Genomic DNA, 121,235 nt, shown 5'->3' on the forward strand with positions numbered 1-121,235 from the left:
CACGTCCTCGCTGACATTGGTCTGCGGCCCTGACGCCTCAGTGCGTGTTTCTGCACGTTTCAAGCGTCTCTCTCTCTACGTAGTATGGGATGCAATAATTACGTTAATCAGAAACCTTTTTTCGTGACTACGACTGATGAAAACTTTACAAATACATCTTTTTTATAGAGCAGCACCCCTTACTGCACTGCTTGCACAGTCGGCAAAACAGTGCTTGAATGAAAATCCCAAAAATTTAAGAGCGATGTAATTTGTATATGAACAGCATTTTTCTATTAAACTCTCTGTAGTTCTTTTCTGTTCTATTCTTCTACTTTCAAATAATACAAATTCCTTTGCCACGGTCTGGGGCTCGTCTTTCTCTATTTTCTCACTTTATTTGAGGTCATTGACCGAAATGTCATTTTCTTAATGTGAATACAAATTGGTTCTCTTGTGCCCTTCCAAGTAAATCTGGGCTGAAAGATATTACAAACAAGAGAGGCTTTAACTGTGACACGCAGCATCATTTCCCGTGCAGGAAATACGCAGCTCAAATTCAGCTGAAGAACAAGCAGTCTTTCTGTGACATGTTTACCATTAATAATATTCAAATGTTATTTAAATGTTTGTAGGGTGTAGCGGTCTGTTGGTCTTCAGTGAAATGTTAATGTTTATAAAGTGCTGTGTGTGTGTGTTTCGGGAGTGATAAAATTGACTATAACTTAAGATGTTCTAAATGCCACATAGGTGTGTATGTGTGTTTCTTGGCCAATTGGTCAACTGTGACACGAACCTGCTCTTTTCTTTTTTCTCATGCTCATTCCTGCTTCTCTTCCTCTTGTTCTTTCACACATAGACCCCAGTCCACCCCCCCCCCACCCCCAACACACACAAACACACACTTTGATGGTATGCAAATCACAGTTTTTTTTCCCCCTCCAAGCCTTCACACTTACACCCATGCAGTGGCACCCGGCGAATTAATATGGGCAGGCGAGGAAGATCAATTTTTCACCCAGTGTGCCACTGATATTCATAAGATAAGACTACAGATGCAAGGAGGCAGAAGGAAGAAGGGAGGGGTGGGAGTGTGTTCGGGTGGGGGATGGTGAGAAAGTCATAGGGCTTTGAGGGAATGGGGGGGCTCCACTGGCATGGCCCCTTATTGGTTTGTTTAAACAGTGGGGGAGGGGCACCTTACAGACCCACACACACACACACACACACACACACACACACCAGCTGTACCGAGAGAGAGAAAGAGGGAGATAGAAACAAAGGCAGGCATCAAGAAATACCTGGGACAGATGCACAGACCAGAGTGATGTGAAATAAAGGTACAGGGCTAACAGCAGATAGACTCCAGTTTGGAAAACAGCTGAATACTACATTAATACCCTTCAAGATAATCTTGGAGAATACTGCATATCAGGATAAAATCTTGCAACTGTAGGCTCAGTGTAGTTTTATTCTGGACTATTCTGTCCCTTGGCAGGTTGCATTGTTACTGTACACTTCTAGTGCTGCAGGTTGGACACCAGACCCAGCTCTCACTGTGCAGAGTTTACCTGTTCTTCCTCTGGTTGGTGTGTATTTCTCCCAGTCCTCCACAGTGAACTGATGACTTTAATCTGCCTTTTATGCATGTATGTGTGAGTGAAATGTGATGAAATGCTATGCTGTCCGCAGCACACGCTGATGCTTCCCGATATACGCTTTGGACCACCACAGCACTAACTGTGCACATGACTGTTTTGTATTCACAGTTAATAGAGCTGGCAACTTGTTTTTTGCATCACTCTCACTGAGTGCTGTTGTATATGCAAGACATTCAGAGGCAAGGTGGTTTTTATAATTATTCACTTAATAAGCAGGTGGCGTAGTGGCTAGAGTTGCTGCTTTGCAGGCAAAGGACCCAGGTTTGAACCTTACCTCCTGCCATATTACCCGTGAGAGAAGTACTTACCCTGAACTGCTCCACTAAAAATGACCCACCTCTATAAACATACATTATTGTAAGATTCTTTCAAGAAAAGCAACAGCTAAATGAATAATTGTGGCGTAAATGGGAGCAGCGGGTAGTCTTGGGGTTACGGCTGCCGCCTTCTACTTGAAGCGTCCAGGTTTGAATCCGACCTCCTTCTGTAGCATCCTTGAACAAGATACTTACCATGAATTGCTCTGGTAAAAACTACCCTGCTGTATAAATGGGTAAATCACTAAGCAGCTTAATATCCAAAGCTGGTTTGGATAAATGCAAGAACTAAAAATAAATGAGCCTGAATGGGACTTATACAGCCTTATGAAATTCTTTTAACTAATACATTATGTCGTTTATAAATTATATCTCAGGCTGGGTCCTGAAATGATCTGTTCCTGTTATCTTTTGAGCGCTCGTGTTCATCGCCATCTTTGTACTGTACCTAATCTCATACTTTGTAACTGCGCTAGGAACCAAGTGAGATCCGTATATCTTACTGCGGAGCTATTAGAAGGGAAGTCCGGTTGGAAATTATGACATGCAAAGTGATCTCACGCACAGATGTCCCTTCTCTAAACAATCTGGACAGTCCATGACAATTAGAATGTCTGTAAACACTTACACAATCTCCAAAGTTTCTACAAAAATCTATTCTATTTGACTAATCTTTTATCCCCTGTAAAGAAAAAAGCTATGCTTTCTCTAAATCTGCTCACTTATAGTTGTTTGTTCCTGCCGTATACTTGTAATACTACTCAAAGTATAAGCTTTGAAGTATAGAGGGCAAACTGAATAAGAATGCCGATTTGCTTGCAAACAACAGAACCTGAAGTATTATATTTCACTCACTTTGTTTAGGTCAGAAAGCATTTACCTATATGGAAATTTCTGCTGAAGGTAAGTTAGTGCCATATTCCAGCTGGGGATATTATGTAGTTCGAGGTCCTATCAGTGTGAAAAATTTTGATTCATTAAACAAAGATGTTTTTCAGGGGTATGGGTTGAAATTTTCTTCTCAGTCATGCAAGTAATTCTATTATTGTCAGGAGACACATAAAATACAAGGAGAAAGTAGTAGAAATCAAAAGTGGACGACGTCAGTTTGTTTAGAATTTTGTCAGACCCAGATTTTTTTAACCATTGCTTACTGTAGTTTCTGAGCTTGGTATAACTTTGAGCTGGTGAGTCTAAGAAGCAGCATTAGAGTTGAATTAATACAAAGAAGATAAGCAAAAATATAGCAGGCACAGCAAATGTTAATACAGTATTTGAAAACGAACAGTAATTTCTGGAACCATTATCATAATATATCATTTATTTTCACCTCGCTCAAAATTAAGTTCTGGAGAGCAACAGACATTCATGATGCGTCAGTCCAAGGCCTTTCTTTACAAGTCTTTCCATGAAGCAACTAATCCAGTGAATTGGAAAATGTGACCCTCTTACATGTAATTGTGCTTTGTTTCTGTGCTCAGTCCATGTTTGCTTTCCCAGTAATATTCTGTCTGCTAGCATTATTACTTGCCCAGCAGTCTCTGCCACTGATGAGTCGTTCTGCTGGTACAGCTGGCCATACTGTCTGTTTTGGTTTTCATCAAAGGCAGATTAATGCATTGCAGAAGAGATTTGCCCCCCCCAACCAACAAATATGGGTTACACATAGTATTTTATTGGCTCACATAATACCAAAATATGTTTGGGCTCACAGCTGAGATGGAGGCAATTCAAGCTACATTGTACCCAACTCCACTCACGCAAAACTGTGCATCTGCCCCTTGTTCATGCTCGTCTTTTCACTAAAACTAAGACGTTTGCGTAAGGGTTTATTGGAAAAATGCAGGTGGACGATGAAAGATCCAGGCTGTTTTAGTCATCAGCTATTTGACCTCACGTATACAGTAATATTGGAACTTGAAGTCCAGTGGACAACTAGTCTCAAAATTACGACACACCTGTGATAATAAGGGAATTTATCCATGGTGTGCTCTTTAGTACTATTTCTTTACTAGGGCTGTGCTTTCCATAAATACTAACAGACATCATTGTCTATCTTCATGCTCCAATAAGCCATATTAAGATGAAATTTTAGTCTGCTGTGGCAGTCTAATTTAGTTTGTTGTAGCATATATGAACTGTGCATCTGTATATCAATGTGGGTGTTTTTTTATTTGTTGGTTTTTGTTTGTAATATTTTTGATCTGTATCTTAAATACTTCAGTTGAGATTCAGTCACCATCTTGCAGATCCTTCTCTATTTCAGTATTCCTTTGGTCCATATGTACTGCACGTGTGTTTTCAGACATGCATTTGTACATGAATGTTACATACCTATCAGACTGAGTGTTAAGGCCATGGGGTGATGCGTGAGTTTACATTCGTCCCTGCCAGTGTCAATGAGTATACAATACCATATGTGGCTTTCATTGTCAGCTCAGTATGAAGCGTCCAAGGTGGACTCAGGGGAAGAAAGACCACAGTCCACAAAAAATGTTCTGCAACGTCACTCAAAACCTCAAGCTGCCAAAAAAACAATATGCAAGGGAGAAAATAGGAATAGGGTTTCAAGGAAGAACGAGCAGTAGTTATACAAGCTGAATACAAAGATATGCTTTTCGTAGAGCAGATATAGTTTAGAGTTGTTTGGTAACAGGGTTGTCTGACTCAACTGGGCAGTAAGTGGAGGTTCAAGAACGGCAGGATCTGGCTGATATTAAACAAACCTGCCTTCTTTTGGCTGAACTGCAGACAACGCATCCCTCATGAACACTTGAGCTTGGTGGTCTTTAAAATACAAACGTTGGAACAGAGATCTGAAACTTGAACTTTAACAACTTTGGACTCATCCTTAACAACTGCATTAAAGCTGTGAATAAGGCACTTGTTGATTCCAAAGTGTTTGTAGATTTTCAAGTCATAGTCAGAGAATTTATGATTTATGAATGAATTTATGATTGATGTTGCATCAGACAAGTCTTCGCATAATCACCATAGTATTTCTATACTAAAGACTCACTTATTCTACATGTTTCAAGTGAGATTTACCATGGTGATCCCTATCTTAAGATTCAAGCATTGTACATTGCTTTTCTGACACTGTACCAGTTATCTAGCCGTGTAGCGTTACTAGAATGACACCAAATGCATACATGCAAAACAGAAATGCAAAGCTAGATGCTCTATAAGCTTTATTAATATTCTGCTGCATGAGACCTAAGAAGAAGGCATGCATATTAATGGAACATGGGACCACCTTACAGAATGTGTATGTAAGTAGCATTCCTAATAACTCTGTATTAACGGTACTGTATTTACTTTCTGGTTCTTTAAACATGTGCTTTGTGCACTTTTTATGATACAAGTAATTTTTTTCATCACAAAAAAGCAGATATTGAAGGTATGTTGTATCTTTTAGAGGACATATGTATACATATATATACTATATACAGTACAATTCAATCAAAACTATGGAAGGCCAGCCATAAAATGGCAGCTGGCCAGATGTTTACACCTGCCGACAATATGCTTCAATGGCTAATTTCATTCGAAAGAAAACGCACGCTAGATGAAAACAAATGAAAGTTTTATGTTTGATGGCCTCTCGTGGCTTTTCGAGTATTGGGGGGTTGGAGTTGTAAATTGTGTGTCTTGTTTATGAGTGTTGTCGATTTGTGCTGAAGGTCCTGTCATAAAAATAAATGTTAAAAAACCCTTTTGTGCAAATAGACATATCTTTAGTAAAATCTCCCAGCTAATCCATAAAAAGCTGCCCATTGATAATCAATGTTTCACTCCCAATCATTGCTTTTCACAGATAAGGTGATTTGCTCTGTGGCTCCCCATACACAATGATCCACTCTGGTAAACAGCACAGAGTATTGTTGAGGGGGGAAATATGAGAGTTAAGACCAACGGATGTGGCTCTGAGCCCGAGGAAGGAGAAAGGATCGAGGGGCAGTTCCAGGCCCAGGGCTGAGTGGAGTCCATTCCCACACCACTAGAGTGGGAGGGGGGGGGGGTCCTCTGGGGGGAGAGAGGGGGACAGAGCGAGAGCAGACAGACAGAAAAAGAGAGACAGCGAGAGAGCGCGAGGCAGTCTCTGTCTCCACAAGCCAAACCAAAGCAGAGCGAGTTGGCAGCAAATCCTTGGCCTGAAAGAGATGAGGAAAAAATACAAGAAAATGAAAAATGAGGAGTTAACATAATGAAAAAAGGGGGGAGAAATATGCCAAGAATGCGACAAGAAGCAACGCATTTAGGCTCCTGGGCTGCTTTCTGACATGAGTGCGATTTCTGCTTCCGGAATGAAAAGGCAAAGGTACAAAGTAAAGGTAAAGTTAGGAGGAGGTAAAAACACACTCATGATAAAAGACGCTGGGACAAAGGCAGCCAACTGAGACCAGCTGGTTTTGGGATCAGCTTTGTAGAGCGGGTCTGTGTGGAAACCTGCCTACAGAAATACAGCTGGAAGTTTCAATCGATTAGTCAATCAAATTTTATTTTATGTATTGCAGTTTTATGGCCTGGTTGTCAGAGAAATCTTTCTCCCTGGGAGAATTAAATAACACAGACGAACCGACATCACCCGTAAGAGGAAAGCTGAGCGTGATTCCCTGAGCCTTTTCAAGAAGATGACTGAGTAAGATTCCTGGAAAAAAAGCGTTCAAAGACGGATCAGTAGTGCGTCTACGCGAAGAACAGCTCCGGACTTCCCGTGACCTTCCGAGCACAGGGAATTAATCGCTGGTCGTCTATTCGGACTCTAGAGCACAGCAAGATTTAGTAGCTATTGTTCGGAATAACGTCCGTCTCCACCGCTTGGATGCATGCGTTTACTCACTAGAGTTGGACTGACCAGGCGGTGACTCGCAGTGTGTTCACAAATCGACGTGCACAGGCTCGATGGAATCATGACACACTCGGCGTGACTCACAGCAAATTTTCGAAAGCGTTAGTGACTTACTTGAGCTACTTATTTATTTCTGTGTTTAACTGGATTCCTTCGTAAAGGAACGTGATTTGTGCCTGAGTCATGTGGGTGCCTTCTACAAAGGCCCATGGGAGAGGGCACTGTTGCCCATGCTGCTCCTGCCAACCGGGCGCACAGTGGTCCAGCCCTTGGGCGTCGAAGCGGTGCAGAGCAGGCCAAGTCAACAATTAAGCAGGTGCTAATTATGATATTTTTCCCAAGTCTCTGTGGGGCTTTTAAGTTGAATGCCAACAAACTGTTGCCCCCAGTGCATCACATAGCTACACAGATGCCCCTCCTCCACGCCAGCTGCCCTCACTTCTTATTATAAGTTCTCTTTATGTACGGTTGGGTCTTGCCATCTTGTATTTATTTTCTGCCTCAAATTGTTCCTGGGCAACCAGCAACTTATTCTGGCCTCAGCAGTTGATTTCCGATCAATTAAAAACATTTTACCAATGCCTTACCTAATAGTATATGGGGTCAGAGAAATATTCCTTGCTTTAAAACAGAATTGCATGCATTAAATGGAATCTTTGAGCAAGACTTTTTGATCAGGTTCAGTTTTTTTTATTGATCCATGAGTAGAAAATCTTTAACATGGCAAACTGGGCCGTGTACGTTGCTTTCGTTGTAAAACGCTGTAGATGTAAACGAGCTGCAGTAGGGAGAACATTCAGGGCAGATAACCTCTGATGGGCTGGCGCTAGTAATACACGTCACGTCTAACCTGCACCAGCAACAACGAGTGCCCACCGTTGCCAAAACCACGAGGCTGCATCGTGAAAGAAACCATTGTCTCATTTCCACTTGAGGTCCACAAGGGCAGTCGTCTTCAGCTTCTCCAGACTCCGACAGGGCCCCAGAGATGGATCTCCAGCTGTTCGAGGCGTGAGCCCCATTCACAGCCGTCGGCACGGAGACGGGAGTGTGCAGCCAGCTGACGGACAGACAAAAGGAACGCCCCATGAAATGTGATAAACTGCCATATACGGCTCCCGGAAGGGGGACAGCCTACCATTCGCAGGTTCGAGCAGAAGGCCCCGGTTCCTGCTCATACCATTCTCCTCAAAGCTGGTTAGTCACGTAGTTCTCCAGAGAGGCAGGCTCAACTATTGCACATCTCCTGTTTTCTCTCCGTCCCTTCTCCATCTCTCGAAACTGTTTCTGGCTGCTGATTACCTCCCATTTCGTCTTGTCCCCTTCTTTATACCTACGGCCTCATTTCCTTTCTGTTCTCGTTACCATCTCTACCTCCCGTGTCACTGTACAGCGCGGGATAAAAACTGGGGAAACGCTGCACACGTGCGCCCGTGAGCCAGTGCTTGAATTACAATTAAAAGTGGGGAGGGGTAGTGATCTTATGAAGAGTTACGAAGTACATACAAGTAGTCCTCACCTTATTATGGAGTTACATTCTGACAAACTCGTAAGTCGACTATGTAATAAGTCACAAATCCCCTATGTATCCCCCACAGACATGGTTTATATACTGTTTTATATAAACTATAAGGCTATATGAACAATTAACATACAAAAATGCCATGTTGAAGTATGGTATAACAGAGGGCTTCCTATATTTTGCCTCTAATTTCACACATTATTTGTGTGAAAATAATACTAATACAGAATAAAAACAGCACAAATATGGTAAAGTATTACAGCCGTTACGGTACCACCAGAACAATCGCTTTTTTTGCTTGCTAGCCATTTTAAATAAAATGTAACGAAGGGAGTCACAGATGGAAAGTGTTGTAAACAAAATGCAGTCATTGCCAGGCATCCGAACACTGACTGTGACCCAAACAATGAGAAATATGGGAGCCTTTCCACAGTACGCTCATCACGTTATCGTACAGCAGATGAAGCGGTCGTCGTTAGACGTTACGAACAAACGTAGGACTGGAAAATACTATAATAACATTAATGGGACAATCGTCCTGAGTCCAAGTTGTCGTAAGGTGCGCAAGTTGTAACTTGAGGACTACGTGCACATGTTAAAAAGTTGTGGTCTTTGGTGTGAAGTGCAGTCCTGTATTCTGCCCCAATACGAGCACTGCTGTAGGCATAGATAATAGATGTCTATTTAGTCTTTGTTATGTCACTCAGCAGCATTACAATTACCATCTATTAGAAGCCATAACCTTATGTCACAAAAGCATCGTTATACCAGACTGATAAGATTCGTGTTTTGTGTAATAAGGCTTTGGTTGTTGTTCAGCTGTTTGGCTCTCTGTGATGGAGGGCTGTCCTCCAGCTCTGGCACTGGGACGGGCGCTTGCTGCCAAGCCATTTTTGGCTTTCCAAGACGAACTCAGCAGAAGGTCAAGGGGCCCGCAAAGTTCACAAGTGTAGGGAGAAGATTCATGTCCTTTAGCTGCTGATCAGGCATACATTTTGCAGTATCCTAGAGTTTTATTCATTCATTTCATACAGGTAAAAACTTACCAACACTGCTAATGTGATGGGTCTTCCTTTATGCTACACCCACAGTTACATTCGTGGGATTTGAACCGAAATCCTTGCGGTTCATAGCTTAAGGTTCTTAATCTCTACAGTGGAGGAACCTGAAAGTACGAATTTCAAAGTAACAGATGATCCAGTAGTTTTCTTTCAAATTTGTACCCATTCGTAATGCTGGGGAATTTACCGAAGCATTTCAGGTTACCTCCTCATTCAGCACAAGGGCAGGGCAATATAAGGACTATGAATTTACAGTGCTGTTGTGAGGTCCAGTTGATCAAGCACAATTGTTCTGCTGTCTCAGGTGTTTTCATTTTCATTACTCAACACTGATATGGAACATAAATGTGCAGGAAACACTTTCCCCTCTTTTTCAAACCCCGTGGCTTGTGGCAATTTCTCACCTGGAGAGCCTCTGGGCATGAGAACACACATTAAAATAAGTACGAACATTTCAGTTCACTTACTGGAAATACGTTTTTGTTCTCGAGGCATCTGGTTAACAAGTTTGATCAGAAGATGAGACGCCGTGTCTTCCCAGCTCTTCTGCAGTAGTTTCCCAGAGATGTAGGACACTTGGGGGTTACTTTGCATTTTCTCTTCTATCCAGTTTGTCCCACGCAAGTGCTGCTTAGTTTGCTCGGGCGTACTCAAACTTTTGACCGTCACGGTATTTTTCTCTAAAACCAAGGAGCATACCTGTAATGAAAGCAAGAGTGATTTTCCTAGTTTGACAAACTAGAAACATGATGTGAAGGAGGCCTTTTACAGAAGACATAAGCCATGCATTTATATCCCTCCCAGCTACACTTTCAGAAGGGACTCTAAGCCGGACAGCTTGGAATGGCCCTGGAGTGTTCCAGTAATGCCTCAGGTTCTGGCTCTGTCAGCGAGGCTCATTGGGCTCGAACCCAGTGCCGCCCCAACAGTTTAAACTCCAAGCATCAGAGGGAGATAAGGGGTCAATGCGATGAGTGGGTTTAAAATTTCACTCGGCTTTGTCCGAGCTCTGTTTTGTGTTCTTGTTTTGCAATCTCCTGTGTTGAAAAAGGATTCAGCGGCATCCAGAACACCAGACAAAAAGCCGGGCCCCCCTCTCCCCCTCACTCTCCGGTGGCTTAGCTGCTGAAAAGCTGCGTGTGTTAAGAGTTTGGCAGCGCTCTCGGTGAAGCCCCCGGCTCGAGGTCCTCTGGGAGCTGTGGTTTTAGCTTTCCGGGGCTGTGCTCGCAAACGTGCCAGCCAGCCTGCTGGAGTGGGGGTGGGGGAGTGGGCAGTGATTCACCAGGCCAAAAACCATGGCGCCATGCACTGCACACCGGCAGCATGGACCAACCTAGCAACACAAAGAAAAGCATCCACAGAGGTCCCGCTAACCAGCATCACTTCACGGTCACCAGCCAACCACTGCCACCCAAACTTGAGCATTCCCTGCCTCGTACACAAATGGCAATGATTTGTTGTGCTCCCCAAGGGTGAGTGAACCTGGGTGGAATATCGCAGCAGGCAGGACACATGCCCTGTAACCTGTAGGTTAATTCTGCAAGTCCCAGAGGAAACCCTTCTGCGGTACCGTTGAGAAAGGTTCTTAACTTAAACTGCTCCGACAGAACAACAATATTACTGAGCAAATAACGAAATAATAAAATGGAAAACCAAATGCAAGGCGATTGCTGACTTTATTTCTGCGATGAGCAGACTGGGGTCCTGAGCAGCTGAGCTGCATATGTATGCCAAGATTTGGATTATCCCCGCTCCCTTATTAAGGGGGACTAACAGACAGAGACAGCAGCTAGACAGGAGGAGAGATGACAGTGGCAAACTCCCCGTTTCCAATCCCGATACACATTTCATCACCTAAGCGAGCTGCAGAAAAGCAAAAGTGGGTGTGTCTCAAAGGGCCCATGCCAAGTGGAGCAGTTATTGCCTTCCCTTCGCCTTAAATAAACCCCTTTAAATTGGTTAAAGACATGGAATCACAGCCAGACGCGGTGGCGCAAGTCGGGGGTGCCAAGACCACACAGATTCAAGTGTTCATAAGAAAAGAGCCCAGCGGAAAGTGCGGCAAGGCTCTTGCGGCTTTTTCCACGTCGTTTCTCAGCCTTTTTGATGTTCGGCAGCCCATCGAGTTTAGAGAGCAGGGAGGGCTTCCCCCCTCGGCAGAATACAAAGCGTACACAAATTCCTCCGCCGCGCGCTTCATAACCCTGGCACTCAGCGCACCGGTTCCCATTTTTCAGACCAGCGGTGATGTTCGCGGGGCTGCAGCGCTGGACGAACTTTGCCTCCATTAAAGTGGGCCGTTGGGAAGTCCTGCAACCTTACCTTCTCGCTGCTGTTCTGCTGGCTTGGTTACATCGTAAACAAATCAGAGCTGGGGAAAGAGATTTCAAATGTTTCGTTTCCTTTTACTACACCATATAATACACAGTAACTGGTTTTCTCCCCCCTGTGTGAGATAAGGGGAATAAAGTCTCACCCAACCATAGCAGTCCTCTTTGAGTTTGTGGGTTACATGCTAAGAGATGGCGGCAGTGCTGCACTGGATGCTCTCTAGTTACATCCGAGACAATGGTTCCTCTCGAGTGTCTGGCCACACAGAAGTTCACCGTGATCTCACGGTGGCCCTGGGAACCCTGCCCTGGCAGAGTGTCGATGGAAGGCAATGCTCGGACCTGGGTGCTGTCACTCGGATGCGCCAACAGGTGGAGGTGGGGGTAGAAGCGGGATCGGGGAGGGCCGGCACACACAGAGCCACTCGGGGACAGGAAGACGGGAAGAGGAGGACACTCAAAGGCTTGGTTCCTTAAATTAAGGCCTTGAAAAAAGTGCTACATTTCCTTGCCATCTCCTTATGATTCATTGGTTTGTCCAGTGAACCCAAATTACTGTGCCAACCCTATAGCAGGTAGAGCTGGTGCCCCACACATTGTGGTGTGGTCTTGAATTCATCTCAGACTGTGTGGAGTTTCAATATTCTCCATGTGTTTGTGTGAGCTTCCTTCAGGTGCTCCCATTGCCTCCCACAGTTCAAAGACATGTGTTTCAGGTGTGCTGGTGTTTCTACCTGTATACCTGCATGTGTGCGTTTGTTAAATTGCTCTTGTGCAGATGGGTGAACGACATTTACTGTTAGTCATTCGGCTCGCGCTTTTCTCCGAAGCGACCTACAATGTTAAGCTACTTACGAGTTTTTAACTATTTATAGAACTGGGTAATTTTAGTGGAGCATTTTAGAGTAAGTACAGCATAAGAGCAGTGCAGCAGTAGGGGGGATGCAAACTAGCAACCTTGGTATCCACATGGATCAGCTCTAACCACTACTCTACCACCTGTCCCTAAATGACTGCAGGGAGTTTATTGTATCTAGAATTGTCAGTCATCTTGGGTAAGTTTGTAAATAATCATCGTACATCACTCTGGAGAAAGCGTCTGCTAAATGAATAAATGTAAATATAGCGCAGCTAAAGGATATAGTCGAAAAAGGTAGGAGCTGCAAAGTGTCGTGCTGTTCTGACGCCCAGAGGCTCTGCAGGTGAGAGATTGCCGCAAGCAATGGGGTCTTAAAAAGTGGGGAAAGTGTTTTTCAGTCCTTTTCTAAGCCTCTGCAGCAAGGCGCCAGAATGGACCTGCCACACCTGACACCGTGGGTGGGGAGCTGAATGATGTCAGCGAGGGGAGAGAGCCCTGCCAACAAGGGCACTGTCAGTATCGGGTTTCTGTCATTCATCGCCTGTAGAGACTCAAACAGGGTTCCCTTATCTACTGGAAAGAGGCAAAAAAAAAACAACAGAAAAAGGAGGAGAAAGACATTTGGAATTTAATACATGGCCAGCTGTTGCCTTGGTGTTTCTCTCCCTCTCACTGTCACAGGCACTTTCACTGCTATCTCTTGCCCTCTCAATGAGACATTATCCGATAGGTTAACATCCTTTGGAGGTGCACTCAGACAAAAAAAAAAAAAAAAATTTTCTGTGCTCTGTTACAGCATCTCTGTCTTTTTCATAGCATCAAATAAACAATATGGATTTCTGAAAACATTATATGTGTATGTATTTTATGCTCACTGGTCAATAATCTGTGGCTTCCTATCCCTTAGTTATGAACTGTGGTCCCTTTATGGATATAGCTTGTTCGGCTCTCCAGCACCGTATACATGAACCAAAAATGTTCTAAAGTCCCCCCTTTGTTCCGTTCATCAATTGATATTTTACTAAACTCATTCTAGACGATGTCTCACTCTTTGTACATATGGTCACACTCAGCATTCCCCACTCAAACAGAAATGAACTTTAGGACCATTTTCATCTATCCTTCTTTTCCGCCTTTTCACTAGGAGATCATACCTGGACTAGTAGAGGAGTGTTCACAGCAGCCAATTTGGTGATATTATCCCTAAAATACTTCTTATTTCATTACCGACCCATATGGACTTTCACCAGTAACCGGTCATGGTGGCGTACTCCTCATTTGTGGAAAACCTGCCAATTTTACTAATTTGCAGTGGAGGACAGTTAAGTTGAATTTAAGAAGGGTTCATGTTTTTTTGCACAAAAGGGTTTATTCCTTTCCAACTTTCACACTAAAATATTCGTTATTCGTTCAGCGACTTTGAATATCAGACTCGTACATTAAACTAGTTAGTTATTTTACCCATTTATAGAGCAGGGCAACTTTTACTGGAGCAATACAGGGCAAACACAGTCTCTTGATGGAGGCACAGGAAGAGGTGGTGAGATCTGAACTCAGGACCTTCCGATTACTCCCGATGGCTCTTATCGCTATGCCATCTGCTGCCCATCAACTACACCGCATACCTCATTGTTAAGTTGTAAGTAAGGATTCTATGGTGTGTTTTATTAAAGTGCCCTGTATGTACATCCTGACACTGCAGATCATTGAAAGGATTGGCTTGAAAAACAGTTTGTTAATCTGACCTTTGAATAATATAACAATATGTTATTTCGCTATGAGCACTAATCCAGAAGAGACATTGTTAATGACTGAATTGTTGGTGGTGCTTTAATAATATAAAAGATTTTGTTAACTTGCAGCACAAACAGTGGCATATCGACCAAAAATATATAAATGAAAGGTTATGTCAGACATCCAGTCATTGTAATTGAAAGGGTTGAGTCTTCAGACCAGGATTTTATATCCACTCTTTTGCCTCTATTTTGAGGAGCTGAACAAGCTCATTATTCACAGTAGTGCAGCAGGTGAAACTAGGGCCTCATAGCATCTGAGTTGTGTGTTCAGGTGTTGGTTTGAATCCAGATCGGGACGTGCACAGTTTGCAAGTTCTCCCTCCGCTTATAGTGCAACGACGTGTGTCGAAGTAGGCGCTAGTAAACAAGTACCCTCCTTACCTTGGGAGTGATCTTTATGAGTCCAACTTCACTCAATGACACTTGAGCATTACTCAAGGGACACCTGTAGACCAGCAACCAACACAGACATTCGTACTAGTGCTTTACAAGTGGTATTAAAGCAATAATTCTGAACAACTAAGGGGAATACTAGTTGTAATTAGTCAATTATAAACAGTAATTAGCCAATGACTTCCAGTTTTTTGGCAATGTTTATTCTGATGTTATTATGGAATCCAAATCAGCAACAGGCCCCTCCGCTACTGCGTGAAAACTGGTGGGATTCTGTCTAGCTTTAACATAATTTCAATTTTTCCTTTCTTTCTCTTGATCACATGTTGCCATTGATCATTTGCACAGCCCGGCAGTGTAAACCCCACTATATTTTGCACGGTTAGCGACAGGAGGTCTGAGGTTCTGGTGCGAGATGCCTGACGTGGACAGTCTCTCCGCGTCAGCATGGGGTGTGCCAGCGCTCGGGCCTGGAGCCGAGAAAAGAAAACGAGATAACGCGAGAGAGATAGAAGGAGGGAGAAACGGACAGAGTCGTCGCTCTGCTCGTAGCCATGGTCGATATTTGAAGCAAGTCGCTGCAAAACAGGAAGTGGGTAAGGCAAGAGGAACAGCCTGTTTACACAGCCCGGAAGACATGGGGGTAGTGGATTCCTGCAGCTTAAGTCAGCAAAAGGCAGTTGGAGTCAGCTGGTAATATCTGGTTTGCATTACTCACCAGTAGACCTTCTGGAAAGCCCAGACCTTGACAGCTACTGCTTTTAACCCAAACCAAAAAAAAAAAAAAAAAAAAAAAAAAAAATTAGCCCAGCAGTGCAAAAATCCATTTGGTTTTCAATTGGTAAAGCTACTGGTGGAAATTTCCACTGGGATGCCTCTCTCCTTGCCCAGGCGAGAGTAAGCGTTCCTTCGGCCGAGGTTTCCACGTCTCGGGCCCGGCTTAGCGCAGGGCGGCACGCGGAGGAGCAGAGTGGGTGCGGGCCGCTCTCCTTCCACAGCTCACGCGCCCGCCTCCGAGCAGCGCTGCGGCTCACAGGCCGCGGCTGCAAAGCACGAGAACTCCAAGAAAAACATTTGTGTGAAAGTCAGCTTCAGTCACTGCGCACCCTCAAGTGCTATAAATACGCGCTTCGCAGATGTCCAATTAACACGTTTTCTAATTGCGTCAAGCAATCGCTTTATTGTGGTGGGTTTTACGCTGATTTCAGTTCAGATCATATACCTCAATCTAGAAATGTCTCAGGGCATTTCTTTATGAGCGGAACAGCAGAATAAAAACAAACTTGTTTTTTTAATAAACTAACCAAATTAACTAATTCATAGTTACTAAAGGGGGGGCGGGGGGGAGTGCAGTTATACCGCGCTTTACGTAAAGGACTACGTAATAGCATTATTAACTGATAAAATTCCTTGGATTGATTGGCAAGCATAACGCAGTAAAACGCAGTATTTCTGACTTCTGTATGTTCCAGTGTGTAACAGCATGATGAGAAGCCATACTGTACAAGCTGAGATATGAAGCCATTTGGCCCTGAATGGGTAGGAGTTTAAATATACACTTGGATTACTGCTCACTTCTCTCCTAACAGCAAATTTTGGGATAAGCAAGTGAGATTGTACATGATCATTTTCGGTCATTTACAGTATATGTCATTATGAGTCAGTGCTACTCATCTGACTTCACTGACACTTAAAATTCATTCAAGTATTTTACCGTTCTACCCATTTATGTTACTGGATATTTTTCCTGGTGTAATTCAGCCCAAAGTACCCTGTTCAATAGTACTCCACAGGATAACAACCAGCACCTTTTGAATTACAAGGTCTTGTCATTGACCACTTTGCTACCGTACCTTATCCAGGTCCATTTACAATGCATCCATGGACATTAAAGCAAGAGGAAATTCCACAAAAGTACAGAAAATCAGTTCTCCCACACCTTATAAAGGTAATGCATTCCTGAAAAAACCATCATAAGGTGAATTCTCAGCTCTAAGACATACAGTAATTACCATTAGGTACAATGGTAAAACATTTCACAGCCCGAGTCCCGAAATTGACACTCATTTATGCTTTTAAAAAAAAAAAAAAAAAAAAAAAGCCATATGTTTAAATGTACACAGTTGCTTCAATAGTTAACATAGTCATTATAACAATATAAATAGGCTGTTTCCCCATCATTAATTACTTTTTAATACTGTATTCAACTCTTCTGTAGCTACTACAAACCATACATTTAAAGCGTGGGTTTCCTCCAGATGCCCCAATTCCTCCCAGAGTCCAAATACATGTGTTTCATGTGGATTAATGACTCCAAATTGCCTATCGCATGTGAATGTTCGAGCGTTTGCTTCTGTTCGGTTTGCTTTCATTTTGCTTCTTAAACGGCACGTAAAACCAAAAACTAACTGTCACCACAGAAACCTTATAGGATATGTAACAATAAACTTGCGCTTACACAGAAATAAATGGCACATAACCTTAAAAATGTTCATCAAAATACATTGCAATAACCTAAAGATATATAAAAGAAACAATAAAAACAGCAATATGCACAGAATATACATGTAAATGACCACACACATGCCCATATGCGTTTCATCCCAGAGTTTAAAGACATGGGTTTGGGGTTTACTGGGCACTGTAAGTGATCCATAATGCGTGTGTGTGTGTGTGTGTGTGTGTGTGTGTGTGTGTGTGTGTGTGTGTGTGTGTGTGTGTGTGTGTGTGTGTTGCATTGCTCTGCTGCATGAATTGCTGGATGATTGAAAGGAGTTTAGTGTAGCGTACTTGTAACTCATCTTGGACAAAGGTGTCAGTTAAACCTTAGTATAAAATCATTGGACGTCGATTAGGAGAAAAGTATCTAATAAACGAACAAATGCAAACGTCTTCTCCCGGTCGGGGGGCATGCGAAATCTAAATCCGGCCCTCGTAGATGTGAAGAAATGTCTCGAAGGAAGTAATGGTGTTAAATGAAATTCCTCGTAAGGTCACGTTCTCGGAGCATAAAAATTTGGATGTATCTGGCGATGACTGTACTGAAATGCCATGCAATGAGTAGTAGCTGGTTGCTAAACAGTCGCAGCAGCGTTAAGATGCTGACAAGGGCGAAGGGCAGGGGCACGCCTGAGAACCGGGGGTGGTGAGTACGGCAGACAGGCTCAAGGCCCTGGAGGCCTGCGGTGGCCCTCCACCAGCCGCCATCTGCCCATCCGGCTCGCTGTTGCTATGGACACGGGCAGGGTTGGGGAGACCGGAGGAGATGCTCGAAACGCAGGCAACGGGATCATCCCTTCCATTGCCTGTACAAATCAGCCTGAGAAACTTTTCGTTGGACATAACATGTTGCGGTTTTTCGATCTGTTGTACGATCTACGCATTCCACGCAACTGCTAATGATTTTTCAAATACGTTTTCATAGACACTTTCAAATCTGTGCTCAGATCTGAGATATATTTCCGTGAATTAAAGCGGCCAGCAAATAGACCGCGGAGCCCCAGCGCACCTCAAACATCCACGCTCCTGAGCCACCCCCGCAGCAGGAACCCTTGCCGTCAATCCCCACAGTAACCCCATAACAACTCATTTAGGTCTCAGCCTTGTCTGAGGTCAACGTTCCCCTCTTCGTGCCAGACATCAGCTCGTCAGAAAATTGAGAGGAGCCCACTTCACCTTCTGCAGGACGGTACGGGAAACCACGCTCCAGCAGCGTTTATGATGCAACGAAAGTTTAACGTCACAAAAAAGGAATTGCAAGGGAAAATTCAAGTCAGTCTATTACACATGGCTTAGGTTTTTTTTTTTTTTTTTCCAAATTTGAAAGAGGTTTTTTTTCCTGCTAAAAAGTATGATGGAGTGTCTCGGACGCTCTTTCTGTCCCTCGGGGAACAGAGCGCTGCCTCTGAAGAGAAAAGCCCACATTTCCGCTGCCAGTGCGCTACACAGCAAATATAAGCATGACGCCGACGCCGACATGGGCCAAATGCCACAGTTCTCTGTTTGAGTGCTTAAGCAAGCAAGCGTGTGTCATAAAACTCAGGGAAGTAAGGAACTGTGACTCAGGAAGGGAAAACTAGTAGAAAGGTTTTTGGCTCCATTTTGTTCTCTGCTGAAAGTGCAATGGAAGGGTCCACAATATTTATGACTATTTTAACTAGAAGCCTCTTGATAGGAAAACTATCTTGAAGAATTGAGCATTTATTCAACTAGGGAGAACAGATTTAACAAAAACAGTCTTTTTTAAAGAGTCCAGGACAGTAAGACATTTACACTAAGACACTTTTCTCCAAAGCACCTTCCAATGAACTCTATGTAGTGTTATAAGCCCACACACCTTATTCACCAAGGTGACTTACACTGCTAGGTGCACTACTTGCACTGGGTCACTCATCCACACATCAGTGGAACACACTCTTGCTGTCACTCACACACTATGGGTGAACCTGAACAGCATGTCTTTGGAATCTGGGAGGAAACCAGAGCACCCAGAGGAAACCCACACAGACTGAGTGGGGTTCAAACCCACATCCTCACACATCACCCAGGCGCTGCAAAACAGCAGTGCCACCATACCCCTCTTGTAAGAGAAAAATATTCTTTTAAGTTTTCACTAATACTCATAGACAAAAAGGATATTTTTTCTAGCGCTGTTACATTTTTACCTTTTCTCCTCGGGGTTCTTCGAGGGAAAGGCCGATAGGCGCAGCTCAGCAAAAACTGGCGGAGGGTGGAGGCCTATCTTGGACTGCGAACTAGAATTCTCCACCGAGATTCAACATGGTCAGCTTTTTGTTTTGACTGGCAATTATGAAACAACAGCTGCACTCTGGGGCAACATTATGCTGATATATGCAGAGCAATTAATATATATATGTCAAAGCAAAAGAAAAAATTGCCTTTTTTAAACATCAGTAACATATTTTAAATGTTGTAAGCATCAGGGTCTCAAGTAAAAGCCTAATTGAGCAACCAGATAAAATACAAAAAAATTCCTACAAGGGAAGAGGACAGTAATTAATCACTATGCCAGTCTAATTAAAAGCAGAACTCACTTTCATTTCCAGGATAATAAACAATGTCTTTGCTTGATTTATTTCAAAAGACCATGTGCTATTCCTCAAGCTCGTTATGAATCTCAAGCTGTGTATGATTTCCTTTTTTAATTAGTCTGTGACTTTTATTAAAGAAGTGCTAGAAATGTGCTTGATTCGAAACCCAGTGATGTGACAAAGATGGCTTTGCATATCAAGCTAAAGCATGCAGTGCTGCTAAACAAAATATGATAAGGCAAAATGGAAAACATTTCCCACTGGGTTTTCTAAATAAGCACAACGCTGTCCAGATCTCTGGACAGTGTTATGGTCAATATAATTTGAGGTCTTGCCCCTTGTTATGCAAATGGATTTGCATTTATGCAGAACAGGTCACGGCTACCGGGGACGTGGCCACATTTCATTGTCTGGGACCCTTGTGCATTTGGTGAGCCGATCAGGAGCGGTCCTGCCAGGTCTGCCCCAGCGCTGTGCCCACGCCCTGTGTGGCAGGCGGATAACAAGGACTGTATGCTAATGGCGCCTTTGATGAAGCCACGTGCTGCGGCAGCGGATGGATGCAGGGAGGGATGAACGACAGCGAGGGTGAGACCAAATAAGGCTGAGGCTTGTTAAAATACTGAAGAACAGGGGAGTCATTGTAATCTGCCTTTAATACAGTAAATGCCTGCGTGAGATATATATGCACATGCATTACGTACACTGTTTTCAGCATGGTATGGAACATGGATACACACACACGCACACACACACATTCCGCTCGTGCATTTTTATACGTAAAGACAGAAATATGTAGGTGCGGTATTATCTTCAGGGGAACTCCACTGATACACACTAGGCTGCGTGCATTCTCTCTCTCACACACACACACACACACACACACACACACACACACACACACAAGCATAAACATGCTGACACAGGGTGCTGGCAAGCCAACGGTCCCAGCCTCTCCCTCAGTCAGAGCCAGTGGGAACAAGGAAGTGCTCTGGCAGTGAAGGCATCTCCCGTGTGCCAGCAAAGCCTGCTGGAATGTCAGTCTGGAGCAAGGCGGGCCTGGTGGCCTTACTCTGACTTTGTGCTGGCTACCTGCCGCGGCTATGCGGCTCACCGTTCGCGTGGGCGTGTGGCGGATGGGGGGCTAATTATTCAAAAACGGCAAAAAAAAAAAAAAAAAAAAAAAAATCTCAGCCTGACGTGACATACGAGCATCTCGTGATTTGAAATAAGCCCTTAATTTCATCCTGAATGAGCCAGACAAAGGAAGAGGAGATGAAGGAAACAAAAGGCAAGGGGAATCTCTAGGGAGGGGAGGAACAGAAGTATCATAATTCTTGGCCCCCATCCCCTCGCTCCGCTCCACCCCCTGCCCTCTGCCCCGATGGCATCGAGTAAGCTCTGTGATGCCAGTGGTCCCCACCGCATTTGCATGCCTTTCAACTACAGCAAGGAGCCACCATCAAAGGAGGAGCAATGAAAATCAGCTCCGATGGTCTTAAGCTCACGTTACAACTCCTGCTGAAACACCCAGAGTTTAAATCGGAACAATGAGGGGATCACTCAGCCGGTTCTCCTTAATACCCCCCCAGGAGCACATGGTAATGTGACATTCATCGGGGGTCAGCCATCACTCAGGTGCGCTGGCATGTTTGCATGCATGCATGCTAATTGCGGAGCACAAAAGCGAGGGATCCCACGACACGGCAACATCCGTGGAAAAAAATCATCGGTGGAAATGCTGTGATTTAAGCGGCTAAATGCGTAAACGCAAATGCAGCAGGAAGCGCATCTCATCCAAATATTTGTCTGTACATTTTTTAGATCAGAATGCGTAAATATCTGAAAAGGGACAAAAATACCATTTATGATGTTTGAATAGGATATGCAGACAATGTTATCATATACAAAACGAAATGCATAATTTATGTCAAAACAGGCAGCGTATGTGTTTTAGGGCACATTTTCATGTTTTTTTTTTAAAATATACCGGTATTCCACTTTATAGGGTACATACCCTGTTTTTAAAAGAGAAAAGTGGCCCTTTTTTGAGAAATTCTAAGCCTTCCGTTGCCAGCAAAGTATTGCTGTTTTTTGTGTTCGATTAAAATTATTAAAGTATTAATACGACACGAATCAAATGGAGGAACAATTAAAGTGGGAAGAGCCGTTCGATGATATAGTTCCCCTTGAGGTGAGAAATGCGGGAAGTAAGAATAGGGCTAAAACAATTCGTTGAGTAGCTAAGGGTACGCATCGCTGTGACCTGGGTCGGTTTCGCGGACTCCGAGATGTTAGGACGTCTCACGAAATCCTATAATCTCCTTTCAGTTAATTATCTATGAGCTCCGCGAGCCTCTTCATGATTTATTATCGCCGCCGTTTTCCATTTCAGCTGCTTCTGCTTGTGTACTAAACTTCGCTGCTCTACGGGTCAGCTTTCTGCAGGTATACTGTACTTATAAAGGAGTTTTCCCAGGATAACGACACATTCGTGCCTACTTAGTAGTGTGCGTATTTAAAATGTTTTACGAAAAAAAAAATCTAATGTGTTTTAGGGGTACCGCCTTTCCCATAAAACCCAGCCGTAGCGATACGCCGGTTTGGGCCGGAAGTCGAGAATCGGAAGTGCGTCATCAAGTGGGAAATTCAAACTTCTTGAGCCGTAGGCGAATCCGCAACCAAATAATATATCGCTTCGCGGAGCAGAGTAAGAAACGGTGGGTAGCAAATAAGGTCATTTTCTGCCTAGTTTATGTATATACCACTGAAATGCTGTTGGTTAAGTTTTATACACGTGCATTGTGTTGAGGTTCTAGACTACGCAGTGTTTTGGCTGGAAGCCGTGCTGTGTGTGTGGAACAGCTGAGCTGATCTACTTCTCTCGTGATACGTTGCTGAGGATCATTTTCATGTTAAATGTGTGTGAGAGAAACTTAAATAGTTTCTTTTGAACTGATGTAAGAGCTCATTTTGACCATCTGGTCTCTGACAAAGTGCTGTGTGATGAAGTTGTTTTACATTAAAATAACTGTAAACAGCAAACTTTGGGCTTTTCCATAACGTTCCTCCTGTTGTTGTACTGTTTGGGCTGCTCATGTCCCCAAGGTGATTTGTGTCCTGTTTCAGGCTGAACTTTGACCTGCGGTCTACAGGAGGCGCCTGGCTGAGTCGAGAAGATGCCGGTGGATGCCAATGCGGACCTTCTCAAGTACTACGAAGTGTACGAGACCATCGGTTCTGGTACTGCATCCCACGGCCAGATCGCCTCACCAGGCATCAGCACACCTTTCCCTGCTAGGCCTATAAAACATGACCTGTCTTAAATCATCTCAATTGTTTTTTTCAGGTGGGTTTGCCAAAGTCAAGCTTGGCCGACACATCCTGACTGGTGAAAAAGTTGCAATAAAGATAATGGAAAAGAAAGACCTTGGGGTCGGTACAAGTGTTTTTCTTCTCCGTTGTGTCCTGGGGTTTGTCTGGTGTAGGCTGAACATTTGGACACAGTTGCAATTATTTTGATTCATAGACTGGCTTTAAAGATGCCAATTTTTTTCCTCTTGATAAACTGTCAAATTTGAGTTAGTTTTTTTTTTTTTTTTTTTTTTTTTTGTATTACCTTTTTTCTTGATAAATTTTGACCAAGAATATATTCTCTCTTTCTAACATTATTTACAAGAGCTAAACCAAAAACAATCTTGATGGCAAGAGTCTTGCACTTTGTTTTAGTGTGTGTCTATTTTCTGAAATGATGAATCTTGATGTCTGTCAATTTTTTTATTATTATTATTATTTTTGGTTTGAGGGCCTGTTCAGCTGTTAACTCTGGGCATTTTTTTTACATTTTCTGGGTGGGTTTCCTTGGTTGCAGGAGGATCTGCACAGAGTGAAGATTGAGATCGAAGCTATGAAGCACTTGAGCCATCAGCATGTTTGCCAACTCTATCACATCATTGAGACACCTACAAAGATCTTCATGGTATTAGAGGTAATGCTGTAAACAATCTTTTTTTGGCATTAATAGGTTTTCTGTTTATGCACCTATGCTTTTATTTACATTTGTTTGTTTAGCTGACACTTTTCTCCAAAGTGACTTACATTGTTAAGATACTTATTTACCCTTTTATACAGCAGAGTAATTTTGCTTTAGCAATTTTAGGGTAAGTACCTTGCTCACGGGTTCTACAGCTGGAGGTTTTTTTTTTTTTTTGAAGCTGCAACCTTTGGGTCTGAAGGCAGCAGCTCTAACCACTACTCTACCTGTTGTCCCAGTGCTGACATTTAGTCAGTTATATCTTTTAACAGTGATGGTTTTTACTTAAGTATTTTATGAGCACCTTATAAGGCTGCAAGTAGCAGTAAACTAGGGTATGAATTGATTCAGTCTGAGATGAGGCCTTGCAGTTGGACCTTTTGGGTAGAGCAGTTAAACTGAACTATTTCTGAAATATTTAGAAATCTAAGTGAATTGTGTTGCTGTCCATTATGGTTGGGAAAGTATATAATAAAAAGACCCTTTGCAATGGTCAGTGGTGTGAATCATCATGGTATATTTGGAGTCAGTCTGTGCCTGTCCCTGTTTTGTTCCTGGATGTAGTATTGCCCTGGAGGAGAGCTGTTTGACTACATCATAGCCAAAGACCGCCTGTCAGAAGAGGAGACTCGTGTGTTCTTTCGCCAGATTGTCTCAGCCCTTGCCTACGTACACAGCCAGGGCTATGCTCACAGGGATCTCAAACCGGTGGGTTCACCCGCTAACATGTTCTGCTCAACGCAGCAAACCTTCAGCTTTTCTTTTCTTAACCAGTTCTTTTCTTTGCATTTAAGGAGAACCTGCTTATTGATGAAGACCACAATTTAAAGCTGATTGACTTTGGTCTATGTGCTAAACCTAAGGTATATTACTGAAATCTACCAACTCCTACACCCTTCATGCTATTAACCCTGGTAGTAACTCTTCAATAAATGGGCCAATTTATCTATGCGCTAATCTAGTCCACAACTATTGCTTTGTACCTTTTAAGACCACATCTACAGTGGTTGTACCCCTTGCCACCCTGAGACCTAGCAACTGTCCTTAATTCTGTGGAATTTTCATTTTCCAGTTATTACCCTGACAAAGCCTGCTGTGTTTTTCAGGGTGGACTTGGCTATGAGCTGAAAACATGCTGTGGCAGCCCAGCATATGCTGCTCCAGAGCTCATCCAGGGCAAGGCCTACATTGGTTCTGAGGTGAGAGGGCAAGGATTACAGTATATTACAGATACTGCAGGACCACAGAGACCACTGGCAGTCCTCAGGCAGATTGGTCACCAGTGTGCTTTGCTAGTCTCTGATCTGCACCTCTTATTGTGCCAGGCTGATGTGTGGAGCATGGGAGTGCTGCTGTTTGCCTTACTCTGTGGCTACCTGCCCTTTGACGATGATAACTGCATGGCTCTCTACCGGAAAATTATGGTAAGGTGCTTAGCTTGGCCTCGTTTTACTACCCTCATAGTTACATTTGTTCATTTAAGATTCTTTTCTTCAAAGCGACGTACATCTGGGAAATACAATTTGCATTGTATTAGGAGAAAGTGAGACATAGTTGCAGATGTGATTCTTAAGTAAACTTTCTTTCCACTTTATGCACCAATGCTCATCGCACGAGGCGGTGTATAAAACTGTGTGCTAAACCTAAGGTATATCTTATACCTATTTACATATGTGAAACAATATCATTAAACGTAATGGAGCCTAACCAATCTGCTCTGCCTGTTTTTCAGAGAGGTAACTACGACATTCCTCACTGGCTCTCTACTGGCAGCATCCTTCTCCTCAACCAGATGTTACAGGTACAGCATCTTTATCACATTGACAAAGATGCGGGCATTAATGTTTCATTGTCAGCCGTTGTGCTCATTTATTTTTATTCTGGTTGTTATGATTGTCTGAAAGGGCACCTTTCAATGTCAAGCTCCTGCTGAGCTGTGCAACCAAATGGAAGATTCTGTCTTTGTCCTGCAGGTGGAGCCAAAGCTCAGAATCACAGTGCGCCAGCTGTTGGGCCACCCGTGGGTAATGAAGGGCTACAGCAGCCCTGTGGAGTGGCACAGCAAGCACCCAGTATGCAGCTCTCTTCCCTTTCACATTTGTCATTACATGACCTTTACATAATCGTGCCCCTCCCTCCCCCATACTGCTGTCCCCTGTGTCTTTGAAAAGGGAACTTGGTTTCTTTTCTTCAAACCTTTTTTTTTTCCTGTACAAAGAAGTCACTTTAGATCAGTTTAAGCTTGCTTTTACATTGTGTAAAAATTAATGTACATTTAATGCTTTTCAGTGGACCCACGTGTAGCATTTCCCAGGGCTTCTCAACTAATCATTAGAAGTTTTAATCCATCTGGACAGTAAAATTTTAAATTTGGTTTGCTATCTTCATTGAATCTGTTTAACTTCCTGAATTTGTATTGAGAGCTTGAGAAGCTGATGGGCTCTGTCCTGTAGGGCTGTCAGTTGGAATAGCCAATCCTTATCCAGTTCACTACTATAAAGAGGTGACTGTAATATCCAGCTGTGATGTTGGATACTTTCCTGGTCTTATGGTGGCTTTCTTTGCTTTGTTTAAGCTGGGGCACATTGATGAGGACTGTATTACAGAGATGGCAGTGTTCTACAAGTGTTCCAGGAAGAGCACTGTCCAGCTTGTGTCTGAAGTATGTGTGTGTTTGTGTGTGTTTTGCTTTGCTTTGCCCGCTGTAACTTCGTGTGGTGCACTTCTACAATTGATCACTAGATGGCGGCAGAACGCAGCTCATACTGAATATTTTCCAGATAAGTTTTGCTTTGTATGGCTGTAAAACAGTATATTTAAGATTACAGATTTACATTTATTCACTTAGCAGACGCTTTTGTCCAAAGTGACTTACAACGGATACTATGTAGTGTTGCTAGCCCACACGTTATTCACCAAGGTGATTACATTGCTAGATATACTACTTACAAGGGGTTACTCATCCATGCATCAGTGAAACACACTGATTTAAACATTTAAGCCTGTTTGTTACTGTTCATTTAAACTGGAGCAACTCTTTGAGCTGTTTGTGATGGAACAACTGGCAATTTTCTTTGGATACTTGCAGTGGAAGTATGACAACACAACAGCAACATACCTGTTACTCCTGGCAAAGAAGCGACGGGGTAAACCAGTGCGTCTCTGCCCTGATGTACATCTAGAGAATGTCCCCTGTTCACCTCTGCAAGAGCTAAAGGTGATTGCATGTGTATATCCTGGGTTCTACCTACACTCCTTGTAATCTTTTTTATTTCTGTACTGTTCTTTGTTTCGAAGATTACTTTTAATGGGGAAATAAGTGAAGATTTGTGGTGTGAATTAATAACAAATAGTCATCACACACATTGCAATTCTTGACCACAATCCAGGCAACAAAAGCTTCCGGTTGTAACGTATTCAGTGGCTGCAGTTTTGTTGATCAGAAAGTAATGCTTTTTACCAGTTGTAAATTGTTACAAAGAACAATTCTACAGGATGGTGTTGCTTGTGGTAATGAAATTTTCCTCTTCAGCTGAAATCCTAAATTTGTGCGTTATGAAAACTTTAGGTCCTTGTTAATATAATCCCTTAGTACAGTACACCTGTATGTGCCCTCATGCCTTTGAAACCAGTGCTTGTGTAGAATGGACACAGGAAGGACTGAAAGGTACTACTCTGGTTGTGTACTTAGTCCAAGAAGACCTTGAACTTCAACGAGGGGGAGAGTGTCCCCAGTCCCATGGTCCTGTGCTCTGTGGAGGTGCCTTCAGACTGCCCTGAGGATGACGATCATTGGGTGGCATTCTTGCAATGTCCCCTGACAGATAATCAGGTCAGTGCTGGTTATCTAAGTCTTAAGGTATTAGGATTTGAAAACCATCAAGTTTTTCAGTTTAGCAAAAGTTTCTCAAGCAGGTTCTCTTTGTTCCAAGAAACTTGATGGTAGCTAGTCACTGATAGTTAAACAGATTTTTGATTCCTTTTGGTGCTTGTATTCTCCTACAGTGATTTACTGTCAGTGTTCATGGCGTCTCTTTCTTTCATGTCCGAAAAAGAAGCAGGCTGGCATCTTAGAGCAGCCCCTGTCCAAACTGAAACCAAACCCCGCAGCTGTCCGAGAACCCATCCAGTCCAAGAAAAGGGAGAAGAACAACAAGGAGAATCTGCCTACCACTGCACCAAGTCAGAAGGATGGGGAAACCTTTGCTCTCCCACCACCACGCACCCCAGTGGCCCATAAGAAAAGCACACGGCCAAACAAGGCCATTCTTGCAGCACCAAACAGCAGCACTCCCTCAGATACACACGGGGGTAAGTTCATGTACACGCTCCTGTTCATGTACAAACCACCATTGTAACTATCATGGTAGTTAAGGTCATTACTTACTGCGACTAAGCAGCCTCTGAAGATGGACTAAAATAAGTTGTAATTGATGCAATGTAGCTAGATGAGCCAAAGGGTTATTCTGTTAGTCATCATATCTAGAGCTGTAACAAGCTAAAATCTAATAGTTTCATTGTGACCAGAATGCTTGATACTTGAGTTCTAGCATATGTCATCCATCTTTCAAACTTGACAGTCCTCCTGTCTTTTCAACATGTTCCAGTCCATTTGCAATACCACCACTTTCCCAGCTCCCCTTACTATTGACTTGTCTGCAGCTGTTCTGTGCAGATAAACACAAGTTATGTTTCGACAATGTGATATGAGCAGAATCCATGTACTGAATAATGTATTGTCAATAGGTTTTTAATAGCAAAATTGTTATGTAAACAGTTATTATAACTGGTGTCTTTTGGACTGCATTTGCAAATAAATTATTTTATAATAAACCAATTTAGCTGGCCAGCTCTATTTAAATCAGCTCACTTTTTCAAATTAGCATTCATTATGCTAGGGCTTGTAATTATCGGCTTAATCAAAGGTAGGGACTTCCCTGTTATGAATTGACTAATGCCAACCATGTTATAAAAGCATTTCATTTGTTAAAATGAAAAGGAAATTTGTAATGGCTTTTTGATATTACCTTTGATAGAAATTTCTTGTTTTCATAAGAATGGGACTCTCAAAAGCTGTGATTATGGTTTATTTGATGAGAAAGCATACATTTTAAGGGCTTTTCTCTCTAATTGCTATCAACTGAAGACTGTTGAATTGTTGTCTGGTCCACAGCTGTCGGTGTTGCTGGTAGTCATCTTTATGCTGTGTGCTTTACGTATGGTGGTAAAGCAGGTAGCACTAGCGTCTCACAGCTCCTAGGCTGTGGATTTACCCTGTGTTTGAACCCCACTTAGGCTTTGCAGAAGTTCCATGTTCACATGGGTTTCCTCCAACTATCCAAAGACGACTTTCAGATGAATTTGTCACTGCAAATTGCTTGTGTGTGCACGTGTATGTGATATATACATGAATGAGCGAGTCAACATGAACAAAGGTGTCAGCTAAATGTGAGACAATGGATCCACATGTCGTCTCATGATGCTTGAGCCACTTATTGAGCCAGCCGCACTGGTTTACATTTATTAATTTAGCTGGCACTTTTCTTTAAAGCAACTAACAATGTTAAGGTCCTTGCAATTATCTGTTTATACTGCTGGGTAATCTTTACTGGAGCAATTTAGGGTAATTACTTTGCTCAAGGGTACAATAGCTGGAGATGGAATTTGTACCTAAAAGGCAGCAGCTCTAACCGCTACACTACCAGCTGGCCCAGCTAGTTGCTGGAACTTGCTCTTCCTTGTGTGCATCATGCTTATATAAAATTGAGTTCACATTAAGTTGAAGTCAGACTACCTGGAGGACTTATTTTCTACTCTTTAATTTGAGAATTGAGCCATCTCTAAATATTCATGTGTAAAAGTAACTTGGATTAAGATTCTTTGATCTTAATTTAAGATCTTCAGGGGCAAGCTTGCATCAGCATTACCCATAAACTGTAGTTGTCTTGTCCTCTTGATATAATTTCATCTTTGTTCACCCAAGTTTCAATGCTTACCATTCAGTAAATTACCTGTAAAATTCAGTAGGAATCAAATTTGATGAGGCAACCTCTGAAGCCAGAAAGCCAAATACAAACCCTTAAGCTGAGAGACCACTCAATAAGACTTGGATCAATAACCTTCTGTGAAGAAGAAATATAGGGCAGTTTTACTGTATGCTCTCTGAAATTTTGTATGAACATAACAGCCTGATTTCTGTAAGCGGAGTTACCTCCTTGTCCAGAAAAAGCAGTAGTAGGTCAATGATACACTGTGTGTGTTTGCGCGCACACATCTGTCTAGCTGCAATACTTCCATGCTGACTTACAAGTGTGCCTTCATTTGTACTCCTGCTAGCGAGCCGTGGCAGCGCTCTGAGGGAGCTGCCTCGCACTCCATGCCTAGATCAAGTGACCCGTGGGGAGCTGGAGGTCATGACCCTGAGCCCTGAGAGGAGGTAACAAGTGGAGTAAAAAAATCTTGCTCCTTTCATACTGCATGTCATTAATGATGTTAGCATTATGACTGTACATCTGCCTTTTCCAGTAAAGGATCATAATGCACCTACACAAAAAATGTTTCCTGTTATTTAGGAGAACAAGTTAATACGTGTACTTTTAATGGTGTAAGTTCAGAAGTCTGTGTTGCATTGTTTGGAGCTGTCAGATCCCCTTACTCTTGATTTATGTGCAATGGTACACAATTTCTTGTTATCCTCAGTTCTGAGGTTGCCACAGTCTGTTAGTTTAGCAATAGTCCTGGTTGTTTCATTTTTCTCTCTGAAACTTGTTCTGTGATACTTTGGGTGAGTCTTCCTTCGAAGTACTCTACACACAGTGACTGCACCGATTTTTTTTAAATAGAGTATTACACTAAGTCCTCTCCTCATCACTAGTGCTTAGCCAAGCTCTGTGTTTTTGCACTCCCAAAGGTCTCGCTCCCTGGACATGGCTGCGACACAACCTGACAGTGGACAGAAGCGCAAGGGGACCCGGGTGTTTGGCAGTCTGGAGCGGGGGCTGGACAAGGTCATCACCATGCTGACACCCAGCAAAAGGAAGGGACCGCGTGATGGTCCACGCAGGATCAAGGTGAGCAGCAGCAGCAGGTCTCTGCAAAAACTACACTTCGTGTCTTGCCCTGTGTACCATGTTCACTCTCACCATTCACATATGCATAATTTCCATTGGCACAGTTTAATCTAAAATGTGAATGTAGTTCAAAAGATTTAATATTTGTGCTGAACCCATTATCTCCTATGGCTTTTCTATTAACTTTAGCCATGTTTGTGTAATTTAAAGTTACAGGTTGAAGTTTAAATCTGAATAACAGGGCAGTGAGGGAAATCTTAACGCAAATGTGTCTGTAGAGTGTGCCAAATCTGACTGTGATAGCTGCTACGTGTACTTTTGATTAATAGACTTGTATCCAAAGTAGGTCAACAGCTTTTTTTATTATTTTTTTTATTTTTTGTATCTAACTACACCTCTTAGGGTTTTTTTTTTTTTTTTTTTTTTTCCCCCCCCAATTTAAATAAATCCATCCTGAAGGTTGTCCCAGGAAGGGTCGGTCTCTTTGAATTGATATCATTTACAGATAAATCCTTGTCACTGCTCAACAGCCTTGGAATTTTAACTCTCTGTACAATGCTGGGAGACTAGAACAAATGATAGCTATGGCTAGGAATCAAGTCCTTAAACCTCTGCTTGAGACTTCATGAAAAGTAACCCTATAGCAATACCATGCCCATGCAGTTGGAAAAATAGCAATTGAATTCATGCACTGAGGTTTTCAGGGTTTCCTTTAAATATTGCCACATGAAACCATCTAACCATACTTCCTGTTTGAGATTGATCTTCTGCTCCACTACTTACCCCTACTAGGCACAGTACAATGTGACCCTAACCAACCAGGTGAATGCAGACCAGGTCCTTAGCCAGATCCTCAGCATCCTGCCAGAGAAGAATGTAGACTTTGTGCAGAAGGGGTAAGACGCCCTACTGCCATGCATTCTTCTCCCATTACTGTTTTTCAGCTGTCAAGGTTGTGTGTGTGTGTGTTCACTTGATGTAGTATTCATTGGGTGCAATCACATGTCAGTTTTATGGGAATGCATTAGATTAACGACTGCCAAATCGGGCATTGGCGATGAAATGTTGCTTGGTACAGTACTGTGGTCTCAGTGTGGTGTTCCTTTCCCAGATACACACTGAAGTGCACAACCCAGTCAGACTTTGGCAAGGTGACCATGCAGTTTGAGCTGGAGGTATGCCTTCTGGCCAAGCCCGAGGTGGTAGGCATTCGCAGGCAGCGGCTCAAAGGAGATGCCTGGGTGTACAAGCACCTGGTCGAGGACATCCTGTCCACCTCAAGAATCTGATGACTTGCTCTGGCCAAGGACCCCAACGCTGCTGCCTTGTTTTATAAGGCGCATCAGCTGAGCTTTCTCAGATTTTTATCATCAGCATTAAATATTCCGCGTCAGAAAGCTATAACTTGAACTGAATTTTACTTTTGTATGGTTTTGTGTGTAATGTGTAATTTCTGTGCTTTCTTTCTAATGTGGGTTTTTGTGTAATGGCCACTAATGTATTGTAAAGAAAAATAAATGAGCAAATTGAAGTTGATGTGCTTGTTATAAATTGAGCCAAGTCTTTTCGGTTACTGTTCCATTTCAGCCGGTTTGGTGTGACCTGCATTGATTCATGTTTCACTGACACATCAGGTTCGTTTCCCTCTGTCCGCTCCCGCTGAGCCCTGGCAGGTGTGGGACTCGAATTCATAAGGCTGCTTCAGTCTGCCTGCATTTAACTGGGATTTACGACAGTCGTTAATAGAAGCCCATCTCTGCTTCACAGAGTAAAACTTCATGTCTAGTAAAATGAGGTTGATATTAAAATGGCTGCTTTGTTTGTGAGAATGTTGGAGCTCCACCACGAGCTGAGCATCTGCGATTTAACCCTGTCTTTGCCGCAGAACCATACGTCTGTGCACCAAGGGGTTGATAAACTGTGCAGAAGCTTCAACTTCTACAAATGTCAGTGTATGAGATGTAAACTCAAATAGTCTTTGTATTAAACTTTTTTTTTATTATTATTATTTAAATATAGTGTCTACAGGTTTCTGTTGGCTTTACAGTTGGGACTTCTAAGTATAAACACATTTCCATGAGGCATTCAGACGAGGGTCTGAAGTGTCCTGGTGACGCAATTTGCCACACTTTACATTTCACAAAATATCCTTGAATTGAAAAATGAGTTAACGTTTCAACTTTGTCCTGAGTCAAAAATATGAGGTATTATTTCCTAAAGCAATACTGTGGGTCTCAGGGGGCTGAGTACCTTGATTTGGAACAACTACTTCTCCTAGGGCTGCCACTGAGGGTTAAGAGGTGGAACTTCTGCAGATAGAGGGAGGTACCAATTCCCACTGACCTTAATTCTCAATGACCTGTCAAATGCCTTTGTATGCAAATTAAAGTTTCTCAACAACAGCTCTCTAAGCAAATAAAGTTATGTATTTTGACATGCCTTTTTCAGTTTTCGGTAATGGTCTATTCTCCCCTGGCTGCAAATTTTCTTAAACCTGTCGTGTGCTTTGGTGAGAAACGGGAATGTTTTGTTTCATTTATTTCATTAGAAAAGCTCAATTATCATAAAGACTGGACTCAGGCAGTCAGGCAGAGAATTACAAGCCTTAATTAAGCTGTCACCTCTCCTGTTATGTTGTTCCAGCTGTTCATCTGTACTTTCTGAGTGATAAATGGGGGGAAAAAGTGCCATCATGACCCCCACCACCACCAGAAATGTCTTGTACAGTCCTTGTCTTGCCTGGTTTGTGTGCAGCACCTGAGCATTATTGTTTGGGACTGTGGTGTGAAAATATGTTCAAGTAGTGAATATTTTCAAGTGATTGATATGTTCTAGTGTGATGTAAAAGTTAAGACGTTCAGGAAACGTATGCTGTGTCTGTGTAGCGCAATGGAGAAATGTCGGTTGGGAAAACGAAACGCAAAGTTCAGCCTTTAGGATGTGTACCGACACACTTCTCAAATTGTTCAGAGTAAAGATCACTTTTGCGTCGGACACGAGGGAAGTTTCGAAAGTGTTGCTGTGCCTTGTGATGACCTATGTATGAGCTTGCAAAGAAAAAAAGGAGGCAACGCAATCCGATGAGGGACGCGTCCAGCTGTATGGAGCTCTCCCATCGGCTGGTGATGTCCTGAAAAGTCTCTATGGGTCTGAGTGTTTTGTCCAGATCTCCTGCGGCCGATCGGTTCCAGAAAAGAAAACAATTTCTTTCGCAGGACAAACGGGGCAGAGTAGTGAAATCAGAGCAGCGCGCAAGTGTCCTACGTCTCTGGGAAGTGCTGCAGAAGAGCTGCGGAGACATGGAGGCTTATTTTCCTGCTCAAAACAGTTGAACCAAATGTCTTGTGGGGGGGAAAAAAAAAAACTAGATGCCAGCAAGTGTACTCACACTCTGGTGCTGATCATGAAGGATTTCCGTCTAAGTATTTTTCTTTTGAGAGTTTTTCTACACGGTCGAATGACGCAAACAGGTTTGCCTTAAACACGACTTTATCAGGGCAAAGGGAACTAACCCCTCAGTGTGAAAAGCTCCCTAACTGCCTGGCTCTCCGCAACGCACCGTGGTGTCGCACCTCGGTTAGACTTCATCATATGACGTTTCGCTCAACAAACACTTCCTCTTTCGAACAGCCCCAGCGCTGCTGGGTTCGAGACTAAAAACACCTCACCGGAGGTGGGCAGCGCAGCCAAACGCTGCACTCAAATAAAAGTGCTTTAACGTTCCAAAAATAATTACTCAAGTAAAAGTGCTCATCCAAAAATGTGTGGCCTAATGTGTGACACTGCTGGAGAAGAGGAGATGATTGTATGGATGAGTGACCCAGTATAAGTAGTGTATCTAGCAGTGTAAGTCACCGCGGTGAATAAGGTGTGTGGGCTCATAAAACTATGTAGAGTTCATTGGAAGTTGCTTTGGAGGAAAGTGTCTGCTAAACAACTAAATGTAAATGTAAAAATCAAAATTTGAGTAAAAGTGGGGAAAAAAAAACATGAGGTGTAAAAGTGCTGGAATGCAGAAGCTTTTTGATGTTAACAGCTACAATATGCAGTCTGAACACACGGAGAAAATGTACCTGTAAATGTAACGCATTACGATCCACCTTAATCCTTAACTAGGACAGAACAACACTTTATTAGGAGACGTACGTAACAGGACATCTAATGCAATAATACCGTAGACAGCTCCTCGTTCGATAATGAACAGTCGCGGTTTACTTTCCGCCGCTGGTCACTCGCTTACGACACAAATTGACCGTGTCGCGTCTCAGCAGCGATCCAGACAGCCGCACGCGCGCCGCTGACGTCACGATCCGAGCGTCCTCTGCTTCCTGGGAACGGCTCTAGATGACCAGGCCCTCGAGCGGACGGTCACGCTCCGGCACCTCTCCTCCTGCCCTGGCCCGGAAGCCCAGCGAACAGTGAGCGGAGGGAGGCCATGAAGAGGCTGCGCGGGATTCCTCTGCCTGACGCCGCTGCCCTAATGCGTGAGACTGTTAGAGGAGAGGAGACGAGCGACGCCGGCGCACGGGAGATGAGGAGATGAGGAGAAGCAGCAGGTCTGACGAGGGAACTCTTCGTGATTCGGAGTTTTTCTCCTTCCCTCTGACGGCCGGCGCAGCCTCCTCGCCGTTTTAATTGGGCCCCGAATGGGCTCTTTCAGACAGGCCCTCCGCTCATCATGGCATGGAAGAGTAAGACAGCCCCACAGGGAGACGGCAGCGAAGGGGTGGGGGGGGGGGAGCAGCTACGCAGGCCACCATTAGTGAAGCTATCAGTCCAACAAGTGGCGCGCGCCACTGTCACAGGCGTGCAGCGAGGACTCGCAGAGTGAGAGAGCAATCAGAGCTGAAACAGAAAGGAAGATGACGGCTGCGTCTGTTACAGCGAGTTGTTTATGAGAGCGGGGTGGGGGGGGGCTATATTTCCTCATAGGCATCCTTCATGGGGGGTGCGGTGGCGCAGTGGGTTGGACCGGGTCCTGCTCTCCGGTGGGTCTGGGGTTCGAGTCTTGCTTGGGGTGCCTTGCGATGGACTGGCATCCCGTCCTGGGTGTGTCCCCTCCCCCTCCAGCCTTTCACCCTGTGTTGCTGGGTTAGGCTCCGGTTCCCCGCGACCCCGTTAGGGACAAGCGGTTCAGAAAACGTGTGTGTGTGTGCATCCTTCATTGGGGGAACATGCACAATAAGAGCCGGCGATGAGGAGCCGTGTCGTTTTTCGCTGTCCCCATCACTTGCTTCGCGACCGCTTCTCAAACCCCAGGGGATGTCCATCCATCCATCCATCCGTTCACTTGCCAGATGACTTTAAGAAAAGATGAGAACAGTATATCACAAGAAGAGTGATGATATAATTTCACAAATGGCCACGTCACTTTTATAGCTGTTTTAAATTGGTCATTTTTTTCCCCCGAGATATTTCGACGAAACCATAAAGGGGCTGTCATGTGGGAAACTGCTGTCTGATTGTGTTATAACTGTCCATTAAAGTGAGCGCCTGCCAAACATAAACATGAGTTAATGTCACTTGTACAGTTAACGGTGTAACGTTTCTTCCTTTTTACTCAGTGGATGAAACGTAAGGGCAATTTTACTGAATCAGTACTTAATTTCTGAAAGTCAAATTATTCACTTGGCAATTACATACACATTGCGCGTGGACAAATGAAACACTAACCTGCACCGTCCACGTGAAATGATTAAATGGGGTCTCAGATGTTCAGGTGTTCGCCGAGCTTGGCATTTGGACTGCTAACGTTTCATCACCAGACAAGGTGACATCATTACGATGACATCATGATGATGATGTTATCATGATGATATCATGATGATCTAATGTCATAGTGAGCCTTTTGTGCAGACCTCTGAAAGATCATTCTTTTTTAATTATATATATACACACACACACATTTTAAAAGTCTTAATTTTGGTCCTGGTACAAGGCGCACATCCTTACAGTGCAATTTTACATTTATTTACATCTGTTTATTTACCCAAAGCAACTTACAATGTTCAGCTACTTACTTACTGATTTACCCATGTACGTTTGCGAGCACTCTCTGGATTTTCAGAATTTTTACCGGAGTTATCCAGGGTAAGTGCCTGGCTCAGGGGTGCTCCAGCACAAGTGAGATTCCAGCCTGGGTCCTTCGAGTGCAAAGTAACAGCTCTTTCAAATATCTGCTCTGTCGCATATGTCTGAGTGTGATTAAACGGCAGATCTCATCGTTTTAGTGCAACGAATAAATTCGGTGTCGTGTTCTTTAAATCCAGTTCATCTCCGAATTCTCCCAATGACCTGTTATTCTCCCCCAGCTGCTCTGACAATTGACAATAAACCGTCGACTCAGCACTTTTTCCTTCAGTGCAGTTTGCCGTCTCTGTGTTCACACACCTTCCCTACGGCACGGGTGCTACAGGTACAGCGATTACTGATGCCCTCCGCCAGGGCAGTTATTTGACAGCGTGACATGGCCAGGTGACATTAATTTGTAAGACTTCTGCCCCAGCTTATATGGTGGGCTCCTGGTCGGGAGAAAAGGGAACATCTCGTGTGATTTAAAGTCACCCCAGGCAATCGTGTATGTAAAAGCCAGCAATTAAACCTAATTAAAGCTACTTTGTAGAATGGGAATCAGACCAGTACTAGTTACAGACCTGATGGACAAACTGACCACGCAGGTGTACAAGAGGTACACAGAGGTGGTGAGCGGGCTGATGTCCAGGCCGCGGCTCCAGAACGCTTACACTTGTAGCCATACCTCACGTGTTTACCTGCGTATTCACATTCTCTGCATGAGGGGATCCCGATGGATGGTCGTATGGATGGTTTATAATTTTCTCTTTAATGGCTACAGCACAAACTGGTAACTCTTCCATCCTCTGAATATCAGCAATCATTATATAAAATATTTGTGAAAATTAAGAACACATGTAAGATTTGTTGTACTATACATCATCACAAAAAGGCACTGATACTTTCAACTTAAAAAATTACTTTTATTTTCAAGAACCAATTAAATTATGGCCAATATTTACAAATAGTTACTTTTCATCTCACGGTACAGATACATATAAATTAATAGTTCACAAATAACACTTACTCAGGTGAACAGATCCACATACGGTGAATAACCTACAATCCTATTTCTTTGCAGGCCAAGCGGAGAGACCCCCAGTGAACTGCAATTCACCATTCGACTTATAAAACCCTGAAAATGACCCATCAGAAGCCATTACAAACTGGTATAATAATATTAACAAGACCAATATAAATCTGAAAAATAACTCTAATATTAAAATCACAATATCCAGTGTGAACAATTCCAAAAATTGAAACAAGAAAAATGATGAAAAGTGATATCTTTGGCAAATTGTTACTCCTGTAATTACATTCGAATATTAAGACAACACACAACACCATGAAAGAACACCAGTTTTCTTTTTTAAACTACTAGAAAATGTAATGTAACCGTACACGTTTTGTAAGGAAGCATTTTTAGTTTACTGAATATTCTTTAGTTTTTTTTTTTTTTTTAATTACTTCACTCATTTAAAGGCATTTTAACATTTTCCGCTGCTTTTGTTTGGTGACGATGAAGCTTTTACGTGAAACTTAAAAGTGGTGTTACTAAGTAGTGGAGTCCATAGATATGCATTCATACTTCTGTTCCTTAAATATTTGTGATATCAGACGGTTTACAAAATCTGTTCGCACTTGTCACAGCATTTTATTAATATCTTGTTATTATTATATATATATTTTTTTAAATTCTCAGCGTATCACGCACAGAAGTGGGCTGTGGGCTTTCCCTAAAAGCAAAACGGCTATAAAGGTGAAAAGCAACACATTTATTACCACGGTAAGCCCTACATTTTTTTCTAACGGCAACCGCTGATGACAATCAGCGGCAGAAATAGCGGTACCGCGTCTGTGACCGACACCAGGCTGTGGCTAAACAGCATGAGGGCTGCTTGCTGGTCAGTGGGCGCCAACGTTTTAGCTGATGCCTGGGGAACAAAGGGCATTAAACCCAGGTCAACTATTTGCCCGGGAGGATAACGCAATCTCTGAGGAGGCAATTTTACTTGCTCAGTGGCTCTTGCTTCCATCCCCTGAAAATCTGGTCCTAACGGATAGGGTAACTATCAGTGCGCATGGTAAACAACAAAATATGTACAACGTGTGCAACTCTGGGTTTTGTGAAAGAATGAGAATACTTGGCCAAAACCAATCTAGTGTCACATTAGCAAAAAAATATACTAGCAATGGTTTCTCACAACGTTAATTGATAGCTGGAACATATAGCTTAGTGCTGTAGTAACACTTCCAGCGCTCTCAAACTCTCAACATTGCCAGAGTATGTATCTGTGTGTGTGTGTGTGTGTGTGTGAGAGAGAGAGAGAGAGGGAGGTGACAATGAATGAATGAATGGCAATGAGGCTAAAATCACTTATTGAAACCTTCTAATTTGTTGGTTTCATCCATTTTTGATTTTGTTGTTTATCCAGGGATATTTACCAAACTAACCAACATCTTGGGCCCCATAGTGACATTAAGGATGCATTTCAGCTTACTACCTTTTCAATAATTTACCAATAGGTATTTTCCAAGAACCACCAATGCAGCCTTCTAGGCTTTGAATTTTAAATATGTCTAATGCCCTATCTCCTTTTCTGAAATTATATTTTGCAAGGAGATAGACCATTTTACGGAAGGTTAGAGAAGTAGACGAGAGGGACAATTCTAATGGCCGTAATGCCACTGTTGGGATGAGAGAAGTGGCCCCCGGATGCAAAAAAAAAAAAAAAAAAGGGTAGCTGATCAGGAAGGATTACAGCAGGTAGCAGGGTGGAGGATCTTGATTGTATTAAAGGGACCTGCTTTAAAATCCCACAGAGGAAACAAGTAGACAAATCACCACTGGCCTCGTCGTGAGCTTTCTGTGGGCATCTTGGTAGGTCTTTTGAGTGGCCCGTTGTGGCCTATTAGCGGACCAACTGGGGATCAGTCCTAGCCTCTTGTGGAGCTATTAGTGGGCCTGTTAATGCCTTTGACAGTGCATTCTGAACCTTTGAAACACAACTTTGAAACACCACAGATTCACACAGTTTCACTTGTACAAAAAAAGGCTTTGCCATATGCAGCAAAGGAATGTGCTTGTTTACATATAGATACCAATAAGCTATGGATACAAGTTGTTGAGCATGGAGTGAAAGCTGCCGTCAGCTGACACACCATGCAGGGGTCTCCATGCCCAGGGTCTTCATTTTTACACACGTGGCTTCTAAACCAGAACATTTTGGCAACACTCACAAAACACCCCCCCCCCAACCATCATGGATGAAATGGCCAGATGGCAAAAAACAGTTCAAGTCACAAGGAGCTAAAGGGAGAAGGGATTTGGGCGGATTTGTCAGTATTTCAGCATGAAAACAGTGACATGAGCTGCTATGTACACTGAGAGGATGCATCTTGCTGAGAGCTGATGAACTGTCCATTGAACAGCCTGGAAATGTACAGTCTGACTCGGCCCAGTGAATGACTAACTTGTTAGCGTAGACCACTTGTCCACAGCTTGGATTGTTCTCTACCTGGTAGTTGGTTGGTTGGTTGGTTGGTTGGTTGGTTGGTTGGTTGGGTCTGAATGCTAAAAATTAGAGATGTGCCTAGACATTTGAAATGTTTAATCTGTCCTCGCCTCGCAGAGGCTGCAGGTTGCTGCAAGGTAGGTCAGCCTACTGTAGTTTTAGCGACTCACGGTCTCGGGGAAATAAGTAAGAAAAAGGCACTATCCTTGATTGCAGCTGGTGTACCTCAGGTTTATAATGCCTCCAGGAAAAGGTATAGGGGCAAGTTCACCTGTAGCACTACAGAGAACTTTAAGGTTTTTTAGAGTTGCACTCAAGCAACTTTGAGCTAAGAAACATCCATCAAGGTATCAACCATACAACACCACAACACAGCAAAGTCAAGAAAAAAAATTGGCATTGATTAAGTTTGTTTTTGTTTTAAAGTCTGGCACTGAAGCATGACAGCTCTCCACCTGGAATGAGCATCTCTGGAAATGGTAACACCGAAATCTCTAAATCTAAATATAAATCACATTTAAAACACATTTCAAACAAAGTATGCCGGGAGGAAAAAAATGAACTCAACAGTTCCCTTGGTAAACCACTGTAAGACTGACCTTGGTCATATGCATCACGGCAGCACATTGTGGATAAAGCCCAAAATTACTTTGCTGACACGAGAACATTCTCTCATCACATTTCTGGACTTTACAAAAAGAGGATAAATTGGCCTTAATTTCAACCACAATTACAGTTTATCTCAATGTCACAATGTAGCTATTAAGTACATTAGCAAAAAAATATCACAGAATAAAATATGCTGGTCTGACCCTTTAAGGGGACATTAAATTAGCCCATTAACATCTATGTGCTCTGTAGGGGTGGAGAACATGTCCTTCCAGCAAGTTAGAGCTTTCTAGATTGAAATTGTGGGATCAGGTTTGGAGGTATCACTTTCTACTTCCTACCAGAATGAAGCAATGTTCAAACTTAGCCCACATATAAGGTACATCTATTACAGGTCAAAAAAAGAGTATTTTGTATCAACACATGCTTAGTTGTTCAACTCACATCTTTGATCATTATTACTGTAAATATATTAACCTCTGTCTATAAATAACTCAATCAGATTGTTTAAGCCGAAAAGAGTTGAGTATCAATTTCTTCACAGCTGTTTCCTAGTATAAAATGTTTGTCTTTATAGAGACGAGCAGCCCACTATTCACTGGCGTGCCCCAGATTCTTCGTCACGAGGAGCATGTCTCCGTCAGAGTGTTTCATTTTCAATAGTCGGACTGCTCGTCGTCAATTATGCATGCTCACTGTACACATGTAAATACATTACTACACAAAAAGAGGAGACGTTTTCACAACATAGCTGGATTAAGTGATTGCGTTCACTGGTACCACACGTCCGGCACACACCTGGGTTATGGGTTTCACGAGACCGCCCCATCAGTTCAGAGCAAACATTTTTGCCAAGTGATGTGTGCCTGAGCGCAGGGGGTACTGTGCCATGTCGCACGGACACTGTGCTTCTTTCACAGTCGCTCGGTCGTGCAGCAGGCGCTCCAAGGAGGCGACTTTACACCCCACTAATTTCCGGAAGTTCAGGCATTCCGTTGCTTTTCTTCTCCTGCTTCTCGTATCGCCGAGCAACCGGGACCGGGGTCCTGACCTGAGACGAAAGCTCTGCAAGGCGGCCTACGGCATAGCCGAGTATCCCATTTGATCCGCGTCCGAAGAGTAACTGGTACACAGTATCATGAAAAAGTATTTGCCCTTCCTGATTTCATCGATTATTGCAAAAAAACCTGCTAATGTATCTGGAAGAAAGAGCGAGCAAATATTCCTCCCCAGCGACTGGAATGGCTGATATTGAGTTATAAGAAGCAATCGGTTGCAGTCATTGCAGCTAAACGTAACACGACCAGTAATTAAGTGTAAGGGGGCAATTAGTTTTTCACACAGTGCCAGTGCTGGATAATTTTGTTCATGAAATAAATGAAATAAGTAAAAAAATGTCTTATTTGGTCACTCAAATACCCTTTACCTAACATTTTAGCTGAAGACATGAAAACATTCAGCCTCGAAGTCTGCAGCAATAGAGGAAATCAGGAAAGGAGCAAATAGTTTTTCGCCGCACTGCGGTGAGTGCGGAGACCACGGCGAGCAGGACCGAAGCCAGCACGAGGTTCTCGGCCGATTCGCAGATCCACTCCTCACGCGACAGGGAAGGTTTGGACACGGCTGGAAATATAGCACTCGGGATCCGGCGTCATCCTCTCCCCTTCGCTAACGCATGGCTGAAGACACCTCATCTGCAGACTTAATGATGACAGCCAGTGTTGTGTCAATGGCCCTCAGGTGGTGGCATCAGTCGCACAAATCCACGAGATGGATTCTCACACCTACAATCTGGACGGTTTTACACATGGTCACTGCAGGTGCTGCGCTCTCTTTATATCCTTACTGTGCTCAGAATCTCTCTAAAAACTGTGCACCATTAAAATGTGGTTTCTACATTTCCTTGTAAGCTACTTATGAGTTCTTCTCTGAAGTTAGGGGCACAGAAAAGAGGTAATTAACTCTGCTTTGCATTTAAAAAAAAATTGTTTAAAAAATTGAATTTAGAGTAAGGTAAGCATTTTAGTAACATCATCTCGTATGTAGTATAATCCTCTGCAGAGCTTCCCATTCTCACAGGACCCTGCTCTCTCACGTTGCCAGGCAGTGACCGTGCCAGGAGCATGATGACCGAGACACAGCAATAGGAACTTAACACCACACATGGAACCTGGTGATTTTTGTGTTCCAGCGAACATAAGCTGAAAGAAATTATTAATCAGCCCTGTCAGAGTAATCAATGCCCATCTATGGGACTCTTTAGATAAGGATATTTACCTGTATGGTAAATTCTGGCACTTTGTAGTCTGGTTTGGGCTTTCAGAGCGGGGCAGAAGGGAGTAAGGCTTTTGTGAAGCTGGATTACAAAAGACATGCTCTAGAAGAATTTTTTTTCATAGGATTTGTCTGACAGCAGTCTTTGTCTAAGTGGACACCTGTTGGAATGCAGGACTGATGAGTACTTCCGCAAATAGGGGTTATGTTTTTCTATATAAGCATATATACTGTATATGAACAAATCAAATTATAAAATAATTCTGGACAGCATTGTCATTCATCAAAAAGTTCTTATTTGCGGCAATATATTAAAAATGAAAGCATAATATCAAATAATGATTGTATTTTTAAATATATTTCCTTGGGTGTGAAGCACAACCTCCTCATGGGGTACATCCGATGCGACTCCAACGGAGTCACCTGTTGCCGACTCTTCATAAGTCCATCTGAGGGTTTATGCTCTTGTGCGTCCTTCACTTTGCAGTTCGCTCCCATGTTAGCGGGTCATGGTGGGGGATAGGAGCCGTGTGTTAAGACCCCAGGCTCACAGCTCTTAGGTGCTGGTCCCGTGGAAAGGAAGCCACTCGTACAAATTCAGGAGGAAGGCCTTTCTCCTCCCCACCCCAGCCCTCTGCAGGACAACACAGGCGCTCGTTCTTCCTCATGCTCCTCCTACTCCTCCCGCTCCATGCCTCCCCTCTGCTTCCAGCTGGCAGAATCAGTGGCGGTCATAGGTGGCAGTTGTAGCAGTGGCAGGACCCGGGCCTCGCGTGGCTGTGCTGTAGTAGTATGGAGAGCCTGGGGGTCGGGGGTGGGAAAGACACACGCGGTAGACCCACACGGTGAGCCAAACAGCACACCACAGAGCATCTCACTTATCAACCTTTAAGGCACAGGCTGTCTGACTAGGAGCTGTACACCATGGATGGGACATCATCCATCGCAGGGTAGCCATGCACACACACTAAGGACAATTCAGAGTCACCAATTCACATGTCTTTGGCCCGTGGAAGGAAGCAGGAACGCCCTGAGGAAACCCACACAAACATGGGAGCGTGTAAACTACACACACTGAGCTGCATTTGAACCTACACCTAAACAACCAAGGTGCTGGTACTACCCGCTGCACCACTGTACCACTGCAGTAAGACCAACGTACAACTACGGGTGGTCCCCGATTTACGATGGGCTTACGTTCCGCGAAACTCATCGCAAGTCGAAAATATTGTCTAAAGTCTAAAATGCATTTGATACACCTAATACACACCTCTGCGTGACAGATTGGGAGCATCGCGAGAGAGTATCGCACCGCATATCGCTTGCCCGGGAAAAAAAAATATCTAAATTCAAAATTCGAAGTATGGTTTCTGCTGAATGTCTACCGCCAGTCCACCATCGTAAAGTCGAAAAAAATCGCAAGTCGAACCATCGTAAATCGGGGACCACCTATATTGGATTTCAAATAATGAATCGTAACAAAGGAAAAGCAATAAATGTGACGACTACGTCAAGCTCTGTAGAATCTGTCATGAACACAGATGCATACATCCTCAAAGGCTGTGTCTCAGTCCAACCTGTCCCCTCTGAGTCCACATGGTTATGCTTTTCGTACTTACCCAAAAGGCCTGGGTTGGGGAACCTCCAGGACTCATTGTAGGTGGAGTACTGAGTGTGGGAATAGGGGCCATTGGAGAAGTCACTGCCTGGAAGAGGCCAAAACAGCTTCGAGTCAGAGGACAGAGCCAGAAATGAATGTATAGAGCTAGAGCCACAAGGACAAACTGATTCAGTGTGAGAAGTGTGCGGGTCCTCACACGATCTCACACTCAAGCTGGCTGTCTTGTCCACAAGGAGAATGTGATGGTTTACTCTCTCCTGACCCTACTTCTCTCCAACTCCATACTTAACAGCCAGTTGTCCACTTTGCATTTCATGCCATCGGCACAGATCTGCTTCCTTTCCGTCATGTAGGCCGGTAGACGAGCGGCCCGCTGGAGGAGCAACGATCACCTCGATGGCAATGAAAGCCCTCATGAGCAGAGGAACTGCCTCAGTCAGTTGACTGAAGATAAGTAACTCGCTGGTCGGTCATTTCGCCCAAAGGAGCTGGTCTGATTTGAGCCTTTTCACTCCGTAAACTCTCAGTTGTTTAGCAGGAGAAAGTTACTGAGGTGTAAACAGGAGCCTCTGGGGGTTTATCATGAGGAGGAGAACCTCTTTCCTTCCCACTGAAGGTGGTCCGCCTGCAACGTAGGTTCCTGTATTATGGAGGCGAACATAAGCAACCGTTTTCCTTTCCGCTTTCGTGGAGTTTTGATCCAGACCAAGCAGCAGAATGCGTTCGGAGAATGATTCACGTTTAAATATTCTTCCCCTCCCTTTAAAACAGAGATGTTCGCCTCAGCCTGATTGATATTAATATATTGCTCTTTGAAAGTCCAGAAGTGGGAATAAATGAAGATCCTTTGATGGACACTTGACAGCTTGTCTCCACCTGACATGTCAAAAACACAGCAGCTTTGAGCTCTGCAACAACAATTATGCATAATTCTCACACCGATACATACCCATCGAGTCTCTGCATCTCTGCATTCTGCTGCAGGGAAACCGAGCAGCCTTGTCTAGTTGTGTAATGTGTGGAAGAACGAAACAATAACTCCTCCAGCTTTTATTGTTATTTACCTTATTAAACAATAGCAAATATGTACGTCACTCCACCACTGCATTACCTCCTTATTCTTATTCATAAAAGCAGTGTCTTATATTCAATCGTATAATTACATCCAAGTTTTTCGAGTCGATTCGGATATTTGGAGCTTCCAGTGTGCCAAAAATACAGTTAACCAGTTTAAATCATCAGCCTGCCGAGCAACCAACCCTGGTCCGTGTGTCAGGTGTTTCTCTGCTTTTTGCTGAAATCCTGATGAATACAGCGACACAGAGACAACGTGAATCACCTTCCACCTACAGTGTATTTCTCAAAGGATCAATGTAAAAAGAAGAACCCATCTTGGTCCAAACTGAAATTTACACTCGACAAAGGGAGAGTCTCCTTGCCAGCTGCAGGGTCTTCATTTCAGTTTGCGTCTGCATTCTTACCCAAACTATATGCGCGTTTTCCCAAACAACGAGCAGTATAGCGGAATGCACAGAGCAGCGCACGTTTCTGCTCTGTAATTTTACCACGGCTGCCAGACCGAAGGCGTTCAGCAGGCGTTCAGCAGGCGTTCAGCCGGGCAACTCACCAGGCACCATCCCGGTAAGGGAGGAGGTCGAGTAACTGCCCTGTCCTGCAGGGGGCACGTGAGGCGGGTACCCCGGGAGTGTGGTGCTGGCCAGGTCCCGACCTGCAGACACAGAGCCCACATCCATCAACAAGGTACAACGCGAAGCAGAAAGTGCATAACCGGTGCGTTCAGCCGATCGACTCAGAAAGCCGCGGGACTCTCGTGTCTTGCTCGTTTTCTTCTGCCGGCTCACGCGTTCCAGTGAGTGTCGAGCGGTGCCCCTCGATTCCGGTGAGGACGACAGGCAGTTAGGGGTCACATAGACCGAGGCGGCACTAAAGTTTGTGGCCGCGGCGTTTTACCGTGCGGGAGGAAAGCGGGCAGGACCATTGGCAGGCAGAGGAGAACGTGTAGTGCGGCACAGGAGAAGGACTGAAGTAACGTCATCCCTGTGACTGGTGACACTGAGTCGGGGGTGACAATCACGCCTTTTTCCAGTATCTAGCTGTGGGACACCAGTGCTTGCGACAAAACTGGCCCTCCCACCAGGTGAATTCCTGCACTACAGATAACACACACAGCGAACGCTGATTGTATGTAGAATTTTTTTAAAAAAAGCATTATGTGAAACGGGCCTTTCGCTTGGGTACAGTTAACTATGAACAGGGTTGCCTGGTGTCCATGTAGGCCCGCCAAAGACATTTGTTCACCCCTTTAGTTCATACAGCGGTAATTCCTGGCCTGCTTGTTTTGAATTGTTTATAGTCACATTTATTTATTTAGCAGATGCTTTTCTCCAAAGCGACTTCCAATGAACTCTATGTAGTGTAACTAGCCCACACACCTTATTCACCGTGGTGACTTACACTGCTAGATACACTACTTACACTGGGTCACTCATCCATACATCAGTGGAACACACTCTCTCTCTGTCACTCACACACTATGGGGGAACCTGAACATCATGTCTTTGGACTGTGGGAGGAAACCAGAGCGCCCAGAGGAAACCCACACAGAGACGGGGAGAACATGCAAACTCCACACAGACCGAGCGGGGATCGAACCCACGTCCTCTCGCACCACCCCGGTGCTGTGAGACAGCAGCGCTACTCGCTGTGTTACAGTTCACAGCTGTAACCGGGGTGTTTAATGATTTATACCATTCATAATAACAAAGTTGAATTTTCTTTTCAGTCACTGTCTTTCCTTGTCTTCCCACTTCTTCTCTATCACACCGAAATCTAAACTAATGACTGTCTGCCAGTTTTCTGCAAAGTGACTTGCAACGATGATCCACTTAAAGTTTACCTCTTGAGACAACTGGGTGCTTTTACCAGCACAACTCAGGGTAAGTACCTTACTTATAGGTAGTAAAGTTGGAGCAGAGATGCAAACCCAGGTCTTCTGACTGCCACGCAATGGCTCTAACCTCTACCTGCTGCCTTCTTTAGACAGTATGCTACTCTCTTTCCATTTTAATATCTAAACACACCAGGCCCACACAGTAAACATCAGAAGACCCTGTCTATGCATAGGTCTCACACTCTAAGTATACAGCATTTCATCCAGGAGTATGCAAGATCTATGTCGTTTTGGAGAAAAGCTTGTGCTAAATGAATAAATGTAAATGTAAACGTCGGAGTCAAATGCGTCCCTTTGATCTGAGAGCAATGGAAGTCTTTCACTGGACCAGAAGGCCAACTGTGCTTTATGTTCTAACTGGTTCATTAGCTCATGTCCTGCGGCTGTGTGTCCTGTGTTCCTTCCTCTGTCCACTCAGCTAATCCCTTCATTCCCTTATCATTCACTCTCAGTCCTCTTTATGTTGCATCCCATACATACCATGCACTGCTGCCCCCAGCGCCGAAACATACACACCTCCATCTGTATTTGCCTGCGCTCCCTCCCCCCACCACCCCAGCACCACGCCAGCACCACGCCAGCACCCCTCCAGCTGGAAGCATGTCAGAACGATGGAGATTTACAACTGCATTAGGCTACATGACAGTCTGTCACGATAACTCGTCTGCCTTTCTTCACATATAACAGACAATAAGAGTGGGGGGGGTCGCAGATATTCGCCATCGCGCACGGCTTGGGTGCTCGCACCACTGGGTTTGCTCTGCCTCCTTCCATCTTACGGAGAGCAGATTGTCAATGCGTGGCGCATCGATGACAGTGGGGAGGTGGGCGAAGGAGCAGGTCGGATGCATTCTTCAACCGAACGAGTGATGGAGACACACAGCGAAAGAACATTCAGGACTTGGTGCTTGACAACAAATGGGCCAAACCCGTGCCTGTGAGTCAGCGCAACGCGCATGTGGGTAACACAAATGTACCTTGGGCACCCAGTGTTGGCTGTCTGCTCCCTGGGTTAAGTCTCTGAGCACAGCTGTGAGGATTATCTGCCATATGGGGGCGCTGCTGGGTCACCACAGCAAGCTGCCGCTAAGAGCTCCACGCACAGACAAAGTGGGTCCGCAACATACTTTTAAACTTGGGACAGGCGCTCCTACTGCTGTTAGCTGCACAGTTTCGCAGCCCATTTCTAAATGTAAAATTTTCACTTTTTTTTTTAAGTAGTAATGAACTCAGAATCCAGGACCAGCGTGAACAATTTCATCACTGTCCTCAGACTCCTGCTCTAAAATGAACAACCTGAACAAAGTTCTCAGCATCATGGTCTTGCTTCTGAGTCATTTATTCTGTGCGCTCAGAACCTTCACAGGGTTAAACACTGAAGCGATGACCAGAATAAACCACAGGAACAAAGTTCTCGGGATCCTGGTTAGCGTGAACGATCGCACCAGTTTTACTCGGACACCTTGATCATAACGAATGTCAAACGTCCAATTTAAAACGTCCCATCGACAGCCTCAAGAGCCATTTTTGAAAATGAACCACTTCCTTAGCAAACCCACAACTGGTAGAGAATGAACCACCTCTCAGTTTCATCAGAACCCTGGACCAGAAAGAACCACTTCATCGGTGCCCCAGAAACTAATGTCCCAAGGAACCTGGTCCAGAACAAAGCAGATGAGTCAAGTCTTTCAAAGTCACCTGGCACCAGTGGGTACGGCTGTGGCCCCGCGACGCTTGCACCCAGGTCCGTCGGTCCAGCGTTAGCAAGGCTGGTCTTCATTTCCCCAAGACCCCCAGCCAGGTTGGCCATGGTAGAATAGTCTGCTGCCTGTGGAGACAGAGGAACAGGTGGATGTTTGAATCCCTACAGTAGACCGAGCAGGAACTGTCTGACAGTACAGGAGGCTTCTGCAAGCTATGGGGTGGGAGCACAGGGCTGGGATCCTACAAATGAGACCTTTCCTTATCGCTCAAATGACACAATTTGACTTCAGTCTTGTACGAGTCAAAAAAACCTTTTCATTTTTGCATTTAATCACTAAACAATACAGCAAACTGCACAGGAAGTCATTCTGTGCAGGACATTCCTGAACGGGACTCAAATGTGTCACAGAGTAAACTTGAGTGAACAGAACCATATATACGCCTGTGAGACTTAAACCTGCAAAAATGGAGACAAGTAAGACAGACAAAGCACTACCTTTATTTATTTCTGCCGACAGTCATCGGACTCTTCAATGAGTCCTCGGGCTCTTGGAAAGATACTGACCTCTTATTGCCTGAGTGGTACTGAGTGAACTGGCAGTACCACTATTTTACTTCTCTATCTTACTCATATATTCACGAGTTACTCCACTGTTCTTCCCGTCATTACCCGCCGTACGTTCTATCACTGATTTTCACGCTTGCTGCTGGAGCCTTGTGCAATTTCCTCCAGCATCAATAAAATGTCCATCTAAATATCTATCCATCCTCCTGCAGAGCACCTGCACAGAGATCAGAATCCTCTGACTGCTCAAAGAATCCAAGCAACAGGAGTACAGACCCTCTTGTATGTGCGTATCTGCATACGTGTCACTCCGAGTCCATTCTACATATTGGTTCGGACAAGTATCTATCAGAGAGAATGATTGCGTGGTTCACAGTTGATGCCGCTGGAGGTTAGGACCCTTATCCCAGTTGTGTGCAACGGGATAAAGGTAAGCCCACCCCAGCCATGCCAGTGAGCTCAGCAGTGCGTGTGGAGAGTTCTGTGAATGGCTCATAGGTGTAGCACACTGCCCATCTTCTGCCATCGGTATCCATCTAGATTTCCACCCTATGTTTCAGGTCTGCCCCCATAATGCTGGCATGTAAATGTGGGAGAGTTGCACGGGTAATTGGAGATCGCAAAGTTTGGCTAGACCCTTGACAGCCCCTTAACCAAGATGGATTGTTCTCATTTCTCCCAGTAAATGCTGTCAATTCCCAAATTTATAAGCCATCACACTTGATCAAAATGGCAAAGAGCAGCTGTGGCAGCAGATCTGGGGGGTGAGTGATGATCCAGGGAGGAAGGGGGAGTAATGGGAAGGAAGAATGAGAGAAAAAGAGTGTGTGTCACAGTTTACATCGCAGTCAACTGCTATCATCATGGTCTCTCTGTTACTCAACTTGAATTTTATCATCGTAACTGCGTGTGTGTGTGTGTGTATTTTTTCTTTTTTCAATTCAAATATTTGACATTCTGGTCCCTCCCTTGAGGCTGCTGGATTCTACAGGGAGGAGGTCTCTCTGTCACACACACACACACACACACACACACACACACACACACACACACACACAGACACACACACAGACCCTGACAGCTCGCAGAAGTGGGGGCCAGCACTAATAGCGTTCCCCGGTCTCACTTCCGTAACAGATGAGGCTTAATTGTGCAACACAAAAACGAGCTTGGCCCAACAAAGGCGCCCAGTCTCATTTACATAACAATATTTTGCACTCCCTGAGCATGATCTCCCCCATCCCCCACAGTAAATGTTGTCTCCTATGAAGCCGAGCACTAGGGGATATCAGTACGTGTAAATTCCAGTATTGTTGCTGCCAGCTGGCTAAGAGACAGAACTCCGCCTATCACAGAAGACCTGTGCAGATACCTGTGTACCCTGGCAGAAGACTGAACTCGCCCTGTGTTCCCTGGTGCGAAGCATAGCACCAATGTGCTGGACACATACACGTGGAGAGACTCAAAAACGCACGTATGTATACAATACATATCAAGCAAAAGAGCTTGGATCAGGAGGCACTGCTATTACATTTTGACTTTAGCCAGAAGGTCGAGGCATGATGTTGCTGGTGGAACAGAACGAATATACAGAATACCTGGAAGGAGAGGTTTGGGATCAACTGGTCTGGGTACACAGCCCTCTCCCATGAAAGACAGACCCATGGTGGACTCTTTTCAAGTCTCTACAGTTTGACCTTTGAACCCAAGGAAAAGGCAGAATGGAATGGGGGCAGGGGTGGATAAATCTCCCTTCAATCCCAGCTGCCCATCTTTGTCACATACTCCGCTGTGCCCTCCACTACCCACACACTCTCACTCACACTCATTCCCAAAGTGCACATTTATTAACTTGTGTCATTGGTCTGGTAGAAGCGCAGAGGGTAATTAAGCAAGAACATCCAGGAACTTCATACGCAAGCCTGATGTATCATTCGAATATTTCAGTGCTGCTAAAAGAGGAATTCAAATAAACTGGACCCTGTTTCATAAGCTCTCCAATGAAGTCAGAAAGACCAGTTAACAACATGGTGTGGCTAAACAGCCCTCGCTCTAAGGGAGCTGCAAGAAGCGGAGAGATGCAGGGCCTGAATGGAGGGAGCTAGAGAGCATACTGTGAAGAGTACAGAGTGGAGAGTTTTCCAACAAGTCGCCTAAACTGAGCACAGATGAGCCAGGCTTCTTCTACGCTGAGCAAGGGACACATTCAGGGCAGAGCAGGGCATTTTCAGACCTCTGAAGAGCATGTTCAGAGCTTAAATGTGTCATGCATGGACTGATGACAGTGTATTCGCAACTAAAAGAACAAGTGTTTAAGGTTGACGTTGGAGGAGGAACCACTGCATGCGCAAGTTCTGTCACCCTCTTACAGTCTGCATGACTTAAGAGAGGAGAACAGGTCAGAGAAAAGACTGCCTTTCAAAAACTGGGTCCGGTACCTCCAGTTGCTGTGGAGCGAAGAGATCTCCTCTCATCTGTTTCCTCAGGAAGTCACGCCCTGGGTGGGAGTGGCCATTGGCCAGAGTGGACTCCTGCAGAACTAAAGTGGGACAGAAAGGGGAAGGAAAATTAGGACCAAACTGTGGATGAGAAAGCACAGACAGACGGAGGTAGAATCGCATGGAAATGGAGAAAATGATGTAGAACAACTCAGAGAAAAAGCAAACATTAATGTGGACATTGAAACCACAGAAGTTGCCATGAGCAGTAACATGGGATCTAGCAGCCAGGTGGAAAACTAGGAGAAGGTCCTCAAATGTGCTGATGTGTTCACAAGACCAAAGATGATCAAGGCATTTTCTGTAACGCTATAGGGATTTGAAAGTTCGACTTTGAAGAAACAGGATAGGGAAAAACATAGACTCCTTTGAACTCCAGTGCTGGAGGAGAGTTTTTAAGGACACCATTGACAGCCAGGAAAACAAACAGAAGGATGTTGGTTCAAATTAGGCCAGCACTCTAAAGAAAAACACAGATGATGAGACTGAGGCTATAGAACTTTGGTCACATCACGTGAAGTTCAGATTCTCTGTAATTATTGGGAAAGTTGAAGGAAAAAAGAAGAAGAGTATCTATAGCTATTAAAAGGATGGACTTAATTACAGTATGAAAGGTCATATCCCTTTAAACAGTAAGGACACAAGTGGAGCACCAAAGTTTTTGGAGACATTCCATAGTATTAATATCATTTCCAAGAGTCAACATCAACTCCACGGCACTTAAAAACAAGAAGAATATAGAGAGGCAAAACAGGCTGGTGTAACTAGACTTGGCGGCAGGAATATGAAGAATGTAGATAAAGGGACAGACAGGAAAATGGACACCCCAGGTGCAGAATTTTCTTCCTCTCTTCTTCTAGAACAGTTATGACACAGCACTGTCACTCTGGATGTCCATCCTCCATGACCTCCTAAAGGGTCAGCCAAGCAAAGTAGCCAGTTGGGGAAAAACGACTGACACAAATTTCCACACCGGCACGCAAAGAACCAATTCCTTTACCACTCTCAGAAGATCATTTCAGTGTCAAGAGCTACGGGACTCCAGATGTTAGAGAGAGCAGAATCAGGAGATTAAGCAAGAGCCTAAAAATAGTTTCCATTAAGTGTTCACACAAATACATTTCAGCTGGGATTCGGGCAAAAATAACAGGGCAAGAGAAGAGACTGACCGAAGCATCCTCACATGTTCTCCAACCATATACTGCAGAGAAGCATGGACACGTGTTTGACAGAAAAACGGAAACTCTGTGCAGGTTTGTGTGTTCTTGAGAGCACTAACATGATCCCCGGCCTCATGTGACGGTCCATTTCCACAGGCACAGGGCCACCTCAGTAAAGCGAGTGCATGAACTGGTTGAGCCCACTGGCACCTAGTAAATCCCACTGTCCACGTGGCTCTGTGGAATTCAACTGATCAATCATGTTGCACCTTTGGTGTTGTTTCAGCAACTTTATAGGCTTCTTTGTGTTTGACAGTCTCCTTCACGTGGGCTGCAGCAAAAACTGACCAGGCTCACGAGCTCTCAGCCTTGGGTGTCAGTTTGTCTTTGCAGATGACCTTTGTAGTGTGTGCAAGACAGCAAATGGCCAGTGTGGTCTTCAGTCTCGTTTGTGTTGTTCACCCACCTCCTGACACCTGTAGATGAGCATGCATCTGACTCCAGCTCTGAGCAGGTTGACCTCAAAACTCAACCCTTGACATTTCCCTTTCGGATGAGGGACAGGTGGACTCTCACTGATACCTAAGCAGTAAGTTTCAAGTTTTGCTCTTACCCGAAAGTGTATCCATGGGACAATAGAGCACCCATCCCCGCAGGAGAAGTAAATTAAGAATGATGGTTTGCTGAGCTGGTTGGTACAGAATTCTGGCACTTGTGAAATTACCACCATTATGTTCATGCAACATAATATTAGGCAAATGCACCTGGCCAGCCAACCAAAGGGACAAAGCTGGCTTCACTCATTATTTTCCAGCTCTGTGAAGAGTCCATGCAGGCTGTGTGTGGAGTCCAGTACGCTTGATCTGCCCACATGGACTTTCAAGTGTCAACAGGTGCTGACACTCGAAAACATTAAACTTTCAGAATCAAGTTGATGTGCTCCGAATCCCAGCAGCCTGTGCTCACAGCAACCGGCGGCAGAGCTACACTATATGGTGGGCATAGGAGGGTCATCATGCTGAATGGGGGTTACACATTCACATGGGACACACACAGCCTTCAGTAAGAAGATGACAAAAGGAAGCTCAGAAATGTCTTGGCCTTTCTCAGTTTAAGTCCAAAACAAAACAGCAATGAAACCGCATTGTTGCACCCTTTCGCCTCTGCTCTTTCTCTCGCAGCTATTGTCTGCTCTGGAAACGAAAGGCTTTGAGGAAAACAAACAGGGCTGAACGAGTGTCTGCAGGATGTGGGGTGGGGGGTGGGGGTGGGGGTGGGCAGGTCCAAGCGCTGGGGTGCGAGTCTCTTTGCACTTGACGCAGATTAGCATAGTGAGCAGGGCCTGTGAACAGGGATCATGCTCCATCGCTTCCCTGGCACCGCCACCCTCAGTGGTCCCCCCCACCGTCCGGAGATCAAAGCTCCGGGTGCGAGAAGAACTAGGGTCCTGAAAGAGCACCGTGCCTTGCACCCCCCCCCCCCCCACTCCTCTTTTGGCTGACTCTAAGCTGCTCTCCCGTGGAACTGATGGACATGGGGGAAGGGAAGCCGGCGAGAGCCGGAATTTTAAATTTCCAATTTGCGTTTGGGTTTTAGAGCCATTTGTGACACTATATCCTGCCTACGAGAAAAAAAAATTACAGCATCAGCTGCCGACTAAGAATCGAATAACGCACAAAGAAATTGCAAGTTTCTTTTTCAAAATGTCACCGCACATCTCCTGTACACACAGTCGTGTCAGCCACGCAAAAGGCTTGTTTTAGTAAATTTCCCGAAACGATACATCATTTGTTGCTGGTTTTTTAGGTAAGAACTCCGCTGACTTTGTCAGTGTGAGCATATTCTCACTTACCTTAGAGAAAGAGAGAGGAACAGCGTCCACCCAACTCCCACCCCACCCTCTAGCCCCTAGCAAACCCCCAGCTTCCACAAGACAAATTTTCCCCATTCATCCGACTTCCTTTCTGCTCTTTGGGGTCACTGCCTGCCGCGACGGGGGTTTTCTTCACACCCGCTCTTTCCCATCAGCGGCGACACTGCTGTTACACACTTAATCCTTGACATTTTACCCTGATTTCTGCTTTTAAACTCGAGTACTAAACAGATATCTAGTACAGCTGATTGTACAAGAGTTGATAAAGACGTCTGGCAAGCGTACGATTTGAAAAAACCTCGGCCGTAAGAGAAAGTATTACACTGGTGCACATCAAACTAGACCATTTTGAACGGACTATATTTACATTTATTCATTTAGCTGATGCTTTTCTCCAAAGCAACTCACAATGTTAAGGTTACAATTATTTACCCATTTATACAGGTGGGTAATTTTTTACTGGAGCAATTAAAGGTAAGTACCTTGCTCAAGGGTACTACAGCAGGAGGTGAGGCTTGAACCTGCAACCTTTGGGTTCAAAGGCAGTTGCTCTAAAAATCACCCTACCAGTTATCCCAGCTGTGGGTAAAGACCATCACCGTATACCTCCATTAGCTGCCCTTTCTTCTCCTCACTTTCTACCACTGCTGTCCTACTATGACCCACCATTAGAATGGTTTGTCAGCAAACATTCAGATCTTTGCTGACTATCTCCTACTAAACAAGACAAGCTTTCAGGGCCATCAGCTTGCATACTTTATTACAGTACACAGCACACCGCTAAAGATCAGAACTGCTACTACCTGCTAATACCTAGCAGTTGAAATTGAAGTTTGCCAAGAGTTGTTAGAACAAGACAACAAGCGTGGCAGATTAAGTTTAAGACACCGAATTGAGGGCAAAGCCTGAGCTTCTCTGCCGGCTGACTCAGAAGACCCTCTTTATGCGACAGAGGGCCAATTAAAAATCAAAATCCATTTATGGCCCCACAGTTTATTCCCAGCGCTGCTGCCAGGCGCATGTAACATCAATTAAAATGGCAGGCGGTGGCTAATTGCAGCCCTGATTAACAATGTGCTCAATGGCCGTGACACGAGGTGTGGGCAGGTGGGCAGGTGGAAGACGAGAAGGCAGGATTCCTCCGTTATGACTGTAGCTCACGGCTGTCTGCAAGCGACTGTGGGGTATGGAGTTGGATGCACTGCGATGTGGTGCCTCCAGGGAACGCCCTTAGCTCTGCAGGGCACGCAGTTCATTGCATGCTGCATTATGATGCAAGCATGTAGCCAGAGGTCTCCTAATGGAATCCCTGCTGAGGTGCCCATGAACAAGACATGGGTGAAGAGTGTAAGATGATTTTGATAAACACTGCCTTGCCTTGCCTTGCCTTGCCTTGCCTTGCCTTGCCTTGCCTTGCCTTGCCTTGCCTTGCCTTGCCTTGCCTTGCCTTGCCTTGCCTTGCCTTGCCAGAAGGTAACCCAGTGGTTAGAGCTGCTGCCTTGCACTCAAAAGACCCAGGTTTGAATCCCACCTCATACTGTAGTACCCTTCAGCAAGGTACTCTATAAAAGGGTAAAGAGTTTTAATTAGTTTAATACCATGAGTGATATGTAAGTTTTGTAGAAAGAGGAAGCAAAGCAGCCTTTGGAGGCTTTTTCATGTCCTCTTCACACCTATCAGTGTGAATCTGCCTGGAACCTCTGAATTCAAAAGCAGCAGCTTTAACCACTGCACCAACTCCTGAGGTACAAAAAGCACTAGAGCGTGGTGAAGAACCTGCCTTGATCTGATCTCAATGATCCCAGTGAGAAAGAGGTCTCACGGCATTTTAAAAGGAGACATGCCTCTCGCACCCATACGCAGGCACCTACCTTCCTCCCTCTTGCGCTTGCTGGCCTCGGCAGCCGTGCTGATTCCCAGAATGCCGCTGATGGAGTAGGAGGAGCCGGCCGTGTCGCTGGTCACCACAGACACCTGAGTTGGTGCCACCGTGGAGGCTGCAAGGAGACATGGCTGTGCTGAGAGACTGCAGAACATCCCTCATTCGCATGTATTGATTTAATAATAAATATTCATATTTATCATCAGCATGTTTGCTGATAGCAAGCTGTTGGCACCCCAAAGCCTCTTGGTCACTTAGGTCTCCCGAAGTCCCTGCTTTCTTACCAACAATTCAATGCCCCTGTATGACGTGCAAGTTACTGCTAATTACAGTCCTGAGAAGTGTGAAAGTCAGTGAGCCATGTGTACAGTTTTAATTTAGATAAACAGCTGATTTGAGATGATGAGGATTAGCGAGGGGAAAGCCACCATAGTTGAGCCATAGTCCTACGCTGTATTCAATGTTCTGCTCTCCTCATCATGGTTGTGAAAAGGAATCTTGCAAAATTTCGACACATTATTTCTCTTTTCCCAAGCAAGAATGAAAGGAGGTCGTGGGTGCCAAGTATTATGGTGTTCTTCTGCCATTATAAGTGATGAGTTCTCTCCGATTATAACATACTACGTATAACAGAAAGACAGAACTGAATATATTCAGTACATATCGACTCCTCAAGTTACAGTGGAATCACACATTTCAAAGATATGAACATTTTTCAGTTGATTTTTAATTGCCATTTGTTCGTTTTTCAGTTTTCTAAAATTTCTGCCTTTTGGAACAGTAAAGACAACCTGTGCTTACTTTCCCAACCAGTGGATGGCAGTAAACCGCATCCAAACAGAATGAGTGGGTCCACTTTAATTCAATTTACTTCCGCAATGTTTAAAACTGGCATGAAACATTCATGAGTGTCCGTGAGTCTGCCTATAAGAATAGGTGTATTGTTACCATGGGAACATAATGAACCTAACAGAAAAAAAATGAACATGGCAAGAAAAGGAGGAACTGCACTCACTCTTAAAGGATAAATCAGTGAAGAATTGTTATCAAACAGGTGCTTGAGGAGACGAGTTATTTTCAGTTCACTATATTCACTATAGCTGTAGACAATGTTCTTACAGAAGTGAACCGATAAATAAGTCGAGGAACATATATATCATTGGTAAAAATGGAGTTAGGAACAAGGTAAGCTATGAACAGCACTCCAGTTCCAGTTGTGCTTGTAAGCTGCACAGCCTGTGTATGTTACGTGGTTTTTTCGTTCCATAGCGAATGTAAATAGCCCAGCATTGATCGCCTTGCGCCCCTTGTCCCCTGCTCACTGTGCAAAGGGGTGTCCCTTACCTATGCTGTGTGCAGACAGGGAGCCCTGCTGCCCAGCCGGGTGCTGCACTTTAGTTCGGATGATCCTGCAGGGGGAAATCGGAGGGGGACAAGACCAGCGTCACCGCATCTCTCTGTATGGACACATTCTGCCATCTCCGGGTAACACATATGAGTACGGCTATGAAAGAGGCACGGTCGGTATGAGTTAAAATATAGTTGTGCAGTGGTTGCGGAACTGTACCCTGGTGTGCACATTTGTGTGGTCACTGAAAAGTATTTTTAAGATGTAGTGTAAATCCCCCTGGTGTAAATACATTAGGCAAAAAGAAGCAGCAACGAACATGTACATATGAGCGCTCGTGATTGAAACCAGTGGGAGCTCCAGCTCTGCGTACCTGTTGATGGAGCTGACGCTCGGTACGCTGTCGTTGTCGCACACTCGCTCGGCCAGCAGCCGGTCCCTGATCTCCCAGGCAAACATGGTGGGGTTTTGGCGTTTATAATCAGCAATTTTGTCAACAACTTTGGGTGTAGCAACCTTTGGTTTGGATCCTCCGATAACTCCTGGTCTGATGCTGCCTGTCTCATAGTACCTGTGGAATGGAATGTGGGGTTTATGAGCATACAGAGCACCAACTCATCTGAATCAGTGTGCTGGGCAAGAGATGGCAATTTCTTTTTCTGCTGTTCTTTTCTGTCCATTATCATTAACCACCTATCCAGTGCAGACTTGCGGTTGTTCAGGGCATAGGGTGTGACTCTGGAATGTGAGAGGAAACCAGAGCACCAGGAGGAAAGCCACACGCAAACACAGAGAGAACAGGCGAACTCCATGCAGACTGAGTCAGATCCAAACTCAGTTGTGAGGCACCGGTGCTACCTGCTGCACCACACTATAATTTTTATGCCTTATTCAAGTTGAAATATTTTCATTACTCTGCCATTTTTATTTTTATATGACAGTGTGGGCTATTTATTATAAATAAAGTCAAACAAACACGCAAAACATATTTAGACATATACACACCCTCAAACACACAAACACCTCTGCACTGAACTGCCTATTTAATCGACCAGAAAATTATTCCCCCCGTTCTCAAGTATTAACAACATATCACATATATAGGCCCCATGAAATAATTCACATATATTAATAAAATGTATTCATCTGTTATTCTTGCATTCTGTGGTCATCAGAAAACACTGAATTCCTTCCTTAAAGTTCTCTTGGCCACATATACAAGAAAATTATATTTAAAAATATATTTTATTCACACATATATACATAGTATTTAAAAATATCTGTGAAAATACACCTACGATCCATCAAAAGTGCATCAGGAGAGAAATATAATTGCATTCTTCTGATAATGAAACATATTCCACCATATACAGAAACATGCAGATCACTTTTTTGGGCCATTCTAAAATATTTAAACATATTTCCTGTTAGATAAATTAGTGTAAACCTGCCACTCACCTGCCCAGGATCTTGCTGACACAGCCATGACTGACACGCAGCTGCCGGGAGATGTCACAGGGCCGCACACCCTGGTGTGCGAGCTCCACGATCCTCTGCCGTACCACATCTGGCAGGGGGCGCCCGTTTACAAACACCCCTCCCAGCTGGTTGACCCCGCCGTGTCCTAATACCAGAGAGATGGGAACAGGGGAGTTAGACAGTGCCAGCTTTGGGGTGGACAGTGCAGCATTCGATATAACAAAGCCTCCTATTTGAAATGTTACCTTCAAAATGCAGTTTACAAGACCATTATCAACATTAGGCCTTGGCCTATTCATTGTGATCAACAATATCTGCAGTGTATGCGATACTAATTAATCAATGACAAGGTGGGAAAAAAAGAGGGGGGTTGTCTGGCTGAAACATCTCTCCAAAAACCTCTGAATAAGTGTAGATCTTCACTATAAACTTGAGAACAGCGTTTCATTCAGTGTTGACCTTTGGTTTTTTTCCATGTTGACCTTTATGCAGCCTCTCATATGACACGGCACTGCCCCTAGTGGTCACATCCGGCATTGTTGCTGCTAACCCTGAGCCCTTAACATTTTCGGCAATAATCACATCAAGACTCCTCCTTGTCTAGCAGAAAGAAAATGCATAACCCCACCGTACACAATAAAGATTCCGTTTTATACCAACACGCTGGCCATCTTTGACTGCAAAATGGTTCGGCAATTTCACATTTTTAAACATTTTTTAAATAACGTGCTTGCTTGCAAAACAGAAATGAAAGTCATATAGATCAACAAAGAATATACAACATACTGTGATGGCCTTCTATTTTTCTGCCCCAAGGGTAAATAAAGACTGATTGGGAGACACTACTTAATCCACTCCCTTTACAATATTAACATACTGATTGCTTCTTCTGAGAAAACATAGCAATAAAAGGGGGAGGGAGAGGTATAATCCTGGCTTTGGGTTAAATAGCCTTTAAATATAACCTGGCAGATTTTATGAGGGAAAAATGCAAACCAATTCTCCCGTATGAATGAATAAATACAGAAATAAATAGATGTGTGAATGTGTAAGCCTATAAATAGATGTTGAAATACACGAAGAAAAAAGGAAAGACCTTGATTAATAGCCTGTCTTTTTCTTCCTATGCAAATACCAAATGGCCTCATTGTGTTAAATCTTACTTGGAAGACAATATTTACACACATCATTGCTAAAGCTGCAACACCACATGTGCATCAGAAAGTACAGGAGTTGTCAACAGTAAGGATGAGAGTTCATGAGTGATTTATATTTATACACTATCAGGAAACCAGACCCACAGAGGACCCCCCTGGAAGCAGAGACAAACCACAATCTGCAGGGACAAACTACTGATGACTACTGATGACTCACCAGTAACTGAGGGATATTAAGAGAGACAACTTCTTGGACCTATGGAATGAAGGCAGCTTTCAGAGCGCCCTGTCTTCACTGACTGATGTCATCACTGGAGTGCAAAAGGATTTTGGTGGAAGAGATTCTCCTCAGTCCATCTACCACATCCCATAATAGTGAGCAGAAGAGTGCTGGGGGCTGGAGAAGTCACGTTTACACAAGTGAGGCACAAAGAAGCCCAGTTTGGCTGAATCCACTTCTGAGCTGGGATACATCTACAGGTAAGGCCTACCACTGTGTCCACAAAGATTAAAGTTGCAGGGTCAAATCCCATAGAAAACCACAGAGTCGAACGCGTTTGGTATGATTCAGAAAAATCCTCTCTGTAAGTTGATATGAAATTTCAGTAGTGTTGGTGAAGCACAACAGAACCATTTATCGTACAATATCGACGTGGCATCGTGATTAGAGGCGTCACCCTTGATTTGAAGGATCCACGTTTAAGTCCTGCTTTGTGCTGCTTCCTGCCATGGTACCCGTGAGCAGAATTGCTCCAGTAAAAATTACCCAGCTGTATAAATGGGAAAATTGTTCTACGTACACTAGTATACAAACCTAGTTTTGTAAATAGCATTGAACAAAGGTGTCAGCTAAACGAATAAATAAATGAATCAATAAATAAATGATATAAATATTTTATATCCCATGTTTGACCACAATTTGGCACTTAGAAGTTCTTTTGGTTAAGTGGGCCATTCCATCTCACAAAGTTTTAGAGTGACGCCCAAACAGTTCTGCACTAGTGTGTTCCAGTGCTTTTACAATTTCGATCACCTCATACCAGACCAGCAACCTACTCCTCAGATTGATTTTAATGGGATCTTCCTGCAATGTGTGTAAAACTCAAAGGAAATGTCATTTATGATCTCCCGTCCAGAAAATAAGCTCGGTTAGGGTACCGGTTTCCTAGTTTTATGTCAAAGGCTCATGGCTTTCCTTCCCAGTAATAAAGCAAAAATATTAAACAAATTGAAAGGCTGAAACCTCCACGTCACTCATAAAAGTCCCATGATTTGAATAAGATTAGACTTTGTATGATTAAAACATTGTTCTCATGCCTTATTCTCTTTCCTTAAGGACAGTAACACATACTAGTATGATATGATAAGTACATTAACATTTCTCCTGGCTAAAATCTGTCCCCCAGGCGAAATTATCCTATCACATAGCCTTTGCCTTTTCACTGTCAATTTTGTACTTATTTAATGTTAAATAAGTAGTGATTAAACTAAACTCGAATCAGCATGACAGCGGCAAACAGAGACGATTTAACCGCTGTTTAAATTGCCTTCCGTTTTGAATAATTTATTCAGAATAATTTATTTTATGGAATTCGGCGTCTGTCGAGTTAATACTCTGCAAAGAACATTAAAAAAACCTGTTATCAAAAATAAGAAAAATGTTACCGCAGTTACTAAAAGCGGAAATAATCGGATATAACTATAAGCCTTGTAAGGTAAACAATACGAGAAGAAAAGGATACAATAAATAACACTTTCAAAGAAAAAAAGACGTGTTAGACAAAGACGCGCGAAACGTCGCCACTCCCACGAGCGACACTGAACAGCACTCGTGCACTATTTTCTGCTTCCTCCAAATTCTTCAATCCACATATTTTTCTTTCACTGGAAACATTACAAAATGTTGAGCACATGATAATCATTCGATTCGTCCAAAAAAATGCCCAATGGAATAATTTTCAGAAAAAAAGTTTTCTTTGCCGGCTACAACAAATATGATGGACAAAAACAAGTAGTTTTAACACCGTAACTGTGATAATATGTAATAATGTATCAGCTACTTCCGAAGAAAATCAGTTTAATAATATTAGTCCTTATTATCTACTCAAAGCCAACACGTGATCGATACGAAGTTACAAATTTATGTTATATTATCTGGACACCCTGAATAACATAAACTGTGGTAAAGAGAAACTTGCATGATCTCCATTTATTTAGACCGAACTATGTGGGGAAATGTTTGTCCATCCAAAGGAACAAATATGGGCTCAATGAACAGGTTAGACGTGTGCGCTGCTAGTTTCAACCGGGAGGCCGCTGTAAAGCGCTGCCTTCGGAACCCGAGTAAAAAATCCAAAAATTACGATAAAATAGAGCTAACACTTTTAAGACCCCCACCCCTTTTTTAAAGAATTAACTCATGCCATGCGGACTATTTTCCACTTGAGTAGAAACACTCTGGTTAAGGTCCCTTGAACATACGCATATTATTATATAGCTAATATCGCCTCTAGGTATTAGTAATGGTCATATAATTATATAGTGATGAGTCAATAACGGTAATTACATGGAAATAACGTACATTTCTTTAGGAAATGTGATATACCGAAAAATTAACGCTAAATATCACCGACTAAGGCAGTATAACTATGGCGACGTGACAGTTGTACGAGGCTCATGTCAACGAACGTACAGTAGAGTTAATTTCATGTACAGTTAATTTGTCCTGGAGCCAATTACGATATTAAAGGAGCGCGCGCGCCATTCAAGGTTACAAGGAACTTCAGTTCAGCTCGGGCTGCAGATGTATTAGGCTACACGTATCGTGGGTTTTCTCGCTTGTTGCGTCTGCGAAAAACTGCTATATTACATCTCTTGGAAAAAAAAGGGAGAAGCGCACGAATGCGGGCAGCCAAGGGAAGAGTGTGGGCTGTGAACGCAGATCCACCGTGACGGTCCGCGTCACACTCAATATGATCGGCTGCTTTCCTCCACATCCATATATCCGTACATATTGTACATTTCCGCGTTAACTCGTCTGATCCGAAAGGGAAACACTGGGCGCAACAAGAAAGAAATGTGACAGAATTAGTTCTAGGTTCTTAAAGAAAAAACTTCTGCGGCATCTGCTGAGAGGGAAGGATTACTCTATGGAAAAAAAAAAAAAATCTTCTTCAGCTTCAGACGTAAAAACACAGAAATAATTTAACACCTTAAAAGGGTGTGTTGCAGAAAACACACCTACGCGTTCCGGGACAGTTAAACTCAAAATATAGTCTCTGAAATTTTAAAAACAAACGTCACAATGGTAAGGAAAAAATAGCAGTGTAAAATAAAACACAAACAAAAAAAAACACAAAAAAACCAAAACATTTTTTAAAAATGCTCCCATTATTTGTACTTATATTATACTTAAAAAATAAATGCAACTACATTCGCATTTACGTATTAACATAGAAGAGACTATGACAATTTGATTTTTGAACATTGAATCATTTGAACATTTGACTAAATCACATGAAGATAACCGCCGGTATGAAGTTAACAGATTAATTTATTTGGAAAGGGGGGAAAGGAATAAGAAAGAAAACTAGAGGAAACTGAAGAAGCCTCTGGCATAGTAAGCCGGGTGCCAACAGACCACTCCCTGTTCATAGAACTGCTTCTGTAGTTGGACACCAGTGCACTATAGGTGCTGGTCCAGTGGTAGGTGGACTCCACTGATCCACCGCCACTGTTCTAGATGGACACCAGGGTACCATCACCACCGGCCCACTAACAGACAGACACTATTGTACCGTAATTACTGCCCTCTATTGTGGTTGGACACCAGTCCATCATCAACACTGCTCCTGTTGAAGATCAACACCAGCACACCACCACCACCACTGTCTCCGTTGTAGATCAACACCAGTGTAGCATCCCCACTCCCTCTGTTGCCAATAGACGCCAGTGCTCCATCACCACTGGTCCTGCTGTAGATGGACACGAGTCCGCCACCACTGCTCCTGTGTCACCAGAGCTGAGACCAGCTTGGATAACAGAATCTGTTGCCAGATCTGGTGTTTGTTTCACTTGCACAGCAGGTCAAGTTTATTTTTGTTCATGCTTTGTTGCACTTGGTGGCTTGACTGTTTCACAAGCCCCCCATGACCCCCTCCCCACACACACACACACACACACACACACACACACACACACACACACATACACCCCCTTCCCCCGGGAGTGTGAGAAAAACAAAAGCGACAATAGTACTCTAATTCACCTCAGCATGCTGGAGACATTCTGAACTCCAGGGCTTTCAAATACAGACTAGTATTCGGTGTCAGAAATGCTTTCGGGGCCAATAAAAGCGAGCGATCTGCGCACAATTTTTCAGATAATGCGGTGTTCGTATTATGCAACATTTCTCTACTTTCGAGACTTAACCGAAGGAAAACGCCTTAATGGGATGAGAGGAAAGAGCTCACTTACTGTGCATGGCTGCGAACGGGTCGTGTTTACAGTGTATTTCCATCGGAGGGGTGTTTTGCAGAGCTCAACGCCCTACAGTCCAGCCCGGGACACGCTTGAGAAGAAAGCCAACTGCGAAAGCGAGCGAAAAATTGCGGGACGTTGTTGGAGCGCCGAAAAAAAAAAAAGAACAATCCTTAAAGAATTCTAGGAAATAGGCGATTTATTTTAAAATTGGCCAAAACTACTAGACAAATTTCTCAGAATTAAAAAAAAAATAATAATAATGAATTTCGTGTATATATTTATTTCACACATTTATATCATAATGCAATGCAATAAATTCAGCACAAATTTGGCTGTTTTCTTAAGTCAGCCAGCTGCCGAACTGAAAATTTTGGGAGAAAGGTGTTTTAGCTGTGATTTTAAAAAAACTACACGAAAACAAATAAGAGAAGAGTAGAGAGCCTGTTGTTGTGGGGCTCTCCTCTCCCCTAATGTCCTCCTTGTTCCCTCTGACCGCAGAGCCGAGGAGCGCAGCGCTCTCATGAACGCGGGCTAAAGTGAACCAGCAGGGGGTCGCGCATCTCTCCCACTCGGCGCAGTCAGTTCACTCACTTATTTCCTTCCCTCATCCATCTCCGTGATTCTCCCACGTTAACACAGAACACGGCGGAAGTCTCCCACTAAACTGTCTTCAGACTCAGCAACATCTACTCAACTCCAGCAGGCAGGGTCCACAGAAATAACACGAGAAGACTGAAGAAAAAAGAAAAAACGAAATGCACATTTTTAAACCGCTCAGATTTCAAAATTGATATTTCTTATTACTGAAAAGTCGCGCAAAAAACAAGGGAGCTGTATACATGTGTAGTAATTTCGGGGTCTGTATCCATTTCGCAGAAAGTGCGCAGATCAAACTTTCATGTGCTTCCAGTCCATAATCCACGAGGTTGCCGCGCGGCTCTCGCTCAACTGGCGCCTCGCAGAGAGCGGAAAGATGTCGAATTTATCATCGTTCGCGTCACTATTCCCGCGGTAAGACAACTCGCGTGGCTGCGCCTCGAAGCAAAGCCGAAACCATAGCGCGGTCGGCGCATTTCAGAACCTGCACTCGTGCGGACAGCGCCACTGGCTCTTCCCCCAAGCCTATGGCTCAGCCAGTAATAGCCTGCCACTCAAACACCGCCACCAATCGCAGTGAAGCGCAATTATTCACAGCCAATGAAATTGGCACCAATAAACTCGGGCGGGGCCAAAAGTGATTGGTTGATATGAATCTCGTGGGTGCGTTGTCCTTCCCTAAATCACCCACCGGTAAAGGAAAAACCTGGTATGACGGCAGGACTCAAATTGATTTAATTTCTTAGTTCAATCGCAAATAAAAATACAGTAAATGTCTTTCATCTTCCCTTCTTATGCATTATTACTACATCAGCACAATAAATACAAGCATTTCATGTTTTCAGTGTACACAATTCGTTATTGCATGACCAGATCAGCTCCTTTACAATAATTTCCTGCAAAGGAGCACAAAAGCATGTTAACTCCTACCTCACGCGAAGACAGTATTAGATTCTGTTCAAACTTTTTCAATGGTTTAGGTTTTAGAAAAAGCAAAAAGATTAGAAAATATTTCATTCAGGATAAAATGAATGCAACAGATATATATGTGTATTTTGTGAAAAATAAATGAAATTACTATATATCAGTAATTTAAAAAATAACACATTCTTACATATTAAATTTGATCCAGTATACTAATAGTTATATATTACTGCGTGTGAGATGCAGAAATAAGATGCCAAAGAAGTACGAATAATAACAATCACAACCAAACATCAGTATAAAATAATATAGCCTTACACTGTAAGCCGCTTTGCAGAAAACAGTTAGCTAAATAAATAAAAATAAATATAATTACAGTATTGTTATTTATTTTATATTAAACACTTTAATTTTTTTGTTTTAAGGTTTCGTTTTTAGCTCACTCTAGGTATTTGAAAATATACATTTTGTGAGATCTGTGGAATTTTGTTAGACCAAGATATTTCTACACGAACCATAATTGGAATTTCATTGATTATCGTATTGTACAGAATTGTGTCTCTCCTCGTTTTTATTCCTGCTCCTAAATGTGTTTTCCATTCAGTGCCAATACTACTTCCACGTGTGTGTTTCTAAGAAATTAGAACTAGTTCGCAATTCTTCGATCTTTGTTGAATACATCTCAGATCATTATTTATAGCAGCAGTTAAAAATACCCCGGCTCCATACCTCATGATTTAAATGTTAACACGAATAACACTGGTAATGAAACTCACTGATTTGTTGCGTCAATTACATGCAGTTTCTTCTTCTGCCAACATTTCCAACGTGAGGTCAGTGAACACTGTCAAACATTAACTGTGAAAAAACAACATTCAGATAAAATAAAATCGGCCTGTCTTCTTTCCCCTACAGAAATCAGATATGGAAAAATAATAAAGTTCAGTTGGGGTAATCCAGCTATCGACATTTCTAGCAATTTATTGACAAGTGAGAGAAAATGAAGCGCTTCGTTCGTTCCGCTTAGGCTGCAGTGTGTGAAGAGTCCTGCAAGCAGTGTGGTAAAGACACAGGAGCACCTCGGTCACTGGTACAGTTACCCCGACTCCTTACAGGCACCACCAGGGGGCGACAGCAGCCAGAGTTCTGTTACCCAACACACACCCCGACACCTATGTGAACATTCCATTATAATCCGTGAGCCCTACATTTACCTGACGCTTTTCTCCAAAGCTACTTACACTATTAAGACAGATGTACTTATTTACCCCTTTATACAGCTGGGTAATTTCTCCTGAAGCAATTTAGGGTAAGTGCCTTATTCAAGGGTATCAGGGCTGAAAGTGGGATTCGAACCTACGACCTGCAGCTCCATAGGCACTACCTCTAATCACTACGGTACCCACACGAGACATTTTGTTTAAACTACTTTTCAGGAATAACTCTGAAGAGAAGTTTTGGACATGTGGTTTGGACTTGAGGCGCATATTTTCAAGGATAAAATGAGGAGACACTTTCTTACGTGTCGCGTTCAGGGATTACTCAAAATAAAAATTATGTCACCGTTTCTTTTTAGTTTATATTACGCTATTAATTCTTGTATCAGTAAGAGTAGACGAACAAAACTTTGGTGAAGGCGATATGACATCCTTATGCTTGGAAAAAAAGCCTCAGATCACAGACCTCATTTATACGTGTTTTTGTATTGCGTGGGAAAGATTTTTCTTGGTGACACTGAAGGTGAAAAGCAGAATGGAAACCTGGCTTCGGTTCTGGAGGTTCGGTCCTCCCATGAGGCAGATCAGACTTAAGCACAAGTGTAGGTTACACTGCATTAAAATTATTTTATGGCAGCAAACCATAGCAAATAACACAAATACAGTCAGACATAAAAATCCAAATATGCACTTAATAAGGGAACACATATAAAAAAAAACCCTCCCATGAAATCCATCAATTAATCAGGACTGGCCCCCATACATATATTATTCTCTTTCTTATTAGCCACATTGCACCAATGTAGACCAAGGTAAAAGGCCCGAAAATGGCAGTAAAGAAGAGGTAAACGCGGCACTCTTTAATGAAGTGTACAATTAAAGAATGAGAGCAGCTCTAACTGTCAAGCAATTACATGAACAGGGTCTCCGCTATGAATAAATAATGGTCAAAACGAGAGGATTTAAACTTTTTACTGGTGCTAAAACCGTATTAAAATATTTGTCTGTAGAAGACAGAATTTTTAAAGTGTTTTCAATATGAGTGAAAGAATAAACATTAATTAACTCGAAATGTTCAATTCCTATAAAATCCTAGGCGCAGAGCAATGAAATTTTTAACAGGGCACGTTGCTGAAGGTTTTCTTTTTTAGTACACGCTCACTGACTGTAAACATAATGAAAATTCATTAATTCTTAAGTTAAAGTGTATTTTTAAATATTGGGAAAAACAACAGAATATTTATTTATAAGTAATAAAGTGAATTGGTTTGTAGTTTGAAGCAAATTTCTATGTTCTCAGTTTTCAGTTGACACTATCAAAAGATATTTCGCCTTCACAATTATGTACGCTTGTCATAAATAATAGGGGGGAACCAAAAATGTAACATATTTTGGGAAAAAAAAAAAAAAAAACGTTTATTGAATATATTCCCTGTATTCTGACGGTTACTCTTGCCAGATCTGCCACACATATCTTTGTCTTTCCCCACAATATAAAACCGTATGTATAATTTAGCACATATTTTATTCTGAAGAATACTGCCTTTTTCTAATGTCAGTACTGATTGTTATATATTGCAATATATTGCAATATATATTATATATAAGGTTCGTTTAGACTGATCAAACGTGACTTCTGTCTATTTCTTAGTGAAGGCGAAAAGAGGAGGATTTTTCTTTCTTTTTTTTTTTTTTTGGTCGTTTTCACAAATCCATCCATGCGGACCCAGGCAGAGCAATAACTATAAACCCCAGTGCACCTCTGTCGCCAGAGACCCCGCGCCCCCGCGCTTCTTGTACAATGGACTGCGTCCCGCACTCAGAACAAGGCCTGCAAGCACACAGCTCTCGGAATTATTTCACGGGTCACAGACGGTTGGGGGTGATGGGTGCGAATCCCCCTCGTCCCGGCTGCACGGGGGTCCTGTCCGTCACCGCCGACTCCTGGCAGGGCGGCACCCAGAGCTCGGACACCTCGCAGCGGGGATCTTGCGAAGCGCGGGGTGGCGTGTACCGTTTCTAGGGAGCAGCAGCGCGAGGCGGGATACCCCGCCTAAATTCGGGGTAAAAAAAGAGTAAGAAACTGCGTGCCAAGCACTCTTCCCAAATGTCCCAGTTATACCGAGCAGTAAAAACTGTCCCGTTAACGTCGCGAACCCGAAGCACGAAATGTAAAGAAGAAGAGAAGCCCAGTTCAGTGTCCCAAATCTGGAAAGCGGAGGAGCACGCGCCCGATGGATGGTCAGCGAAGCTCGCGCCTCCAACACGCGCTGCCGCAGTGTGTTACGGCAAAGGGGGACACACGCGTATTCTTACCAGCCCTTTATTACCCGGACTTTCTGAATGAAAAGAATGAGAATGGCGTGTGTGCAAAACGAATCAGTGACAGATATTTCCAATAATGGGAAAATTTGAAACTTAAAGATTAAAAAAAAAAACACTTACAATTCTTTCCAAGCTGAAAAATAAAAAGCAATCACCAAATGCAGTTAAACAGACGAAATCCGTTTTGACGCCGTACTGTAAATCCTGTCTCCCTGCAACAATGTATGTTTTCTGTGGGCCTTGGGGGATCGTACGACATGAACGGACCAACAGCGCAGTAAAAAGGCGTGGGAAACGTTATTATTACCTTTTCCTAACACAGCTGTGGTGCGAGGACGTGGGAGAGGGAAGGAAAGCCAAGTGTCCGTGAGCCACACGCAGTGTGTAAGTGGAAGGGCGCGATGTGCTCCAGCGAAAGGTCCTGCTGTGTGAGCGCAGGGGATCGCGCTCATCTGGAAAGAACCTGTTGCTCGCACCCTGAGCGCCATCATCCACCTCTCTGACACTCTCGAGAACCACACACTTCTAATGAAGAGAAGGCATGGAAATGCAAATGGGCTTGGATCTAATGCACACCCCTGTGCCACGTACCACACTTTTCCAGCAAGTTCACAGCGTAGTATGCGGCATGTCCTCTAGTGCACTGTCCTCCCTCTAAGAGTACAATCAGAAGAACCCAAAATGCACACATCACATGTACTTATGAAATTACGTTAATGAATCGAACGCCCAACCGTTCAAAGTCACCTCATGTTGTGCTTCGCAGGGGAGTGTGTTGTAGTCTGAAATAGGGAATAGGGTTCTTCCAGAGCAATACATGATTAAAAGGACTATTTTAAAACCGTTACGTTCTTCACTTATTAGGCATTTAGGCTGTACGTATCGCTCAAACTGTTTCCAGAGGCTTAAAAGTCACCAATAATTTGCATAAGCAAACAGAGTTTCCCCCTGGTACAGATATTGAAATTAGTGCAATCGTTGATACAATATGACACTGATCATCAGTATTTATCTATTGTATTGACTTTTAAGTTTATTTTACAGCAATATTCTTTTGGGGGACAAAATCAGGTGCAGTACAGGCTACTACACAATTTCCCAAAAATATCGAATAATACTAATATTTAAAAACTATTGCAAGAGGCGTAAAATTGCAATAATATGCTAAAAGGATTTTAAGATTTAAAACTGCGACTGTACGTTGACCTGCCTTATTTATAGAATTGCACATTGAAACACATTTCATCACACAGACCTCCAGCACATCTCTTGTGAAAAAAAACGAAGTCATATCTCTAAATCAGACCAAAATACAACAGAAAGCTGTTCAACACATCTCCCATTTCGTCTCAAACACAAATAAAGACTTGGGGAAAGGAGGCGAATAAAAGGTGCGCTACCTTGTTGGCTAAACTTTGTGTAAAGCTGTAAAACTGTCAAGATTCTCCATGATCGGCTCAAAAACTTTCAGTTACAACAGAAAGACAACAAACAGTTCAGATGCTCAAATATAAAATTGAGAGCAGGCCACATATCTTCCCTCTGTCAATGAATTATCCATGCGATTAGGAAAAAATGGAAGAAATAATAACAACCTCAGCAATGTCGAATATTATAGGATATTGCTTAGATACAGCGTTAAAATTACAGCACATCTGACAGTCACGTCCCTCGGAGAATTTAAAGCATTACAAATAATTTGCTGCCCATTTAGGACTTGTAAAATTCTAGGGCTTTCCTACCTGACCTGCGGTTCCTCTGCGACGGGGGCTTTTGGTCTGTTTCCATTGTGGTGCGAAGAGTCAGGGACACGAGATTAAAAAAAAAAAAAAAAAAAAAAAAGAACAAAAAAAAGTTTTTTATTTTTTTTTTCTGGCTTTTGCCAAGTAAGGCCTATAGATCGAAATAATTCGACTCTTCCGCTCCCTGGCGCGCTGTTGCAAAGTGTGCACTGGGCTGAAACTAAACGTTTTACGTGGAAAAAAAGGGCTCAAAAAGAAGCGTGAAATGATTAGGGAACTAAGGGGGCTGAGCGCGCGCCCCGCGCTCGTGTCCGCTTCCCCCCCGCCGCGGCGCGCGCTCTCGCTCTCACGGGACACGGCGGCGGTCCCCGCGGGCTGACGTCTGCTTGGCTAAACTTTGCCACTTTCTTCTTCTTCTTCTTCTTCTTCTCCTCTCCGTGTCCTAAGAACACGCGCCACTGCGCCATTTGCTTGTCGTGAAAGTCACTTCTTGGGGGTAGAAGAAGGGTAGAAAGAAGAAAGGCGAAGCGCGGGGCGTCACACTCGTCGATGAGGGTTAACTTTTATTAAACGCGCACACAGTAAATCGTGGAACTGACAAGTCATCTTGCTCGTGATTGCACAGATACACTTCAACAGTAAAAATAGATGTTGATAAAGTGCGGGAAATAAATCCCTGGACACACGGAAAATCCCCCCACGAGACAAGAGGAAAGTGAACTTGACGACAGTGAGCGAGCGAGCAGCGAGCGCGAGCTCCGGCGCACCGTGGCGCCGAGGCGGCGGCGCCGCGCGACGGAAAGAAGCCGAGGTCGTGCGTCGTCACGCGCGCTTCGCATTTCTCAAAGTTGTAGCCTCTGGCGTGTCGCGTACCTGCGACTTGTTGCCCCCGTCCGCTGCGGTGTTTCGCTCTGCGCACGATGTAAAGCGCAAAAGCGACACGAACGCGAACAGGCGGGAAAATGAATGAATGAATCTGCTTCATTTGTTGCTCGGCCGAGGAGCGTCAGGAACGCGTGAGGCGCACGGACGGACACGGCGGCTGTGTGAATGACCTGTCCTGGGCACAACTGCAATGCATGTCCTTGAACAAAAAAGTAAAGGGGAAACGACGATGGGAACACAGAAGTAAGAGACGATCGGGGGTCCAGAGTTCATAGGGAGCGCGGCGACAATGGGCTTGGGGACAATACAGCGCGACAAGTGATTCTCTTGAGCCGGGTGTTGCGCGGCACCCCGCGCTGACCTCCACTCGCTGGTGTCCTGCTCTTCCTGGCCCGTGGGTATGGTGCGTGGACAATGAGGAACCAACCTCATTATGTTTTAATTATGTCCCGGTGAACACCAATATGGACAAACCGTTTGATCCTGTTTGAATCGAAAAAAAGGAAGAAAAAAAACTGAAAACCCCGATTCATTGACTGTGGTTTGTTTGTAAGTATAAGGGAGAGCCATAGTTACCCGTTGTGCCCACATTTGACATATATTTCGGTGTCTAAATTCAACTTGACCTGGGTGAAAGTTTAACCAGGTGATCAAGGCAGTGTCTTTTAAAAGCGTTTGAAATAATTTGAAAAGAGTTTTATTTGTCATTATTATTATTCTTTATTCAGCTGATGGCTTTGAGCGACGCCCTTTACAATGTTAAGTGCATACAAAGAAAAGTTGCTTATAAGGTTACAAGATAACCATGTGACGATGGCCATCCAGGATGAAATATACACCAGACTGGAGCAACAAACAGTTCTAAACAAGTTCTAAACAAGGCAACAGCTTGTATGATTCGTACTTTTTTCTCTATATGTTTCTAAAATTGGAAAAGATTCCTACATATGTTACCTGTATTTTTCTTTTCCAGGTACCATTTGCTGGGTCCAGCTGAATATGTAACTTCCCCACTTCTGCCCCTTGGGAGTGGTGCAAAGTTTTATGCTAAACAGTTTGGCTCTTCCTTCAAACTGACATTTATAAAATGACGCAAACCGAATCATATACAGTATAACTGTTATATAGTATATCATATCCACGTGTACTTGTGCAGTTAAAGGCAAGTTCAAGAGCAGGAGTGGGGAATGGGTCCCCCCATTACAAAGTGATAACTATAAGAACGACACTACCTGCCTCCACTCTGAATTGCAAATACTTAATAATGTTATTAACAACCATTGTGGAATATATGGGATTTACATAGTTTTTACATAGACTATCTTCCATTATGTGGAGTTTAGAGTTTATCAAGAAGTTAACAGGGTGGTGGCTGGTAGCGGAGTGGTCAGTGTTGCTGCCTTTACACCTAAAGATTGCAGGTTCACATCCTACCTCCTGTTATAGAACCCTTGAACAAGGTACTTACCCTCGAAGTGCTCCAATAAAATTACCAAAATGCGTAAGAAATTGTGAGTAGATTAATGTTGTAAGTTGCTTTTGAGAAAAGCATCAGTTAAATGAATAAATGCAGCTCTTCATATGTGTATTTGAGACATCTCACCGACTTTTCATGGGGGGTTTCCAAGGCTCCCGGAAGTATTTCACTTTCAAGTGGGGGTCTAGGTTCAGCAGCCACCTTATTTCACCCCCTCATCCCATCAGAAACCCCGGTCAAGGCTGCTTCACATTTCTGAATCCTTATAAACTCTTAAAAACTGGACTGAGGAGAAAGATTTTGTTATTTCTGTACCAAATTTTCGTTTTAGATTTTGTATATATACATTTTGTGTGAAATACTTTGTGTATGGGTAAAAATATATCTGGAAAAAAAAACCTTTAATTTAATTTAATCTTTTCAGAACAGGCCCTGCTCAGTGCATATCTATAACTTACTGTAATTCCAGGATTCAACAACTGTCCTTCAAAATGAATCATCAAGGCCGATTTCATTGAAACCAAACTAATAATTATACTGGACTTACAATTTTTGGTTTATTTCACTGCAATTCCAAATAAAGTTTGGGAAATTCCAAAAAAGATTATAATTTATGCCATTTATTGACTATGTTTTTCCGCACATCTCAATTTTTGACACAAAATATCTTTATTTTAAAAGATATGCTCAAGACTCCAAGGAAAGCTGTGTTGGTGCTATAACTTGAAAACGAATCACAGTCAGTTAGTTCTTTATTATGTACAACTTTTAAAAGTGATTTTTAAAAAGATAGTGATTTATTATAACCAGAGAATAAACTCAGAGAAACATACATCTGCATTCCATCTACGAATCATGACATGAACTGCATGTATTCAGATTTAAATTCATGAAATAGCTGTTAATGCTTTATCCAGGAGTGTTTTAGTGGAAATATTCACTGAAACAACAAACTTCAAAGATTTAGACACAAAGATAAAGACCTAAAAGGCACTTTTTAGTTGAAATATTGCATATTTTATTTAATCCCTGCAGCAGACAATGTGGAAGAGTGAAAATGTATGTATATATACAGCAATAGTGGGAGAAACATATACATATATATATATGGTTCTGCCACTGTTATTTTTACTATAAGAACAACAAACAACAATAATAGTAATAAAATCTTTTTGTCACCTTTACTACAGTTTTAGTTTGTAGTTACTGTCAAATGTGTCTGTTAGTATTAGTGTGGAAAGTTTTATTGATCCAAACCTTTATCTTTAGCAGACTAGTTAGAATTCATCCTGGGTGAAACATGGATTTTTTCTGTTACTGTGAAAACCATTTCCGTGGGTGCTCTACATTACATCAGAAGCAGATACTGTTTTAGACTCTTAACACCAAGAACAATGCGATTTACTTACATTAGGGATCATCTTACAAAAAATATAATCTATATTTACATTAGTATTTTGCAAAACTAAAAGGTGTCAGAGGTCACAATGGTACTGCAGGTCAGCATAATTATATACGATGTATACAGTCATAAATCTGGAATTTTTTATGATTACCTATTTTTTTTGTTTCTTCTTGTCTTCTTGTTTAGTTTTTGACTTTCACAAGTGGAATCCTGTTTAACCCTATACAAAATTCCCAAGAAAAATATCAGCACGTATAACAGTATACATGAAAAAAAAACAGCAAACTAAGGTTAAGTTTAAATTTTAAAAATTCATGGCAAATAAATAAAACATGGGTAATACAGGACTAAATTATGTCTTTTTTTGTCACACAAATTTACGCAGTTTACATCTGATGTCTTGTTTCGATGTTCTGGATGCCGCCAATAATAATAATAATAATAATAATAATAATAATAAAAAGAAGAAGAAGTTTGTTTCCATTTATTTCACGCCTTTTTCAAGCAGTTCTGTGCTGGTGGTGTAACCTCTTTAAAGACAGTACTGTTCATTTCTAGTCTCCGTGTGGACTCTAAGTTAATGTAACGGTAATTTAAAGTAATGCTGCTTGTTGCCTTGTTCATTACGGGAGAAATAAGAGTCCAGCAATTCGTTTTTGGAAGGTTGGGAAGGAGCTGCCACATTAGTTGTGTGACCTCCCGCTGGCCAAGTGGAACTGGAAATAATGACACGAAATACTGAAAGCCTGCATGGAAAAAGCGCACAATTATGAGTGCAATGGAACTAATAAAACAAATTACAGAGAATTCATACTTACTCACTGTTAGTTTACTGTCTGTTATCTTACTGCAAAATATAGAATGGAAACGGGGTTAAACTTACATTTTTTTCTAGAAAGAGCTCATCTGTTACATTGTTAGACACCTTCGATGAAAAAAAGACACCAGTCAAAATACAAACGTTTTTAAAAAGAAGGATAAGCCTCAAGTGAGACAGGTTGCGTAACTGTAAAAATAAAACAAAAACTTTAAATAAAAAAAAAAAATTCAAGCTTTACCAGGGTGTCGACCCCCTTGGTACGGTACTACAGAGCCACACGCATCCAGTGCAGTACGGAGGGATGCGAAAGAATCCACCTACCAGGGTACTGTAAATTATGGTACAGTACACACATCCATGCATATTAATCAATCAGTTTCGTTCACCTGCGATCGAAAACGCATCATCATGCGACCGTGGTGAAAATTACACCAGTCAGAAATAAAATGTCTTGACGCCAAGATACATGATCATCAGAAAAGATCATGATGATTATTAAGTCATCTTCTTAGTATTTAATAACCCAGTCTTGAATCCCCTCTTGCCACTTCAGACGCTTATAATATATAATGCAATTTTACAGCGCGTCCTCACAAAAACACACCTTGGCTGTACTTTAATTTAAAAACTTGGGAGTCGATTTTAATTTTTTTTTTCCTGTACAGTTTCGTGCTTTATTAGGACTATACGTCCACAAAAGTTGGATTAATTAATTCAGGTACGCAAACCCTCATCGCACTCTAATGACACTATTAGCCCTGTAAATATGTCAGCCACTCGGTTCAGCAATAAAGACTTCAATACTTTGACAGTCTTCAAAAATAAGATGTTTAATTTCACAGTGTTTGTGTTAGCGACATTACGTTTTATCATGAAAAGTCATTAATTAAACTCAGACCACTTAGTTACACTCAACCTACAGGGCTACCAGTCTATAGGTAACCTTTTTTTCATAAGATTATTTCTAGGCTTTCAAATAAAAAAATAAATAAACAAATAAATAAATAATTTTTTTCAAATGTATATTATGATTAATAACGTCAAGATACACAAATGATACAATATTAGAAACAACATAAACAGGATTATAAACCCCAGTGCCCATAAAGAGTAGGACACCAGCAATTTACACCCATATAAGTCTGTTTGCTTTACACAAAAAGGGAATGACATCAATATGTGGGGAGTGTTACTCACATCTCTGGCACTGAATTGTATATATGTATAATTTTTGTTCAATTTTTTGTTATAAATGTATACCTACTGTATGTATGTCTGTGCATGTATATTTATTTACATATCTATATATGATTAGATTTCTCATAGGCAACTAGTGTACTATCAGAAATACGTATTATTGCAATTAGATGGCCACAGTGGCAAAGTCTTTAATGTGTTGAAGTTCAACTTGTGGAGAGAATTAAAGCAACGTATTTCTTTCTCTTGGGCCTAGGATTATAGACAGGAAAGAAAGAAATCTCAGGAATTTTAAGACCCTTTCAGTTTAATAGGTGCAAATTCAGGCTTCAGTATTTTGAGTATCACCTTCAGTGTAGAACAACTGGTTACATGATACACTTCCAGACCTACGACATGCATGGACTCTTCAAAACCAGCCAGCATTTGCAGTTAATTTCCTGCCAATTCCAAATACTCAGTCCAAAGCCAAACACATGCTGCATTTTCTGGCATACCTGCTGATACATTCATGAGCATGAAATATCAATAATGCTTTGTATCAGATGTGCCTCCAAAGACCCATATTTGTGAAATAAAAACTCATTTTAATTACTTGAAACACAAGGTTTAAGGATTCTTTTTACTATTTTCAACCAGATAAACAGTTAAACACACAGAGTGATGACAGTGAAGCTATTTGTGCAAGTTTACCTACGCAACCCGTTCTCATTCACTGTAAAAGAGCTCGCTCTTTAACGCAGGGAAAGAAAAATCCGTGTCATAGTCGTCCAACTCTTCGACGCTAGCTGTGAAACTCCGGAAAGACATGGTCGGTCAGTTAAGTGGCTCCGCAAAGTGTGCTCTGTAGCCGGAAAATTAGCAAACTCAGGTGAGTTATTTGTTCAAACCCAACGAATACGTTTCAGCGCTTCAGTGGGAATTTTTTTTCGAGAAGCTGAACGTGTTTAGTTTACAGAGGGTTATTCACCACTACCGGCGTGTTTGTGCAGTTTCGCGAGTCACACGTTTCGGGACAAACACGTGCGTGCGCTGCTTTCATTGGTTAGCATTACATGCTAACTGGCTAACCTCGTGATTAGCGCAAGTCCTCTCACTGCCCAGTGTTAAGTTTGGCTTTTGAACTTCATTTTATTCCTTCGCGCTCGTTTGGACAGCTTTTTGTGTTTATTTTATTCTGGGGGGATGTTCCAGAACAGAAGGCGCTGAGAGAAGCACCAATGCATTGCATGCACGAATCATGGAAATGATGATTATCATCATGAGATGATGATGACGACGTGCTGCCTGAGGAGTGACTGAGGTGAGGCTGCACAACATCAACATCATCATGTCATGAGGCCCTGAACCTTGGAAGTTACCTCAGTCGGGGTGCTGTTTTATTTATTTACACGCTTAGAATGAGTGACCTATCTGTGGGTTGCTTCTTGTAGATGGCCAAGTGTGAGAGAGAAGTCAGTATTAATACTGAGTATTTGTAATATCAGTTTACTAGAGTGTTTACTTGTTTCTAGTGAGTCTTTTCCAAAACAACTTGACTGAGCGAGTCAATTGCTTCAATTATGATTTTCCTTTCTATGCAGCTGGGTATGAGCTCATTAGCTGGGTATTTTTACTCTATCACTTCAGGGGTAGTACCTTCAGGTTAAGACGGTTGGAGGTGGGATTTAAACTTGGCTCCTTGAGTGCCAGGAGGCGATTCTAACCACTGCGCCACCTGCTGCCCCATCATGTATAGCATGATTGGTAGAGTATTGGGGGGATTTGTACCTGAGAAATTAGTATGCGTGCTTAGTATGAGGGACTTAATGTGAACAGGGACAGCTGGTAGTGTAGCGGTTAGAGCTGCTGCCTTTGGATCCAGCCATCGCAGGTTCAGTCCCCACCTCCGGTTGTAGTACCCTTGAGCAAAGTACTTACCCTGAATTGCTCCAGTAAAAAAAAAAAAAAATTACCCAGCTGTATAAATGGGAAAATAATTGTAAATTTGTTACTGTAGTAATTGTAACCTCAACATCGTAAGACACTTCGGAGAAAAGTGTCGGCTAAATGAACGAATGTTAACGGGAGGAGTTGAGTATGAGAAGCCCGCGTTTGTTTGTTTAGCGGACGCTTTTCTCCAAAGTGACGCACATCTCGGCAAAAGTACAATTTGTGCATTACCGTTAAGAGAAAGAGACATAGCCGCAGACCTGTGATTCTTAAGTAAACCTAGTTTGTTACTTTCCACTCGATGCACTGATGTTCATCGCTCGAGTCGGTGCATGAACGCAGGATAGATGAATCCTGATAACCTTCCTACAATTTTTTTATATATATATATAAATAGTAAGGTGCACAAACGTTTGCGTACAGTGCCGGAGTAGCGGCTCTGTAAAGGCTTGTCTGGGGGTGATCGTGAAGTTATGGCGCATGAACATTTACACCATACGTGAGCTGGAGAGATCTTGGGCGAAGTGAGTCCGGAAGAGGTGAGTTTTCGGACCCTTCTTGAATATAGACGGAGTTTCTGCAGTTCTGAGTGACAGGGGAAGGTCGTTCCACCACAACGGAGCCAGAACCGAGAACCTCCGCACTTTGCTTTTCGTGCGCGGGACCACCAAGCGAGCAGAAGTAGACGAGCGAAGGGGTCTGGTTGGGGTGTAGCGGTTGATGAAGCCTAGTATGAGGACCTTAGCATCTGAAGTTTGGTGTAAGGGAAGCTGGTGTTAGAGAGGTTAGTGTGAAGAACTCGGTATGAGAACTTCAGTTATGTGAGAGTTTAGAATGAGGGAAGTATCAATTCGGTATGAGGGGGTTTAGTATGAAGAGTGTTTTGTGAAAGTTTAATATAAGGTATGTTAGTTTTTGGGAGTTGAAGGAATGGGAAGTAGCCTGAGGTTGCAGATGTTATATATGTATAATATACATTCACCACTTTATCTGAAACGTGTGACTTTTGGCTGTGGAAGGAAACCGGGAGGATATTCAAACTCCCCACAGACTATGCTGGGTTTGAATTTATGATCACATCCACAGATTAGGAGCTGCGAGGCACTCTGTGTGCCACCATGCCGCCCAAGAGCAACAGAATAAAAAAGCAAAATCTTAAAAGGGAAAAGAGGTAGAAAAAAGGTAGCATGTTTTTTTTCCTGTTAACGATTTTGAACATGTGGGATTTAACCTTGGATTTAATGGTGTTCAGTTTAGTTCTGATTTTCTGCACTTAAAGTTTTCCTATGTTTAAAAGGTAAGTCAGGAATTTAGCACGCTTAGAGAAAAAATGGGCAAACCCGTTGAGGCTCAGGAACGCATCTTCTATTTTTTTCCCCAACTTAATAGCAATGAGTTTGTTTCATGAGCAGGTCTTCAGGAACAAATTACACTGGTTATATGAGGCAAGTCTTTACTTTGCTCGGGAATAGTATAGCAAGATCTGAACTGGTAACCTTCAGATAGCAAGGTGACGGCCCTAACCAGGACACGCATCCATGAGACTGTGTTGTTCATGAATATTGCTGGTATGTTTTGAATTTGTGTGATACCTTGTAAATCACAGAATACCGTGTATTGCTTATTTCACCTCAGTTGTTCTTTTTCCTGTTGTGTTGCAGTTTTAACTGGTTGTTCAGGCTGCTGAACATATTAATGTCTCCAGCCAACAGCAAAATCCCCCACAGCATTGCATGGTAGTGGGCTTTGAAAAAGTGGGCTCCGTTTGTCCTTCAGGATGCACTGCTGCTCTTTGCTTCATCGTTCACTCGCCACTCTTTCCAGTTCCCTTGTTGCCAAATTGTGACCGACCCCGTGCAAGGTCCCCAGGCCACCTCAGGTGTCACATTTATCACCAGCCATCATCACGTAGACATGCTGACCTGACCGGGGCAATGGTCTGGCAATGAGTTCCCTGGAGCTCAGGGATGTCGGGGACCACTGCTCCTAGAGACATGGCTGTTGTTACCATAGTGTACTGCATGTGAAGAGGGAATGTGTCCCCCAGGTGAACCAGTGCTGCATATGTGCACTGACACTGTTGTTGGTTGTGTGTTTTTTGACAGGTAAAGAGATGCACTGCTGTGACAAACCCAGGGGTGACAACAGGTGCTGCAGGATGTTTTGTGGTTAACTAGCTGGAACACCGCAGAAAGGGCTCTTGTACCTTGATCGAGTTCTGTTTTTCAAGGCTATTATTTTGTTGCTGGTGCTTTTATGTAAAGGTAATTAGTTTTATCCATTTATAAAAACGTGTATATGTACACACCCAACAACAGCAGCAGTTCAGATTCAGGTGCAGCAATTCACATGTCTTTGTACTGCAGTAGGACCCTTTCGGAGAGATGAACAAGCATGTCATATTCTTCCTGGTACTTTAGAAATTGTTCTGTAAGAAGGCTATTGATATTTTATTTTACAACAGTACATAAATTATGCACAAAATTTAAGAGGAGCAATGTGCAAACTTTGTGAGTAATTTAAATGTAGGGGGGTTGCTGTGGAATTTTATTGATTGTTTTATTCCCCCCCCACCTTCCAGACACTGGATAACACGTCAGCATGTTTTGGGGTTACCAGGAGAGGGAGGAATATGAGGATGAGCTTTACCGGGAGGATGATTCCTCCAGTGTCTCTGAGGTGGACAGTGAGTTGGAGTTCAGACTCTATAGCCAACTGCATTATTCTCTGAACCACGAGGAGGAGCAGCAACATGAACTGCAGCAGGAACAGGAACAACAAGGGGAGCAGTGCCAGGACCAGCAGGGCTGCATCATCATCAGTTCAGGCCCCGAAGTCATCACTGTGTCAGACAGCACGGACGAAGATGCTGGGGTCTGCGCTTCAAAAGATAAGAAGTTACAGCTGCAGGTTTCAGTCAAGAAGAGGCATCTCTACTCGCAGTCCTCTGTCCCGTCGTCCCCTGAGGATCAGCCCCAAAGCAGGACTGCTGGACAAGAGATCGTTATCAGTCTCGATTCAGACTCAGACTCAGATGGCCTGGAAAACTGGATGATCTTGGGCCAGAAAAAGCTAGACGGAGACTGCTGCATACAGCTCAACCTGGAGGGCACTGCAGACAGCAGTGCTGCAGGTGAGTGAACTGAAACTCACATAGTCTGAGCAACATATACACTGACTGACACTCACACAGCCTGAGCAGGTCATACACTCACCGACTCTAATACAGAGTAGACAAAGATGAGGTGACACGGGCTGAGCAGAATGTGGATTCACTGACACTCGCTTGGAATGACCAGGGTGTACACTGACATTAACACAGACTGATCAGGATGCAGACTGCCTGGAGGATTAGGCTGACTGATACTCTCACACTAAGGATGACCAGTATAAGTCCTGTAGGGCCAAAATGTCTTGCTGGTTTGACCAAGACAAAACAAAACTAGTGTTACAGATACACTCCTGACGTATGTTCTAAATGGTGTAAGGATTCAAGGTAAGGGTAAATACCACTGAGGTGAGGTTTGCGCTGTTCGACCACTCGCCCGCCCGCCCACCCTACAAGGTAGGGCACATTACGGAGGTGGTTTCTCATCGCTGCCTTCCTCGATGGGAATCTCATGTGAACACGGGGAAGATATTTAAACTCCGTACAGAGCCAGACCTTAAAACACAGTTGAGGAGCTATGAGGCAAAGGATTTCCCCCTGTTGCCACTGAGCCATAATAATTGCACTTTGTATAGTTATTTAGATAAGTTGTACCATAAAGAGTGGTCAACAATATCAATACTGAAACACATAAGTGTTACAAAGATTTGCTGTTAATGAAAGAGATATTTACAAGTCAACACATGGAGTATTTTTTGTGATAACTCGAGATATACTGGAGATATATTAGCTATAGATATATATAGATATATTCTCGTTTGTTCTGGTCTTACTGCAGTAAGAGCAATACAACAGAGTTGGTGGAAATGCGTTTATGCTCGGAATGACCTCTCACCGTGATTTCCTCACCCTTTCCTCGGCCTTCAGGCGGTAATGGTCACTTTGATTTTGACCATGTTTGGGTGTTTTTCACCGATGGAGGATGAAGAAAGGAGGCAGCACTCCCACAAAGCCCTCCACTGTCTGGCAATTACGTTTAGCTGGGCTAGTCTGTATTTAGTCACGCGTGACTCTCTGCACGCCTGGGGAGGGTTCTCTTCTTCAGTGCATCCAGCTGCTTGAATTAGCTGGGTTTAACAAAGAATTTCTTGGTGAATTTCAATTGTGCTGCACTTTGGGTTTTCAGTTAAAAAATTAAGAACATTAGAAATATGGAAAGTGAGAGTAGGCCATTCAGGTATTTAATAACTTTTTTCGTATCTCCAGCGTGATGAGGTTGTGGTTTGAGCTGCTTGCTAGAAGTCAGAAGGAATGATTTTTTTGGGGGGGGTTGTGACAGTAGTTGGTTCTGTGGCTGTTACCCACTCTGCAGAGGTGTTTTTTTTTTTTTAAAAAAAAAAAAAAAAAAAAAAAAAAAAAAATTCTGTGCTCAGTTGTTTCTGTGCTTGGATGAAAAATTTGTCAGCAAACTGAGTTAAGTTGTTCTGCAGGCTGTGCGTTTTAACTGTACAAATGTAAGAGCTAATCTGTTCCTTCCTGAAACGTTAATAAAGCAATGTGCGAGTCAGACGAGAATAAATATGGAATTTTAATTTTTTTTCCCCCCTTTGTGAATCTTGGTAGATCTCGCTAGACATCAGGCAAACCTGCTGCCTCAGCAAACCATTCATTCTTTTTCCAGACAGTTCTCCCCCCCCCCCTTTTTTCCTTTTTCCTCTTTATGCAGTCATCGTGTCTTGTGCTCTTCCTCATTTAAATTTCGGGTGTCTAGGCTGGGATTTCTGCAAGAGTGCCCATGCTCACACGGTCATCTATGGAGGGGTGGACGCGGGTTTCTTCCGAGCTTGCCTTTGTGGCAGAGAGAGGGGAGTGCCAGTAGCCGCTCCCTTGTCTGAGTTGCCGTGTGATCTCTGGAGCCTGCCTTCACGCTCCTGCTCAACACTGCGCTGCTGCGGATCTGGGGGAGGTGTGCGAGGAAAGCGAGCTAAACAGGCTAACCGGTTGGTGGGGCAGTGAAGTACACGGTGTATCTGGACTAAGAGGTGCAAGAGAAGGGGGCGGTGGCAGTGTTAATGGGAGAGGGCAAGAATGGATGTTGAAACCTCCTGCTGTGAGGTCTTTGAACCCTGTGGCAGAATGAGCTCAGAAATTTTCACGCTGATCAGTTTGGAACTAAGCCTATGCCCTATGCAGCTACTCAACTTGCAAACCAAACGCCTCCATCCCATTTCACTGCTGTTATTTCCTGACTCACTGTACAATCATCTAAACGCAGTGACGACTTCACTTTCTAACCGAGTTGGGAGCGGAAGATTGCGACTTAGTTTGTTCCTATTCCATTTGCTCCCATTTGTGTGTGGTAAAATTTACTCTTCCACACACACACACACACACACACACACACACACACACACACACACACACACACATTTTCTGAACCGCTTGTCCCATACGGGGTCGCGGGGAACCAGAGCCTACCCAGTAACACAGGGCATAGGGCCGGAGGGGGAGGGGACACGCCCAGGACGGGACGCCAGTCCGCCGCAAGGCACCCCAAGCGGGACTCGAACCCCAGACCCACCGGAGAGCAGGACCCGGTCCAACCCGCTGCGCCGCCGCGCTCCCCTCATTTACTCTTCTAGATAGCCGAAATTTGCAAAACTGAATTTCACCAAACTCCACATCGATGCCAGTTGTTCGTCACATAAGTGTGCCGAACGCTCATCGTTGTTTATGCAGCAGCTTGATGCAGAAATGCCGGTCACATTTGCTCTGCAGCTAACCAGTTTTTCAGAACAGTCTAGAAAATACAATTAAAAATAAATAGTAAATCTTTCTCTTTGAAAACTTGTAACTCAAACTCGTGGTCAAACAAATACTCTTTAGATACTAGTAAGTTACATTTGGTTTGCGGTATACTTGCAGAAATGTTTGCAGGGACTGTCTAGATTAAAAGGAGATGTCCAGACTAGAGTTTTTCTAAGGCTTTCAAAAAAATCTCCTTTGGTGGCCGCAGGATGAGGCCGGATGTTGTTGTCCCAGTGCGGGCAGCGAAGAGATGCTACAGCAGCAGCGTGACGGTGCTGTAATAACACTGTTTGTGTTCAGAAGCAGCATTAAGATCCCCAGGACCATCATGTGACTGGCAGGTTGAACTGTGGCCTGCTGTGGGTGCGAATCGGCCTCAGGGCTGCCGATCTCCGGAGACTAGGAGCAGGACACAGGTGGCCCGCTGGCTCTCCGAGGACCCTCTGGCCGGACTGGAGCGCTTTGGCTGGGTGGGCAGCCACAATGGCAGCAGAAAAGAAGAGGTGGGAACAAGACCCCTAAATCCTTACTTCATATCCTGTATGTAGCAGCAGCCACCCACCCCCACCTCCCCAGGGCAAAGTTGTCCTCTCTGTTCTGTGTCGCAGCCTGTGGTTTTGGGGGCCCCTCCTTTTCCAGTCAGGTGGAGCAGGAGAGGAAAACGGGCTTTCAGCATAAGCCTTTTTGGACCTTTTAATGTCGGTTGGGGGAGGGGGTCTGCTTCAACTTTGGGCTTAACCCTGGTTGTGTTCTCCCTGTAACCCTCACCCTTCTTCATGTCACCCCCCTCTGTCCTCCACCTCCCATGGCGCAGTGCATGTCCAACTTTGCAAGGAGCCTGCATTTTTTGGGCTCCGGCTGTGGGCCAACAGCAGGGAGGAGAGCCGCCTGTGCGGGACCCTGTGAGCGTTTTGTCTGTGTTTCTGTGCATTTGTGTGCATGTGAGCAAGCTGGGGGTCAAGAGCTCCACAGCGGCAAGGTAAGGCTGCATCTCCATTCTATCATGCCTCAGCCCGGGAAAGAGCATGTCTGGGCCGCCAGGGCTCACCCTTGGATCCGCTCTCTCAGCTCCCAGATCTGCTTGCGCGACGCTTTCCTCGCTGCGTGTCTCCATCGAGTCTTCTCTCCTTGAAATAACACTGCACAGCATCGTGGTTGTTGGTGTGTGGAGTCCTCTTCTGTGAGAAGGCTCTCTTGTTGCAGTTGGACATTTTTCTAGATGTTTTTCTTTCCTTTGTACGACACTCTTTTATTTTGAGCTTGCGATCGCAATCAGTATAATTTGATTATCATATCATAATCATGTAATAGTCATGTATCTGCTCTTAATCATTTAAGCATGTGAAAAGGCAAGTCAGTGCTTTACAAGGTGGTGAAAGTTGCTGTTTGGCAAATTAATTAATATGCTGGTTTACAGTTGGCACACCTGTTCGGGATGCTGTTTTCAGACTGCTGTGGCTGTAGCGTCTTGTGTCCCGTTTGCTAAGAATTACAGTTCACAGCCATTTCGTGTCTGTTGCTTAAAATGTTACATTAGACCTTAGGCAAATGTTTCCATTGTAAAAAAAAAAATGGCTTGCAGTTTGCTGTCCTGTAGAAGTGCAGCTGTTTGTTCAGCTGTGCTACGGCGCCCCCAGTGTGCAGCCCGCGTCTTCAACTCGTTCGTTTCACTCGGTCTGTTGCAAAATTCTCGCCCGAAGTGCTTCAGCGAAAGCTCAGCAAGTGTTTGTGCGTCAGTAGCGTCATGTCTCCTTAATTTGGTTGTTTTGCAGCTTTCGTTCGAAGTAGTACAGATGAATACAGCAGTTAACTGATACGTGAGTCTTAATTCTTGAGGGACTGTCAGCTACCGAGTAATAGCGAATTAGTCAATTTACGACTTCTTGTCTTGGTTCAAGGACACACGTAGTAAGAAGACGTACATTTTTATTATACCTTTATAAACACAGCTGAGAAAAAGCTTGCATAAAAATTGACAGAAACGTCAAGATGTCAGATCATAGTGAGAATTCAGTCATGCCCAATTGATTATGAGTTCAGCTTGAACCAAGCGGCATACACAGTGGGTAGCCAGAACCAGGACTGACAACTACCGCATTAGCGTACGTCATTGTCAATAAATCACAGAAACTCTGCTGCTTGATTCAGAAGACCACTTAAACGGAAAGCTCTGGTTTTAGGAAAGCTGTTTATGAAGAGTACGCTTTACAGCCCTGAAAATAGCGCATTTATGTGTGGAGATGGGCTGAGGGTCCTGTTGTGCCTCATGCTGTTTCGTCTGGACAGACATGCTGATCCATGGAGATGCTGGAGAGATGTGCTGGTCTCAGAGGAGCTTCTGACAAGTTCTCATATGCCTCGGATGGGACTTTCTCGTAGTCCTCTAACTGGACTCCAGTAAGGGTCTTATTGACCTTTGGCTGAATAATAATTTATTAGCACATTTTAAGCATGGTTCTTATTTCACTACAAATACAGTATATATTTACCCATACTGGGTCTGCTTCCTCTTGATAGAGTTGGTCCAAAATGGCATACGCAAGTGTCCGGTTAGCGCAGACGCACTTGGTGTTCTTCAGTGCGTCAGGCTCATTGATGCTATTGTAATGGATACAGTATCTTGTACTGTAGTACACTGCAGCATAAGGCTAAGAGCTGTGTTCTCTCCTTTCTGTCAGTGAGGCTCATAGTTTGTAGGTCTTCCATTTTCCTGAACTCATGTTTTGCTTCTGTTTACTGGTGCTGTGGTTGCTTTTATTTTGTATTAAAAATGAAATTTGCCTCCATAGAAATTTTTTTTTAACAACATTCAGTTTAATGAATTTTTTCTATTATAGCTTCAGTTGCAGTTGTCTTTAAAAAATTAAAACCAATGAAGGTTGTTTTTGCCAGTAGGGAGGATCTGTTTGCATTATCTGTGTATTTGTTGATGCAATACCTAGAGGACGGCACGCAAAAGTATATTATTATTTCCGTAAAGTCTCAGTAGTGCGACAGTTTTCTATTCAGGTGGTCATCATCTTAATTTCAGAAATTTAAATGGCACCAGTCCTTATTTTTAAATAACAGTATTTTGGGATAAAGCAGTAGTATATATTCTTTTAATTAAAATTGTTTTTCGCTGTGGCTGCAACAAAACTATTAAGGTAAAAATTCAGCCACTTGAATTTCACATTGTTTTAATATTCCATAAATATTCTGATGATGGTTAAGTTACTCTGCAGAAAACAAATTGGCCTTTATTTTAAACTGAATGACACCCAGTACCATGCATTCTACAGTTAAATTATGACGTAGAAATGACTTGAAGATGCAAGGTTCACTGCACTTTTCTGAAATGCGCCGTTTACCCCTATTTGAGTAGAAATACAAGTAGGAAAGTGTTTGAATGTTTTCAGATGTTTGTTTTGTGCATCTAAGGTTTAAAATGAGGACATAATAAAGTGACACCTCCTGCAATGAGCCACAGAAGGTGAAGCTGGAATGATCTGCCTTCCGGCATCTGTGCAGAACACATTCAGGCGTCAGTGGGCCATGTCCTGACCAGCTCTAGGGCGACGGCTACGACAGCATGGAAGCAGAGTTCAGGCTGCCTCTTTCTCCATTTTACCGCTGATAGATTCTGACAGTGGAACAAAACGTCGGTGCCCCCTCCTGCTGTCCATGCGTGTACCCCCTACCCTTCCTCACTGTTTCAAATTCAAGTTTAGTGAAGAGAGAAGGAGATGTCAGTTACAATTACCTGTATTAATCATTTTAATTAACCAATGAGTTAATATTAAATCAAATTATTGTAGCATTGACAGGAAGGATTTGCCCCAGTGTGACATTAACGTTTTATTTTGGAGGCCTTTTTTGTTTTGATTTTTAATTTTTATCCAGATGTATGAGTTGCTTGCCAGAGGAGGTAAGTTAAGTCTGCGTGTTAACGTGCCTACCACAGATGGAGAGACGGATGAGTTGACGTGTTGGACACAGGGGCAGCGGTGGTCTGGCAGCAACGCATACCTTACGAGAGCTAACCTGGCTGGTCAGTGCATGACGCTAGATGGAGAGACTGCCTCCAGCAAGCCTCCAGTAATCCCAGCAATGGGGCTGAAGGCAGGCTGCTAAGGCTCCCTGAAAACTTCTTAGCAGAAATGTTCTGAGACTGCGTGTGTGTGTGTGTGTGTGTGTGTGTGTGTGTGTGTGTGTGTGTGTCTGGGAGAGAACGCTTGTGATCATATGTAAATTTATTGTATATGGTCGGATATCTGGGAACTGTATGCAATGTTACATTTGTGCTTTCCATTGGCTGGTGGTTGAATGCCTGTCATAGCTCTGAAAGGCTTTGGAGATGGAGGCATAATTGTGTGTATGAGATAAAAACACCTCTTAGCAGCTCAGAGAAGAGTTCAATCCTGAACATGGCCCACATCTTTAACATTTAGATTAATTCAAAGACTGCTCTCCATCGTCTTCATTCCTCTCTATGGCTCATGCTTGCTTTTAGTATCTCCTTCATTTTAGGCTTCATATACACCCATCTGGCTTTATAAATGAAGGTGGAAAGGTGGTGTTACTGTTTTTTCTTTTTTTTTCTTTTTTTTTTTTTTTTAAAAAAACTTCTCTCCTGGAGGGATATGCAGTTTATCCTTCAGTAGCTGAATACCCAGGACTGCTGGCAACGTGTATAGCCTCATGAGATTTTTTCTTTAATTTTTTTTTTTTAAAAGCGTGGTTGTATAGTGGTTAGAGCTGCTGCCTTGGGATCTCAAGGTCACAGCTTCGACTCGCAATTACTTCTGCAGTGCCTTTGAGCAACCCTTAAAATTGCTTTTGTAAAAATTACCCAGCTTTATCAATAGGTGAAACATTTTAGGAAACTTAGCATTGTATGGAGAAGTGTCAGCTAAATGAATAAATGCATATGTGACAGCTTCACTAGGACTCTGTGAGGTCATGGCTATCCTTAGGTCCGCCTTTGCAATCACAGATGTTTCTTTCGTACTTATTTTCAACACACTGGTATAGCAAGGAGAGCAGAGGATCTGTGGGGAAGGGGGTGAAATATTGATGCCAAATTTTTGATCAGTATCTATTAACTTTCAATGGCAAACTCATAAATATTTCTCATCAATGATATGACATTATCTTCAAATTGTGAACATATCCTTTTGCACACAAGAAAGGGCAAGAATTACCATCTTTTTTGTTCAGAAACTCATTCATGTGAATGACAAACGGGAACAATTTAACTGCATTGTTCACAAAACACAAACAAAGCAGCATTGTTTTTGTTCAGGAACAGCAGTGTGCCAGCAATCTTTTGTATTAAACAATACTTCCATTTGCTCACTGTCTGCCCTGCATTGCTTATCACCGTTTTCTTGGTTGGGGAGATAAGTTGGCTTAAAATATAACAAAAACCATTTATATTTATTTATTGATGTATATTTCTCCTTGTTTGCATTGCTCTTCTCCACATATTTAAAGTTATTTTATTTATTGATACATTTAAATGTAGTGATTTGTCATCAATATATGTCTGTTTATACGTCTCGTATACATACGTGTTCGTCCGCTCTGGGTTACAGCTAACTTCACATGGTGCAGAAGTAATGAGTGCTTCGGTGTGGAAGAGGGGTGCTGGTGTAGTGACAGCCTGGCCAAGCCTTCACTTAACAGCCTGACTGGCTGGTAGCTCTGCTCCAGAGCCTCCCATGGCAGCCACGAACCAAGACAAGACTGAGACGGGCGACCCCAGGCCTGAACGTGTTTGAGCTCTGAATCACTGGACCAGAAGGCTCTAGGCAGATGTGTGTCATGCATCCAGCACAACTGATCGTTAGACAAACCAGGTCTACGCCGCTGCCATTTGCCCCTGGCGTTTTGAAGTGCTCCTTGTCATAAAGCAAATGACCTTGGCCGATTGAGTCCAGCGGTGACAGTTCTGATGCGGCATCCAGTCTACCGTATGCTTTCTTCAACACTTCTGCTCTTCAGACCACAGTAGAGTCTATGAATTGGACCAGATGTGGTACTTATGTTGGCTGAGATGTACAGTGGAAGAGGGACAGAAGAGAGGGCCAGGAATAGAGGAGAAAGGCGAAGCTTTGTTTGTTCAGTCGACCAAAGCTTGGTCGTTGCATCTGCCTGGGGGTGGAAAAGGAGTGGGCAGGCCTGTAGCTAGAAACATTGCCCGTGTGTGTTTGTTCACATCTGGAGTTCTGATATTTCGAATATTATTTTTTCCTCCCTTACTATAAATATGATGTAGCCCTACGCTGTACAGCAGCCATATGTAGATTTTGTTCCTTATCTCTCTTTAATATGCGCATGATGAGTGTTATCAGCTAGAACTAAACCTCTCATCTGTACATTACACACTCGCACTGTTAGACTGCTATTTTTGCTTCGAACAAGCCACTTAAGCTACGTTAATGAATTTAAATATGACAACTGGTCAGGACTGCATTCAGGTGAGTTCCTCAGTAACTATTTGCAGTAGATACAGTAGTAATGTTAATGTAATATTACATCCTGTTGATCACGTGACCCTCTGTGGCCTGATGAAGTGAATTAGTGTCAAGTGTCTGCTGTGAGGGTTAACTGTGACGCCGTACTTTCATACTAGTTTATGTAGTGAGTTGTTGTTTGAAAGATCGTACGAGCGTGTGTGTCTTTGTGTCCCTAACCAGCCTTGCTTCTCTATAGGCATTTCCACTTAAATTTTCCAGTGTCAGTTCGGTCTAACTTTCACACCGGAGAATGCTGTTAAATTAAACTTCCCAAATGTATGCTGCTGGTATTAGCACCTATCTCTTCATCCGGGATTATTGTAAATGAAATTCAGAGATGTGGTCTGTGAGCAGGGGGAAGGTGCGCAAGATAATACACACCATAACTATTCAAGCTTCTCTGCTGGAGACAGCACAGAGAATTAATTAGGGAAAATACCAAGGAGCATGTGCCTTGCCGGTTTGTTTACGCATTTAGTTATTGATATTTAATACTCCCCCCCCCCCACCGTTTTGATTTGAACTTTTCAAGTGTCTGTCTTGTCCTGCATACAGTGTGTGTGGGTATATCCGTATATATACACACATAGATACACATACGCTCTCTTTTTTTGGTTGTTTGTTGATGTGCAAACTTTTTCTGAAGTACCGAGAGTGAGTCAGTGGGCTCCCCCAGCCTACCCGTGATTAATTTAGTGTACAAAACCCACACCCACGCCCACTCGCAGGAGCCCAGCTGCAGCATGCAAATATCCTGTTAATATCCCTTGCATATTTATCCTAATGCCATAGTACTGCTGAGCATTAATACATGTTAATTTTCATAACTGAAGATATTTCGAAGTGGAAACTTTCAGTGTTATATTTAAATCTTTTCATTCAACAGATGCTTTTCTCCAAAGTGTTGTACCAATGATTAACTAGTATTTAACTCACACCCTTGTCTAAGGTGACATACAACACTAGTTACACTATACTACAGTCATTCACACTACGGAACAGTGTAACACACACAGCGCATATAGTGCAGGGCAATTTGGAGTCACCAGTTCACTTGAAACGCGTCTCTGAACTGTAAGAAGAAACCGGAGCGCACGGCTGAAACCTGCAAACTCCACTCAGACTGGCCTGGATTCAAACCTGCATCCAAATCTACTGGCCGGATATTTTGAGGAACCAACGCTACCTGTTGAGCCACCATGCAGTTTCACCACGTGTCAAACTTTACACGTCCCCTCTAAGAACTGTAGAATGAAGACGCGTCAATAATTAATCATCTCAAACAACTATAGATGAGGCACCCTATATGCATAAGCAGACATAAAATGATGTATTATTCAGAGTAATTGTATTTATTTTTCGGTGTTTCTTCTAATTGTGAGTAGGTGGAAAAATTCTCAATCAGCTGCCATTGGTTTCTGTATTTTCATTGAGGAAACTTCAGAAAACATCAACCAGCAGTAGTTTTGACGATTAGTCTAATTCTTTTAACTTTTTTAGCTATAAATTACCATGTAGAATATATAAATATTAAATCACAGATTTATTTGAACATCCCAGGCTGACATCACATTAGTGGTCACCACAAAGTATCTCAACATAAAGACCCTATGAGTGGCTTTGATGTTTTTAGAAATGTATGAGGCTGATCATGATCATGGCGATAAATTAGCAGCTGGACAGGGAAATCCAAAAAGCTTTGTTCGGCCTTACTCTTTGTAATCAATATGGAGAAAACAGAGGTTGTTTACAAGGCAACAAGCGTGACAAGACCTACCCTGTAGATCTCCTGATATTTATTCAGCATTAGCTCTAATCTAAAATCTCCTCCTTTTCCTTTTAACACACTTGAGGGATGTGAACTGAATCAATTTCTTCTGTAAAAAAAGAAGAAATTAAATACAGTCCCAGCATGGATAAACTACAGGTATACTTGATGAGATTAGTAATAGATTTTTATAAAGCTTCTCACCTAAAGAAACCACATTCTAATAAGTAGCATTAAGAAGCATTAAGCACGCTCACAGGTATATTAAAATGTTCTGTTGTTCCCTGTGACGGCATGGATTCAATTTGCAAGTATAACTCCGTAATGGGATTTTCTACCGTATGTAGAGGAGGGAAGTGAGAGGAGTTTGAACTCATCCTTTAAAGAAGCCATCAGAGGTACGGTTTAGTTTGAGATGCTGCCATTGCACGTGTGCAGCGTAGAGATGTCAAATGTTTCTCAGCGAATTGGAGGCACCCTCAGAACTTCAGCATAAACTCACAGATCTGGGTGTTGGCGGAGAAGTCAACACAGTATTTCAAGGGTTTATGCGATCGCAAAACTGTTTTTTTTTTAAAACTATTTAAACTATCTTGACGTCTTCTGCTTTACTCTTTTGGTTTAGCGTTTGCGTAGAAATTAACAAATAGGCTGCGTGTCTTTTATAGCAATTGTCTAGTGAAATGTAGTCTTAGAAAAGGCAACTGGTGTGATAAACAGCATGGGTTGTGGGAACAAAGAACATAGTTTATTTAGCAAAACTCAGGTCATTAGCTGTATTGTTCATACTTTGTACTCTTTTAGTGGTGCTGTTTGTTGGCATAAACTGGAGGAACCCTTACAGAGCTGCACAGAGAGCAGAATTCAGCAGCAATGTTGACATCTCGTGACGAATACTTGTGCTGTTTGGTAGATATACCCCCTATAGCTTTTCTCAGTAAGTGACCATACTGTGATGCTTTCTTAATTTGTTGGCCCAACCCCGTGTATTCTTGAAATGTGCACAGGGTAGTGTGTGAAAACGGTGATGTAAAAACAACTGAAATAGCCTGCTGGGTGATGTGGTGTCATGGCTGAGCCGTGCAGCTCCCCCCCTCCGGGGTGGGACACCCATCGGTAGGGCAGGGGACGGAAGAGGAAGGAAATGGAAAGACTGTTGGGGAAAATGCAAGGCTCGTTGGAGGCAGGGGGTGGGGGAAACGGACAGATTTTGCAAATGAATCCACACCGTTACTAAATTCAAATGTGTTTAGTGGAACAGCTTCACATTACCTCTCAGAGAGAACTGGGTGGAATTTAATGCTCTAAATTAAACAGCCATAAACAATGATTTGCTTAGCCTTCTGTGTAACACTTTCGTTCAATCCATATATAATGTTGTAAAACATAATTGTTTTATGGTAAATATCCTCAGTTATAACAGTACATTCTTCGGAGCAAAATTCATTAAGTAGAAGAGGCAGAAGGAAATCAAGGAGAACAGAGTTTTTTGGAGCAGCAGTGGATGTTCACCAGCAGCAAGTCAAAGCTGAGTTTCAGTTTTGTGGTAGACGGACACTCCCGAACAGTGTGTAATAACTAAACATTTTACTTATTATTCAGATACAGGACCATATTGAAATGATTCACAAGAGTTTCCCTCTTGGGACCTAAAGCAGCAAGCAAGAAGTAGGCTACAAGTCCTTGAGCGCTATACTTTTGTGTTTCCCACACATGGAGTCTTTTTGGCCTCTGCTTCATCTAAAAAGAGGATGTTTGCAGAGTGCCGATGTTAGGTGGACAGGAGAGAGCCCCTTACCGAAGCTCTCCCACCTGTTTCATTTCCACTGTATATTAAGTTCCTGTCATGAATAGGGTACATGGGAGACAAGCGGGAAATCTAAATTAAAACCTAAAAGTGCTGTTATTTAATTACCCTGACAGCGGGGCATTTGGCAGGCACAGAATGAATGGATTATTCATTATATCCATTTTTTTTTTTCTTTCCAATTCGCTCGCAACAGCTTCGGCTCCCTGAGGCCCGAGCCCTTGTCGATAAAATGGCGTTACTCTAAATTCCATTTAATAATTTTTTTTTGAAATTTTGACAACATTGCTGTCTGCTGAATGGTGGTTAATTGCAGAAAGATTTGACCAAAAAAAATCTTCTAGCTAAATAATGGTGAAATAATGTTACCGCTTAAAAATGCGGTTTATCTTTATTTTCTTTAATGACAAAATGAATTATCAGTAAGAAATTCTACCTTTTCTTAGTCTGATAACATGGGCGTTTCCTAAAAAATAGGTTTATTTAGTAAATTTGACCAAATCATTTTCTCATTTCAAGTTACTGCTCAGTAGGTTGTGGGAATGTGTGTTAGTTTTGAATATTGTGATGCGTGTGTGCTATATTTTTGCAGCTAATTAACCAATAATAACTAATTGCTGTTTCATGTTTGCAGGCTTGACACAGTTTCATGACAAATGTGTGAATGTGTTCTGATGAAACTAAAATATGTTAGGAAGGTGAAAATGTGATTCACTGAAATACTTTTGAGGCTACAGTGAAGCAGGGATTCACAGTGACAGAAATAGGCAGAGATGCTGCTATTAGACCATTGATTTCCAGTCTGGTTAATGACAATTTTCTTCCTGCATTTCTGCTCCGCTTGTGTCCGTGTCGCTGAATTCCTTCTGCTCGGCCCTCGTATATATGAGTCATAATGGATTCTCGCTAGAGAATCGGGACAAAGGCTTTAGGCTGCACAAACGTGTTTTCATAGTATAAAATGAAATTGTGACATTTGTAGATGTGATCAAGTGCATTTGATATATTCAGGGCCTTTTTAGATTTTTAAAGCTGTGGTTCCCCCATTTTAAAACTGAAACATAGTTCATAAATCGTAAGGGGTCTTTCCAAAGAACCGTTGTTCAGGCTAAAATTCTATCAAATCTTTCAAAATGGTATGTAAATTTAAACTGGCATTTCATAATTCCAAAAATTTAATATTGTATCTAGAAGCCGGAATTTGAAATATTTAATTTGATTTGATTTAATTTGAAATAATGTGCTTCTATTTCTGTTTTTCTGCAATAGCTCTAGAAAAGTGATATTTTGATTCAAGAGAAACACTGCTGTTGCGTACAGATAGATTTATACTACTTGTGTTGGCCTCGTTGTCAGTAGATTTTTCTCAGCAAGGGCTTTGGCCAATTCTTTTTTCGTTAATATTAATAATTATCAGTTTGCTGTCTTGTAACTTCTTTATTTTGTTGCTTTTGCAGTGTCAGTTTCCTTGAGCCAGCCATGTGAGCGGTAAATGGTGATGTGAAGCATGCTGGCTGCTGTGAAATTCGATGTTGATTCAATAAGAGCTCTCCCGAGGTGCTTTGACACTTTCTTCGTGTGATTCGATTTGTGGCATTTCAACGCGTATAAGCCATCGCTCGGCAGTGTTCTCCTATCTAGTGGGAACTTTTATATTGTTCTAATACCTTCTGCAGCAGGTGCATTACAGCACGTCTTTGAACTCCCTAACCCTATTGACCCGAAATCAAACCCCAGCGCGAAATGATGATGGAGCTTCCTCAAGCTGTCTGTGTCCACTTTTCATTAAGTGGAAGGATGTGGCACATTACATCTCATTCCTCTTAGCATCCTTCAGCTGGTCATATTTGGGAATTAAAAGAAGCGCAAAGAGAAAATTTGGTTGTTGAAAGCAGTATGGGGTCGGTGGTCATCCTCTTTCTCTCCCCAAAGTCCCATCAGTAGAATTACAGTGTTAGAATATTTGAATAAAGATTTGAAGAAATGTTTCAGTTCTCTCTCTCTTGTTATTTTGCAGAAAAGTTTTAAAGGTATTTTTTCCTTCAGGTAGTGGTTGGCACCATCACCTTACTCTCGAAGGACCCTGGTTCAAATCCCACTCATACTGCGGTACCATTAAGATAGTTGCCCTGAATTGATAGAATAAATATTACCCTGTTGTATAAATGGCTAAATCAGTGTAAATGGCTTAGTACACAAACTCAACACTCTTGTATGAAAGCATTAGCTACATGAGTGAAAATTAAATGTGAAGAACAAAAAAAAGGATTTGCTGTTGGTCTGCGGTATGTAACTGATTGCAGACCCAACAGTGTGGCAACCAGACAAAATGGGTTCATTTCTTATGAGCTACTGATTTACCGAAATATATTACAGACAAAAATATTTATTCTGAAAATAAGAATTTAATTTAATCCATCTGATTTGCCTGAAGGTATTTAAATTATGCGTGGAATTTTAATATGAACATTTTAAATAATTTGTATTAATATTTTCAGGATCTGGCACCATTTACATGAGCTTGTAGATTTGTTGGGTCCCCACCCAGACTGAGTCGGCGTGTTACGATAAGAATGCGACAAGCGCCAGTGGGAAAAGGGTTATAGGATGTACACAGACTTTACAGTGAGAACCACTGCTTTCGAGGTCTTCCGTAAGCCCAGGTGTGAGGGTCACCTTGGAGCAGGTCATCCAGCTTGATATAATTGAGATTGTCAAACTGTCATGTTAACGGTGTTTCTTCTGGAGTTGTCGAAAAGCTCAGAAGGTGTCACAGGTTGTCACAAGTGTAGCGTGTTTGTACACACAGAATTGTCAACAATGTGGAGTGTATCACTGAAGCCAGGAAGATAGATCTTGGTTCAAAAATCCCAGTGTAGCTGTACTGCAAGTGGCTGAATGTGAGGTTCATGGAGTTGGTCAGATTGACGGCGCTTACAGCGCTGTCGGGAAGTGCGTTTCCCTGAGAGATGCCTGCGTGGCTCACTGGTGCCACGTGTTGGATGATCATTGCATGCTGTCGCCATCCTGCCACCATGCCGAACCCTGCCGGGCAGTAATTGGCCTCGACTGCTTGATGGACAGCTTTGGCTGCTCGCCCTGCATCGCCACAGCAAGAGCGTGTGTCGGAAGCCCCGAGGCCAGGAGACGCAGCTAAACACTGCGGTGCCACCGTGTCGTCTGCCAGCCAACTCTTCCACCCCCAGTGTTCCGTTCCCCACCAGGCTGGCCTTGACAGGCAGACCACGCCCGAGGGAGGATGTCGCCAATAGAGATGTTAGCGTGAGCCGTGCCGCGCTGAACAGAGACACGATAGGCCTGAGCACAACCGGTGAGCTTGGCTGAAAGCTATGGCACAGGTCACAATCTGCTGATCACATGGGACACACTGGTGAAACCAGTACCTGTGAGGCCCTCAAGGCTAACAGTTGATCTCTTGGCTCCTCCTGTCGCAGAGGTTCCTGCATATGACTTCAGATGGGCACAAGGGATATGTTTAGTTCTCTGTTGCAGCACACACGCTCTCTAAATGAAATCCGCTACAGGTTCGTTCCATCAGAAACAGGCAGGGTTTCCTCCACGTGATCTGCGAAACGCGGTGATCGTGAACGGGAGAAGTTCTGGGGCCGTAGGGGTTCACCAGTCACTATACGCCCTTTGTTCTCGCCTCGGCTTTCTTTGCTTCGGAACATTTCCATGAAACACGGCAAAGTTACAATACAGCCACTTTTGGAAGAAAGACTGGTGAGGTCAGATGTGTGTCAAGGGTCTGGAGGACATGGTGTTTGCAGTAAATATGTACTTGTAAAGTACAGGGATGCAGCAGGAGAGAAAGCCAGATGAGTGGTGTGTCTCCTGTGGCCTCTTCTTCATGGGGTGGAGACTCTCTTGTCCCACCTCCCGCTCCCCCTGTCGACCACCACGCCCAGTGACATCTGCAGGGCTGCTGGTGCGTGCCGCCCCTCAGAACATGTGTGTGGTTCCCTGTGAGGGCTCACTGTGCAGTCCCATCTGGGCCCACGGTTTCGTGTCATGGCTGTCGTCCCGTCTCGTGTGTTGTGTGCGCAGTCGTGCGCTGCGGCTCAGTCCTTTCCAGGTCTCATCCCAACGCAGCCTGTGGCTCGCTCGCTCGCTGTTGCATTTGCAGTATATTTTTGCTCAGCGGTAATGGAACATTAACGGGTCTCTATTTGGACACTCCCAGTTGACTGTTGTCCCGTCTTTGCCTTTCGCGAGTCAGACTGCTTAATCGGATTTAAAATAGCAGCTTTCGGTGAGCCGCATTCCACCTCTCAACAGTTTTGGCATTTCTGGAGTTTCGTCTTTAGAGTTCAGAATATGATACGAGATACCAGTGTTTGCGGACGCAGTGGTGTGGGAGGCCCGTCCTCCAGATGATGTGATGGAAGCCAGTGGGAGGGCCTTCTGTTCTGTGCCACCACACACTTAGGTGGGATTTCACTGTGTGTTTCCTTTCGTTGGCTGTAATGGGTGCAAGTGCTCTCTTTGCTCCCTGGCCCACAACAAGGCTTTGTTGGCCAGTGCACAACCCTCTCCGACCCCCCTCAAGAGCTTTTCCCCTCCACTTACCCCTTTCACTGTGTCAACTGGGGCAGGACCAAAATCACAGTTACACCCTAGGCCGCCTTTCTGTTTTCTCTTTGGTTCTCATGTGTTCCACTGCGATGTGGTTCCGAGTGTCGGGGGTCTGTGAACGTTTCGGTCGCTGTCGGACCAAGGCTTAAACCCAGCATTGCATAATTACCTCCACGCTTGTGCTCATGAGGAACAAAGAAACTGATGGAGGCACATCTTTGGGAGCTACGGTGGGCATCAGTGGGGCTCAAAAATAGTTTGATTTCAGTAGTCTCGTTTTCATCTGCGCTCTGCGAGTTTGTCCGAGAGATGGATCCCAGCAGCGGGAGATCCTTGTGCGCACGGGGTACTTTAGGGGTTTGAGCAACATATCTGTGATATTGTAGCGTTGTGTGCCGCATATGAACATGGCTGGTCACACCCCCAGGCTCAAGTTGTCAGATTTGGACTTGGGGGGTGCGGCTGTGTGACGGCAGTACGGAACACGGTTCCTCTTTGGTGGGCAGCGCTGGCCCTCTTCCGCTTCCTTTGTCCAGGGCACCGTCTTAATGGGAGAAGTCAACAGGGCCACACAAAGGGGGGTGCGCGCAGCTGTTTAATCAGGGTCAGCAGGGGAGGGTGTACTACTTTGGGGGGGGGGGACGTGGGGGTTGGCTCTAGGGGCACAGATGCTTACCCCACACCCTTTCCCGCACAGTGAAGTCATCCAGCCGGGACATTGTATGGCTGCATGGTTACACTTGAAGGGGGTTGTTAGGGGAGACTGTCAGGGACGCTCCAGAAAGCTCTGTGTGTGTGTGTGTGTGTGTGTGTGTGTGTTTGTATACCTCTGAGGGTGAAGAATGTGTGCCTGTCAGGGTGTATTTATGTTTATGTGTGTCTGTTTCATTGTGTGGCATGTTTGTGGCAAACAGACATGCTTTCGTTCTGAAAAACAAAACGTGATGTTGTGCTTCCTCCTGCAGGGATGGTATTCATGGTTAATTAGTGACTCGTACCCTGGTGAGACGGGCACCCCCTCCCGCTCAGGCTGCCAGTGGGTTGGGATCAGTCTTCATCTCTCTGTGCGTCCTTTCTCTATCATCCCTTTCCACATTCCAGTAATGAGTGCACGTGGGAGACAGGTCGCTAGCATCTGTCGCCATCTGCCCCGGTGACGCTCCTCTCACCTCTCGTCTTTTTGTCCCCGTCTCCGATCCCCTCCGCCGCTGGTTCGGCTGGCGGCCGCAGCATCGCCCCCTTTTCACAGCGGAGGGAACTGCAGCCTTGTGGCACCACTTTCAAGGCCAGGATTCCACTTGTGCCCCAGTAAAGGCTGAGCGCTGATTGTTTGGCAGAATGTTCTTTTTGTGCTCTTTAGATTTTGTGTTTATCTGAAATGGGTGTATCTCACCATGGCTTTGCAGTGGCCTTTTAATCCAGTTTCCTGGAGTTTGCCATGCGTTTCACTCCCTCGCTGTGACAAAAGCGTCTCCTGCTTTCTTTAGCGCCCCTCCTGGCCTCTTTTATCCTATGAGGAGGAGCTCATTAATGAGAGTTTCCTCTCCTTTGTCCTGGGCCCCCATGGGGAAGAGGGGCTCGAGAGGACCCCTTTGAGGGACTCCGCGGGGCGCACACACCTTTCCAAGTGCCTCTCGGTGACGTTCAGCACGGAGCAGACAGGTATAGGGCACGAGGTACGCAGACTTTGGACCTGAAGTTTGCAGTTTAAAATTCCAGGAGAAGTAAGAAAGGTGTGTGAACTGAACCTGAATCTGTAGCAACGTCAGATTCCTACTGCTTCCTGTAATTTCAGGCAACGGCTCACTGTAGCGTGTGTTTCTCTACCCACTTGCCTGTAGGTATTGATTCAGTGAATTATTCTCAATCATGACCCGAGGCTTTAAAGGTCACTGGAAGAGCTAGGTAAACCAGCTCCACGTTAATCTGTTTGACAGGCAACACAGTTGTTAACCTTTAGAGCTGCCTGTCAGTTAATCGCGCCTTTGCTCTGTGGAAAGGGAGCTGCTCTTTACACACTGCCGTGTTTGGCTTTGAGGGCACGCCGAGGAGCTGCGAGCCCCGCTTGGCTCACACCGGTAAAGTGAGCAGCTCTCCGCTGCGTCTGTCTCCCAGGAACTGCGTGACACATTCGGAATGGTAACGTGCTTTAGAACGCATCACGACGATTTCGACCATCACCGCCCGCAAGCTAGCGTACTTGTAGTTGCAACCTGCAGGTTGTAAGTTCGTGGCCCCCTCCATGGGACTGCTGTATTGACATGTGAGCTAATGAATGAAGTGACATTTTTAATAACAGTAATAATAAGGGTGAAATTTAAGAGCTCAAGAGTTTTCAGCGTACAAACCATTGAGAGAAAGGAGCTAGCTCCGAGTATCGTGGATTTAGTACTGCTGATTTTATATTTATGGATTATCTATACGATTCTTTGTCTTTCACAACACTCTTCTAATAGAATGAACTATTTATCTTATCCAGTAACAAAGCACTTCATTTAAATCTTGAGCCTAAACTGTATCAGATGGCATTTCCTTTTCATATTCAGCTTAATTTTCAGAGTAAATATCGGAAGTCGCTTTGGAGAAAATAAATGTACAGTAAATACACTGGAAATGCACGGTCAACTTATGGAATGTTACATTTAACTATATGAATTGAGGTCACCGTTGGAAAATTCTTTGCATATTGGCATGGTGATTGGAATGATTATGCTGTGCGTATGGGATATTGTGAGTGTACCGTGTTTCGTGTCAGTTTTTTTTTTGTCGCGTGTGATGTGTTGTTCACACAGATATATATTGCTAGCGTAGAGTATTATAGCAGGAAGCTGTGCAGGGGTTTGCGAGAAGTTATTGTCGGTATTGGGCTGTATCAGTGTGGTACGTAGCGTGTGGTATATTGTTTGTTAGTGTTTCGTACGTTCTGAACACTGTATGGTAGTAGTGCTTTGGGTATTGTGGGTAAACGTGAGCGCAGCTGTCTCCATCTCACCAACAGTCATGTGTCTCTGGAGAACAGCACTGCGTATATCAACATAAATAACCCCCCCCCCCCCCCCCCCCCCCCCTCGGTGAGTCAGTCTTCCTGTGAGCGTTTGTGGTGCCGTCAGACAGCCACCCTACCACTCATCACTCAGCGCCGAGTGCTGACCGTCATTAGGGCCATTGGTGATGAGAGTTGCTCACGTCCTACCGAGAGGAGCCCAGACGGCACCGGTTCGTGAATTTGACCTCCCCTTTCTGTGTGTCTAGTTGCAGCAAAATGCAGATTTTACTGGGCTTTCAAACTTTCCGTTACAATATCCCAAAGACACAAAGCCGTGGATCATCGGTGGAGGACTGGTATAGATGCAGTGTCCATCCATCAGGCTGTGAGGCATGGTCATTGGGCCGGCTTTTTTTTTGGATCTTTCATTGAAACATCACTAAATTCATTTTATTTGCTTCCAAAAACCAGTTTTCATACACTCTTAAAAGCGCAGTGTGGGGGTACTGGCATTTTCAGTAAAGCTCAGAAGGGAATACGTACTCCCGTATGCTTCAGCACACCTGAGGAAACGGCCTTTTTACACATTTGCTTCATGTTTTTGTTCGGTGACTTTCACTTTAATCTTTTGGATCTCTGAAACTTATTTTCTCACCTTCTACATGTTAGACCCAATAGTCAAAACTTTGCTTAAATTAAGCGATTTAAATGATTCAGATGTTTTTTTTCCCCTAGAATTATTTTCGAACCAGTTGTGGTGAATTTCAAAACATTGTGAAATGTGCTTCACATAGGCCTGTTTTATCTTCAGCTGCAGTTGCCGAGGAGGAGAACAAATGCTTAAATAAAATTGACTTCATGGAGCGACCTGAAATACCTACTGTCGATGAGCTGATGTGTGCAGGCTGGCATTTTGGGTCATGCTACAAAGAAGCAGCTGTTTAGTTGTCTGAAAACATCTTAGCAGAATTCCTAGTTCATTCATACTTTTTTAAAATCTTTTGTAGAAGACCATGACAACGATGATTACAACTGGAGCATTTCAGCAAAAGATATGAAGGTACGGAGAATTTTTTTTTTTTTAACCTCCTTAGTTACACAAATTGAGCGCTTGGGACACGAGTTCAGATAATTTCTTGTTGACTGACAGACTGGTGAGCAGAAGCTGAGCAGCTGGGCATTGTTGAGGCTACTGTTCCTTTTCCTCCCCAGGCCCAGATCGCCAACAGGGGGCCAGGCACGCGACGCCTGGCCAGTCGCTACTACGAGAAAAAAAATGTCACCTGCCGCAACTGCAACAAAACGGGACATTTGTCCAAAAGCTGTTCGACACCAAAGGTAGGGCTGGCAGAAGGCATCCAGACGGGCTGTCGCTATGCGGGCTGCTGTTATGCACCCATAATCACTTTCTCCAATGACTCGTGGAACGCACATAACATTTCTTGCACTAAAACACAAACAGTATGACACACTCTGACACATTTATTGTAACTGTTTGACGTACAAGATTCATCAGAACCCAAAAAAAGCTAGAGACCCTACAAGGTGGCAAATTTATTTTGACTATCAAAGAATTTCCCACAAACTCTGCTGTTTAGGTTTTTCCTGGCCCTCTTCTCTCTCACACGCACACACTGACTGGATGGCTGTATAGCAAGCAGTCGTAGTGGTGTGTTAACCTCTGTCTCGTATCACCCCTGGACAGAAGCTGCCCAGCTGCCTCCTCTGTGGGACACAGGGCCACCTCCAGCGCTCGTGCCCCCATCACTTCTGCTCCAATTGCATGCTGCCCGGACACGGCTACGAGGACTGCCTCGAACCCGCCTACTGGCACAAACAGTGCCACCGCTGCAGCATGACCGGCCACTTCCAAGACGTAAGCTGCTTCTTGCATCCCAATGCCAATTTGTCGCTCCGTTTGCAGCGGCATTAAGATGTTGTTGACATCAGCGATTCCAGCAGGGTGGTGTTAATGACTGTCAGTGACAATTACAGTTCTCTTGTCCCCGTTGCCCTCAGTTTTTTTTTTTTTTTTTTTTTTTTTTACGTTTAATGTAACTGTATTGGTTTTACATGTAATTATGTTTCTGTCTGAAATGCCACTTCTGATTGGCCCGTCTCGTTCACGATGGCGCAGGACCTGCACACAACCACAGACTGTACAGAAAGCCACAAGGCACTGTGTGTGCTCTTAGTTATGTGGTGTATGGATGTCCTACAGACTACTGTGTGTCTTTGTCAGAGACTGCGAATGAAGACAGAAAACTATGGAGCTGTGCTTGCATTGCATGCATCTTTGTCCTTTCCTCTGCACTCGGGTACATGTGTACAGTCTCATTCATTTTCATGCTGCACTGGTGTGTACACATATGTAGTCTCTCCATTTCTATGTGCTATGTAGCCCTATTTTTTCCACTCTCTACACTTCTGTGTGTGTGGTCTCTCCCTGGCTCATCAGTCCCAACTGCATGTGAGTCATGATGCTCACTCCACCTGTCAGTCCGCCTTCCCTGATCCCTTTTTGTCTGCACGTAGGGGGTGGAGTTTTGTGTCATGGGGGTGGGGTTGTCTCTCTAACCATTTGACAAGGTGAGCTCGCCAGCGGTTCACCTGTCCTCTGTTGTCTTCATGAGAGGCCTGTGCACTATGTGAGAACAGTTCCTCCACTTTCCAGTTACTGGTGTCCTGTTCGCATCAGCCATTTCCAGCTGTGTTTCCCGTCTTCTGGGGCACCACTTTCTCTGTTGCTCTTTGGTGAAAGCATGCCCCCGTCCCTGCTCTTTGTTGTGCCCCCGGAGGTATTACCGTGGTTAATCCGGCCGCCACTCTGTGCTCCGGGCAGCCCTGCAAACAAAGGCGGGCAACCCTGACACTGCAGGGGTCTATGGTGGGGGGTCTTTGTAGTGGTTCCCTCCAGCAGGATTCTCATCACTGACAGCGTTCCAGACTGGCCTGTGGTATGCTGCCGTAATGTTCCGTACAGTGCAGTTAAATATGCGGTGTAAAGTGAAAAGGCGTGTTTTTGGCTTGTAGAGGATTGTGGGGGGCAGTCCTATACCTGTACCGTTGCCCTTAGCAGGTAATAACCAGCTCCACACATCATCATACTGTATCAGTGATAATACCTAAAATATCTACATGGGTTTTATAAATTTGATCAGTGTAAATTAAATGTAATAATTTCTCTAAGGATGTCATTATAAGATTAGCACTGTAAAACATTTTAAGTACGATAAAAGGTTATTGACGTGTCTCTTATAAGGAATTTTTTTGCAAATATTTAACTAATTTTTGTTCGTTTAATTTGTTTTAACTTTATACATTTTTTATCAAGGTTTGAAGTGATGTATATTTTTTAATGCAACTTCCTATTCTGGTTTTAAAATTGAAAGACAGTGCAGATTTTGTTTGTGATGTTTGAGTGTTCGTTCTTTCTTTTTGGAATATTTTATTTCCAGTATGAAGTGGAGTATTGTCCTTGTATTTCTTTCAGTTTGTGCCATAACAGTGTGTGGTAAAGAAGTAATCGAAGAATGGTTGGAAGTTTTGAATGAGTGTTACCGTTTGTTGTTTTGGAACACAATAAGCTGGTAAAACTGTAATTGCTCAGTGGCCGCCGAGTGTATTTAAAATTTTAAAATTAATTCAGGAAGTTCCTGTTGTTACTGTGTCTGTCCCCTTTGTTGGACATGTCTGGACAAATAGACCATCTCACGTTTTTTTTGGTTTGCCTGTGTGTATGTCGGTCTGTATTGATATGTTTTTATTTTTACATCTGCATTTGCATGTGTGAGTATCTGTTTGTTTGCTTGTTTCTCTGCTTCGCCAGACCCTCGGTGGGTCAGTGTTTGTGTGCTTTTTATAGTGTCAGCTTTTTCAAATGTAAATATGCGCAACACACATTGTTTGTCCTTAGTCGATATTTTAAACGTGTTTTTTGTTTTTCTTTTTCTTCTCTATGCTCGCCAGTCCTGCCCAGAGGTCTGGAGACAGTACCACCTCACGGTGAGTGCACGCCCCTATCGTCAGATGTCCTGCATGTGCGAGTGGAGAAAAGGGTCCGTGCCGCAGAGTGAAAATTAACAGGAAGTTCTGTCACGACCACCGTTAGCTGTTGACTTCCTCCAGTACGACCCAGGCTTCCTGGGGCGACTTTGCGTCGTGTGTGTGTAAGCACCCTGCTGTACCGCGTGCAGCTCTGCACTTACCCTTGGCTGCGCGGTCAAGCCGCTTTGCCGCCCTGCTCCACGAATGAAGAATGTTCCGTGGAGTCAGCACACCAGGCACCGGTGGCGTCGACGCGCTGCTCTGCTGTGCGCACAGTGAACCGTTCGTGTGCCGGCGTCTGTGCGTGACTCGGGGAAGCCACGGGCCCGTCTGCCGAGAAGCGGGGGAACGCGGGTAATTGGTGAAATCAATAAGCAGTTTGTGTCCCGTGGGGCAGCCCGGCGTGGCGGTGTGTGACAGTTAGTGTGTGGGGTGCCTGTGGAGGGGTGCAGGAAGAGGGGGGTGGTAACATCTGCAGCGCTAACTGGCATATTCCTTTTTTTCCCCTTCCTGTGGGGTGAAATATAGACCTCAGCTTAAGAGAAAAGAGCAGCCTGTTTTGTCAATTAAAAGACGTGATAAAGCATGAAACGGCTTGGCAGCGCAACTCGTCCGCCTGTCACTCGACTCTTTGGAGATTAATTAACAGGGCCGTCTGAGGAGAAGGTGCACGCGGGCTCTGCCGTCCGGCGCCTCTACCCTGGACCACAGAGCCGTGGGCCTACTGACCCCGTCTTTGGGCGCTGACACAGTGGGACCGGAGGTTAGTCGTGTCCTCTGGTGCGCTGGGGCCTCCTTCAGTGATTGCCACACAGCTTGTAAAGCCTCACACCCCTTATTTGGGTGTGTGTTGGTCGTGCGCATCTGTGTGTACAAATTCCTGCCTGATCTTGTACCCCATGCTTCCGGGATAGGCTCCTGACCCCCGTCACCCTGACGTGTACAGTTGGTTATAGATAGTGGGCATGTGACCCAAGTGATATTTTGCTTCCCAAAAGTGTGTTGTTTAGGGTTGTCCTCACAAAAACAAAAACTCTGTCTACCATTTTAACCATTTTTTTTTTTTTTTTTTACCCCTTGCACAATAGTCTTTGTTCATTCTCTCCTTTTGTTTGAGTGGGGGCTCGGACCGGTTGAGCTTGACGTTTTCCACAATATGTGAACAGCATGCGTTTATGTGTGGGCGCACGTGCATGTGTGTTTCTGTGTATTTATTTGAGTCATGTTTGTATGTGCCTGCTTATTCATGGCTGAACACGGTGCTGCCCTGTGTGCGGCGGATGCTAATCATTGTGTTTAAAGAGCTCTTTAGCCCCGAATTGGTTCACCAGTTGCAGGCGTTGATAAAGTAGGCCTGCTCGAGGACAGCTGGTTAGGATATTACCCTTTCCCATTAAGCAGATTTCCCCAGGTGTGGGGAGGTACTGGAACGTGACCTGGGTTCCATCTCTTCAGTTAGGGACTCTAATTGTGAGCAGAAGGTACCTGGGAGCCTCTGAAGGACACAGGACTACGTGCCCTAGAAATGCCTAAAGAACCCTCAGCAAAAAACTCCCCATAACACAATAAGCAGAGCTTAGCTTTTTTTTGATTGTTTTTGTTGCGGCCTGTTGGTCCGATGGGCAGTCCATGCTCCCGTTTGCGTTATGGGTTTCGTGGCCCTCTCCTCGTCTGTAGGCGACGCCAGACTGATGTGTCGTCGTCTGAAAAGCTACCCAGCACAGCAGCAGCTTTACTCTTTGAAACGTACAGTTGTTGTCGCTGGTGGCTGGTTGTTTGGATTCCTTTGTGTGATTTTTTTTTTTTTTTTTTTTTTTTTTTTTTTTTTTTTTCTCTCCCCCCCCCCCCCCCCTTCCATTTTGTCTACCTGTAAACGAAGCTGGATAATAAACCAGTTTCAATATTTAAAACTGCTAGTGATTAATATTTTCAGGCTCTGCGATTGAGATTGCCTGAGGGGTAACAAAACTGCCTCTAATTTTGGTAAGAGAACAATATCTGTAATATGCTAGGTAGTGCTGTGGTCATCTACATACAAAACAGCATATATAACTTGTTTTTTGTCTTTTTAAAAATTCTCATTTCCGCATCCATGATAGCATGTGGAAACTAGTGTGAATTTTTACTCAGCTACTGCACTGACTTCAGTTTTATGTTTTCTGTTCATGTGCAGAAGTTCAAATCATATCCTGTGTATTTTAATGTGAAATTATAATATCTGACACATTTGAATTTACTTTTATAATTAAAATATAAAAATGGTACAAATCCCGTATTGCATATCTCTACATATATGTAATAAACGCCATTTCGTTTCTTTATCTATACAATTTAAAGAATAAAGAATTCTCTCTTTCCTCAAGTTTTATATTTCTAAAATTATATGCATTTATTTATTTGCTGACACTTTTCCCAAAAGCAATTTAACAGTGTTCAGCTACTTACAACAATTTAAGTAATTAATACAACAGAGTAATTTTTACAGCACAATTTAGTATCTTGTAAGAAGAGTACTGCGGCAGGAGTGGAATTTGAATCTTGGTCCGTTTGAATGCAGATGAGCATCTCTAACCACTTTGCTGTCTGCTGCCCTCCTATAAGAACCGTTAGCACGTCATCATCATCCCAGTTACATTTTTTTTAATCTTGATAATTATTTTAGTCCATTTCACACAGGCCGAGCTTTACATTCCATAACGTAGCACAAAGGTCCCGTTTATAAAGTTGAACAGTTTACCAGACACATTCAGGTGAGTTACTTTGCTCAGAGGTACAACTGAAGCACCCATCTTAGCTCTTAATCTTCCAGTCTTCCAGGTGTACCTTTACAGATGTCTTGGGAAGCCTTGCAAAAAACACGCAAACAAATCCATTTGCACCGTAATTGCGTTTGATCGTTATGGGGAGACAAGGAGGAGTCCGGAAAGATGTGATCCAGAGGTTAATAATCTTTTCTGGGTCCACAGACTTCAAGGGTTAAAAGTCAAAAAACTGCTGTGGTCTCTACTAAAAAATAAAAATAAATAAAAATATGAATGAAATATTGCCCTGAATTTATTTAGCTGAAACCTGGTTACATTCACATAAAATTAGTATAAGGGTAGAGTAGATAACACTTTAATTTTACTCCTAACTTTTATTTCTCTTGAACGTGTTATTTTCAGATTATACCTGGGCTTCACAAACCCCCTGAAGCCCATCCATGGAGCCCAGGTTAAGAACCCGTATTATAGCGGCTCAGCTGTGGTGGGCAAATTTGTTTCCTTAAAGGTCATGTCTGCACAGTCGTACAGTTTAAGGGCCACAGCGCCCTCAATGGGCAGCCTTGGGGTGTCAGAGTTGTGCCACGGAAACGAGAGGATGTCCTACAGAGAGCCGGAATGGTTTTGACTAAACATCTGTGTTTAAATGAAAACACACATTCATATTTAGTTTGAGCAGTGCTTCGCAGTGATGGAAAGGAGCTGGCTTTGGTGGTCAGGCTGACGTGTCTGTTCACATTTATTGTCTGCGTCCACCCACCTTCAGCGTTATGCTCTAGGGTTGTCCCTTGAAAACAGAAATATTATCATAAGAGCTCAACATTTTGCTGCTAGCAGTGGTCAGGGACACATGCTTAAGCTCAAGGTTGCTGGTTCAAATCACATTTGCAAGAGGTTGGTGGTTCGAGGTCCATCAACCGAGCTGCTTAACCCGAATTGCTCAAGGTGCGTGAATGTACGTGCATGCGAATTATGTCGAATAAAAGGTTCGGCTAAGTATCGCACCGGTAACGAAGGATGTCCGAATAGTCCGTGTTTTGAAATTCTTCACTTGAGCGTGATGTGCGATTTTTCTGTCAAGTCGGTGATGGTATTGATGAGACTTGTACCATTAGGTGAGTGTGTCGCTGCAGCCTCTCCATCGGGCTCGTTCCATTGTTGCAGCACAGGGTGAAAGGTGTACGTTGTGGATGTGCGTGAGATGGGTATCAGTGTAGGTTTACCTACCGAAGCCAGCGTGCGTGATGATAGAGTCCCTCTTTGATGATATCACTGTTTATTGATCGAGACTGCGACGTATCGGTGTGTGACGGGTGTTGCGAGAGATGATCGAGGTGTGTGTATGGATGCAGGACACCATAATGCCCTCTCAGTGGAAATGTGTCAGGAGCTGGAGCCGCTCGTTCTCACCTCCTCCTCCTCCTCCTCCTCCTCGTCGCTAAAGGTCAGCATCTCGCTGCTCCTCATCGCTGCACTGCAATGCTCCTCTTAATTCCATTAAAAGCAGCACCTGAGTATTGCTGGGTAAATATTGAACTGGGGCCATTGATCTCGTTTTGTATGGAAATGTAAAGTATTTGATTGTACACATGTGTTGCAAGACACTTTTGGAAAATGTAGACTTTATCGAAAGCATTTTACTTGTATTTTTATGTGAGTGTTAGAGGTGTTTCAGTAAAAATGAGGAAAAATATATTTGCTTTTGCAACAAACTATGGGGAAAAAAAACTTTGATATGCATTTAAAAAATTAAAATCTTTGTAGAATGCTAAATAGAACTGATACGAACATGTAAAAGCGTGATAAATTTACTCTATTCAAAGGATATTATTTTGATGTATTTAAAAAGTATACATTTTCAAGGTCCTAAAATGTCTTATTTTTATATGTATATTTCAAAATTTGAGTATTGAACTTTTGTGATAACAGCAGTGTCAGATACAAAGTAAAAAGAGACAGAAAAATCTTGCAAATGTTGTTTTGCTTGTACATTTTCCACACACACAAGAATCTACATAATTGCTTTTTATTTTAAATATCTGATATGCATTAAGCAGTTAAAGATGAATGATTTTGTCATTTCATTTCATGACACTCATGATTAATATGTCTGCTCTGCGTGTCATCACCCCTTTTCTACCAGTCCTGTCTTTCAAAGATCATCTATCGATCATCTGTCGATAATCTTCGCTAAAGCCCACCTGCCATGTGAGTACATTTTTATTTAGCTGGTGTCAGAATTGGAGAGACATGATCCAGAATGCAAGAGTCACAGTGAAGTCATGTAAAGGACACGGTCCTTTGAAACGCTTCGGATTGGCAGTCCGGAGGTGAGGTTTGAGAGGTGACTGGGAGAGAACGCCAGGCAGGACTTTGGGAACCGAGATACGGATGCCCGGCCGTACCCTTGCAGTGGTGTGGAGGGCTCGATTGGAACTCCTCGGGGAACCGGCGGAAACGGCTGCGTCTCGACGGTGTTCTGCCGTCGGCCCCACGCACCAGCCCACTCTGCGCGCACGGTCCATAGCAAATGGTGCCGTTCCAGGGCTTTTGTCCGTGGCTTGTGTTGCGGTGTCTCGTTCTCTCCATGTGTCCTATGTGGTTGGGTTGTAGCGCCCTCTTCTGGAATATACCTCCAACTGGAGTTAACTAAAAATTGAGGTGGGACTTTTGCACATTTTCCCACAGTGTGGAACAGTAAGAACCTAGTTCACAATGAATAGAAGTCACATTTGTGGTTTCTAACACGCATTGGGGATCTGATGATGTTGAACTTTGATATCCATCCAGCCATCCATTGCCAACAGCCGCTTGTCCTGAGCGGGGTCGCCATGAGCTGGAGCCTATCCTAGCACAGGGCGCAAGGCTGGAGGGGGAGGGGACGCACTCAGGACGGGACTCCAGTCCGTCGCTAGGCACATCTTGTGAACTTCATTTCTTCATCATAATCATCTGTGATCCAAATAATGCAAATGTCTACTAAAAAGGCTGAGAAAAACTGTGAAGGCATTGGGAATGACTCATGCATAAAATACCTTTTGTTTTGATATTTTACGTGATTTTTTTTTTTTTTCAGCCCCCCTCCCCCCCATCCAGGAACCAGTAGATTTTTTGATCCTCAAGAAATAATGGTAATTCAGTCCCCTCACAACAGGAATTCGCCTAACAGTGATATCATGGAACGAATTAACGTTATGTGAGGGATGGGTGTATCTTGTCCTCCCAGCCACATGTGCAAATACACTCGCACTCACGCACACCCTTGCCTCCCCCCTGTCCCCATGTGGGAGCCTGTATGGAGTTATCAGGCCAAGAGCAGGCACCCCAAGCCCCCCTTGGCCGGATAAGGTTGCATTACAAGGTATTTGTGACATGGCTGTTCTCAGGGCTCTGATCCACCCTTTTTTCTGCCACATTTGAATGACAAAGGACTAGGAAGCTGGCAGGCCATTTATCTGCTTCTCTGAGGCCTCTGAGCTCCCGTCTGCCATCTTGGAAGCGCTGCGAGATAAAGCACCGGACGAGAAGGGGAAAGAGCAGACACCCATAGCCCACTGGAAGATTGGAGATTTATGCAGATCCCGTCATTACACCGTCATTCAGCTCCCGGACTCTGCTTTTAATTGAAGTTTCAGGAACATTCGACCCCTAAGCCGGCAAGGATTTCAGGGCTTTCCTCTGGGGGTCAAGTGTGTGTCTGCGTGTCTTTGGGTTGGCTTTGTTTGGAACTGGGTGTGTTTTCATGTGCAGGAATATGCAGCGTGTTGTGTCGCGCTTAGTATGTGGCTGTGTGTGGTCTCTGTAGGCGTGTGTGTGTGTGTGTGTGTGTTCGTTCCCATTCCTTGTAGGTGTGATTGTGTATATGGTCAGTACTTGAGTGTACTTTGAGTGCCGCTGTATCCCAGCACAGTTTCAGCTATTCACAATAACTTGCTCCCTGGGGGCAGCAGGTGGCATAGTGCTTAGTTGTATTCACAGGGCCCAGGTTCAAGTCCCACCTCTCACTGTATACCTGCTGTCAAGGTACTTAGCTGGAATTGCTGCAGTAAAAATTACCCTGCTGTGAAAAAGGGTAAATCATGATAATCGCCTTCACTTTGTACTTTTCTTTTTAGCTAAATAAAAATAAATAAATCTACAGTAGTAGGAAGCCCCACCGCTGTAGCAGTGTTGTGCTGCTCCGTGTATCAGTGTTTTGAACTTTTCTTCAGTGTAGAGGCGTTTGTTTATTCCGGTGTCCAGGGGTCACACCACAGCATGTGCACCCAACCCCAAGCAGCCTCATCATTCTGTTGCAACAGATGAAACTGACAGTTTAGATGTAATTTGCTACAGAGCTGAAAAGTGCCCATGAAAAGTATTCACTCCCCGCTTTATACTTTTTCCACATTTTATTGCGTTACAGCATGGAACCATCTTGAGGTTTTTTTTTAGTCACTCATCAACAAGTAGTGTCAGTGGCAAAATGTCAGTGGCAAAATAGCCCATTTTGTATTTTACTAAATAATAATTTTAAAAAAAAAAAAAAAAACTGAAGATAATTAAATGAATGAATATTCAGCCCCCCCAGAATTAATAGTTGGTAGAACTACCTTTGGGAGCAGCTACAGCTCTGAGTCTGGTTAAGCCTCATTTTACTAAGAGAGTTTCCCACCTTGTTGTGAGCACATATATTGAGAGGGTCTGTAAGCATGTGCACATCACAAAGCAGCAGTGTAGTGTCCACAAGTACGCACACAGTGTGAAGAAGCAGGAGAGCATCTCCCCACCCAGGAAATGGGGCAGCGGTGTCCCTTGGCGTACACAGTCTTGGTGGGCTCTCTGGATGCGAGCACAGCCTAACTGCGGAAGCTGAAGGTTACACCAAGGCCTGGACATCCTGGCCAATTTGCATGAGCACTGGGCGGGTCTGGGGGGGTGGGGGCTTTGGGGTCCCCGCCCTTTGTGATGGAGATTCTGTCAGGCGGTCCACTCTGGTCCGATAATGAAGAACACTTTTAAAGGCATCCACACATTTGGCTACCAGCTACTCATGCAGAACAAGGGGCCCATGTCAGAGTGGTGTCAGGAGGAAGTCATTTGTAATCGTGGCATCAGGGGTGGTGCAGTGGGAGGGGGCAGATGGGGGGGGCTGGAGGAGACATTAAGAGCAAATCTGCTTTCGGTACGCTTACACTCTTCATCATCTGATATTTACGGAGTCACCAGGGCGTGAAAAGCTTTCAGCACTTAAGGCAGATGGGGACAGACTGGATCCCTACATAATGCCATCTCCTGGGCTATTACTCTTATATATGGGTGGCCTGGGCGATCTGTGGTGCAGACCCTCCGCCAAAATGCATTATGCTGGGGGAGGGGTGGAGAGCAGACATATGGAGCGCAAGGATGTTGATAAGCTCTCTGTTCCTTTCGGAGCTTGTGTTTCAACTCCACTAATGTCACAGCATTGAAAGCCTCAAGTAAACTGGTAATGGACCTTTTAAACGTAATATACTCGACCCGTGCGTCTTGGATTCGAAAGGTGCTGCCGTGCAAGTTTGTGTTTGTATATGCATGTGTGTGTCAGAGGGCCTGGGCACCAGGTGCGTATGCACGTCATTGTGTTCTCTGCACGTCTCACTTGTCTCAGGCAGGTGAATCAGTTCAGGTGAACAGTGTATTCGCAATTAGGGCGACCCAGTTCCTAAGAGTTCTTCGATCGTGGCATTCGGCCGATAACAAATGGTCCAGACAGCCTGATGACCGGTAAGTAGTATTAGCGGTATGTGGACCAATCCAAAGTTTGTCCGTTCAGCTCTCATGAAGGGTCCTGCTGTAGTATCTTAAGCAGGGTTCTTGACATGAGTTGTTCCTGTAAAATACCCTAGTAAGATGAGTAGAATTCTGTGGATAAAAGTTTCAGATGAGTCGGGAAATACTAAGTAATATCAATAGTAGTAATGAAAAGCAGCAACTGGCCTACAGTGTGCTAACAGTAAACCTCCTCTTTCAGACACGGGTGGGCCCCCCCGTGAAACCGGTCACCCGGGATGCCCCCAGGAGCCCGGCCTACTGCTACAACTGCTCCCGCAAGGGCCACTTTGGATTTGTGAGTGTCTCACCAGTGAGGGGGCGTTGAACCCAGTTCTTGATCATTTCTGGTGGCTTTTTACAGGTGCTCGCTTGGCAGAAGGTCAGTGTGGCGCTGAACCTTGTCATTGGCCTATGTTTCTCACAGGAGTGCAAGGACAGGAGAATGTTCAATGGGACATATCCCACCGCCCCCTACATCTCCTACTACGACACCCCAAAGGACATCCGCTACAGGAATAATCGCATGAAAAGGAAGGCTGAAAGTGCGTCCACATGCAACAGAAATGTATTTTAACACTCAGAAAATATTTTAAAATAGTAATGATCTTTTATACATCTGAATTCCATAACCCACCCATATGACAGTAGCAGTCCAGCAGCTCTCGTCAGTCTCTTGTAATTGCCAAGCACACATTGTAAATGGTGAGCCTTTTGTTAGTAAATACTAGTCTTCAGGGAATCCAGCTAATTTAAGTGGTTAGTTAAGCCTTTGACTGGCTGTGTTAGTTTCTCAGTGGTCATTTGAGGACCTTCAGGGATGTGGTTGTCAGAAGCCTTCAGGCACAGTGGCCAACTGCCACGGGGACTCAGCTCAGTTTAAGGCAAATGTACAGATAGCTGCTGCTCGACACTCAGAACAGGTGCAGCTCAAATACTAGGATGTGGGTTCAACATACTCGTAACGCTTGTGGTGAATTAATGCCGTGTGTGTTTCAGACCTCCAGGAAGCTGGATTGCTGGGGCATCCTGAACCAGGCAGGGCCTCCGAGGGACAAGCTGCTGAAGAGGGGGCACCGCCTGCAAAGAAGAGGAAGAAGAACCGAGGCGGGCTTTGCAAGGAGGGAAAGGAGGGAAAGGAGAGAACACCTACAGCCAATGCCAAACGGGAGCAGAAGCAACTGCAGCTGCAAGCAAAGCCGTGGCCGGAAAAGCGCAAGGAGCGCAGACAACTAAAGAAGCTGCGCAAGCAGAGTGCAGCCCAGCAGCCAGGTAAAAAGCAGCAGTGCCCACTGCAGGAGGAGAAAGACTTCCCCAGAGGGTCCTTGAAGAAGGTCAAGAGCGGCCCCAAATCCACTCTCAAGTGCAAACCCGACATCAACCTCTTTAGCTTATTCCAGGAGAGAGAGCGGAAGGGCAAGAAGCGCCAAGCCAAGGCCAGAGACAGACAGGCTGGGGCTCCGACGAAGGAGGACAGGTGCCCCGTGGACGAGAACCTGTTCCTCATCAAGCAAAGGAAGAAGTGCAAGCGTAAAACTTCAAGGAACTAGTGTCAGGGGGTGTTGGGGGAACCAATGAAAGGGTGCTAAACATCAAAGTGTGGGTGACAGTTTTATACACTTCTCTAAAGTGGCTTAAACATGTGTCCAGCAGAAGTTGTGTTGTTTTAATGAACAGTTTTATTTTCAAGCACCCCCGAATGATTGCTCCAGTGCCCTACCCATTGAGCACCTGTACAGAAACAGTCAGCACCGCACTGACACGTGATTTTACTTTAAAATCAAATTCGCTTCAAGGCTCAGAACTTTTATCATGTCCTTAAATAATTTTTGAAACAGAATTTTCTATAAATGCACCTACTTTTTATCTGCCGACTACTTGGCAGTTTGTTTTATACAACTGTGACGAGGTGTGTGGTGTGTGACGGGGAGGTGCTCCGCAGTTCCAGCTATGAGAAACTTTCTTTGAAGGAGGGACCCAGCTTTACAGAGGATACACACTGGAGTTGTTCTGTTTGGTCCGGAAGGAGTGTGACAAAGCTATATAACTGTGCCCCTAGGGGGCGCCGCTCAGCGTGCGGCGCACTCACGGTTGCAGAAGTGTCGCAAGTACTGTACTCGACGTCAACTAGGCCATCTTCCACAGAGAATTTTACTCACTGTGTCATACATATTCTTTACAGTGACAAATATTAGCAGGGCTCACAATATTTCCAGCAGAATGTGAACAGTAAAAGCAAATGCTGAGATCAAGTAATCATGGGGGACAATTTAATAAAACAAGGTAATTTGAAGAGGCTTGCTGGAGTCCTTAAATGTAGCTTTTCACAAAGAAAAGGCTTTTATTGTTTTGAACCCTTAAAATTGTTAGGTAGAGTGCAATTCCCCCCCCCTTTTAGCATGGAGAATGTTTGCTGATACTTTGACTGTACTGCAGCTCCTGAGCACCGGCTGCTGCCTAAGCAGCTATTTAATGTACGGGTTTCTTTTTGCTCAAAGTAAGAGATGCTGCACTTCAGTGGAGAACAGGTTGCTATCACTCATTAAGTTTAGGACATGATTTACTTGTTGATCTGACACCTCAAAAACTGTTATGTATAGATAGCATCCACTCCTGCTCCCGGGGGCCAGTATTTTGTAAATTCTGAATGTTTATCAGTCATATTTTTTGTTTTGAAGTAAAATCTTTCTCCATCTCAGGTACAGTGGCTAGTACATGTACTTGTATATAATGGGCAAGTATGTGTCCATCATTCAAAGAAATATAAAAGAATCCATTCAAACAGCTTACTTTGTCAGTGATGGTCTAATTTCAGAATTTAACAAATGAAAATTTAAATAATATAGCTGGACTTTTAACCTCAAGGTTTAAGCTTATCCTGTAATACACTTAAGAAGGTTCTAACAATAAATTTCTCCAGTAAAATACCCAACTGTATAAATGTAAAGTGCTATAATTTCCTTTGGTTAAAAGCATCAGTTAAATAACAACAATAATAATGTGCAGTTTTTCTGTGCTTCCACTACAGCCACAAAATCTTGATGTGGAAATACTTGACTTTATTCTGTTGCCATTTGACATTTTTTATTTTTCTTGTGCTCATTGCAGCGATGCTCATTCCAGGTGTTGATCTTAGATGTCCAAGAACTCTAATGCAAGACAGGTAAATTTAAGTGGTTGCCTCAAAGGCTTCTCATAAAGGCAGTGGAGTTTTGGGCTCATTTTGTCATGGAACACTACAAGCAGTAAAACAAAGTATGGCAAAGGCCTATGTAAGTAACCAAAAGGAAAAAGAGACAACAAAAAGAAGCACCCAGAGAAGGCAATTTCAAATAAAGATCAGCATACTTATCATATACAAAGAACTTAACACCTTCAGTCCATCTCAGTCTTCTTGCAGTCTCAAGTTCCGATGGCTTTCCAAGCATAGCCGTGTCACGGGGGGCTAGTCCTAGAATTTGACTGTACCATGTATATGGCTCTTATTTGTCTCTTCGGAGGCAGCTACTCTTCATTATCTGTTAGTAGAAGTTGAGAGGGGTGGACTATGACGGAGAACATGCCTTTGTCTTCCAAATGATAGGAGACTCGTGCTATTGCACTGAATAGCTGGAGTTCCACTTCCCATTGTGCGCCTTAATTTTCCAATCTTGTTTTTCCACCACACCAGAATACTTAGGAGCGCAATGATTTCATGTTTACTAACTGATCAGTTTGGGTGCCGCTGCATCAGTGCAGCATTCAAGTGCCCAGTTTGGATGTCTTTTGAAGTGCTGCCAAAGGGATGCGAGGACTTCTAGTTCTGTCTTTCCCAGAAAGACCGTCTGATGTTACACTTGGAGCGTTGTCTCCTTTAGACACTACAGCAACAGGCAGGACTCCTACTGGTGGGGCTTACGCCAGAGCAGATACTGAGCGACCCGAGTAGGAACTCTATCCCTGTGGTTAGTTTGCAGTTGGTTTGCGATGGATGGATGGATAACTTATTAATCCCAGAGGGAAAATCAGTACCGTAGGGTTACTTTCATGTAATGTGGTTTAACTTATTTTGTAAAATATTTTGTTCATTCAGCTTCTGAACAACACTTCTTAATACAACGTGACAAAATATCTTAAGTATCAACATTGGGACTTTCTTCTTGCATTGTATTACAGTGCCTTTACGGTAAAGTGGTGGAATTTTGTTGTGGAAGTTCTAGTAGATTTGTACGATTGCTTGTCTTGATAGATTACTGTAATATCCATCCGAATTTCCTGAAGAAATGGCTTTTTATAGAAGGCCTGCTGTGTTCCAAGAAGATCATCTTAAAATCTTGGTTTGAATTTGGGATCCGTCCTAAATATACGTGGCTGTATTACTTTTCTCCCAGTTTAATTTTGAAAAGGTCTCCAGTGGTACTGCCCGAT

At 43.6% G+C, this 121,235-nt stretch overlaps 3 protein-coding genes across 5 annotated transcripts; 2 read left to right on the forward strand and 1 right to left on the reverse strand.

Annotated features, from left to right (window-relative positions):
- The first annotated feature begins 22,435 nt into the window (after positions 1-22,435).
- Positions 22,436-32,278, forward strand: melk (maternal embryonic leucine zipper kinase). Its single transcript, XM_018738279.2, has 18 exons — positions 22,436-22,541; positions 22,951-23,064; positions 23,171-23,256; positions 23,693-23,809; positions 24,419-24,562; positions 24,649-24,717; positions 24,961-25,053; positions 25,180-25,278; positions 25,587-25,655; positions 25,828-25,926; positions 26,430-26,516; positions 26,943-27,071; positions 27,546-27,686; positions 27,910-28,165; positions 30,191-30,290; positions 30,765-30,924; positions 31,717-31,820; positions 32,036-32,278. Exons 2-18 carry the CDS (start codon positions 23,001-23,003, stop codon positions 32,211-32,213), a joined length of 1,995 nt encoding a protein of 664 aa, XP_018593795.1. The 5' UTR covers positions 22,436-22,541; positions 22,951-23,000; the 3' UTR covers positions 32,214-32,278.
- Positions 32,279-43,701: 11,423 nt separating this feature from the next.
- On the reverse strand, positions 43,702-73,406 carry LOC108925919 (paired box protein Pax-5-like). Its single transcript, XM_029259296.1, has 10 exons — positions 73,290-73,406; positions 60,475-60,683; positions 59,390-59,587; positions 59,013-59,077; positions 57,658-57,783; positions 52,694-52,794; positions 49,685-49,814; positions 46,643-46,744; positions 45,014-45,100; positions 43,702-44,195 (listed from the first exon to the last, which is right to left on the reverse strand). Exons 1-10 carry the CDS (start codon positions 73,404-73,406, stop codon positions 44,116-44,118), a joined length of 1,215 nt encoding a protein of 404 aa, XP_029115129.1. The 3' UTR covers positions 43,702-44,115.
- Positions 73,407-79,534: 6,128 nt separating this feature from the next.
- On the forward strand, positions 79,535-119,673 carry zcchc7 (zinc finger, CCHC domain containing 7). 3 transcript variants are annotated; one of them, XM_018738257.2, is made up of 10 exons: positions 79,535-79,594; positions 82,761-82,919; positions 83,237-83,788; positions 105,237-105,289; positions 105,442-105,567; positions 105,935-106,105; positions 108,199-108,234; positions 117,031-117,126; positions 117,256-117,373; positions 117,828-119,673. In XM_018738257.2, the coding sequence occupies exons 3-10, from the start codon at positions 83,257-83,259 to the stop codon at positions 118,376-118,378; spliced, it is 1,683 nt and encodes a 560-aa protein (XP_018593773.2). In that variant the 5' UTR covers positions 79,535-79,594; positions 82,761-82,919; positions 83,237-83,256; the 3' UTR covers positions 118,379-119,673. The 3 variants fall into 3 exon arrangements, with proteins under 3 accessions (XP_018593773.2, XP_018593772.2, XP_018593774.2); XM_018738256.2 differs by lacking the exon at positions 82,761-82,919 and having other exon boundaries at positions 79,554-79,594; XM_018738258.2 differs by lacking the exons at positions 79,535-79,594; positions 82,761-82,919 and adding an exon at positions 79,979-80,026.
- The last annotated feature ends 1,562 nt before the right edge of the window (positions 119,674-121,235 follow it).

This window comes from Scleropages formosus, chromosome 16 (genome assembly GCF_900964775.1).
Source record: "Scleropages formosus chromosome 16, fSclFor1.1, whole genome shotgun sequence".
Lineage (NCBI taxonomy): Eukaryota > Metazoa > Chordata > Actinopteri > Osteoglossiformes > Osteoglossidae > Scleropages > Scleropages formosus.

Coding starts and splice junctions, on each gene's coding strand:
- melk (XM_018738279.2), top strand. CDS start 23,001: ATGCCGGTGGATGCCAATGCGGACCTTCTCAAGTACTACGAAGTGTAC. Junction 27,687..27,909: donor GTCCCCTGACAGATAATCAG/GTCAGTGCTGGT, acceptor TGTCCGAAAAAG/AAGCAGGCTGGCATCTTAGA. Junction 28,166..30,190: donor TCCCTCAGATACACACGGGG/GTAAGTTCATGT, acceptor TACTCCTGCTAG/CGAGCCGTGGCAGCGCTCTG.
- LOC108925919 (XM_029259296.1), bottom strand. CDS start 73,406: ATGGCGCAGTGGCGCGTGTTCTTAGGACACGGAGAGGAGAAGAAGAAG. Junction 59,588..60,474: donor GTCAGCAAGATCCTGGGCAG/GTGAGTGGCAGG, acceptor TCCATTCCACAG/GTACTATGAGACAGGCAGCA. Junction 45,101..46,642: donor CCTTACCGGGATGGTGCCTG/GTGAGTTGCCCG, acceptor GGCCTCTTCCAG/GCAGTGACTTCTCCAATGGC.
- zcchc7 (XM_018738257.2), top strand. CDS start 83,257: ATGTTTTGGGGTTACCAGGAGAGGGAGGAATATGAGGATGAGCTTTAC. Junction 105,290..105,441: donor TTTCAGCAAAAGATATGAAG/GTACGGAGAATT, acceptor TTTCCTCCCCAG/GCCCAGATCGCCAACAGGGG. Junction 108,235..117,030: donor GGAGACAGTACCACCTCACG/GTGAGTGCACGC, acceptor CTCCTCTTTCAG/ACACGGGTGGGCCCCCCCGT.